The following is a 143,497-nucleotide window of genomic DNA, read 5'->3' as shown; positions in this document are numbered from 1 at the left end:
TTATATATATGAAATGACTATATATGTACTATGTACATACACATACGTACATAGACACACACAGTCACACACACAGTCACACACACAGACACACAGACAGACACACACAGACAGACACACACAGACATGCACAGATATACACAGACACACACAGACATACAGACATACACAGACACACACAGACACACATAGGCACACACACAGATACACACAGACATACCCAGACATACACAGATACACACAGACACACACAGACATATACAAACATACACACACACACAGACATACATAGACATACCCAGACATACACAGACACACACACACAGACAGACACACAGAGACACACAGGCACACAAAGACACAGACACAGACAGACATACACAGACACACACAGACACACACTGGGCAGGACATCAGGGGTACCAGGATGTCCTACCAGAGACCAAAGCAGGGACAGAATGGGTTGGTAGCTTCGAGGATGGACAAGAGGGCCTCTCCCTACCCCATACCTAGGTTCCTGGCTTTGGAGTCAAAGTTCTAGGAATAGGTTTTACTGAACAGATGTGAGTCACAGACTGCCTAGAGGCTGCTGGAGTTGGGGGTGGGGTGTGGGAAGATCCTTTCTTTAAAACACATTTTTAAAGACAGGTTCTTATATATCTTAGACTGGTCTCAAACTTGTTGCGATCTTGGATTAATAATCTTACCGTCTCCCCTTTCTAGTGCTGGGATTCAGCTGGATACCACCATGCCTGGTTTATGGGGTGCTGGGAATGAGACTCAGGGCTTCCTGAATGGTAGATAAGCATTCTACCAACGGGGCTCCGGTTCCAGCTGGTTCTTCAGCTTGTTTTGTGTGTGTGTGTGTGTGTGTGTGTGTGTGTGTGTGTGTGTGTGTGAGAGAGAGAGAGAGAGAGAGAGAGAGAGAGAGAGAGAGAGAGAAAGAGATCCAATTCAAATTTCCTCAAGCATGAGAGGCTTAAACTACTGGCATCTGTTTTCTCAGTTCTTGCTGCAGAAGTCTGAGCTTGAGGTGGTAGCTGGTTCCTTGTGAGGTTTCTGCGGTGGTTTCAATGTGATATGATCCCTTATTTGAGTACTTGGCCTCCATATAGCAATACTGTTTAGGAAGGTTGTGAAACCTTTAAGAGGTAGAGCCTCCGTCTTAGCTGGGGGTTTCCATTGTGAAGACACACCAAGACCACAGTAACTCTTATAAAGGAAAACATTTCATTGGGGCCGGCTTACAGGTTCAGAGGTTCAGTCCATTATCATCATGGGAGGAGGCTTGGCGGTGCACAGGAAGACGTGGTGCTGGATCAAGATCCACCCGCAACAGGACCAGAGAGACCCTGGGTCTGGCTTGAGTATTTGAGACCTCAAAGACCACCCCCAGTGACCCACTTCTTCCAACAAGCAGTCACCTACTCCAACAAAGCCACACCTCCTTATAGCCACTCCCTGGCGACCAAGCATTCAAATCTGTCTTCCCTCAGAGGTCATTTCTATTCAACCCATCACACCCTCCTAAGGACTTCCTGTTTACTCTCTGCTTCCAGAGCGCAGATGCAATGGACCGGCTATATCCTGCCGCGTGCCTTCCCAGCCAACTGTTCCCTGGAACAGTGAGCCCAAATAAACTCTTTCTTTAAGTCACTCTGTAGCCCGTACTGGATCCCAGTGACAAGACTCTCCCCTTGCCCCCTTCTCCGTGCCTGTGTGATCTTGCCCCTGTGTCTGTGTCAACGTTTCCTCTTCTTACAAGGGCACAGGCATATCTGACTGGGGCTTTATTTACCATAACAACCACTTTATTTTGTTATTATTAGAGACAGGGTCTCTTTGTATAGCCCTGGCTGGCCCAGAATTCGCTATTTAGACCAAGCTGGCCTCAAACAGAGATTCCCTCTCTGCCTCTGTCTCCCAGTTGGTGGGAGGTGTGTGCCTGAACTACAAACTCTCTCTCAATCTCCAAGTGCTGTCAGGTTCTAGGACGAGGCCATGAGTAATCTTAGAGAACACAGTTCAGTACATGGCGTACCCTCTTGGAACTCTGAGGCAGCCACTGGAGCCTTTGAACCCCCAGGATCGTCTCTGAGCTTGCTGGAATTGTTAACCTCCGGGCTGACATGTGTACCACCGCACTAGGAATATATATTGCCAACTAGGAAAAGGAGAATTAACAGGCAGGTATTAAGGATGCCAATGTGTTTGTTCCTTTTCTTAGCACCATAGCTAAAATTCCAGAGGGAAGAGTGTAAGGGGAGCAGTTATCTACTTCTGTTCGGTTCACAGTGTGCCCAGCACACTGATTATCAGATAACATCTCTCCACACCACAGGCCTTGGGAGATGATTCTGTTTCCCAAGTGCTTGCTTTGTAATCTTCAGACCTGACTTCCGTTCCCTGGGACTCCTGTAAAAACGAGAAGCCCAGAGCTCGTGCCTCTGACTCTGGTGTCAGGGAGGCAGAGACTCACTGATCCCGGGGCTTGCTGCTCAGCCGTCCTGGCAAATCAGTGGGTTCCAGGTTCAGTGAGAGAAAGTGTCTCAAAAAAAAGTAGAGCGTGACTAAGAAACGCCTGACGAACTTCTGGGTAGATTGTTAAAAGAACCAAAGTCAGGGGCACACAAGGTATTTGCGTAGCTGTGACAGAATGATTCACTATGCAGAGCAAAACAACTGTCTCTTGGTGGGTGAGTGGATAGGCCAAAATGTGACCTATACGCACGACAGAATATTATTTGCTCTTGCTCTCTTGCTCCTCTCTCGCTCCTACCCTCTTTCCCCTTCGTCCCTTCTCTTCTCATTCCCCTCCCCACTACTCTCCATGCGCTCATGGCTGGCCTCTCCTCTTCTGTTTCTCTCTCTCCCCTACTACCTTCTTATTTTTTAAAGATATATTTATTTCTTATATATAACTACTCTGTATCTGTCTTTAGACACAGTGGAAGAGGGCACAAGATCTCATTACAGATGGTTGTGAGTGACCATGTGGTTGCTGGGAATTGAACTCAGGACCTCTGGAAGAGTAGTCAGTGCTCTTAACCGCTGAGCCATCTCTCCAGCCCCCTACTACCTTTTTAACTCCCCTCCCCATCCCCTGAATAAACTCTATTCTATACTATATGTGTATATAATAATGTAATATATAATATTATCTCTCTCCATATATATGGAATATATTTATTGAATTAGATATACATACATATACATATGTATATGTATGTATATATATAATGTATATATAAAATTCAACATAAAATGGAAGGAAATTCTGACCCACACCACCACCTGGATGAAGCTACATGTGGTTTGAGTCCATTTATATGAGGTCCCCGTAGCAAATTCATTCTGCAGAGACAGCTGAGTTTGGTCTCCAGAGTCACAGCAACAGAAGTGGAAGCTGGGGGTCAGTGATTACAGAGCTTCTGTTTTAGTGTGAGGAAAGGGGTGTGGAGATTAAGTGGTGGGCGTGGTCACCTAGAAATGTGAGTGTAATCTGTACCACGAAGCTCAATATGGGCAAACGGCCAAGTTTATGTTCAATGTATTTTACCACATATCCGCGTTTTTAAATTTTTATTATAAAATTTTTAGTTACATTTATTTGGTTGTTCATTTGTGCGTGTGCATGCATGCGTGCATGTGTGTGTGCTTGTGCGTGTGCGTGCGCGTGCGCGTGGGTGCGTACATGCATGTTTGTGTGTGTCTGTGTGTATCGTCGTGGACACGTGGAGGTTAGAGTTCGACTTTCAGGAATTCTTTCTCTTCATCACGCGAATACCTCGACCCACTGAGCCACCTTGCAGGCCTTTACCACATTATTTTTAGAAACACGGGCTTGGCATGGTTGTTCATGCTGTATGCAGTCTAAGCTATTCAGCAGGGAGAGGCAGAAGAAAAGTGATTCGAGGCCAGTCTAAGCTACAAAACAAGACCGTGTCTCAACTTTATTTTAATTAATTAAAAGGGCCTGGGGCCTGGAGATTGGTGATAGAGCTGGTGCCTCGCATGTGGGAGGCACTAATTTGGTCCCTACTTACAGCGGGACTTTCCGCAGATCCACCAATGGTATAAATAATGACACAGGGGCTGCTCATGAAGTTTAGAGCTTAGGCCTTTTGTCGAACAGTCTCTAGCTAGTTCATATAACTTAACCAGACTATCTTGCCCACCTGCCACGTGACTAGCTATGTACCTTACTCTGCTCGGTGTTCTGCCTCGATGCTGGGGTGCCCCAAAACGCTCGCTTAGGGGAGGCAGAGCACAGTCTGTGATAGGGGTTCCAGCCCATATTTTCCCGGATGAGGAACAGCAAGGTCTGGGACCGATGTTGAGGTTCCGGTCTGCCTGTGTATCCATTTGCCGCTGGGGACCGCAGGAAGTTAGGAGCAGTGGTTCACGGGTTGGTGCTTCCCCTACTCGCTGGGCAGGAAGAGGATAGCTGAGCCCAGGATGGAGGGGGCAGAATCCAGTTTGGTTCCGAGAGTATGGAGGGGCTGGAAGAGAGAAGGCCCTCTCTGGGAGGTGTAGGCATGGCTCTTTATGATAAAGGCCCCACCCCCACCCTAGGCAATTCTTGATGAGGATACAGACCGTGCCCAAACTGCTTTATTTGATGGTGGCTGTGAATGCATAGGTCTTATTAAGGGTGACCCAGGAATTAAATACCTTTTTCGGGAAGGAAAGCCCAGGTAGGGAAGCTCATTGCTTAGACACTCCACTTGGGGCCTGCTAAACACTCCACTCGGCGGTACCTATCTAAATATGTCATTAGCATGGAGAACTTTGTTATTGTTGTTGTTTTAATGCTACATGACTGATTGTTATGGTGTTTCAGATCAGGTGGTTTGGCAGGGAGCTGGCCTCAACACCTACCACTCTCAATTCTGAGATTTCCCAGGGTTTAGGCTGGCTCAACCTTACCAGTTCTTCTGTCTGATAGCACAGTCGGCTTGCCTCACAGATCTAAGAACTCTCTTAAAGCAAAACAAAACAAACAAACAGTCCTAGATCAAGTACAAAAGACAAGAGAGCTCTTTGGAAGTCCCCACAGACAGGCCTGGAGGGAAACACCATCTCCATTTTACAGTACCTTGTGTGCGTCACTAGACATCTCTAGACACATTTATGGGGCTTCATGAGGTGGTTTTGAAGATTAAACGTAAGGGAAGAGAGTTGGGTATCCCTCCCACCCCATCTTTCTTTTCTGTCGAGCAACCCAATTCAGAGGTCTTTTGGTCAATATCTTAAAAATGGAGGTGGACATCTACAATGCCAGCATTTAAGAGACAGAAACCAGAGGATCACCAGGTTCAAGGCTAGACTGTGACACAAGGCTAGATTAGACCCTACTCCTAAAATTAAATTAAAATAAACCAAACAAAAAACCAAATCCAAAAACCCAAACCAGGGACTAGGCAGGCAGATCAGCAGGTAGAGTGTTTACCTAGCACGGATAAAGTCCTGGGTTTGATCCTCAGCATCGACTAAAACTGGATGAGGTCGCACGCACCACTGATCTGAGCCCTAGAGAGTAGGAGGCCGGAGCAGCAGAAACTCAAGGTCATCCTCAGCCCGCCTGAGGTACACGAGACTCTGACCAAAAACAAGCAAAAAAACCCAACCTTCTCAGAGTGATGCTATCCCATGTCAGCAACAACTCCATTTAAAACTCTGAACCATGGGAAGGAGAATCCCGTCCTGCTGTGATGGAACCTTCCAAGCTCTATGCCTTCAAGTACCCAAGGGTCTTCCAGTACCCAGGGATCTGTAGGCCCTCAGGTAATTTCGAGAACCAGTACAAAACCAACTTTTCAGTGGGTCAAGAGAGGGTTAGCAGGGATGAATACAACTGCACTAGGTAAGCATATGAGAACAACATATGGAAATGTACTACTGTGTGTAATCAATACATGCTGATAAATGGTAAAATGGCAAGACAGAAAAGCCTTCATTTATTTTTCAAGAACGCCTGGGCGGCATACGCAGAGGTGACCTGCTTGTTATTGGGACAGTTTGCCTTGGTAAATTCTCATTCCTTGAAAGGGATGTGGCGAGCTCAGCACCGCGAGAGAGGAGAAACATAATGAGAGGTTTAGAAATGAGGGTTTCATGAGGGCCAACGCCAGCTGGAGGAAACGGTCTCTGACCGTCCAAACGTTGAGGGACAAGGAACATTTTTGTACATTCCTGGCGTGCCTCTGACCAGTCTGAATCTTGGTGCCAACCATCTCAAAGACGTCCCCAGTCCCTCGAACAAGCTCCCTTTCATACCTCCCCTCACGGGAGGCTTGCCTAGCACAAGCCTCCACTCACTCACCTAGCTAACACTTGAACTGTTCACAGACTCCCTTTCATGGGTGTGTGCATACACCAGCATGCCAGCTTCCAGCCTGGTCCCCTCTGCTTTGCCTGGCCACAGTTCCCCTTCTCTGGGTTTCTACCCAACATCTCCTGATCAATCTCCGCTAGCAAATATTTACCAATCGCATGTGTCCAGCACCGTTCGAGACCCCTGGGAGAAACAGAACTGGATAAGATCTAACCTGTGCTCTGGGAGAAGGGGTTGGGGCAACCCCATGAAATCTTGTATACAGAGAGAGGCAGACTGTAGATTCGAGAAGCACAAAGGAAAGTGTGAGAAAGGGGGAAGATGAGGAGAGGGGGTTCTTGGGCTGGAGAGATGGCTCAAGGGTTAAGAGCACTGGCTGTTCTTCCAGAGGTCCTGAGTTCGATTCCCAGCAACCACATGGTGGCTTATAACCATTTATAAAGGGGGTCTGATACCCTCTCCTGGCACGCAGAGAAGGGGCGGGGGTCTAGGAAAGGAAGATGGTGTCTATCTGGAAGTGAGGGGAGAGGCCTAGAAAAGAAAGACCGAACTGTTAAAGATTTTTTTTTTTAAAAGAGAAAGTTGCTCACCAAAGTATGTGGAGATGGGAATTCAGGGCCAGGGTGTGATGTGTCTCAGAGGGGAGGACAGGACAGTCATGTGGTTGGAGAACACAGAGAAACAGCCAACAAAAAATGCTATCATGTCTTGCCAAGCCATTTAAAATGTATTTGGTCTTCAGTGATGTTTTTAGTGGTAAGTCACAGGAAAAAAAAATCTCTTGTGCAGGCTTGACCAGTAAAGAAAAGGTATTTTCTCAAAGAACTGGAAGGCCAGAATAAAGAATGTTCAGCTGGGTGTGGTGGCACGGGCCTTTAATCTCAGCATTAGTGCAAGGGAGTGGAGACAGCAGCAAGGGTAGAGACAGATCTCTGTGGTTGGAGGCCAACCAGGTCTGCACAGTGAATTTCAGGCCAGTCAGGGCTACACAGTGAGACCCTATGTGAATAAGGGATGGAAAAACCAGGTTGTTTTTGTCTTTTACTGGACCTCTGATCTGTCCTGGTAAAATTTATGTCATGTGCATTTTGCCATAATTAAAAATGGTGGGAGAAAGAGGTAGCAGGTCCCTTTATATTTCTGGATCTTTGAAGCAAAGATCTATTTACTTAGCATTTTTATGCACATATGTGCAGTGCCCTTTGGAGGCCAGAAGCGAGCATGGGATCCTCTGGAACTGGAGCTACAGGTGGTTATGAGCTGCCAGGTAGGTCATGGGAACCGAACCCAGGTCTTTTGTGAGTTGAGCCATCTCTCCAGCCCGGAATTGCTTAACCTTCGTGAGATTCATTTACCAAGCACATAAAACCCTCTAGGCATATCTGCTGCTGAGAAAGTCTGTCGAGAGGGAAGTGAGAATATCAGAGAGGAAAGGTCGGTGACAGACCCTCGAGGCCCTGTGGTCCCCGAGAAGAGTATAGAACAACATGGTTGTCATGAGAAATGTGTAAGCAGATTTATTTTACCTGAAAAAGGTGGCCGGTGATTTGGTGGCAGCAAGCTAGAGCGGGTTGATCTGACTGTATGATAAAGGGGATTCTTCAGTGTGACAAGATTTATTCAGTAAGATGGCCGGGGTACACGGCTCAGTGGTAGAGCATTTGCCCACTTTGGGCATGTCCTTGGGTTCCCTACTCCCCCACCCTGGAAAAAAAAGATGTAGCTCAGGGTTTGATGAAATGTATTTAAGGCGTGATTATGACAAAACTTTTGCTTATCTTTATTAATGTTTAGTAAGTAATTCCAAAAGTTTTTTCCCTCCCAATTCCTGTACTGGAACTTAAGCCTAGGACGCTACACCTTCTAGGCAAGCACTTAACCACTGAGCTACACCGCCAGTGCAGTTTTAGAAGGCTTGACGATGTCTTTCTTATTTAATATTCAAGATGGTCTCAAAGAAAATTATTTTAGCGACGGGTAACAAATTCTTTTCCAACTTTGCTGTTTTCAATTACTTTATTTATTCACAATTAAAAAACCCAACTAGCTCTTAGGTTGTCATTAAGGTTCCTTCCCCATGGGAGTAAGAAAAAAATCTACCGACCTCCCCAGGTTGTAAGGAGAAACTGAGGTACGATTCCACAGACGTTCACCCAGGTTTATCATGGTTACTTTCAAAGCCACAAGGGTGATTGCAGGCAGGAGCAGAGGCGAACTCAAGCAGCCACACTGGAAGGGCTGCCCTCGGCAGACAGTGGTTTCCTTAGGTTCCTATAGGTTTCCTTAGGCTGCACGAAGATGGAATCCTCCCCCTCGTCCTTCACCACCACTTAGCCAGTCTCTCAAGACCACATGCAATTGGGGCAGAGTTTTATAGAACGGGTTTGGGGAAGTGACTGGATACTCAGGTAAGGATCCCATGACCCTCCCTACCCCTTCTCTCCGAGGGCAGGGAATAGCACTCCCAGCTGTGACACCCTTTTGCCCAGCGGGACTGAAAATGGTGGCAGTTGAGAATGGAGAATATTTCTCTACTACACAGGTCCTTACAAATACTGTTTGTTGGCAGATCGATTACCGAACTTTTGGGGGTTTAACTCAGAAAACTTTCAAGTAACCGTGTGACATTATTTATAAGTCTTTGCTTCACTGTCTACGAACTTGTGAGAGAAAGCTTCCTCAGCTCTTCCATAAAAAAAAAAATGGGAAAACTATTTTTTACCAAATCTTTTTGAAATTTAGGCATAAGGCCTAGTCATCCAGCCCCACACAATCTAATTCATAAATGACTACACTTGTTTCATAAAGACATGTTTAATGATTATTTAACATAGTTATCTGTTCACCATTAAATATATAACAGTTAGACTTTTTGATTGGTGATTACATCAATAGGAATCATAATGGCAAGCTACTGTGGAAGAAAAGAATTAATACTAGGAATTCTGGTCTCAGAGGAAACAGGCTAGCACAGACATACAGCAGGGTAAAGATATATTAACATTAAGGAAATATTTTGTGCCTAGTGTAGTGGCACATGTCTTAACCCCAGGACTCAGGAGGCAGAAGCAGGCAGATCTGACTCTGAGGCCAACCTGGTCTACATAGTAAATTCTAGGCTAGCCAAGACTGATAGTGAGTCTCTGTCTCAGAAAAAGTGTGTGTGTGTGTGTGTGTGTGTGTGTGTGTGTGTGTATGTTTTTGTGTGTGTGTAAAGACTAACAGAAAGACCCTAGGACTATGGTATATGCAGTTTCACACAGTAGGTCTGCTGTAAGAATTCAAGGTCTGAGAAGGACCAATTCTAACTATCTAATTTCTAACTGTAAAAAATACCCTGTTCCTGTATATTGGAGAAAAAAAAAAAGCTAGTAGCAGCTTTAAATCCAGTAATGTATTTTGTAACCACCAGATTTACAATGTAACCATTTTACCTAAAATGTTAACATTCATAATAATGTGGCAAAAAACATTCATAATAATGTAAACTCAAAACAAAACCCTGGCTGTCAATCCACACTGTGGGAACTGGAGAACTGATTGCCAAAAGTTGTCTTCTGACCTTCCCATACCTGAGCCATGACACACACATGCCCACCCACCCATCTGTGTGTGTGCACATACACAAACAGTAAATAAATAAATATAATAATGATTTAAAACCTTCACTTCAGAATCTGTTTTGTGTTGACTGCATTTCTGTTTTCACTTAAGCAGAGCAAGGAAGGGCTTGTCCAAGGTTTCAAGATGTCTACACACTGGGAGACCTGGAATCTGAGGAGTCACTCCTAATTGCAAAAGAAAAGTTGAAAAGTCCTGAAGTGCTTGCCACTTGATCATTTGGGAGAGACCGGACAGGATAGGGTAGTGGATGATGTGCACGACAGAGAAGCAGGAAGCAGTTGCTGACAGGGCAGGAAGGAATGAGGCTTCCTTGAGCTTCTTGCTGAGGGAAGCTGGGGAGAGAATTTCTGAAGGGTAATGGAGGAGTGGGTCTGGGGGAAGAGGGGAAGTGGCAGCATGGTGGGGGTGGGAGGAGAGGAGGAAAGGGAACTTCAGTCAGGATGTATTGTACAAGAAAATCGAGAGAGAGAGAGAGAGAGAGAGAGAGAGAGAGAGAGAGAGAGAGAGAGAGAGGCAGAAATTGGGAAATTACAAAGCACAGTCTCTCCAAGTAAGATGCCTTTTGACTTCTAATAGGAGAAAAGAATCAGAGGTTATCAGGGATCAGGGTGGCCTTTTTCTGATCTCCTTGCTTCTCTAGGTCCTCTTAGGACTTTACCAAGCAGAATCTCTGCACAAGGCTGGCCTTCAAAGCCATACCCAGGCGGTGAAGAGTGGGTCCTATGTTTCTTCTTTCCCTTGGCATGGTTCAGTCAGACCCTGGCTTCCTCCAGTTACCTGCTTGCTGGACCAAGCTGTAGCACAATCTAGACACAGCTGAGAACTCCGAGCATAAGCCACACATTCACGGATTCCTGGAAGGTGAGGGGCCAGTCTGTTGGGCGGATGCCTTTTGCCCACAGACCTTATTTATGTGCGCCTCTGCAGCCTGTGCCAACAGTCGCTCCCTGTCTCGTCCCCATAAATCCTGTCATGAGATCAGAAAGCAGGCCTGTGTCTGAAGGAGAGAGAAGGAAAGAGCGGGAGAGACAGGGAAGGAGTGGGGGGCATTTCTAAAAAATGCATGTTCTGTTCTCAAGTGGGTCTACTATAGGGTGCCCCCTTGGCCTTCTGTCTTGGTTGTCTCCAGTTGTGCATTCACATAGATAAAGATGCTCCTGACTTACTTGCATGTGACTCTTTGTAAAGAGATGCTATGTTGATGGGGCTGAGGGCAGAACTTCAGGATGGGAAACCAGAAGAGATGGGAAATGTATAGGACAAGTTCAGGAGAACCATGAACACTATAAAGGACCCTGTAAGTTCAGAGAAACACTAAAAATACTTCCCAGGCATTGGGCAGACCTTTGCCATCTAGAACCAAGCCTCTTTGTAAGCACAAGCAGTCTTCTAAAAGTCTGGGCCAAGTGTCCCCCTTCAGGTAATGGACCGTAGGTGGTAAGGCCTGAGATCGGCAGGAGAGGGCACCGGGACAGGGCTCAGGCTAGTAGCTATTGAAAACTAATAGAGATTGAGAGAGGATACAACGTATATTTATCCTAGGGCCCTATGCATGCTAATAGATACATTCCTACAGGGCTATGTCCTCAGACCTTTTTTTTATTTAAAAAAAGAAGAAGCTTGTTTTGAGAGAGTCTGGCTAAGTAGCCCATCTGGCCCTGATTTTAGATCCTCCGACCACACCTGTGGTGAGTTGCTGCGATTACTATTATGTGCTACCCCGCCAGGCAAGGAAGTATCTTGATATTTTAATAACTCGTGTAGCTATAATAGTGCTTACGTCCTGTGATGATTAGTTTTGACTGCCAACTTGGCACGACCTACAGTCACATGGGAGACAGTCTCAGTGAGGGACTGTCTGGATCAGGTAGTCCTATGGGCACGTTTAAGGGTGACTATCTTGGTCATGTAGTCCTATGGGCATGTTTGTAGAAGACTGTCTTCTGGGGGAAGTCGAAGCAGGGTTTCTCTGTGTAGCCCTCGCTGTCCTGGAACTCACAGGCTGGCTTCAAACTTACAGAGTTCACCTGCCTCTGCCTCTCCAGTGCTTAAATTAAAGGCGTGCACCACCACCATCTGGTATGCAAATGATTATGTTGATCAGGTGGTTCCTGGGTATGTTCGAGAGTTGTTATCTTTTTTTTTTTTTTTTTTTTTTTTTTTGGTTCTTTTTTTCGGAGCTGGGGACCGAACCCAGGGCCTTGCGCTTCCTAGGTAAGGGCTCTACCACTGAGCTAAATCCCCAGCCCGAGAGTTATTATCTTGATTGCCTTAACTAGTGTAGAAAAACGTTACCTGATTATAAGCTGCACCATTACCGGGGTTGGGTCCCTGGTTAGACTAAGAGTAGAGAGAGCTTGCTGAACAAGAAGTGTGCAGATCTATTTCCCTCTGCTCTTGACTGTGGTGATAGCTGTTTCAGGCTCTGGCCACTGTGACTTCCCTAAGAAGACAGATTATAACCTGGAATTATAAGGAAAAAAAAAAACCAAACATTTTTCCCATAAATTGCTTCCTGTCAGGATATTTTATCACAGAAAGAAGTGAATGGAGGAGAGGCATCATACAGATGCTCCGTGAAGCTGTTGTCAGCCCTTAGGGAACTGGATGGCTTTCACTGGGCGATAAGGCACCAGGTGGGATTTAGAAACGTCCTGACTTGTGGAGCTCTCATTTTCCATGCCCACCTCTGTGAACACAGCTCCAAAAGGACTTCATGTGAATTAATTAATAGAAATCACATGGGCTGAAGAAATGGCTCACCAGTTAAGAGCACTGACTGCTCTTCCAGAGGTCCTGAGTTCAATTCCCAGCAACCACATGGTGGCTCACAACCATGTGTAATGGGATCTGATGCTGTCTTCTGGTGTGTCTGAGGACAGATACAGTGTATTCATATAAATAGAGCAAATAGGGCTGGGGATTTAGCTCAGTGGTAGAGCGCTTACCTAGGAAGCGCAAGGCCCTGGGTTCGGTTCCCAGCTGTGGGGGGGGCGGAAGGGGCTGGGGATTTAGCTCAGTGGTAGAGCGCTTACCTTGGAAGCGCAAGGCCCTGGGTTCGGTCCCCAGCTCCGAAAAAAAGAACCAAAAAAAAAAAAAAAAACAAAAAACTAAAGCAAATAGATAAATCTTTTAAAAAATTACAATCCGTCTTTATTACAACACGAGTCTAGTAAGGATGTCTAGTTCACATTTGCATTTAAGACGTTTTTGTTCCATGGAGAATGGAGAGAAGATGGTCATGTCTTCCCGGACAGGGATCAATGCTCAAAACCCGCTGATTCCAAGTAGCTCGCATTCCTCTTGTGATCCAACCCCTACTTCACGCCTTTAATCTCAGCACTCGGAAGGCAGAGCAGGTGGATCTCTGAGTTCAAGGCCAGCCTGGACTACAGATCGAGTTCCAGGACAACTAGGGGTACATTGTGAGACCCTGTCTAAAGAAAAAAGAATAAAGAGAAAAGAAAAATGAAAGCATACCAAGTAATGTTGACATTAGGGACCATGTATTGTTGACTGACATTAGGGACCATGTATTGTTGACTGACATTAGGGGCCATGTATTGTTGACTGACATTAGGGACCATGTAATGTTGACATTAGGGACCATGTATTGTTGACTGACATTAGGGGCCATGTATTGTTGACTGACATTAGGGGCCATGTATTGTTGACTGACATTAGGGACCATGTAATGTTGACATTAGGGACCATGTATTGTTGACTGACATTAGGGGCCATGTATTGTTGACTGACATTAGGGGCCATGTATTGTTGACTGACATTAGGGACCATGTATTGTTGACTGACATTAGGGGCCATGTATTGTTGACTGACATTAGGGGCCATGTATTGTTGACTGACATTAGGGGCCATGTATTGTTGACTGACATTAGGGGCCATGTATTGTTGACTGACATTAGGGGCCATGTATTGTTGACTGACATTAGGGGCCATGTATTGTTGACTGACATTAGGGGCCATGTATTGTTGACTGACATTAGGGACCATGTATTGTTGACTGACATTAGGGGCCATGTATTGTTGACTGACATTAGGGGCCATGTATTGTTGACTGACATTAGGGACCATGTATTGTTGACTGACATTAGGGACCATGTATTGTTGACTGACATTAGGGACCATGTATTGTTGACTGACATTAGGGACCATGTATTGTTGACATTAGCAACAGACAAGGCTTTGTATGTTTGTACTAGGTAACATTATAGGTGGGTCAGGGCATTTAGACATCTCATTTACACAGACATACTCCCCTAGGGTCATTTCCACATGACCTATGAGTTATACCCAATGTCCTTGGAGGATTAGATGGCATACTGAGTCAATGTTATTGTCAAGGCTAAAACGACTCCAACCAGTTTAGTCTTTTTTTAAGGCTGTTGTAACATTTGAGTGGACCGGAAGCAACTGTACCAAAACCAAAGGGCTGGATGGGTTTAAAGCACAAAGAAGAAACACAGGACATCTGTGTGTGATAATTTGGCTTTTATGACTCTAAAGTTAGGCGTTTACTCTTTCATCAAGACTGGGAGACAGGGGGGGTTGGGGATTTAGCTCAGTGGTAGAGCGCTTGCCTAGGAAGCGCAAGGCCCTGGGTTCGGTCCCCAGCTCCGTAAAAAAACAAAACAAAACAAAACAAACAAACAAAAAGACTGGGAGACAGGGGTGTTGGATCTTTCCAAGTTTCTGTTGCAGAAAGATGGATCTCAGGGACTTCTAAATGACATTCCTGGGTGAAACCAGAAGTCACACAGATCATTAACCTCTGAATCCAGAGTGTTGCATACGTAATTCCTCTAAAAATGTTCAAAACAGATTCTCTTGCAAAACTTTTGTTTTATGTGTATGAGTGTTTTGCTTGCGTGTGTGTCGATATACCATCACCACATTAGTGCTTGGTTCCTGGGGAAGCCAGAAGAGGTCATCCCACCCCCTGGAACTGGAGTTACAGACAGTTGTGAGCCACCATGTAGGTCAAACCCAGGTCCTCTGGAAGAGCAGTAAGTGCTCTTATCCACTGAGCTAGCTTTCCAGCCTCTCAAACATACATTTTAAAAATTGCAGGTGTGTCGAGTGTGATGACACACTCACTCAGTCCCAGTACTTGGGAGGTAGAGGCAGGCAGATCTACATGAGTTCAAGGCCAGCCTGGTCTACAGAATGAGTTCCAAGCCAGACAGAGGTACATACTGAGACTCTATCTCAGGAAAGTGTGTGCCTGTGTGTGTGTCTGCATATCTGTCTGTCTGGTGGGGGCAGGGAGCTGGAGAGATGGCTCCCAGTTTAGAGCACTGATTACTTCTTTCAGAGAACCTCGGTTCGATTCCTAGTATCAGCATGGCTACTCACAACTGTCTGTAACTGTAGTTCCAGGGAATCTGATGCCCTTCTCTGACTGCTTTGAGCACCATACATGTGTGATGCACAGACCTCCGTGCAGACAAGACACTCATAAGCATAAGGAAAAAATAAATTACAGGTGAACTTGTTGGGTCAAGAAGTGTTCGTGAACCCCAAAAGACCACCAAGGAGCAGATTTCAGTTTAATCACACTAAAGTCTCTCTATATTTAAGCTGGAACTTGGGCCACACCACCATCTCTAACACAGTAGAATGGGAGGGTGTAGCCCCGAGCCCAGTTTCAGGCAAGTATGTATAAAGGCAAGAAGTGGGTATCCAGCCTGGCATACATCTGATTGGGGAGCATCGTGGCCTTTAACGTAAATGGCTGGTGCTGGGAACCAAACCATAAACTTGACTTCTGTTTTCCTCCTGATTAGTGGCTGTTAGGAAGTGAAATGCCAGTGGCCGGCTTGTAACCTGGAGGTGCAGATTTGTTGGGGAATAACCTGGAAACTGGTGCTAGGTATCAGCCTGTTAGTTAACTTAGGTCAGGTTCTCTAAGAGGAGTCTGAACCCAAAAGATCTGGTCTCGAACTCAGCAAATTACTCCTTAGCTAGTATAACAATTTCTTACATAGCATGGACATTGTGTGGGATGTTGTAAGTAACCTAGAGATGTCCTGAAGTGTAAGGGAGCCAGGCACCATGACACAGGCCTATAATCCCAGCATTCAGGAAGCTTAGACTACAGAATTAAGAGTTCAAAGTCAGCCTGGACTACTGAGTGAGTCTGTGGTCAGTTTGATCTACCTAGCGAGACAATGTTTCAGACAACAAAGCAAAGTGAAGTGCATAGAAAATGTGCATGGGTTGCATGCGTGTAGGGCACCACTGTCGTATAAGGGCCCTGAGCCCTTTGGCTATCCACAGGGAAGCCTGGAACTCACTCCCCTAAGGCTGGGAGAAACTATCTTTTAAAGCGAATGCTCCATGGAAAGGTAACTCGGGAGGCAGGGAGAGAGTTGTCTTGCTGTTGGAGAAGGATCTTCTCCACGGGAACTCTCAGGCCCCTGTACAAGTTCCTTCTCATGAACGGCCCATTGAGACAAACACATGAATGTTCCCTTTCAATGTTCTCAAGGAAGTGGACTTTCATCGAGTGATTCAATAACAGGTTATGTGATGGCTCGGCTGTGCCAGGTGGAAATTCCCCTCAAAGAGACCTCAAAGCACCAAAAGAAGACGGATGAATAAATAAAATTTTTCATCCTAAAGTTGTCCTGGGATCCAAACCCCCACGCACAAAAGTCCGCTGTAGCATAATTCCGAGTGAGCAGATGGGAGAAACTTCACATTGAACCAATGGTGACAAGGGAAGTGTGGCACACGCTCTCATTCAGTATTAGTCACCAATAAGTAGGAAGGAACAAAGCCCCAATTCGTGCCACACTGTGAGTAGACCCGGAAAACGTTACGCCAAATGATAAATGCCAGGTGCAGAAGGCCACTTGTTGTATGAGTCTGTTGGGTGGAAATGTCTAGACTCTGCAAATCCATATTCACCGAGCATGCCTGAGAGACTGCCTCGGGGTTGAGGGAGAAGTGAAATGGGTGCTGAACAGAGACTGAAGGAAGGGCCATCTGAGGACCACCCCACCTGGGGATCCATCCCGTCTGCAGACACCAAACCTGACACTGTTGCCATTGCCAAGAGGCGCTTGCTGACAGGAACCTGGTGTGTCTGTTCCCTGGAGGTTCTGCCAGAGCCTGACAAACACAGATGTGGATGCTTGGAGCCAACCATCAGACTGAGCACAGGGACTCCAGTCAAGGAGCTGGGGGAAGGACTGGAGGAGCTGAGGGGGATTGTAACCCCATAGGAAGAGCAACATAGGTTGGCCAGACCACCCAGTGCTCCCAGGGACTAGATCACCAACCAAGGAGTGTAGCTGGAGGGATCCTGGCTCCAGCTGCGTGTGCAGCAGAGGATGGGGCCTTGTCCGACATCAGTGGGAGGGGAGGCCCTTGGTCCTGTGGAGGTTTAATGTCCCAGCTTAGGAGGATGCTACAGCAGTGGGGTGGGAGTGGGTGGGTGAGTGGCGGAGCACCCTCATAGAGGCAAAAGGGAGGGGAGAGAGGGGGGATGGGATGGGGGTTGTGGAGGGGTAACCTGGAAGTGGGATATCATTTGAGATGTAAACAAATGGAATGATTAATAAAAAAATTTAAAAAAGAAGAAACACTAGGGTGTGGTGACTAACAAGCTATGGGTAGGGAGGGTAGTGTACCTTCAGGTGGCTTCTGAGGGCTTTGTTTGTTTCTGTGTGTGTGTGTGTGTGTGTGTGTGTGTATGTGTGTTTCAAGATAGGGTTTCTCTGTATAGCCCCGAGTGTCCTTTGAAACTTGCTTTGTAAACCAGTCTTGCCTCTAATTAGAGATTCTCCTGCCTCCCTCCCGAGAGCTGTGGTTAAAGGTTCGCTCCATCACTACCTGGCCTACTTTTGAGTTTCTGGTTTGAATGACCGGGTGGGTGCATGGTAGGATCATTCATGGAAATAGAGAAAACAGAAAAAAGAGAACGTGTGAAACTCGTAGTATATGGTTCCTGTGGAATCCAACAAGGCCTGTTGTTATTATTATTATTATACATATAATTTCATTTTTTCTTATAGCTAAATAAAACTCCATTCTGTGTATCCAACAAGGCCTATAATAATATTATTATTAATGTATATTATTCATGCACAATAATTTTATATGAACTTTTCCCTTATGCGTGTGCTTTGACCAGATTTACCCCTGCTTTCCTTCTCTTGTCCTCTCCCACCTCCCAAAATGTCCTCCAATATAATCTATATGTTACATAAAACATACATTTATATAACATTGTTGGACAATTTATGCTCTACCTATGAGGAAAAATATGTGCTAAGTCTTCCTAAGCCTGGCTTTTTTTTTTTTTTTTTTTTTGGAGACAGGGTCTCACTATGTAACTCCATTGGTCCTAGAACTCACTAAGTAGACCAGGCTAGCCTCAGGCTCACAGAGTTCCACCTGCTTCTGCCTCCCCAGTGCTGGGACTAAAGGCGTGCACCACCACGCTTAACCTGAGTCTGATTTGTTTTATGAAATGGGATGTTCTGCAGTTCCAGCCACTTTTTTTTTTTTTTTTTTGGTTCTTTTTTTTTTCGGAGCTGGGGACCGAACCCAGGGCCTTGCGCTTCCTAGGCAAGCGCTCTACCAGTGAGCTAAATCCCCAACCCCTCCAGCCACTTTTTTTACAGATGACATAATTTTAATTTTTTCTTATAGCTAAATAAAACTTCACTGTGTGTATCCATCTCCCACCCTTCCCCCCCCCCCCCGCTATCCCTCCCTCACCTTCTGGGTGTTGCGAGCATACTTGTTAGTGTGTGTACACACACGTGTGGAGTGTGTGGTCTTTTTCTGAACGTTCTCCGCTTTTATCGTTTTGAGCCTGAGCCTCACTGAGCTCACGGACTCTGCTAGACTGGACAGACAGTGAGGGTCAGTGATCTGCCTGTCTCTGCAGCCTAGAGCACTCCCTGCCTCCCCTGCCCTTTCACACAGGCTCTAGGGATCCAAACCCAGGTCCTCATGCTTGCTTGGCAGACATTTTAGAATTGAGCCAGCTCCCTGAGCCATCCCCATCCCTGTCTATTCACCTGGTGACAGCAACTGGGCTGACTCGAGAACTTGGCTGTTGTGACTGGTGTCACAGTGAACAGACACGCGTGACTCTCCCGTTTGTACGGTGACTTTGATGACCAAGCCAGCTCAGTCGGTCCACAGGGTTTCAGGGGAGGGAGTGAGGATTAAAACGGAAAAAAAAACATTAGACAACATTATAACATGACTCCCACCATACTGAGGCTGAAGCAGCTTTATTTTTTCCCAGTCTGGTTTATATCACTCTAGATACACTGAAAAAAACACGGTCGGTTCTTAGATCAAAGACAAAGTAATCAAGCAATGCAGAAAACGAAGCCCCACGGTCACTCTTTCTGATATTCTTATCTGAGCCTAATTCCTGGTCCAAGCCCAGTGATGAACGCCAAATTTCTAGAAGCAGCACCAAAAGCTCTCAACATCTTGATACCTTCAGGAGTGCACCCAAGAGCCCACCTAGGTCTTCCGATTTCACACCCAGAACACTTCTCATTTCCAGTCACTAGAATTGTGACCCCTTCTTGAGGTGATATGGCTTTTTGTACTACAGGGTCATGAGGTGGCCAGTTCTGCTGTGCACACAGCCTGGTGAGCAGCCCTGGGGTAGAGCAAGTAAGGACTGAAGAGGATGACAGTGGGTGCCAATGGTTTGGGATAGAAAGTTCTGAGGGAACCGGGAGATCATGGGAAGCAGCTAAGGGACCATTTCTTGGACCAGGTCAGCATAGTTGGCACAAATGTCAGCTTAGAAATGTGTGACGCACACTTCATTCTCTTTTCCCTTCTTTTTTTTTTTTTTTTTTTTTTCCTTCGGAGCTGGGGACCGAACCTAGGGCCTTGCGCTTGCTAGGCAAACGCTCTACCACTGAGCTAAATCCCCAACCCTTTTTTTTTTTTTTAAGATTTATTATTATATTTATATGAGTACAGTGTTGCTGTCTTCAGACACCAGAAGAAGGCACTGGATCCCATTACAGATGGTTGTGAGCCACCATGTGGTTGCTGGGATTTGAACTCAGGACCTCTGGAAGAGCAGTCAGTGCTCTTAACCACTGAGCCATCTCTCCAGCACCAAAATATGATTCTAGTTTTTTTTTTTCTTTTTTTTTCAGAGCTGGGGACTGAACTCAGGGCCTTGCGCTCGCTAGGCAAGCGCTCTACCGCTGAGCTAAATCCCCAACCCCACTTCATTCTCATTACAGGGCCCTTTTACTCCGCTCGGTGACTTCTTTTCCCAGGTTGGCTCTGTGAGAACAGCATGGGATGGAATGATCTTTAAATGGGCCCAGGCAGACCGAGGATGTCAAGGTTGCCACAAGTGTTTCCCATATCCACTGTGTCACCCAGGATTCCTGTCAAAATGGCTCTGCTCTAAGGCTCTTTCTCAGACAATCTGTTTAATCTGAAATGACTCCTCATGTGTCTATGTAAGTGGCTACTCCCAGGTCAGTCCTAAGAAGCCAGCACCTCTAGTTAAAGACAGGCCAGTGAGAGTCTAAGAAGAGCACAGAGAGAGCCAGTGTTGGCCGTCCTTCCATCTCTGGAAAACGTCCGTCCATTTACTCTGCTCCTACATTGTTGCCAGAGGCAAGTTTATGGAAGTCATTAATATAAAATCTTACGAGAGGGGAGCTTCAGGTGGCTGTGCTTCCAAAGCATTGCTTATAGCTGGCACAGCGACTTCGTGGGTTCATCTTTCCTCCACCACCCTTCACCCCCTTTCCACCCATAACACTGTATAGGAGAGGAAAAGAGGAGAGAGGGGTGAGAGTAAAGGAAAGAGATCCCTGAATCTAGTTTCTCTTTTCTTCCTGTTTTCTTCTTTGAGCATGACTGCTAACAAATCAGGAACAACACCCCCCCCCCCGCCCCCATGACCAATAAAAACCTGCCTGCCTCTCAGGGGCCTGCCTCTCAGGGGCCTGCCTCTCAGGGGCCTGCCTCTCAGGGGCCTGCCTCTCAGGGGCCTGCCTCTCAGGGGCCTGCCTCTCAGGGGCCTGCCTCTCAGGGGCCTGCCTCTCAGGGGCCTGCCTCTCAGGGGCCTGCCTCTCAGGGCCTCACATTTACAAACCCTCTGAAAAGTTCCCAGAATTCCAAATGTCTCACGGCCACAGGAACTAGCTGCAGCTGGTAAGCCCACGTGTCTGCTAGAGCACGAGGCAAATCTTAATCTACCCCTGCAGTCCGTCGGAAGGGGTTCCTTGTCCCCCATCTGGGACTAAAAGGAAAACACAGTCATATAGTATTTCTTTGTTTCTTACAGAAACCAAAATCCCAAAATGGCTGCTACAGATGACGGTCACTCCTGGAGAAACTCCAGTCGTCCAAAGGGCGGTTCTTTAGCCTGAAGCAAAGAATCGTAGTTCATAGGGGCGACCATCCCAAAACACATGGCGAAGCTGTGTCCTGATGCTCCACGCAGCTCAGAGGGCTGGAAGGGCTTGATGCGAGTGGTTATTAGGAAGTCCTTTTTATTTATTTGTGTGTGTGTGTGTGTGTGTGTGTGTGTGTGTATGTGTGTGTGTGTGTGTATGTGTGTGTGTGTGTCTATGTGCTAGTATACTCATTCCCCTTGAGGTGAGAAGAGGGGTGTTTTTCCCCAGTCCTCTCCGAGAGCCTAGCGTTTATGTTATAAAGCTGCTTTAACTAATTCATTAATATTAATACAGCCCATTAACTAATGCATACTAATGCAGGCACAGGGCCTCACGCCGGCCAGGTATACTATCGCTGGGCTATATATCCATAGGACAAGGTCTCCATGCTCTACTGTATTGTAATCACCCTGGGAACAACGTATCAAGTGAGGAAATCCTGTGGGTGTCAGCAGAATGGCTCCGGTTGTCTCAGTGAGCATCGCCAGACATCTTGTATTCGGATCTCAGGAGCAGTCCTTGTCTGACATTTGGATGCCAATGCTCTCTGAGTAACTCTTCCTCTGATCCCCTCTGTTTCAGCCATGGTTACCAGCATCTCTCCTTGAGGCCAGGCAAAGAGCTCATTCAAATATGCCATTTGCCTCTCCCACTCTGACTCAGGTTGAGTATTCCTCATAGCACCTCCTTGGGCATGGATGTTGGCAAGGACATTTCAAAACTGCCCCTGCCGAGGCCCCCACCAACTACAAGCTCCACTTCTGTGGAGATTTTTCCAGGCACCAAAAACATCTCCAGTGCTCTGGCTTGGAACAGCCAATGGAAACCACAGCCAGGACCCCTCCCACTCTCCCCCAGTGGCATCCCTGCTTTCTGCCTCCTGTTTCTCTCTCTCTTGCCTGTCTGCCTGACTCAGAAGTGAGGACTTACTGGGCAGTCGCTTCAGCTGTACTGGGGGCTTCCAAGATACCTCACCTTATTATCTGCCCTGTGGTTTCTGGGAAGTGCACTGTAAAGATGTCCTGGAGACAAGTCATCCTCCTGTCATCTCTCTCGGCCCTGGTGCTCCTGTGTAGTGAGTATGGGAGGGCCAAAGGGTGGGCCGTGTTAGATGTACAAGTAAATTTGTTCAGGTGGCATGGGTAGGAGGGGTGTGTTTAGTAAGGTAACTATTCTTGGTGTGTGTGTGTGTGTGTGTGTGTGTGTGTTTGTGTGTGTGTGTGTGTGTGTGTGTGCGCGCGCGCACGCACAAAAGATAATGCAACACAGAGAAAAACAGCAAAGATAAAAAATACGAGACAACCCAGCTCACATGGTGGCTTCCCATCAAGATTGGCTACGTGGCTGGTATGCTGAGGGGTAGAGGGCCCCACATGTAGTCTGGCAACCACTGCACCCAGAACTATTGAATCTCCACCGAGACCTCTGATGTTGCAGCCTTTCCTTGTACCCTACCCTATAGTGCTACAAGAGGGGACCAGCGCTTCTGTGGGCAGCAGACAGGCGGCTGGAGAGGAGGTGCAGGAAGGTGAGTCTAGGGACTATCCCTGCATGTGGGAGAGGTGCATCCTGCTCCCCACCCCCATGCTGTGTGTGAAGAGCTCTTTTCTGGTTTCAGGTATGAAACAGAAGATTTTCATGCAAGAATCCGATGCCTCGAATTTCCTCAAGAGGCGTGGCAAGCGGTCTCCCAAGTCCCGAGATGAAGTCACTGGTAAGGAAGGATGCTGGACGGTCTCCCTCCCACAGTGAAAGACCAAAGCCCTGGCATATTAGAGTTCTACGAGCAATAGTGCCATATATGGGGCTAGTGAGATGGCTCAGAGGGTGAGGGTGAGTAGAATTCAGTCCCTGGACCATACATGGTAGAAGACGACTGCCCCCAACAAGTTGCTCTCTGACTTCCACATGCACACAGTGGGGACAAATCTGTCCCTAGCAAATGAAATAAATAAAAATATAAAAGTGGGGTTGGGGATTTAGCTCAGTAGTAGAGCGCTTGCCTAGGAAGCGCAAGGCCCTGGGTTCGGTCCCCAGCTCCGAAAAAAAGAACCAAAAAAAAATATATATATATGTATATATATATATATATATATATATATATATATATATGTATGTATGTGTGTGTGTGTGTGTGTGTGTGTGATAATCGTATTTCACTGGCTGTGGGCCACAGGTTGAACTGAATGTGGCATCAGAGTACAGAACCATACGAAATAAACCACACAAAGAACCACCGGGATGTATCTAGATTCAGAAAGTGAAAAAAAAAAAAAACTTAGAATGTCCGCCTGGTGTCAGGGGAATGGGATACTTCAGTGTGCTTTAAAGGGTAGTGTCTTGATGTACTCAAGACAACAATGTGTCTGTCACTCAGGGGATGAGCACAGGGCTGAGAAGAGGAGGTTTGGTGACAGTTCTGCTGCTGAGTGACCTTAGTCACTCCCTAGCTCTAATTCCAATTTCCTTATCTGTAAACCTGGGGGAAAAGCTGGTGACAGTGTATCAAGGGAGGGGGCTGGTATATGTGTGTGTTTGTTTGTTTTGTTTTTCTTCAGTTTATTTTCGGTGAATTTCAAACTCTCCAGTACTCTGAATACCCTGGTTGGTCATTGACCTTCCAGCCCAGGAGGGACTGGAGTTTCTGACCCCTGAAATTGCTTCCCTCAAGCCTCTGAACTCAGGTCACCCTGAGTATGTGGTTTCATTCTTTCCTTGTGCGTGTGGGTGAATGAACTCTTTGTGGTCCCTTACCGCACTCAGCAAGGTGACGTGTTGCTCGGGAAAAACAGCAGGATTATTTTCAAATGATGGGGACGAACAGATGGAAATGCTTGCGGATCATTCTTTCTTGAAACTTGGAGAAGTCTAACCAACAACCACAGTAGGGAGATCGCCAGACCGCACACAGGTTGCCATTTGAAGTGGGCTGATGTCAAGCAACATTGAAAGCTTGTACTCCAAGGATTGCAGTCCTTGATTGCAATCAGAGACGCAACTTCTGGCAGACTCTGGGGAAGGCAACCATCTTCTGTCCTGTAAAACTGATTTTAGTGAGGTATATGATTAAGCCTGAGGTCTTTTTATCTTAGACAGAAGCTCAGGCAGGCAGTCGAGGAGGCCCAGAGTATTCGAGTGAATAACCAGGACTTCACATATGCACATTGGCAGTCACCAGGCTGAGTTCTGTGGACAGTTAGGGAATCATGACCTTGGAATGAACTTGGACTTAGAGCTGCTTTAGAGTAAGAATTGGATATGTGTGTGTGGGTGTGTGCATGCGTGTGCACATGTGTGTTTGTGCATGTGTGTGCATGCAGCATGTGTGTTTGTGCATGTGTGTGCTTGTGCGTGTACATGTATGTTTGTGCGTGTGCGTGTGCGTGTGTGTGTGTGTGTGTGTGTGTGTGTGTGTGTGTGCCGATAGAGGCCAGTAGTCAACTTCAGGTCTTGTTTCTAAGTTGCCGTTCACTTTTCTTTTTGAGGCAGGGTCTCTCAGTGGCCTAGAACATAGCAGATAGTCTGACCAGTAAGCCCCTGGGACTTACTGTGTTTCCTCCATCCCAGCTCTGGGATTACAAGTGCATGGCACCATGCCCAGTTACTTTAAAAAAAATGTATAGAATGTGTCTGTTGGCACATAGCATAAAACACCATTTTGGAGGAGAATGAACATGTCGTTAGGTCAGATGTCCAGTTTTTTGGATGGTTTCTTTTACAAAGATGCTTCTTCAGGAACTGGTAGTTTCTCCTGAAGTCCTTCCTCAAAACTGAGCCTTCCCCGCTCAGCTTTGTGATGTCTGAAGCCACATCGGAGCCTCAAGTGAGTCAGAAGGGAGACACTGCCATGCATGGTGCTCTGGGCCAGGCAGCTGTGTGACCTCCATTAGGCCACCACAGCTCTCTGAGTTTGAATCACCTTCTGAGAAATCTGTAGGCTGTGGGGAGGGACTGGACTATGCATCATTTCTGTCAGGAAAAAGGTTTCTGCTGTTGTGAAGAAACATGGCCTTCCCTCAGAAATTTGGCCTAAGGCGAACTCACAGATAACCTCATTTTACCGAGTTAATTATTGCTCACATATGTACTTACTGATGCAAGCTTCTTGCTTCCAGGAGGGATTTAGATTTTCTTCTCTACTTCCTTATTTCTTTTTCCTTCTTCCCTCCCTCAACAGAACAAAACAAATTTAAAAAAACCCATTTGTTGATTTACTCTGTGGGGTGTGTGTGTGTGTGTGTTTGTGTGGTTTGTGTGTTTGTGTGGTGTGTGTGGTGTGTGTGGTGTGTGGCGTGTGTGTGTGTTTGTGTGTGGTGTGTGGTGTGGTATGTATGTGTTTGTGTGGTGTGTGGTGTAGCGTGTGTGTGTGTGTGTGTGGTGTGTGTATGTAGTGTGTGTGTTTGTGTTTGTGTGTGGTGTGTGTGGTGTGTGTGTGTTTGTGTGGTGTATGTGTGTGTGGTGTGTGTGTGTTTGTGTGTGTGGTGTGGGTATGTGTGTGGTGTGTGTGTATGTTTGTGTGGTGTGTGTATGTGGTGTGTGTGTGTGTGTGTGTGTGTGTGTGTGGTGTGTATGTGCATAGAGGTCAGAGGACAATTTGTGGAATCTGATTCTCTCCTCCCACATGTGGACTCTGCGGTTCAAAGACAGGTTGACATGCTTGGTGGTAAAAACCTTATTGCTGAGCCATCTTCTAGCCCTCCTCCTTGTCTTTCTCTTCTTTCTCCTTCCCCATTTTCCCTTAAAGTCTAGGTTTGGACTTTAAGGCCTTGCGCATGCTAGGCCAGCCCAGCAGGGTCCTGTGGGAGTGGTGATGGGTACTGTGCCTTAGCCTTCCTGTGTCTCATCCTTTTGACCAGTGCTGTAGGGGCAGCAGCACTGCGGTGTGGGGGGACCCTTGCCTTGACAGTGCAAGGCGATCTGAGGGAGCCACTCTTCCTGAAGGTCTGTGACCCTGTGTGTTCCAGTTGAAGGACGTGTTCTAAGAACCTTTAAGAAGCTTTAAACATCTTCTTCCAGAGCATCACTGTTTTCAACAGCCCTCAGTCTTTGTCTAGATGCTGTCATGGAAATAAAACCTGCTTGGCTATCATTACTGCTTTGCAGGGTTGCGAATCGAACCTAAGGTCTTGCACATTCTGGGCAAGTGCTCTACCATGGCGTCATACCCCTGAGCCTGCTGACACTTGATTTCTTAACTGCAAGACAGGACTGCCGCTCTTGGGAAGTCGATGACGTCTTTATCTGCCTTTCTTTTTTTTTTTTTTTTTTTACAACATTTATACATCTATTTTGTATGTGTACATGTGTTTTTTTTATGTAACAGGTGTATGCCTGCTATAGTACACAGGATATGAGAGGACAACTTGTGGGAAAAGGTTCTCTTCTACCACATGGGTGCTAGGGACTGAATCACGTCATCAGGCTTGTTGACATCTTGCCAGCCCCTCTTTCCTCTTTTAATCTCAGTGCTAGTCCCCCATCCTGTCTGAGACAGGGGCTCAGAATGGACTCCAAGGTATTTATCAATGGGAGACCCACTTTTTACAAACTTCATGTGCATGCGTATCTTGCTGGCACGCATGTCTGTGCAGGGTATGCAAGCCTGCTGCCCGTGAAGGCTAGAATAGGGTACTGGATTCCCTGAAGCTGGAGTTATGATTATGAGAAGCTCAATGATTATGAGGTGCAGTGTGGGTGCTGGGAATCAAACGCACGTCCCCTGGAAGAGCAGCCAGTGCTCTTAACTGTAGACCCATCTCTCCAGCCCCAAGGTTAACTTTCAAGACATTTAATCTTAAGAGTTCATTTCCCATCATGCAAGTTCAGGTTTCTAAGTAGTCTGATACTTGGATCACATTGCTAACTTTGTGACCAGAGCCAAAGCACTCACCCCCTTTGGGCCTCCATCTTCTCATCTGTAAAATGGGGTCACTGGATAGAAGGGTGTCCCAGACCCTTCGTGTTTTAAAGTCCATGCAAGGCACAAACCATTTCAGCAAGACCCTTGACCATCCCTCTTGACCAGGTCCAATTTCTCAGGTAGAGCGTGGTATCCCTCACACACGCGCCCTCCTTCCTCTTTCTCAAGAGCGACTCTGTCTTCACAGCGGAAAACAGACAGAAGCTTCGGGACGATGAGCTTCGGAGGGAGTATTATGAGGAGCAAAGGAATGAGTTCGAGAACTTCGTGGAGGAACAGAGAGATGGTAAGCGCACTCCAGCAGCAGCCTTGGGGAAGGAGAGCATAGTGAGGCAATCCCAGGCTCACCCTCATGTCTCCCGAAGTTGACTGGAGGAAGGAGGCGTGGATGGGGGAATTCATTTTCAACTCCTATCCATGGTAGACGTGAAGAGAAGCCGAAAAAATGGCTATGCAGACTTAAAAAGCTGTGGAAGAGGGTAAAGGACATAGGGGTTGGGGACACACTGGCCCGGGGAAGAGTGGAGACCAGGGAGTTATTGACTGACTGTGTGGAAGTAAAACTCCCCCATCTCTGTTTTGGAATCACTGTGGATCTAAGTGCCGCAAACTTGGCTTCCACAGAGTTGACAGGTGAACAGCAAAGCCATGATCCCAAGTTCCTTAGACATTAATGTACCAATTCCAGGTGCTACTTTATCCGGGAAAATGAGGACCACCTACCTACTCCTTATAACCCGTGTCCTCTTCGTGAGTGCTCCCTCCCAAGTGCACATATGGAGGTCTGTGGTTGGGATCAGGAATCCGCAATCGCTCCTCCATCTTTTTTCTTTAAAGATTTACTTATTTTATGTATGTGAGTACACTGTCGCTGTCTTCAGACACACCAGAAGAGGGCATCAGATCCCATTACAGGTGGTTGTGAGCCACCATGTGGTTGCTGGGATTTGAACTCAGGACCTCTGGAAGAGCAGCCAGGGCTCTTAACCAATGAGCCTTCTCTCCAGCCCTTTCTCCTCCATCTTATCCACAGGGGCGGGGCTTCTCAATCTAATCTAGAGCTGGCCGATGTGGCCAGCCTCACTGGCCAGCTTGCTTTGCCAATCCTGTCTCCACCTTCTGAGGCTGAGGGCACCAAGCCTGCCCAGCGTTGTATGTGGACTCTGGAGCTTACACTTGTGCTTGTCAAGCTCGTTATCCACCACACCATCTTGTCAGCCCATAAGAACGATTTTATCAAGAGAACTAATACTACAAAAGCACCTGTTCCTTTTACCTGCCTGGTACCTGACTTCTAATATCTCTATTCCGCTCGCCGTGGCCTCTCAGTCAACCAATAGCAATATGGATTCCTGAAAGGCTTTTTTCCCCATGGTTTTCCGTGTCTCTTCTCGTCTGTCCGGGGTGCCCTTTTAAACTAACCCCTCGATCCTGTCAATAGAGTAGAAAAGTTACAGAGCGCTTAGGGTCTCTGATGAAGCAAGAGGTACATTTCACTCCTCCTAGCTGCCCTCAGGACCCAAACCAGGCTTCAGTAGAGGTGTGGGTGGAGACAGTTCAGGGACAGGTCTCAAGTGTCACGCACAGCAAACATCCATAGGGAATCTCAATGGGAAGAGAGGGAGAGAAAAGGGAGGAGAGCTGGAAGAATGAGGGTATAAACATTTCTCTTTTGACCCTTTCTGATTTCAAACCTGACATATTCCCACACAGTCTTTTGGAAGCTCCTGGTGCACGACAGCTTGGGTTCAATGCTTTCATTCGGGCTCTGATACAGAAAGCGGCTCTTGGTTCTGGCTCGTGGGCTCTGATGGGTACAGAGGTCAATCCTCTGAGGGCACAGTGGCAAAGGCTACTGCTCTGGGGACCGAGGGCCGAATGCTGTGCAGGGGTCACCTAGCGATATCCTGCAAGCAGGAGCTGGGCTCCCATCCAGGGAAGTCAGAAGTCAGACTTTGTTGGGAACACAGTGTAAAGAGCTCGGACTGCCACGTCAGGGGCAAATGTTTCTTTGCCGGATATTTGTTGACCTTGTCAGAGATTTGTTGACCTTGGCAGGCTGCTGAGGAGAGCTGTCTTGTTTTTAAAGTCTGAGGATTTGGAATCCAGATTTCTGTCCGTGTGACTTTCACTCACACAGTTCCTAACAGCACTCGACGCGGTGCCATCTCAAATGTTTCAGGCCTTCGCCAGGCCTAGTGGTGCTGATGTGATCCCAGCCCTTTCTTGGTGGACTGAAGCAGAGAATGGCTCAGTTTTGAAGCCAGCCTGGACCACCTAGTGAAACTGTCAGACAACAACAACAGCGACAGCAAACCCAATAACAAGCAAAATGTAGCATTTTCAAATGTCTAGCACATAGGTGGAAAAAACTCACTGTTTTTTGTTTTATGATGAGTCGGGATGTGGGGTTGCCACCCAGAGGGCACTAAGACTTCCACCCACACAGAGAAGCGCATCAGGGCAGAAGCTGTTGTGGACTGTCATTATAACAGCTGTTGGTACTGAACATTTGTACGAAAACAGAACTTACCCTTCCCACTTTACAGACTGAAAGACTGAGGCTTAAAAAGGAAACACAGTCCTTACATTAATGTGATAGGAGATGGCCACAGACGGCTCAGTGTTTACCAGCAAGGCTGTGCTAGTCTCTGTCACAGACAATCACATTCATGGAGGCCCTTGGGGCCTTCCCACTGGTCCACAGGGATGGTGGGTAAAACAGTGACCCCCAAGGGTCTCTCCAGAGCTTAATAATGGAAGGGAAAAGAGAGTAAGCCTAGCTCACCACAGAATTAATTTCTGAAAAAAAGTTGAGCCCATGGGCTGGAGAGATGGCTCAGTGGTTAAGAGCACTGTCTGCTCTTCCAGAGGTCCTGAGTTCAATTCCCAGCAACCACATGGTGGCTCACAACCATCTGTAAAGAGATTTGATGCCCTTGTCTGGTGTATCTGAAGACAGTTACAGTGGACTTATATATAATAAATGAATAAATCTTAAAAAAAAAAAAAGTTGAGCCCATTACCCCACCTCCTGCCTCTCTGCCCTAGAATGACTGTCACAGGGGTCCAGCTGCCTGGACTGCTACCTCGAGCACACCTGCAACTTCTTCTGACCCCTGTGCCAATCTGCTTCTGGTTACACCATTTTACGTTAAGCCACTGAGAGTTTGAGCTCTCCCAGGGAGCTGCTTCATAACGGGGATGTCTATTCAACAACAAAAAGATGCCTAGTCCACTTCTAGGTCAAAAGCAGACCTGGAAGAGGAAGGAGTTGCTCCACTGAGCTTAAGAAGTATCTGAAAGGCTAAGACCCCCACCAGGGCTGGGCTCTGTGTGTACCTGGTTGTTTCCAGTACAAGGTATAGAAGGGCACCAGGGGGAGCCTCCACTGTAGGCTCACACAGGAACAAAACATCCGCAGTAGCCGTGGCATCTGGCACTGGCTCCATCTGTCCTTCTTCCAGCTAGTGTTGACAGCGCAAATCTATGTTTCAAACTTAGAAAATATAGACCATGCCAGGTATGGCGGCAAACATCCGTGGTGCCAGCACTCAGGAAGTTGAGCGTGAGGATCGCGAGTTCCAGGTCAGCATGAGCTGCATAGGAAGACTTTATCTCAAAGAAGCAAAACAAGAAGAGAATTTATTGAGAGAAAGTACCCATGATACACTGCTCCATGCTGACAATAATCTCCATGCTTTGCTTTAAATTATTTTATGGTGTGTGTGTGTGTGTGTGTGTGTGTGCGTGCATGTGTGTGCACACAAGTTGGTTCTCTCCTTTTGTGTGGGTTTTAGGGATAGAACTCAGGACACTAGGTTTAATGGCAAGTACAACCCCCATCTCACTGGTCCATGACTATTTCAAGGGGTGGCTTGTATTTCCGTGTGGCCCTTGTGTTGTTCCTCGTTACTTTGGTGTGCAGTCAATCTGCTTGAGCCACATTGAGTGCTTACGACCCTTTCCCCCATTGCTGGCAGTCGGGGTAAGGAGGCAGCTCAGTACCAGATGTTGGCCTTAGTTTCAGTTCTGCTGGCGACCACCTATGACTTTTGTCCTCTGGCCTGCTCCAGAACAGAAGCCTTGGGACAAATGCTCAAGGGCCCCTCCCAACTCCAATCTTGGAAGTCTCTAGGGCACACTTAGTTTAATGTCCCTGCAGCAGGGGCTGGGGGCTGATCAACAGCTCCTGCTGCGTTGGGTGTCTTCTAACCTGCATCATGGCCTTTTATCTTTCCGCCTCAGAGCAGGAAGAAAGGACCAGGGAGGCGGTGGAGCAATGGCGGCAGTGGCACTATGATGGCCTGTATCCTTCCTACCTCTACAACCGCCAAAACATATGACCTCACCCTCAAGCAACTGGGGAAGAGAAGCATAGACACGCCTCCCGCCTCTCTGCAGACAGACCCATAAGGTGAAGCTCCCTCGAGGCCCTCGCCACCAGTTGCAGGAAACACACCTTTGTTCTGACGCCTTTTGAGGCCTGGTTTTCCCTTCTTTCCGGATGTTTGCTTTGTCTTGTTTTTGAGTGAGCGACCGCCTGTGGTTCTTCCCAGCGTCAGATCTACACCTTGCCCGCTTGCTTAGCCACCAGAAACAGAGTTAGAATGCCTGTCTGATGGGACACTTGGAGGATCGAAGCATAAAGATTTTAAGCTTGCTTGTGGCCTATTAATAAAAGTGCTGACTCGACCTTGTGTATCACTGCCACAGAACTCCAAGGGGGCTGCTGTGTGTCCACGTGACATGCTAAGCACATGTTCTACCACTGAGCTACACCCCAAGCCTTGACTTTCAATATAGAAACACTGTGTACAGGCACACCGGAGGGACCACCCTCTCCCAAGTACCTGCCTTCAAAACGCTTGGAACACAAGGGCTATCACAGCAAAAGCCAAACCCATCTCCAGGTCCCAAGGCACGCTTTTGTAGCTCCAAGGGTACATGGCCATCTCTTCCCCCATTTCTGCTTTCCTATGGAATACTTGCGTGCGCCTCTTTACTGGAAGCAACCTCACAGTGGTCATGGTACAGGTTGGTCCAATTTCCCCACCAGGCAGTTTCTCTGTGGGGTTAACAGGTATTTAGAGAATTTTCTGTGCTTTCGAGTTTTTCTTCCTTAACTGTTTGATATTGAAACTGCTGGTGCTTTGGGGGGGTGCTGCCCTCACATGCAAGCCATGTGGGCCCTAACTGCTACACTTACAAGCCAGAGACCTCAGCCATTTGAAAGTATTTACAGGGAAATTCTTGAGGAAAGATGGCCTCAGTACACTATTACTGGTGCCACTTCACTGTCTCCCGTGACCTCACCAGGTCACCAGTGCATCCCAGCCTGTGCAACTTGTATATTCCTCCCCCATTGCTTCTGGGCGGGGCCCAACAGAAAGGCTGCTCTGGAGCCCATCTGCCATGAAGTGAATCTGGTCTATCAGCAAGAGCCCTCTGCTAGAGCTTGGCATTCCATTTTGATTTTGTGCTACTGGGAGGCGGGCCTGGAAGGAAGTGTTCTGGGACAAACACCTCAAGGGGGCGGTGCACCTTAACGTCTTTCTCTCTTGTCGATGACCATGCAATGAGTGTCCTATGTTCTTGCCACAGTGATAGACCTCATGCAAAGGCCACAGGGCCTGTCAACCACGGATTGAAACCTCCAAACCAAGAAGGAGCAGAACTCTGTTCTCTCTAGGAACTGCTTGTCCATAAGTATTTGTTACAGGAATGGAGAGCTAACAGCCGGCCCTCTGGTCATGCTCTGTGGCTGGATGTTGGCATATGCTAACACTGGTAGAACTGTACGCTAAAAGCTTGGCAGGTTCCTCACTGTTCTGTAGCTGTTTTTATTAGTTTATTACCTCAGGGTTTGGGGAGACATGACATCTCAATGTTTGGAAGATAAAAATCTCAGCTCAGTCCCTGAGCCAAAGTGGAGAAGGCATTCGGGTTTGAGCAGAGCAATTGCCAGAGATGTCCTTCTCTGGTTCACTAGGTAAGAGACTCACTCGCACAGGTCCCACCTGCTTCCTGTCCCACCCGGCAGGGACAGAGTAAGAGCATAGCAAACCTGCTTTTACTTTTAATTCCTAAAGTTGTTCTCTTGGGGGTGGATCCTTTACATTCCTGATCTATACCTAGAGATTCGAGAGTGACCCAACTTCATTCTTACCTTCCGGGCCATCAAACACAAGGGGCGGTGGAGCTTTGGACTGAACTTGTAGGCAGAGATGCAGGCTTAGCTTCTTGTGAGCTCAGGGGCTACATGTAATTGGGTTAGTGATCTAAGGGAGGTTGGACCGTGGTCACTTACACTGTCCTTCTGGTTGGCCAGGAACTTGAAGACAACACAGGCCTTGAGAACTTTACCCTTTGATGGGTAATTAGGAAGACAAGGTGCTTTCCTAACTGACTACAGTTGACTTTTGGTATCTGAGGAAGACTAGGTCCCAGCCTTACCAATATCTAAAGATGCTGGTCTCTTACATAAGCCATGTATGTGGCAGCCATTTCCATATAACCCTCCCATCCCCTTGTGTGCTCCAGATTACGTAAATGTAATACATGGTATAGATTATTTTCAAGTGACAGAGAACAATTATGAAAAGTCTGTAGTCAGTGCAGGTGCAATCTGTCTCAAATGTTTTTAGCCTGTGGTTGTTTAGCTGGGGAATGCAAACCCTACACATATCTGCATTGCACGCCCAGCTGGGTAACAGAAGAAAGGCACAACACTGCTCTCTCTACTCTCCAGGGAGGCGAGGTTCCTAATCTGGGTGCCTGTCAGTGTGGCCCACTTCCATTCACACCTTCTGGTTGGCATCTCCTCCCACAGGCTGGTACACAGGTAGATGTTCACAGCCGGCTGCATTCTGAGCCACACCCGCACACATCCCCTTCTCAGCCTACTGTGTGTCCCAGGGCAGGAATGCTCACACCGAGTAGATGTCCAAAAGAGAGGAAGGTTTGGGAGAGCAGCCAGTTTAAAAGGGGAGGAAACAAACTGAACAGATCGCCCTTGACTCTTCAACAGCTGCACTTAGCATTCTGGCTCTAGATAAAGAATTCTGGCTGGGTAGGAATCCTTTTACCTCACTCACCCCTGTCCTTAACAAGGGGGCATTATACTTAGGTTTTTCAAGTTCAGCCTAAGATTCCTTCACTAAAAGCCAAGCACTGTCGTTCCTGATGAGAACGACGCCAAAGGTAACAAAGCCAGGAATCTGAGTGACCAAATTTCATAGGCGAGCAGCAACAGAGCCATCTGTACTTGAGACTGGCCTTGTCAAGTGCAGCCTCAAGGCTCCTTTTTCCTTTTCCCTTCTTCTGTCACTATGCCCTCATTCTGAAGAGGCTGAGAACGGATATGTCAAAAATTCCTTAGTGATTTCTATTCATTCGTCTCACTTGTCTGATGTGCAAACACAGGGAAGTAGGGTTCAATTGGGAGATAGTCTGGTCACTTGCTCACCAAGTTCAAGGTCCTGGGCTCAATTCCCAGCACCACCCAAAGCAAACTAAGGCAGGGACTAAGGAAACTGTGCGCTCCGGGCTGTTTTTATTTACTCTGACTTTATGAGAAGAGGCTGGTGATTTTCCAAAGCCCCCACAACGAGTCGTCTTGTGTTTTCTGTATACTTCTCCTGTGCTTCTACCTGTCCGGTTGGGCTATTTAATTTCTAATTAATTTTCAAACAACAGTGTTCTAACACTTTAGTAAGGTCATCATAATTTGGCTTGGTGAGACGGTCAAAGAGTCAAACTGCCTGGTGCCAAGTCTGATGATGTAAGTGAGTTCGATCCCCAAGACTCTCATGGTAGAAACAGAGAACCAGCGACTTCCAAGTTGTCCTCTGACCTCAGGCACATTAGTCAATTCATTTTGTAACCCCTTTGTCTTAGTCGGGGTTTCTACTCCTGCACATAACATCATGGCCAAGAAGCAAGTTGGGGAGGAAAGGGTTTATTCAGCTCACACTTCCACATTGCTGTTCATCACCAAAGGAAGTCAGGAGTGGAACTCAAGCAGGTCAGGAAGCAGGAGCTGATGCAGAGGCCATGGAGAGATGTTTCTTACTGGCTTGCTCCCCTCTGCTTGCTCAGCTTGCTTTCTTATAGGACCCAAGACCACCAGCCCAGGGGCGCACCACCCACAGTGGGCTCTCCCCACTTGATCACTAATTGAGAAAATGCCTTACAGCTGGGTCTCATGGAGGCGTCTCCTCAAGGGAGGCTCCTTTCTCTGCGATAACTCCAGCTTCTGTCACATTGACACACGAAACCAGCCAGTACACAAGGTATAACTCACTCACTCATTCAAAATAAAATACATGGCTAGTGAGATCATCTCTAGGCCAGTGGTTCTCAACCTCCAGGTCAGGACCCCACTGCGGGGAGAGAGTTGAATGACTCTTTCACAGGGGCTTTGTAAGATACCCTGCATATCAGTATTTACATTACCATCTGTAACAGTGGCAAAACTGCAATTAGCAAGTAGCAACAAAAATAATTTTATGGTTGGGGAGGGTCACCGCGGCATGAGAAAGTCGCCACATTTAGGAAGGTTGAGAACCACAGCTATAAACTATACACAGCAGTCTTCAGAGTCCTTCATGGTTAAAGCAAGCATTTGTATTCAGAATATAGAAAGGATTTAAAAGAAAAAGATTTATTTATTTATTTTATTTATCTATATGAGTACACCATAGCTGTCTTCGACACACCAGGAGAGGGTATCAGATCCCATTACAGATGGTTATAAGCCACCATGTGGTTGCTGGGAATTGAACTCAGGACCTCTGGAAGAGCAGACAGTGCTCTTAATGGCTGAGCCATCTCTCCAGCCCTAGAAAGGATTTTTATAATTCATCCTAATGCTACAAACATTCGGCTGATCAACAGCTCATGACAAGATGCTCACAGTATTGGCAATAAGGATTGAAACCACAGTGAGAGGGGCTGGGGATTTAGCTCAGTGGTAGAGCGCTTGCTTAGCAAGTGCAAGGCCCTGGGTTCAATCCTCAGCTCCAGGGTGAAAACAAAAACCCAGTGAGGTGTCACCATATACTGCTGTGAATAGTTGACGTCCCAGCTGGGGAGATGGCTTAACAGTTAAGACATTTGCTGCTCCTCTAGGAGGTGAGTGTGGTTCCCAGCACCCATTGTAGGGCAGCTCACCATGGCCTGTAACTCCAGCTTGTGGGGATCTGATGCCCCCTTCTAGCCTCTGTGGCTACTTGCATACACATTGTGGACATAACACACACAGATGTAAATTAAAATTAAAAAAGACTGACAACATCAGGTGTTGGTGATGCTATGGAACAAATGGGAAAGGAATTCCCACACACTTAATAGTGTGGAAGAGGGCACAGCCTCTTTAGAGTAGGCTGGCTTCTTTTTTTTTTTTTTTTTTCCTTCTTTTTTTTGGAGCTGGGGACCGAACCCAGGACCTTTGTGCTTGCTAGGCAAGCGCTCTACCACTGAGCTAAATCTCCAACCCCGTAGGCTGGCTTCTTAAAAGGCTAAAACATACACCAATTTATGGTACAGCCGAGATATTCCATTTCTAGATTCTTTTTTTAACCTAAAAGACCTAAAGATATATACATGGAAATGATTCTTTATGGATCTTCATAGCAGCTTCAGTCAAAGCCCCAAAGGTGAAAAAGATTCAACCAAAATGTCCAATAGGTGACTGACTAAACCAATGACAAGCACATCCACTCAGTAGCATGCTTAGTAGTAATACGGGCGGGCACACGTGTCCACATGGATGAATCTCACAGAGTACCATGCAAGTTAAAGACGCCAGACACTTAAGTGTGTTCTATGTGATGCTATTTATCTTAAACTCTTGGAAAGGGCTGGAGAGATGGCTCAGTGGTTAAGAGTACTAGCTGCTCTTCCAAAGGTCCAGAGTTCAAATCCCAGCAACCACGTGGTGGCTCACAACCATTTGTAATGGGATCTGATGCCCTCTTCTGGTGTGTCTGAGACAGCTACAGAGAGTATAGAGAATACTTTCTACATTTGTCCTAGTGGGGACAGGTAGGTCTAGGTTGGGCTTTTACTGGAAACTGGCTTTAATGTCCTAATGATTGATTTTAATTTTTAAAAATATCTAGTGTTTTTCTACAAATTGCTTTTACTTTAGCCAACTGACCTTTCATTCCTTTTTCAAATATTAGCAAATGTAGAATTTCACTGTTTGAACTCTTCTCATTTTTGGAGCCCTGCCACAGGGTAGTGACGCTGACTTTCATGTTGATGACGCTGTACACATATTGATGGCTGACAGTGACACATTTAAGCAAACAGATTTGCGCTGCCTTTTAAAAAGATTTTATTTGATTTTGTGTGCAGGAATATTTTGCCTGCATGTAAGTGCCGTGCATAGTCCAGGAAGTGGGGTATTCCTTGGACCTGGAATTACAGTCGGTTTCAGTTACCATGTTGAAGCTCTCCTGGAAGAACAGACTGTTCCTAACTGCTGAGCCACTGCCCTGCCTCCCATGCGCCTGACTAATGAATCCATGCCCTTGGACATTAGTTAACCAGTCCGTTTACTTTGCTAAACCTCAGCCACCCTGAGGTGTTTTAACTTCTGTTGGGGACAATTTACCAGGCATCCAGAAGTTCCCTATTTTCTATTCCAAAAGACTGTTATCTAAAAGACTTCATCGTTCTTTTTTTGTTTAGAAACAGGATTTTGTTTTTAAAAAAGTTATTTATTTCTAAACAGGAAAAAATATACAAGAAAAAAGAAAACCCTTAAACAACAAGTATCTTAAAGATAGATTCAGATGAGCCCGTTTCTGCTGAGTGCCTAACCAGTTCCAAGTGTCCGAGGACGTGATATGGCTCTGATATTAAGTCAAGAAAAAAAAAAGATAAACGTAGTGAATTTCTATGAAAGTATTTAATAGTTGGTAAAAAGCACTAAAAGGCAGGATTAAAAGATTAATTCTATTAATGAATATTTTCAAGGCACATGGGTAGTTCTCTCTACCCCCTCCTCACCCCTGAATATTATAGGAAACCACACATATAATGCATAAAAATTCAACCTTCCAATATCTGTGAGAATAGGAAGGGGTTCCATAGTGTTTCTAATTATTTGGGAATTAAAATTTAAAAATTAAAGACATCCATACTCAGTCCCCAGAGCTTTGTAAGCATGTCACCATCTTACAGACAGCAAGCGAAGACCAGCCATGCCCTGCGCAGAGGAGAACACATTTACAGGGCACAGACCACTCTGCAGCCGACGTCAGACACCCCATCCTTTCAGATCACTCCCAAGAACCTTTGGTCCTTACTAATACTTTATTTCTTTTCCTTTGTTGAGTTAGAAGCCAAAGCACAAACGCCCCTAAAAATGGTGGTCAGACCTTAAGGGGAACAGGACTACCAAGGTCAGCCCCTTTGGCCCTCACAGAGCACAGACAAAACTGTAGGGCACCCAGCCATGAGCCTGAATCTTTGGCTCCTCAGAGCCTCAACCATCTATGTCCGGTAACTACTTTTCTCATGATTACCCTCTTGACACGTTGTCTAGCTGGAGTTCAGATTCCAGTAATGATCCCGCCAACTTACCTCACCCCTAGACAGAACCAGCACTCACGTAGGTCAGGCACTGTTAGCCTAATCTCGAGAACTAAATGTTTAGTGGGATTTGCTAGGTATGTTTTGATCTTTAAGATTCCTGACACACATAAGTACACCTGTAACCCTGCCCTAAGTGCTCAGGGATTCTGTCTGTACGGCTGGTTTCTCAGTCGTGTTCTACAGCTTCTCTAGTTGTATATCGGCTTTTATTAGTTGCATCAAACTTTATTTTAAATAAACCCACGCTACAGGTTGAAGAGAGCTTAGGCATTTCTCAGCCCCACAGCACTGTAGGTAGAGCAACTTCCTTCTCTATACGAAGAAACTGAGTCCCAAACTGGCCTAGTGACTCCACCTCAAAGAAAAAGCTGAAATCATATGCGACAGAAGGAAAGACCGTGGCCTCCAACATCAGCACTGAAACTCATCAACCAGAAGCCGAGTGTTGGGATGTCACAGACACGTGGGTCAAGCTTTGCTTTCCGCTTAAGGCCCGAGGATGAGATGGGGAGATAACTGTACCATGCTAGCCCTTTGTCTCTCGGTGTCCATATTAACACTCGAAGGAGACCCAGAAGCAGAGCTTGAAACACCTTTCCGTTCTGAGGCAAAAATCTGTGTGGCTGCTGTGAGGCAGCATCTGTACCTCGGGGAGAGGCCACAGAGTTCTGGTTTCCATGTGTACACTGATGTTAAATATGGTGTCAGCCAGCACACAGAGGAAAGAGTAGGCACTGACTACCAAGCACTTCTTTCTCGTGGTGTCAATCAGGGAAATGGGCGGCATGGAGCCAATCTCTTGCTTCTCAGAGCCACAGAGGTAAGGCCGGTTGGGAGGTGTCGGAAGCATCATTTAAGGCTGTTGAGAAACTTAGCGTGCTCTTCCCCTCGTGGCAGCAGGGTTTCTCCTCCGATCTTTGGACCAGTCTTCTCCTAGAAAAAGGAGAGCGCATGAGTTAAGATCTTTATTTCCCTGGGTCACCAACTTACGAATTAGCACGCAGCAGTACACAGCTGGGTAACGTCTAGAATGTGCCCAAGGCCATCTGCTACAGCTTTGGCACCTGATTGGTGCTCTTGGGAGGTAGTGTGACCTAGTGGGAGTTCTTCAATCACTCTGGATGGGACCCTGAAGGAACAGGACCCAGGGATCTTTTTTGTTCTATATGATATAAACAAGTCTTTGCCATCTTCTCCTACCAAAGGTCTGAAAACAGACCGAGCAGACAGAAACTGCAGAACTGTGAACCAAGGGAAATCTTCCCTCTTTAAAGTTGATTATCTCAGGTAATTTTTGTTACTGTAATGAAAAACAGATCACCACACATACCTTTAGCATTCCATCCCGTTCCCACTTGTAGAGGCCACAGTTACTGAAACAGAAAAAATGGCTTCACTAAGTAGTAAGATATTAACGGCTCCCCAACCCATACACATGAAGACAATGGGGGTGGGGGTGGGATCATAGGGAACAAGTTGCCCCTTCATTCAAGGAAGAGCTGCTCAAGGAGGCACCCATATAATCTACCTCATCAACGGATATGCTCGAAGCTACAGAGTCAAGCACTTCAGTGACCTGAGAAACAGCTGTCCACTCCTCAATAATCAGGAGGCTTCAGAGATGAAACTTCAGGTGACAGCAATACAGGGCAGTGCCTGTCCCAGTGAGGGGCGCCATCTAGGCACTAGCTCCTATCTATTTTTTTTTTTTTTTTTTGGTTCTTTTTTTCGGAGCTGGGGACCAAACCCAGGGCCTTGCGCTTCCTAGGCAAGCGCTCTACCACTGAGCTAAATCCCCAACCCCTAGCTCCTCTCTATTGAGGACAATGTTCTAGGTCAAGAATTGAGACCAGACAAGGCAGGGGGAGCCCCATCCTTGTAAGTGCCATCTGCCTGGTGAAAAGGACCCACTACCCTATCCACGGGCTGCCCACACTGCTTACCCTAACACATACCCTTCAGCCTACCACCATGCACACTGTCAGCTGGGGGAGGCTCTACCTCTAGGTCTCAGCTAACAGTTCCAACTTGAGGGCTATCAGGAGCTACGGGAAGGCTTGGGGTGATGACCTCATATTCCAGGGACCATACAGGAAGAACCACGGACACAGAGAAGCCCATGTGGCGCTCATACCGGCAGTGCTTGTTTGGGAGCTTGTCCAGGGAGATAGTCCTGTTTCCACAAGGACATTTGAAAAACCTTTTCACACCATCATGCCAGTGGAGGTTATGCTGTTCACTGACACAGGTCTCCAGAGGCTTGAAGTGGGTGTAGGCACACTGTACAGACAGACAGACACCACATGACAGGTGAGGGGCTTTGAAGGTGGGAGGAGGAGCTGCTCTCAGGGCCTTCTACACTTCTGTCACTGCTGGGACATGACCACCTAATCTTTAATGATGCTTTTTTTTTCTGAGACAGGGTTGTGTAGCCCAGATTGGTCTTAAACTTGTGATCATGTATAGCCTCCTCCCATCACTACCTCCCAAATGCTGGGATTGGAGGCACAAGTCACCACACCAGGCTCAAGTGTTCTTGATTGTGACCGTTTGTATAAACTTGGCCCAGGAGTGGCACTATTAGGAGGTGTGGCCTTGTTGGAGTAGATGTGTCACTGTGGGTATGGAGCTGCCTGGAAGTCTCAGCTCCTCCTGTACTATGCCTGCCTGGATGCTGCCCTGCTCCCACCTTGATAATGGACTGAACCTCTGAACCTGTAAGCCGGTCCCAGTTAAATGTTGTCCTTTATAAGAGTTGCCTTGGTCATGGTGTCTATTCACAGGGTGAACCCCTAACTAAGACTTTGACTCTCTCTTATACCAATTCCTATTTTCTAACGTCTGCCCCATTTAAGTAGAAGCATATAATAACACTCAGTGACACTGAGATGTTAGGAAGGGCACATTTGGCGATGCAGCCTCTACCCCAGTATCTGGGAGGCTGACATAGAAGGGCTGCAAGCTCAAGAACAGTCTTGACTGCATAGTTTGAGTTTCATGTAAGCCAAAGTTAATATTAAGATTCAAAATATTTTTTTTCCTTTTTATTCTCTTTTTTTAAAAAATTTTGGTCAAGGTTCCAGAGGTAGCAAACTTTGAATTATCAATACACCAGGATTTGTCAGAACTTGACAAACAGTAATAGGAACAACTTGGTCCTAGTGGCCACACAGCAGAATCTCCCTACAAACATGCCACTGCACAGTTCCAGGTCAGGCAGGGCACCTGAACCTTGTCTATCTTGCACTATTTATTTTCAACTCTAAATACATATTACAAGCTATGATTTCACATCCCACAACTCCTCAGATCCTGCGCAGCTCCCCCGCCCCCAGCAGAGCCCCGCCCCGGCGCACCTTCCTGCACGTCACCACGCGGCACTTCACTTCGCGGACGGCTCTCATCTTTTCTTCCATCTGTTCTTTTTTCACCAGTGGATCAAAATAGGATTTCTGTAGCTCAGCCTCGGCCTGAATGGCAGAACCCACGGGAGTAAGTGCACCAAATGCAATATACGCTCAGAATAATGACACCGTGATTTAGCTCAATCAGCAAAGCAGAGCTGAGGAAACAAGTGTAAGGACCCTACAAACTTAACGATTGTAAAGGTATAAAAAACCAAACCAACCAAACAAAAAACCCCACACATGAGAAAAACAAAACAGAAAACCAAAAACCCAAAACAAAACAAAATACCTTAAACTAGGGAATAAAAGACGAAAAGAAGACCTTAAGGCATTTAAAAGAAGTTCTCAGCCAACAGTGAGATGGGCAGTGGCATTAAGTTGAGAGTGCATGAGTGACAGCCAGTTCAGTGCTCCCACAGAGTCCACAGAAGGAAGGTACAGGAGGTCCCAAGGACGACAGCCCCATCAGCTAGGTGCTGGCCACTGCAAATGCTCAGGGCACAAGAACGTCCCAAGCAACCAGAGATGTAGGGCTGTGGGCAGGGCGCTGTCTCTGAAGAGCGATGACACAGCTCTGGAGTTGGGACAGTCACACAAGTGAGTTCACACACACTCTAATACACACACACACACACCCTAACACACACACCCTAACACAGACACACACACACACACACACACACACACACACACACACACACATACACACACCCCTACTTAATGGATCAGCTCTGGAGTTGGGGTAGTCACACAAGCGAGTTCACATGCACCCTAATACACACACACACACACACACACACACACACACACACACACACACACACCCCTACTTAATGGATCAGCTCTGGAGTTGGGGTAGTCACACAAGCGAGTTCACATGCACCCTAATACACACACACACACACACACACACACACACACACCCCTACTTAATGGATCAGCTCTGGAGTTGGGGTAGTCACACAAGCGAGTTCACATGCACCCTAACACACACACACACACACACACACACACACACACACACACACACACACACACACACACACACACCTTATCTAAAATGCTCTTGCTTCTTAAAGCAAATCATATACTATACAGATACATGGATGCCCAGTCCTCCAAGAGCTTTGTTTTGAAGGACACTGGCCCGATCCCTTGGGTGCTGACCTCTTTCAGGACGTCTGTGTGCTTGGACTTTGCTTTTAGGATTTTCTGAAATTCCTCCGACTCTAAGTACGCAAGCTGCTCTCTCCTTTTCTTCCTGGCGGGCTCCAGTTCATCTGCAGAACAAGAGCGGTTATTACTGAGGGAACCAGTGTCTCACCCCTTAGCTCTCTCTCTGTCACCAGGTTCTTCGACCTCTACATCAGGACCCCAGTTGTAACTGGCAAGGGTGACCTCAGTGTACAGAAAGCTGGGTTTGATGGCCTATAATACTATTGCTGGCAGAGGCAAGGCAGGAAAATTGCCGAGTTTGAAGACAGACAACCTTGGCTACAGAATGAGACTGTTTAAAACAAACAAAGAAACAGAAACCAAAAATTAAGCAGAGACTAAGGAGCCTAGACCAGGTACGGAACCCTTTCCCCACCTGCTCCGATTCCAAGTTCGTGTTACTCTATGGAGCGAGCAGATGAGGCAGGCAGGTGATTCGTGACTGTAAACCCAGCCCTCAGGACCCGAGCAAAAAGACAGAGCTGGAGCGAGGCAGCTTGGGCTATTTAGAGACCCAAGCCAACACTGGATGTTGGGGGACTTATGCTTAGAAGACGTCCTTCTAAACAGATCTGTCCCCACTACTGACGGCGAAGCCACCATACCTTCAGGAGAAACCGTGTTGCTGTTCTCTGCACGCTCCTTCACGCCCAGCACATCTCGGGGGTCCATTTGCCTCCTTACAATATTGTTTGGATCTACTTTTGTAAGAATCTGGCCTTTTGCCCTCAATTTTGAAATAGCAGCTAACTAGAAACAAACAAACAAACAAACAAACGAGATAAGACAGGCGCCTACAGTCCTACAATCCTTGGTTCTCTTAACGGAAACTGGGCTGCTGAGATGGCCCAGTGGGAAAAGCCTGGTGACCTGAGTTCTAACCTGAGAACCCACATGGTGGCTGAAGAGAACCTAGTCCTGTAAGTTGTCTGCCCACCCCCAGCCGCCCCAGGGTCACATGCAGCCACCATGCCTGGCGTTTTACTTGAGTGTTAGGGACCCAAACTCAGGTCTGTGAGCACAGTAAGCACTTGGCTGGCTGCCCGACACCCCCGTCACCTTTTTAGCTTCTGCTGCTGCGCTCAGCTTTGGTTTTGGTGGTGGTGATTCATCAAAGAAGAGAACGTCGTCCCCATCTGAGATGCCTCTGCCCAGCTTGGGCGTCCACGGGGCCTCCGTTCCTTCCAACCTGGGGAACTCAGCCCCAGTTCGAGGGGACTGGGCAGCAGGCTGTCGAGAGGAGGACGGCACTGCTGCGCTCTGGACCTCACTTGAGGACTGGAGGAACCTTAAAGGGAATGTGAAGTAACTAAACATGGGGTTGGGTACTAGGCTCAGTACCAGCATCATTCATTTGTCTTGCATACTCTAGGTCCATTCCACACCCAAAGCCCAAAGTAAATAAAACAACAATAAATATATACCCAAGGCTTAGAATTCAAAATAGACCAGGAGACCTGAGTTAAGCTGGAAGCCAACTAGTTGTTGGTAAACAATTTCCTGTCTTTGGCTAATAATTCAAATTAGCAACTAAGAACACGAGCTCTGCCATCTGCTCACGGACTGTGCTGTGGATGTTCGCTTCCTAACGCATGACTGCTTTACCAACTGGCTCGGCAGGACGTGCTGCCCAGTGCATATCTAAAATCATCTCTGTGTGTGGTTAGCTGTAAGACCCCCGGGGCCTCTCTGCACTCCTTCCTTCTCAGTTTATCCTACAGGAAGGGCATACACACGGAATGTTTAGAAACCCTTCACAAGGGAGGAGGGATGGGATGTTGAAATGACTATAGTTCCTTAAAAGCATGTATGGAACTGTCAAGAGAATTAGAGATGAAACAACAACAACAACCACCACCACCTAAGCTGGGTGGCTGTGGCACAAGCCTCTAAGCCCAACACCCAGGAGACAGAAGCAGGCAGTTCTCTGAGTTTGAGGCCAGCCTGGTCTACAGAACAAGTTTCAGGACAGCCAAGGATACACAGAGAAACTTTATCTTGAAAAACAAACAAAAAGCCAAAGCAAACCAACAAAAAACACAAAATCTAACAAAAACAAAACAATAAAACAACCCCACCCAAAACTAGTCAACCAATCAAAAGTCCTTAAGAAAACTGGCACTGCAATTTACTTTTATATAGATTTAACACATCAGAAGAACTCAAGCCATGTGTTATAAGTACACGCCTAAAATTCCAACACTTGGGAGGTGAGTTCAGAGCCAGCCTGGGCTACATGAGACTGGGTATCACTGTGCTGAGCACAGGGTGCTGAGGAGACAGACCCCTGACTCAGCCTCACTCATCAGCGTTAGGATTACAGGCACGCTCTACCCTGCCTACCTCAGAGCCAGCCTTCTTCATTTCAGTAATGACCTAGCTACTCTTTATTTAAGGTCACTTCAACATGAGGCCCTTCTACACATACAGGAAACACCCACAGAATCCTGATCAATTACAGCATGGATATAAAATTAGATGGGAAGTTTTGGAAGATGCAAGAACACACAAAATACTGTTAGTGAAGTAAAAGAATGTCATATTTTATAGTTGTTTACATCATCCACAAGACAATCCTTTACTTTCTCCAGAAGGATGCATAAAACTCTTCCTATAGGATCACCCTGCTGCTTAAACTTGTAACTCTCCTGCCTGTACCTTCAAGAACTGGGATTATAGGCATGTACCACCCTGCTTGCCCACCAGTGTACATATAGGAGGTCAGAGGACAGACAGCTTGTGGGAGTGGGTCCTGACCTTTACTGTGTTGGCTTGTGGATGGAACCTAGCTCCTATGGCTTGGTGGTAGCCATGTTTACCCACTGAGCCATTTTGCTGGCTCCAAGCTGACACCTTGAAATAACAAAGTCTGTGGCTTCACTTCAGAATGGTGGCACCCAAGTTTCTCATTTTGTAGATAAGCTGTGGAGCTCAAGACCGGTGCTCAGAAAGCGTCTCCATACTCTCTCCCTTTCTCCTTTCCAGGGCCATAGTAACTGGTCTCCCCAACACCAACAGGCTCTGGCTCTGGGAGCAGTAGCATTAATTAGAGGCAGAGAGACAAATCTGCTCCTCTTACCGTTTCTGTATTTCTTCTGATTTCCTCTTCCGCATTTCCAGCATCTGGTGTTTCTGCTGCTTCAAGAGGGCCGATGCTGAGATGGACTGGATGGCAGGTTTGGGGCTCCCTAAAACACAGGCCACAGATTGAGGGGTCATAGAAAAGGTCTGGGGAACATGGGCACACACCCCATAATCACATACGCTGGCTGTACCTGAGGACTTGGCTCTGGCTAAATGCTTTTGTAAGTTTCTGGCTCCAAATGTGGGCAGGGCCATCAATTCCCTGAACTCCTCTGAGCAAGACAAGCTCTTCTGGGGAATTCCTGAAACATGCAGACATTAATTTTAGAGGATTCAAAATGTAAATGGTTTGATATCATGTGAGCTCACTTTTTAAACTCTATAGTCATAACTTAGTAATCTGTTAGTGAGTAAGATGGAATACTAAAGAAAAATGCACAACTTTTCTTTTTCCTTCTTCTTTTTTCTTTTTTTCGGAGCTGGGGATCGAACTCAGGGCCTTGCACTTGCTAGACAAGCGCTCTACCACTGAGCTAAATCCCCACCCCCCCTTTTTTTAAAGATTTACTTATTTATTTTATGAGTACACTGTCGCTGTCTTCAGACACACCAGAAGAGGGCATCAGATCCCATTACAGATGGTTGTGAGCCACCATGTGGTTGCTGGGATTTGAACTCGGGTCCTCTGGAAGAGCAGTCGGTGCTCTTAACCGCTGAGCCATCTCTCCAGCCAATGCAGAACTTTTAACTTAAAGGTCAGACTAGTAGGACAGCCAAGGGCATCAGACACTCAGCCCCTAAGGATTGTGGGACCCACTGACATGCCATTTCTGGAGTATGCATGAGTAAGAGGCCATGCAGGTTTCTGATCACTCTCAGGACCAAAGCTATGGGTGGACTGGCACTGTCTAACCTATGCCTATTTTAACAAAAGGTAACTAAGCGATCAGCCGGGAACCAGGACTAATGCTGGACACCGAGAGGCTGACCTGCTCAGATCAAGCTGAAGATTTCCCTTACTGCTCAGTCACCAAATTTTCTTCTTCAGCCTACGCCACATGGCCCACGAAGCTCAGGTGATGAGTGGCCTCTCATCACTGAAGAGCATGAGCCATAACCATTCTCAGCCCAATACTGCACCCCTGGGAGACAGAGAGAAACAGAGGATGGATGCAGAGAGAATTACCCAGCTTCTGTTTTGTTTCCTGGATGACTGAGCGTGTGCCCCTCACAACCAGATTGGTCAGCGTGGTTTGAACCTTCTTCTTAGGAGCAATGGCTGCCGCCCTGTAGTGACAAGAACCAAAGCAGAAAGTTACTGAGCTATATATAATGCCTTCTGAAACAAAATATGAGGACTCCCGATGCATCTGTTACCAATGGTCCAAGGTCCTCAAGGCCTGTCCACCCACACTCGCAGGCTTCGCCAGCCACAGCTTGGTAGCCCAGGAGTTCTGGTTTACACACTGAATCACAGATGGAGAGCCTGCAGATTTGCTTGAGGAACCCCGGGTGATGTGTGTGGCCTTGCCCTCTCACCATAAGGGTGGCCTCTGAGTGTGACAGGTCAGAACATGTGGGAAGGAACTGTGGTGACTGAACGAAAAGCTTTGCCGAAGGGCCAGAAACATCAAAAATTACACCAATACTGTGGTACAGAAGCCCAAGAATTTGTTTTGAAATACTTTATGGCTGTTGAAGTTAAGTAAGTTACGATTATAAGTCTTTGTAGCTAGCCTGGGCTACATGAAATCTTGTCTCAAAAAATTAAAAAACTACAATGTTATTAGAAATACCATTAGTATTTATTTACCCATTGGAATATGGTAAGTAACCATTAAAGGATACAATATAGCTACTAAAAATAATGACTAAAGAGCGATTACTTAATATAAAGCACAAGTCTTTTTGCCTAATTCTATAAGACCAGAAAATAATTTGTTTTGTTTGCTTGCTTTAGTTCAATCGAGGTTCCTTTATACATGTTCACACCTGTTAATGCTCAGACACCATCCCTATGGTGAGATGACAAGGCCACACGTCACCTGGGGTTCCTTAGACAGTCTAGAACCACAGTGGAGGCCACGATCACCTGTTCTCCATCACTGTGCCCTGACGTGAGCCACATAACACGTGTTCATGACATTGGAGGTGCATTCTAAGAGGCCTGCATCCTCCCTCTAGAATAATAACCACGACAACAAAGAGTAATAATAGCGGCTCAAGAAAGTCATCACTTTCTGTTTTCATACAGGAGCTCAAACACCCCGCACTGGCCTGGAAGTCACCATGGCTGGCAGACTCCTGATTCTGCTGCCATCACCTCTTGGTCTTTTTCTCACTTGAAGAGTGTCTTGTGAATGAGAGTAGGTCTGTGCACACTGATCCAGCGGTCCTCTGGCTGGCAGTGTGTGCTCCTAGCCATGAGCCATCTCTCCTGACTGGTTTCTCACTTTGGGACAGGGTCTCCCTAGAGCTGGGATCGCAGGTGAGACATCACACCTGATGATGTCTGAGTTCAGATCCCATGACTCAGGGTCCAATCATTCAGTGTGCTCCTCTCCCTAGGAATAAAAGATGTCCCTGACCACTCTGGCTTCAGCCACAGAGTAGCTCCCGTAAGTACGCTAGGACAGTTACAGAACAGGACAGTCCACCTCTTAAGAGAGAAGCAAAATCCTTTCCCAAGAGCAGCCCTGAGAAATGCCTTACATGGAGGCTGCGAAGGATTCTGAAGAAACCCCGCCGTAGTAGAAACCATCTTGACACAGCCGCTCCTTCAGGCTGGTGCCTCTGCGGAACTTCTTGGGAATCCGTCCCCCGGAGAAAGTGGACTGCAGATCGGACCGCTTTGCACTAAGCTTCTTGTACTGGGCCTGGATATGATACTGGCAGTACTCACAGTCATGCTGCAGGGAAAAGCACCCGACAAGGGCCCGGTCAGCAGTGACGCCATCTCTCCTAACCTCACAACACTATGTGCTTGCTGAGCCCGTGCCCTCCAGTGCACCCTTTGCTCATCACCACCACAGCACCTGAAGTCTGTTCCTCATGATTGACTGTGCATAGGCAAACACTAAAGGGTTTGTGACCCACCAAGTTGACTGTCTGTGTGCACGGCTCTCCATTCTTCTTCTTGGCTTTACAGGTCCCCAGATCCATAGCTTCTCCCATAATTAAGACTTTTTGAGGATGATCGATAGATAAGCACACCTGTGAGAGAGAGCTTACATAAGTGCCAAGGTCTTAATCCAGATATGTCTGCATCTGGTCTGGGAAGGCATCTTTGAAGCCAGTGTTCTATACAACTGTAGACTAGGCAGTGCAGAAGACTCAATCTCGGCTCCCTTTTCCGGAACCAACTTTTCCTTCCTCGTGGCTGTCCAGGCTGGCCAAGTGCTCAATCTCAGACATATCTCGGCACTGTTTTCCCAGCATTCCTTATAGCTCACAATGGTCACATGACTGAGGCTTGGCAAATTAGACTGAAATAGCAATTGATAGGGAAGTTCTTGATTTCCTACTAAAAGGAGACAGGCTGGCTCACCTTCATCCAGCCACCAGTGGTGATAAGAGGGGGGACAGTCTTAATGACCATGGCTGACTCAGTTCTCCTGCTCCCTGCTGCCAACTCTCAGGCAAGCCTACCTACCAAGAACACAGGCTGAGATAAGGGCTGTCCTCAAGGGCCTGGGCCCTGTCCTTGTTTCCAGAACAGAGCATCCTGTCACTTGAAGTCACAGGGCCCAGTGGTTGCTAGGTAACAGAATCTGTGCAAACTTGGCCACAGGTAAGCCCCCATCTATACCAGACAGTTCTCCCGAGCCTCGAGGGGTGAGCCCACTGAGCAGCCTACTGGTAACAGAGCTGTTCTGCCTAACTGCGTTCACACCTATCAGTAACAGAGCTGTTCTATCTAACTGCGTTCACACCTATCAGTAACAGAGCTGTTCTATCTAACTGCGTTCACACCCTGGTAGCTTGAGTTTGTCCAAGACCTTCCACCAGATCTAGGAACTTTAGCAGAAAATATCAAGCTGTTCAGAGCTTCCCAACCCAGATGAATAAAATAGCCAATGACTAGATTCCCCTCCCAGGGTAAGAAGCTACAGTATTCTGGTTCATAGGTGATTTGGCGTCAGCTTGTAACCAAGAGGGAAAGGCAAGAAACTCACTGTGGTGCTTGACTAAAAATTGCCCCAGAGGTTCATGTATTTGAATATTTGGTACTCAGTTGGCTGGAAATATTTCGAGAAGAATTAGGAGGTGTGACCTTGTTGGAAGAGGTATATCACTAGGGGTGGGCTTTGGTGCTTCATAAGTCCACGACTGGGCCAGTCTCTCTGCCTGAAATTCATGGATCAGGATGCAGGCTCTTACACAGTGCCACGCCTGCCTGTCCACTGCTGTGCCCCCCACCACGATGATCATGGACTCATCTCTGACACTGTAAGGCTCTCTTTTATAAGTTGCCATGGTCATGGTGACTCTTCACAGGGATAAGAAAGTAGCTAAGACACAGAGCTATGGCATCACTAAGTTGCCTGTTTCTAGTGTTTTGTTTTTGTGAGGGAGGAGAGGCCAGGGTCTTGCTGTACACTAGAGGATAGCTCAAATTCACCACCTAGCCCAGAATGACCCAAGACTTGCCACTTTCCCCATACCTAGCACAATACTAGACTATACATAGAAGAAAATTGGGCTGGCAAGATGGCTCAGTGGGTAAAGGTACTTACTAACAACCCTGACGACCTAAGTTCAACTCTAGGAACCCACATGGTGGAAGGTGAGAGCCCATTCTACAAGCTGTCTCCTGATCTCCACAGATATGCCGACACACATGCACCCCACCTCGAGCCCACGGTAAACTAATAAAGGCAGTAAGTTAAAGAATTTGGGAGGCAGAGGTAAGAGGTCTACCGTTAGCTCAAGGCCAGCACAGGTCACAGAGAAACACACACACACACACACACAGAGTGGTTTTATGGGACAGAATCTTACCTTGGAGCTCAGACTGGCCTTGAAGCAATGGCAGTAATCCTCTGGCCTTTGCCTTAGGACTGCTGGGATTATAGGTGTGAATACCACACCCATCTACACCCCACTGTTTGTTTTTTTTTTTTTTTTTTTGATGTAAAAGCACGAGGTAGCTTTATTAACGAGATCCCGGGTCTTAGCGGGATCCCGGGTCGACACGTATCTCACACAGGAGACAGAGGAATCAACCCCCACTGTTTGTTTAAAAGAAACCCTATTGAAGTTTTTTTGTTGTGTTGTCAGGAATGATCAAATACACCCCCAGGCAACAAATGAAGACTTTTGCCATTCTCTACTGAAAATAAAGCTCTTGCTGGGCCAGAGGGGGAAAACTCTCCGTTGCAATTTACACTGGCTAGCAACTTACTAGGAAGCAATGGTAACAAAGCTCTAATGCAGACTGGGAGGATGGAGGCTTGCTCTGACTGAAGTGCCAGCTAGGACAGTAACATTAATGAAGCAAAGTTCATGCAGTTGCATCAGACTGATCTTGATACAACCATGGACACATATGAAGGGATCCAAGGACACCCGAGTGGGAGTGTTTGGTAAAGCTGAGCTGGCCAGATGGCCGAGGTACAAATGCTTGCTGCGCAAGGCTGCAGCCCCAAGTTCGCTCCCCAGACTCACATAAAGGAAGAATGACTCCATAAAGTTGTTCTTTCACCTCCACTCGAGCTGCGTCAAGTGTGTGTTCTCTATGATGATCAGTAATACAGCAGTGACAATAAGAGTTCACAGTAAACCCTGGAACTGTGATACTGACTCAAAACCATTTAGAACAAGGTTCATAGAATCTTGGCAGGCAGTGAGCCAGCCAGTGAAGAGCTAGAATGGCGACAGAATCAGGCAGAGCCCTGGAAGATTAACACAGATGTTTCTGATAAAGAAGTAACTGCAGAAACCACAGCCAAACAGTCCAAGCCCTCCAGTCTCACCTCCGTCAAGCCTTCTTTGGGCTTCATGGGATTTGCGTTGAGCAACCCTATGACAGTCCCTTGCTCTGTCTTCCAGAGATCTTTGTGAACATCTCCAAACAGAAACAAGGACACACATTGGGTCAGGTCACGAAGGTCGTTCAGTTTCCAGATGCTAAACGTTTTCCCCTGGAGTGAACAGAGTTCCTTTCAGTCACGTTTGAAACCCTGGCGTACAGAGTGACCATGGAATGGTTCGGGTGTCTTATTGTGGGAAAACATTTGACTCTAATTCACCTTAAATAGATGGTCGTCAGAGTGCTTTCAAATCATAAATTCTTTCTTTCTTTGGGCTTTAGCGTTTATTACCTGCCTCATTTGAGACGAAACAGAAGCAAGGCAGGCCACAAGTAACCTAAGGAGACAGTGTAACCTAGCACATCCAGCGGCACAGGTACCGGATTGTGTGCGACAACCTCCCACTACCATCCTGGTATGAGACAAGAAGCACCTACAGCATTATCGTTTATACCGACCACAGGGCTGGAGAGCAGGCGACTAATGTCACCGCTGCTGCTATTAAGAGCTGTCTCAGTACACAGCTCACTGATGGGCCAGGGATCCCAGCACCTTACGTTCACAGACACCTATCTCTGGGATTTGTGGACTCAGCCTCTCAGTACTTGGCCTTCTCCACAGGAGAGATGACAGCATCTCAGGGACCAACACAGGTGTCTCCTAAACAGTGAGAACTGAAATAGTCAGAATGACTGGACAATAGCAGCCCCACTGTCTCTCAGCCGAGCGTTCTTTGCAGATAGTACCCTTGAACACCAGCCAAAGGTGAGTGCCCATCAGGAGTTATTTAACAGGTGCCAAGTGAAGACCCGGGACCCCTTTAGCCGGGGCTGGCGCAGCTCAGGAATCAATAAAGCAGCTTACACTGTTAGCGCTCTGTGGCGTGACCTTCCTCAGGATAACCCCAAATGTCACCCAATCTGTCTCTTCCAGGTTCTCCGTCGCCATCTTCTCCTTGATCTGAGACAGTCTGATCAGTTTCCGACCTGTCATCTTCCTGTTCATCTCTGTGGAGGAGACTCGAGGCCGCCTGGGCCAAGAAGCCGGAAATTGCTAGGTCGTTATTCTGGTGACACTCTCTGGCACTTACGACGTGCTTAGGGACATTACAGACAGCAACCTCTCCTGTGGCTCGGGGCGCTTCTATTTAATTGGGACAGCATCTCACTATGACTGGCCTGGAAACCTTGTCTTGGTAAGCACCCTCCCCCCCTTAAAGAAGACTAAAAAATAATTTTAAAGCGAGGGTTACTTTTCCCTGGAAATAGATTTACCTGTAAAGTTTACTTTATATTCTTTTGTAATCTTACTATGATTATAAGAAGGCACTGCTATTCTGTGTCTTTTTTTGCTTTTGAGACTGTGGTTAACTTTGAAGCACAGGCTGGTCATACAGTTATGCAGGCTAGCCCTATTTCCCAATCCTTTTTCCTCAGCTTTCTGCCTGTGGGAATCAAACACTGTGTATACTCAAAAACTGTATAGACTTCAATTGTATACATTTAAGAATTGTCTAGGATCCTAACTCTGTACACAATAAATATAGACTAGACCACACCTATACAAAGATGGGAAGTTTTATAATGAAATCTGTGTTACTATGTAGGGCAGGCTGGCCTTGAACTCACAAAGCTCCTCCTGCTTCTGGGTCCAGTTCACTGGGATTAAAGGTGTTCGGCCACCATTATCATTGTGTAGACAAGCCTTTCTTAAACAGTCCACACCACAGTGTACTGAGTTAAGACAGTGCTGCCCTCCACACTGGGATCCCTCAGTCAAGAGCTGCTGCTGCGTGAACACACACACACAGACACACACACAGACACACACATGCCCTCTAGAAGACCCATCTTCTGACAGGAGTGAGAGCCACCTAAGTGGGACACATAAAAGGATGCAAAGGGATGTCACAACTACTGACCTGAGGCGTAGGCCTGAGAAAGCTTCCACAGAGACCTGGGGAACCTGCGGGGACGGCTCCCCAGGATTCCCGGGGGTTGCCTTGCTTTGATTTTTAGTCATCCCACTGCATTTGTTTCCAGGAACAGCTTGAGGTGAGGGTATGCTTGTTGACCTAGCCGGAGAGCTTTTAGGCTCTAAGAAACTGGAAATAACCCGCAGTGGTTGTGAGGGTGCACTTGTCCTTGAAGATGACTCTAGAAAATTAGCATAAGAAGTGGAGAGAGAATGACCGAGAGTCGTAAAACCTGCTTATGGTATTCTTCTTGTTATCAAGGCACTAGATACTTTTTGTTGCTATTTTGAGACTGGGTCTCACTCTGAAGCTCAGAGTGGCCTAGAATGCAGGTTCCTCCAAGTGCTAGAGGCGCCAAGTGTGTACAGGCCTCACATAATCAAATCTCGCTGGAGAATAAGACCACTTTGTGAGTATTGTCTAGCTCTCTTCAGTGAGGTCCAGTAGACCTCTGTGTGGCAATGGCTGGGCAGTTCACAAATGCTTGTGACTCCAGCCCCCGGGGATCTGTATACACACAAACTCATTTGCCTGCAACCCTCTCTTACAAACCACATGCACACACCAGTAGAATGATGGGTTTTCAACAGAGCCGAGCAGGGAGACCCAGCCGGGCCTGGAGTACCACACCTGCAGGAGTCTTTGGCACTCGAGCCACCCGCTTGGCTCTGGGTAAGGCAGGGACATCAAGCTCTGCAGAAAAGCACACCGACTCCTGAATTCTCCTAACTTTCTTCTCCTGAGGTGGGGGCCGCAGAGATGCACCTTCAGAATTGAAAGAAATCAGGAAGGCTGGTTTTGGCAGGTGCTGGGTGGAAATACTAATGCTACAGTTTCTTGGTAACAAAAATGCATATTACTGCCACAATTACGGTCACCTTACCAGGTGGTTCGTGCAAAGGGGCTGAACTTGGAGGCTGTTGAAGTGATGCAGCTTTGAGCTGCTCCTGTAAGGATTTCATCTGCTCTTGCAACTTCTTCAATTCATCTACAAGAGAAAAGTATATTAAGATTCAGATAGGAGAGCATGCTGTATCCAACACAAACAATGCTATCCCCACCCAAGACCCTGAGACCCACAAGACACTCCCATAGTTACTGCTGGAACTTCATAGAGGAATTTGAGAGGTTCCTTAAAGAACCCTTTTATCCTTAGTAAGCAAGCCTTTTGACACCTGAGCTAGCCAGGAGCTCATACTGCTAGTGAGACGTGGTGGGGTAAGCCTGCAATTCCAGCACTCAGGAGGCTGAGCACAGAGAGGGAGATGAGGTCAGCTTGAGCTGCATAGTAAGACCCTGTCTCGGAAGAGCAGAATCCCCAAAGAGGAATTCATACAAACATGTTACAGAGGTCAAGCAATCATAGACTGAAGTGCCACAGTGCAATCAGTGCTGGCTTCTGTGTTAGATGTGAGACAGGGCCAGGACCGACAAAGGGCATGCGTGTCTCAAAAGGGCAGTTCAGAAATGGTCTCTTGCTCAACCAAACTGCGTGGGAGCTTTGCAGCCTTGCCCTGGCTCCCCATGTACATACGTCCTAAAGTATTAATACACTCTATGAGAAATATAAAGTGTTAGAGCCGTTCTGTGGAGGATCAAGCCTCACTAGCTGACAGGGATGTAAGGAGGACCCTGAACACTGCAGTGCTGACTTTATTAGTCCCCCAACCCATTTGAGTTCAGCCACGTGTGCTTGTATACAAAGGGCTTTGGGGTCGGTGTTCCTTCATTGCTCCTGCCTAGTTTTTTGAGGTGGGGTCTCTCACTGAGCTCAGGGTCTGCTAGGTTGGCTCTGAGCCCTAGAGACCCATCTGTCCCCAACTCCTCACACTGGGGCTCTGCACTTGGGTTCTCACACATGTGTCTTACTAAGCCGTCTTTCCATCCTTTTTGAAAAGAAAAACCGATTGGTCACCAACCACCCTTGCATCTGCAGTTATTTTAACGAGAACCGTGAAACTTGGGTCGCCTACTGTCTCATGAGCAAACTGGAAAAAGCCAGCCACCACAATCATGGCTACCTTGCAACTCCTGATTGGTTTTCTCTCGGCTGCGAACAGGAGCAGGGGGGACACTGCTGTCTTCAACTTGCGATGTAGGAACTTCATCATCTGTTAGGTCCTCCACATCACCAAAGAGAGTGGCCAACCGTTCCTCCTGGTCCCTGGTCTTTCCCTCTTCCCCACTGTCGGCCTCTTCTGTGTAAGATTCACCATCGCCGTCAGCATCAAAAAGCTCATCGAATTCATCAGGGTCACCTTCCTCCAGAGACGAGGACTTCTCATTCTCCTCCGAGCCACAGGGCACGGCTGCTGCCTCGTTCTCCTCCAGCAGAGATGTCAGTACACACAAGTCGTCTTCCTCCACTAGAAGAAATGGGAACGAAAGTCCACCCCGGGCGGAGACACAAGCACACCCTACTCAACGTGCCGGTCAGCACTCACAGGGCAACTGAAAGGAGCCTCCAGATTTGCCACTCTGCCTGCTTCTCTCGGACCTACTGTCCTGCCAGAGCGCCTCTTAGAAGACACCGAGGAGAGTAAAGAAAGAGTGGGCCAGGACCAGGCCGGACCTTTTCCCCTGCACTGCTTTAACGAGCTAGCTTCTGACACTACCAAGTTTCCTGAGATCTGGCCAGTAAGGAATAAGTAAAAAACGCTTTAACATAGATAAAGACCTTGCCTACCGTTTTACTTTTTGTTATTTTTACTTTATTTATTTATTTTCGTCAGGGTTTTGCTGTAGCTGACTTGGAACTCACTCTCTAGACCAGGCTGGCCTCAAACTCAAGAGATCCTCCTGCCTCTGCCTCCCTAGTTCTGACATTTAAGGCGGGTGTCACACAGCCTGGCCCACTGTTACTTTTAAATGGAGAAAGATACGTAAACATTCGTCACCCAGAATTAGTTATCATTAACTTTTCTGTCATATTTGCCTTTATTTGACCTTTAATCATTAAACAACACTTTATTTCACTGGTAATTTCATGTTATAGATAAAATTAACCCAAATCAGAACATAGTTTCTTTTTCTTTTTTGAGACTCAATCTCATGTATCCCAGTACTATGAGGCTGAACTCAGAGATTTACCTGCCTTTGACTCCTGAGTGTTGAGATTAAAGAGCTAAGCCACCGCACTCCACACAGTGTTATTAATTTCAATGTTTGCCTTCACTTTTCTTGAAGAAGACAAAATCTAAAAAACCCGGGGGAAAGTAATAGTTTCTGGCGACGAGCTCATTTATGTCACCAAAGAGAACAACAACTCCCCCACCCGCCATGCAGTCCGCTGTTCAGGGCCCGTGGAACAAACACTCTGTTGCTCCAACTGAGCTGTACTCGACAGAGCAGTATTTTTCCACTGGGATTTTTCTTTGCACAAATTCCTGAAGAAAAAAAACAAACAAACAAGCAAAACTCCAAAGAAAGGACCACCAGAATTTAAATCGGATCTAGACTAAAACCATTTCAAAAGATTTCCACATGCAACGTAACTCTGGAGTCAGACAGCCCAGTTCAATTTCCCGGTCTGACAGTTAGACATCAGTTACTAAGCAGCCCTGGCTCCCGGCTGCTTTGTGCTAGAGTGAAGGACGGTGTGCTAGTTTTCCACACAGCAAAGAGGAAGCCATAAAACTAGACGGCCTTACCATTCATGTTTTCAAGATAATGGCTGAGCCGTGGAAGGGTAAGGAAGGATCAGGTAGCTGGTCCAGGAGATACGCAACAAAGGTTCTGGGCTGCAGAAAAATCAACATTCGAGAAGTCACTGACTCTTCTCACAGGGCACATCCAACAAACCATGTCCCAGCGATTCCGGGACACCACCCTTAGGATTCGCCCAGGACCCGGCACCCAGCATGTCTCCTGCCCTCTCCCATTACCAACAGCCCAGGAGCATCCCCTCCTCTCACATAAGCTCTTCTACCTGGCTTCAAACTGGGGTTAGAGACCAAACTGCCGTGCAGTACAGGGTGTGGGGCAGACTACAGACTCAGTGTGAACAGGAGCTATTCGGGCTGTGGTAAAATTGAGGGTTATTGTCCTGTTTTACTGTTCTAATGCATTTGAAGACTACTTTATCTGTTGAAGCTTAGTGTGAGATGCATAGCTCTACCATAAGTTAGGATTTGTACTTCCACACTACTTGGCAAAGCATAGAGGACCAGAAAAATTAAGATAGAAAGATAACATTGGAGCTGGGTAGGGTATCAAACGCCTTGAATCGTAGTACCGGGGAGGCAGAAGCAGGTTATCAGAACCCTGGCCATCGTGCCAAACAGTGAACTGTGAGAGAGGCTCCAGGGTGTGTGTGGGGGTAGGGGAGGCAGAAGGCCTTTTACCTCAAGTATAGTTTGCTCCCTGGATTGTTTTTTGGACCTGATTTCCAGCCTCCTTCGACCAACATTAGCATTTAATTTATAAGACACATTTGTTCTTGTTGGATGTCAGACCCAATCTGGCGGAAGGACAGGCTGAACGCTGTCTTTGGTGTACCCCGAGTCTGGATATGACCTTCTGCCTTGCTTTACTGTTTCCTCAGATATAAACTGTGTGTGTCAGGCAACTGTGTTTAAACTGTTCTGTTCTGAGAATGATCTGGAAAAGGGCTGTTCTGTTAGTATTTAATGCGTGCTTACTGCACACTTCTTTACATGTTCTTCTAAACTCACTGCTCTGCTACATCGGCGTACACAAGCACACTGAAACTGAGGTTGTTAAGGCGTATGCCGCCATCCCCCAGGGAGAGAGGAGTCAGTGAGGGCGAGCATTTTAAAAGGGTGCTCTTTATGCAGGCAACTCTAACTGCTTTCAGTGGGTTATTTAAACAAGATAAAAGAAACATGAAAGTAACAGGGTACGTATCACCGGTGAGGAAGGGGTTTAGAGAAAAGGGAAGCTAACAGGGTTGAATTGCCATATTTACATGTGCGTACATGAAACTGTGAGAGACAAACTTTTAAAAAACAGAAGTAAAAGGGCGCTCTTAAAAAAAGAAAATAAACCAAAACAGGCTCCTTATGCACACGAGCTCCCAATCTTCCAGCCCCGGCCGGCGCCTTGCCCGTTCCAGCCTCGGCCGAAGGTCGCCTGCTTCGCTCGATCAAGATTCCGGCGCCTCTTCCCCTCAGAGCTTCGCGCCTCTCCCTCAGACCCCAGTCCCTGCGCGGACGCCCAGAGTCCCCGACACACACAAAGGCCGCAAAGCTCACCTAAGACACGGTTGGTTCTCTTGCCGGTCCACACCGGATCCCGCCAAAAATTACAACTGGGCTCCTCCCACCTCTGACGTCGACGCGTTCGTGTGTGGAGGACGCTCTGATTGGCCCACCGGAACTCTCGGACCGCACAGATCCTTGGCCGGGAGGGAGGAAGCGCCGCTTCTCAGTAGAGCAACCTGATTGGTGTAGGCTATCGGACGCCATCTTTGCTAAGGGCAAAGAACTTCCGGTTGGTGAAGCCTCAGCTTCGCGCAACTAAAATAGAGGTTCTGGCGCCCTCTAGCGCGGAGGAGTTCAAGCGTTGTTACCCACTCCTCATCTCCAGCCCATCTCCTTAAGTGGAGGGTAAGAACTAAAGAATCCTCAACTTTTACCAATCGGCAGGCACTCACCGCGGTCCTCACAGGTTTCCCTGGTGTAAGTAAGTAAACCTATCGAAGTCCAAACCAGTTTTGCTGATCCCATGTCCAGTTTTGATTTTAGGATTTAAATTAAATAGAGATGAAAGTTTCTACTTTTCACTCTGGCTGACCTACAGGAACTAACATTTCTTCAGATTTTGTTTCTCCATCTGTAAACGAGGGAAAGGCTAGATGATAGTTTTGGATTCAGAAAATAATATTCCCGGAATAGTGCAGATTCGGGGAACTAGATTATGTCAGAGTTCAGAATAATTTATGAGAACATTCTTTAGTAAAAGTCAAACTTTATTTACAAGTGTTTATACATAGAACTAAAACCATTTTCCAAATGCAGAGAATATTTAGTCTCCATAATTCCAAAGACAGTTTATTGATGTTTGAGACAGGGTCTCTCCATGTAGATCTGCCCTTGAACTTTCTACATGGATCAGGTGAGCCTTGAACTCACAGATTTTTGCTTCCCACCTGCTGGGATTAGAGTGCCTGCCTGAATTATTTTAAAACAGTATGTAGCAGGATGTTGAGTGTCCTGGGATTCCTCCTCCCGCCCCTCCCTCTCTTCTTTTTCCTTTGTGCTGATGATTGGATCAAGGGGCTCGTGGATGCTGACCAAGCCCTGTGCCATGGAGCCCCTGGCCTAGAATGCTTGAAACCTTCTGCCTCAGCTTCCAGGGTGCTGGCATTACAGGCTTTAGGCACCACACCCAGCTCCAGATGACGCTGTTTAGAGGCTGAATACCACTAGTTGATTTGAGATAAGACAGCATTGGTCTCTCTCTCTGTCTCTGTCTCTGTCTCTGTCTCTGTCTCTCTCTTTCTCCACTGTACTTATTCATTTTAGAGTAAGACTAGCTTCAAGATCCTGATGAATTTTTTTCTTGGACCATGGGTATTAATACTCCATTTATGAACTCCAACTCATCGTTATTAAAGCCTATGTCACTGGCCCAGGATTAGGAGTAATTCTAGTGTGAACATGTCACAGTGATTGAGAGACTTCAATGAGATGGACCAGTTCTCGTTGGTATCCTCTGGCTTCTTTCTTCCCCGTGATTTTACAGGTAACCTTTGCTTCCCATGGGATTTGAGGAATATGAAATGGTATCACTCTAAACGGTCAAGCACATATGGATACGGAGAGCCAAGCAATTTGTATTAATTGGTTTAGTGGCAATTTTGAGGAAAGGGGAGGTAGTGATTTTGGGGAAAAATAAAGTAAATTCAGAATCAAATGCGAGTGGGATATCAAGGGGAAAGAGGGCAGAGGAAAGTCAGATTGAGGCTAGCTGATCCATTTCCAACTTGTGCAACTAGTTGTTTCTTGAGGTAACACATGTTAGTAGGGAACATGGGAGGTCCAAGTCTAAGGGCCACGATGGTCCATTTGATTTAAGAATGACATCTGTACATGTTAGTCAGACTTCTCGCTCCTGTGACAACTTCAGACAGGAAGGATTACAACAAGAAATCAGATATCCTGACTATGAACATCAAACTAGGAATACCTGGGAGGACATAAGGCTGGAAGGATTTTGGTTCTGTTGCTCCTAGACCGTGGTGAGGCAGAGGCTATGGTTGATAAGGCAGAGTGTGTGGAAGGGTATGGTGGATGAGGCACAACATGGTGGAAAGGTGTAGTGTGGTTGAGCAGAGCTGCTCATTTCCTGGCAGCCAGGAAGCAGGATGACAGGAAGGCCAAGAACAAAGTTTGTCACTCCTGTTCTCAGTGACCCACTTCCTCCAACCAGGTCCCACTTTACACAGTTCTACCACCTCCCAGTAGTCTTTTGATTTGATTTTTGAGACAGGCCAGGCTGTTCTGAACTTTCTCAGTAGACTAGGCTGGCCTTGAACTCAAAGATCTGCCTGCTTCTGCCTCCCAAATGCTAAGAGTAAAGAGGGGTGTGTGTGTGTGTGTGTGTGTGTGTGTGTGTGTGTGTGTGTGTGTCTGGTCTTCGGCTACTTTGTGGGTTCTTTAAAAAAGATCTACTTATTTACTATATATAAGTACACCATCGCTGTTTTCAGACACACCAGAAGAGGGCATCAGATGGTTGTGAGCCACGTGGTTGCTGGGATTTGAACTCAGGACCTCTGGAATCTGGAAGAGCAGTCAGTGCTTTTAACCACTGAGCCATCTCTCCAGCCCACTTTGTGGGTTCTTTCTTCCACCCTTTCAACCCCCCAACATGAGATAAAAGAAAAAAAAAAAAGGATAGAGAGGAAAGGAAAGAGATCCCTGAATAAAGTCAGGGGTCAGAAATGGGGTGACATGAGTTAGACTTTCTTGCTGACTATGGGCATCCGAGTTCCTTGGGGCAAGTCTGATCTTTGCCATCAGGATGTCTAATTTCTTCTCGTTTCTTCTTGGCACATGGCTAATTAACCAACTGTGACCAACACCAACCAACAACCCACCACGTTTCCAGCATCTATATACGCTCCAGAAAATCCCCAGAATTCCAAACATCACAAAATCAAAGAAACCATCAGCAGCTGGCAAAAATCACACCCCGACCACAGCAGGAGGCAAACTGTAGTCAGCTGCTGTCATGGCTGAAGCAGTCCCACATTCCACATGCCAAGAAATAGTCTTAAGATATTTTTGTTTTTTTTTAAAGGAACCAAAACCCCAAATCCAGCTCCTAGTAGTCTGTTCAAACTGGGGATTCACAGTGGATTAATCCACATGATCTGAATGCTCCTCTTCTGAACACTGTTTCTCCTGGGGGGCCAGGCTTTCCATACAGGAAGCTTTTGAGGAGGACACTTCATATCTAAAGCACTAAGAGAATGCTAAAGAAGGGCCCAGGAGCAGCTTCTTCCTCTTCAATCTGAGACTCTGAGGAAAGGCCACACTCTCTTTAGAAGAACTGAGACCCTAGGGTTGGGGATTTAGCTCAGTGGTAGAGAGCTCGCCTAGCAAGCGCAAGGCCCTGGGTTCGGTCCCCAGCTCCGAAAAAAAGAAAAAAAAAAAAAAAAGAAGAAGAACTGAGACCCATGCCTCAGCTTAAACTATAGCAGGGTTGTTTTTACTTTGTTTTTGCTTTGGTTTGCTGTGTTGCTCTGGCTGGCTTTGAACTCCTGGTAGCCCTTCTGCCTCAGCCTCGCAAGTGTTGGTAACAGGGAGACACCATCTAGTGGTTCTTAATTTTGGGGGAGCGGGAGGTGCTGTGTGGGGAAGATGTTCACAGACCTCTTTGGGAAAATAATAATAATCTAGTAGGTCTTATTCCCCTTCTAGAAAAACGCGTACTGTCAAGAGTTTGCACGCTGTTCAGTGGTTTGTACATTTTCTGGAACTAGCCCAGATGCCTCTCAAATTAAAAGCTTCTGATGCCGGGAGGTGGCGGCACACACTTTAATCCCGGCACTCGGGAGGCAGAGACAGGTAGATCTCTGTGGGTTCAATGCCAGCCTAGCCTACAGAGTGAGTTTCAGGAGCCTCTGGTGCAGAAGGCCAGAGACTGGAAGAGAGCCAATGGCCGAAACAGCCAGAGCGGGAAGGACCATGAGATGCCTTCATGCTGATGTCCCCGCCCTTCATGTGGCCCTGCTCTCACCCTCAGGTTTTAGGTTGCATCTGCGTGGGTATGCCATTCTGTACTGTCTGTCTCATTGCCAGTACTCTAGTCTTGCTTGTTCTTTTCCAGTGTATCGAGAGTATGCTATTTCAGGTCCTTTTTAACCGTACCTTCCCACTTAAAATTTAGATGTTACTTTGTTGATATCCACAAAATAGCTTGCCAGGATACTGACTGGAATTACATTGAAGTTAGAACCAACATCTTGAGAAGTGTAGACTGTTTTTTTTTTGAAAATTCCATGCAGGAATACAGTGTCTTTAATTAGTCTGTCCTATTCCCGCCTTTCCTGCTGAACTCCTTCCCAACTAGTGCTCCTCTTATGATCATGTCTGAATAAACCCAGAGTCTCACTGGGGTTGCCTGCACGAGCAGAGGGGAGTTTCGTAGTAACGTGTGGGCAACTTACCAGTGTTACACCAAGGAGACTGACTCCCCGTTCCTCTGGCAACCCCTTAACTGTCAATGGGTCAAGGATGGGCAGGTCACTGAGAACACTTCCCTCATCCATGAGGAGTGTTCATGGGAGTCCCGTCTTGTGTATGATTGTGCAGGTATCCACACTTGCTCTGAGTTCATGGGTGCAGAGGCCAGAATATTGTCACACCCCCTCCCTATCTACTGATTTCCTCTTGTGATATTCCCTGCACCTTGGATTGGGGAATATTTAATCTGGGTGCCCAACACTCACTCACTATTAGTCGTTTATTAAAAGTATAAGGAGAAAAATGAAAATAGGAAAGTTTAACTCAACTCTATCAGATCTGCCTGGCCAAAGGAATAATCAACAGTTATTAGGACCAACTACAGAATGATAGGAAGTATTTGCAAAGCAAACTTTGTGTGTGTGCGTAGGTGTGTATGTACACGAAGTGGTTAATGTATAAAATATTAGCCACCATAAATGGAATAAAACCCAATAAACCAAGAAATGCAATTTTAAAATGGTCAAAGAGCTGGCCATATCTCCAGAGACTTGTATAGATGGTTATATAGAGACGGTTGTATAGAGAGTTATATAGACGGCTCAAGATAACTGATCACTGGGAAAACACAAAGCCAAATGCCATAATAGATGATCTCACCTGTTGAGATGGCCCTTATTACCAGAAAAAGGAAGGAAGGACAGACAGATGGCTGAATGGACAGACAGCAAATATTAATGATGAGGAGGGGCTGGTGGGATGACCAAGTTGGTAATGTGCTTGCCCTGTAAGCCTGGAAACCTGAGGGATTTGCTAGAGAGTAATAAGACAGTCACTAACTTTGACCGTCAGTGTGGCTGTGCCTGCAAAGCGCCCTGGAGATTAGCACCTCTCTCCTTAGTTTCTGGGGAGGGAGGGTTGACATTATACATGGGCAGTACTACTTGGCAGGTGGGAAGCCCAGTGGGATCATGTCTCTGTTCCTGGCCTCCCACGGGTGCCCAGTTCCACAACAGCCTTCCCACCAGGAAAGGCCAAAACCTTTGACACACGGGGCCATACTTTTCTTCCTTTTCCATTTTCAGTCAGATATTTTGTCACAACAGCAAAAGTCTGATTAACACATGCAGATAACCATGCTATTGAGACGTGGGTGATGGTGGCTCAGGAAAGTAACATGCATAAGTCATGTGTGGTGGCACATACCTTTAGTTCCAGCACTCAGGAGGGAGGGAGGTGGATCTCTGTGAGTTTGAAGCCAGCCTGGTCCACAAAATGAATTTCAGGAAAACCAGGGCTACACAGTGCAACCCTGTCTTGAAAAACCAGCATAAGCAAGAAAAGAAAGAAAATAACATGCATAGAACTCCTATGACTTGTAGCTAATTGGTAGCATGCAACAAGGCCTTAGAACAGACATAGATTAAATAAATCAGATAACACACGGAGGGTTTACAAGTTGTTTACTAAACTGGGGATATAGCCTTAATATACAAATTATTACAGTCACTCTTCTGTACAGTAGATCACTACAGTTTATCCCTCCTGAGACTTCGTACCTTTGAGCAACATCTCACCCTTCCCACACCTTCCCTCCTGTCCTGCAAACCACTATTCAGCTCTCAATATCTATGAACTATGTTTCTTCAGGGTCCACATGTAAGTGACATCATGTGATATTCGTGCCTGGCTTACTTCACTTGACATGATGTCCTCTCCAGGTCCATCTATGTTATCAAGTGATAGAATCCCCTTCTTTCCCAAGGCTGGATACTGTTTCACTTTATCTGTGTACTGTGTTTTCCCTATCCAAACTCCAGCAATGGATGCCTAGGCTGCCCTGTATCCTAGCTGCTGTGGAAGATGCTGTACACTGATCTCTCTCCAACAATCTTAGTCTGAACATGCCTTCATCTGTAATCTTCTTCATGATCAAACAAATGCTTTGGTCATAGCATTACTAAGACCATTTGGGTTTTCAATTCACAGTTTAGATTTATCAGATAATTATACTTGAACAAAGTAAAAAGGATTTCCCCAGTAACTTCATTGTGAAACTGGTTTCCTCCTGTGTCTGGGGTACTATAGAAACCTACTTTATCCAGTATAAAATATAAAGAAATTTATACTAGAAAGAATAAGAAAAGGAAAAATGTAATTTTAGAAATGTCACTATCGAATATTGTCCCTAGGGTCTGAGGGGGATCTAATCTAATGGCTCCTAGGGTCTGAGGGGATCTAATCTAATGGCTCCTAGGGTCTGAGGGGATCTAATCTAATGGCTCCTAGGGTCTGAGGGGATCTAATCTAATGGCTCCTAGGGTCTGAGGGGGGTCTAATCTAATGGCTCCTAGGGTCTGAGGAGGAATCTAATCTAATGGCTTCTAGGGTCTGAGGGGATCTAATGACTGATGCACAGTGCAGTGTTCTACTGTCTTGGAGGGGTAACTGTTCAGGTGAAGATAACTTATCTGAACACTATGTTCCTTTGAGATGAATGAACTATTCTGATTTTGTTTACATACACGTCTGTGTGTATTTAACCAGAGGTCCTGTGCTAAACACAAGACTTCTCAAATGTTTTAGGACTCAATGCTGTTTACTTTTGGATTTGTTTAGTTCTTGCTAACATTTTTAACACAAAATATGGCAAATCCCCATTTATTATGTGTAGACGTGTCTGGTCATGAGCTGGGGGATCTGCTGCCTCGGTCTCCCATGCGGGTGTGCCCTGCACCAGCATGCTTGGCTCTCTGTACTTTTTTATCGGGAATCTATTCAGACATGCACTGGCCCTCCTTTAAAAGGATCTGCTCCTACTTCTCATGACCAAATCAAGTCTAGTGAGCTCAATGCAGAATAGACACATTACAGTGTTGCTGGTCACATATGAGCAGTGGGACAGATATGTCACAAAAGTTTACTTTGTAATAACTGAGATCTGTAAGCTGCTACCTCACCTGCAAAGAAAATAGCTGTTCTTTTAAAAATAAACCCTGTACACCTCCAGTACACAGAGAGGCTGACGGTAACGCCACACTGAACAGCTTAGGGAAGTACCCTGGGCCTGAGCTGCATTCCCCATTCTCACCTGTCCCGGGATCAACAGATACCACCGTGTTCAGTCAGAAAGAACCACACGTAATTTCCACATAATTACACACAGAACAACAAGATCCTGCTAGGTGAAGATTTACCTAGAAAAACACTGCAGTCATGATTCCCGACCATTTCAATTTCCTGTCTCTCACAGGTTCTCAACCACATGTCAGTGAATTTCTCCCATGTCATTCGTGAGCTTGGTCACTTGGTGTCCCATTCTGGCTGACTGCTCTCAGAGACTCTCATGAGCAGAACATAAAAACACTGGCTATCTTACTGGAAGGGCACTAATTAGATTCTTCGTTGTGACTTCCTGTCAGTCCAGAAGATGCTCTCCTTAGGAGGGGTACACTTCCTTTCTCCAGAGATTAGGATAATGTGGCAAAAATATTTGCGTGACAACAAAGAAGACAGAAGTACAAGTGTTGGAGCAGAAATCTGGCGTTTACCAACAGCTTTGGGGAGTGGAGGGCCCTCAGATGATACAGTCCATCACATGTATCTGAAGCGTGTCAATGTCCGGCAGGACCTCCCCACACTTGGGGCACGAGTGAATGGGAATACTCCGGGGCTGCTGCCCATGCTGCCAGCTCATGTCCTCGGCTCCTGGGAGGTGACAAGAAGGGACATGTGCTGTCAGTCGGCTCCGTTTCACGAGCACTTTGGCCTGGAGTTAGTTGGTTAGTTATATGGTTAATGTGAGTGTCTGTCCGACTTAGACATCAGACCCGAGAGGGATACAAATGCACACTTTGGGTCACTAGTGAAAATCTTCACTATGAACAGAGAAGTCTAGAGCTAGTGTTTGTTCTTTAAACTGCATCTCAAGCTCAAGGTCTGTGAAAGCATGATTCTACTTCTAGGGACGAGACATGATCTACTAAGTCCAGAAGAGAGTAAGACATAGATGACGATATAAAACCAAAGGGGGAGCTATGAGAGAAGCTGGGGAGGGTTCTTGGAAGGGCATGAGGTCCGTCTCTCAGAGCAGACAGCAATCTCCTTCATTCAGTTGATGGAGAACCCTCCAGGACTCTGAAGTACCGCTCTGTGCTGGGATGTCCATGAGGTGGGGAAGCCAGTAGAAATGCATTGGGTGTAGCCTCAGGCCCCCGGGGTCCTGCAGGATTGGGGAGGGGGGCTCTGCAGCCAGGCCCTGTTCTGTGAGGTAGGAAGCATCTTTTTAGGGGCTCATGTACTGATCCTCAGGTGACAGCACTATTACGGGGCAGGAAGGCTGTGGTATCTTTGGAAGGTGGAATTAGGTCGTGGCAAGTGTGTTGGGGCTCAGGGCCCTGACACTGGCTTTGTCTCTGTTTCCTGCCCGTCATGATGTGAACAGTCTCCTCCTTCCACATGTTCATACTTTCATGATGCTCTTTACAAAACATATTTGAAGTGCATTCCAACTCTACATAGGTCTTTGATCAATAAATCTTTCCATTAATGCTGGAAAGTGTTTCTGCTTCCGGGGCACCTCTCTGACCAGACCTTTATAGAACAAACTTTTGGCTTTTTAGTCTTAGCCTAGTAGTAAGCTTGGCTCCCAAAATATCTTTTTATTTTTTTTAGAGTATGACAAAGAAAATGACATTTTGGGGGTTGGGGATTTAGCTCAGTGGTAGAGCGCTTGCCTAGCAGGCGCTAGGCCCTGGGTTCAGTCCCCAGCTCCCAAAAAAAAAAAAAAAATGACATTTTAACATTTGTTTGCTTCAAAGCACATTACTTAAATTTATGATATACAAGGCTAATAGATGGCTATGGCGAACAGATTAAAGACATTTTTATTGATTCCTTTGCAATACTGAGGGTTAAACTAGGGCCTTAGGTATGTTAAGCAAGCATGTTACCACTGAACCAAGAAGTTTGTGTGGGGTGGGGGAGTGGTATAGATGTTTGTATGCACGTGTGTGTGTGTGGGGGGCATTCTCACCTGCATATACACGTGTGGAGGCCACAGGTTGACTTGTAGTATCTTTTTGTGTCATTTTTTGAGTAGCCTTTACCTGAAAATGCCCTAGGTCAATATTCTGTCAGGCCATGGGCTCTGTCTTCTGAGAGCTCTGCAAATGCAGGTGTTTACTGTTTGGACTTCCTTTGTGATTTTGGATTTTTGTTTTGCTTTTAATCAGTATATATTCATATATGTAAAAGATTTATTATTTTTTCTACTCATGTGTGCTATGTGTGTTCAGGTGCTTGCAGAAGCCAGAAGGAGGGTCAGGTCCCCGAGAACTCAGTCTGACTGTAACTACAGTCAGTAGAGAGCTGTAGTTACAGGCAGTTGTGAGCTGCCGGACCCAAGTGTTGGGGCTCAGGGCCCTGACACTGGCCTTGAACTTGGTCCTCTGGGAGATGAGAGTATCCGTCTCTGTAGACCTCTTCTCAGTGCACATTAATTATTCAGAATAGTGGGTTTCATTGTGATGCGTTCATGTGTGTATACTGATCATTTATTTATTTATTTATTTATTTTAATTTCTTTATTTATTGGGCTAGACCAGCCCAGGCTGGCCTGGGTTTCTCAATCTCCCGTCTTAGCCTCTGACACACGAGGATTACAGGCATGAGTCACAACACTCGGCCAGTAAACTTTATTTTTTTCACTTGCTTTCCTATAAAAAGACGTTTCTGGGGGGTGGGGTGGGGTGGTGAGGGAGGACAGACAGGAAATACAAAATGACGTGCAGAGACCTACTTTTCACCGTGGATCTGGTGTGACTGTTTTAAGCTCCTGCTGCCCCAACTCTCCTGTGGTGATGGATGACACCCTACCCACCTGGGAATGGGAGTTAAAATAAGCCCGCCCTTGTCTGGTTATCAGAGCAACAGAAACGAAAGCAGGGCAGAATGCGAGGGCACTCGGGCTGCTCTAGGATTTAAGCCCTTTTTATGCCTGTGAAATTTAAGATCATATCTTGTTGATAGAGCACTGCCATCAACATTTCTCCTAGCTATATTAGACCTTTGAATTTTTTTTTTTGTATGAAAAATCAAGGATAATACTTCCCTTTTGATAACTTACTATAAATTACAGAACACTGTTACTCGTGTACTGATAACAAATCTATCACCGTGCATTTCTTCAGACCTGGACTTGCTTCGCATTTCATGAGGATCTGGGTTTAATTTCTATAAAGCAAAGCAAACCCTCTCAGCGAAGGCAAGCAGGGGCTAGGATGGGTTGTAAGGTGATTCGGGTCAGCTAACAGAACACTGGAGTGACGCTTGGTATCTGCTAGCTGGCGGGTGAGTGGTCTGGGCTGAGTGAAATGAGAGGCTATCAGGGCTGGATGGAGGTCTGGGAAACAATCGACTGCTTTGATTTGGGAGCCATTCTTCACAATGTGACCTGAAATCCTAGCTCATGGTGACTCACCTCTTTGAAACAGGTAAGCCTGCTGGTCAGAGTCGCTGGTTCTCGCCCCATGCCGGCACTGCATTTCCATCAAGGACTGCCTACTGGGGTGAAAAGCAAGACCACCAGTGATGTTCTATAGCCCTGCAACACGACACCAGTAAGCAGCCAACAGAAGTGTGAGTGTGGGAAACAAGTCAAAAACACCAGGCCGGACTTCATGAGAAAACTGACCCTGACTGGGGATACAGCTCAGGGCCTGAGTGCTTGCCTAATAGGCACACGGCACTAAACCCTCAGTGCCATAAGACACAGTAAAGCACCCAGAACAAAAGACTAACTGGGATAGAATGGGTTAAAGGCACTAAGTTGGGCTGTATAAAATCAGGAACTTTGCTTTTTCCTTTTCTTTTTCTTTTTTCGTTCTTAAAAAAAAAAAAGATTTATTTATTATGTATACAGTGTTTTGCCTGCATATACATCTGCTGGTCAGAAGAGGGCACCAGATCTTGCTGGAAAACTGAACTCAGAACCTCTCAAAGAGCAGCCAGCGCTCTTAACCTCTGAGCCATCTCTCCAGCCCTCCCCCACCCCTGCACGACCCCCTCCCCTCGTCACCTCCCCATTTTTAAATGACAGGCCTTTCTGTGTAGCCCTGGCTGTCTGGAACTTGCTTTGTAGATCAGGTGGATTCAGATGTCTGCCTATCTCTGCCTTCTAAGTGCTGGGATTAAGGACATGTGTCACCACTGCCAGGCTACCAAACTCTTCATTGATAGCAAAGTGGGTCAGAGAAAGTGGCATATTTCTGGACCAAGACATCACAGAGCAATTAAATAGAATAAATTATTTCATTAGCTAAGAGGAAAAAATCCCTTCATTTTCTAAAAAATAACGAATTAAATCTGCATCAGAGTTCAAAATCACATGATATAAATTAAATTGCAGAACAATATCTAGAATGATCATTTTGTAACTTAGACACAGAAAAAAATATCAGTATTATCTTCCTTAAAAAAACACCACGTTGGGAGCTGGAGCGATGGCTCAGTGGTTAAGACTACTTATACTCTAGTGGAGGACCTGAGGTTGGTTCCTAGCACCCACACAGTGGTTCACAAGAGTCTGCAACTCCAGATCAAGGGGTTGGCCATCCTCTTCTGGCTTCTGCTGGCACTGGGCATACATGTACTACACACACAGATATGCAGGCAAAACACTCACACACAAATAAATCTAAAAGAGTTGCTTGAAAATATAATACAGAGATTTGTGTGCATATCTGTATGTAAAATTATATATAATGCGGATGGATGGTGACCAAATTCGTGTTCCCACCAAGTACGGGGAGAGGGGTGCACTGAAGGGTGGAAAACGAAGGAGGCCAGCTTTGGCTACGACTTGGATAAGGACTTGGGGCCAGCCCGATGGCTGAGCTGGGAACGACATTCACTGACAAGCCTGAGGTCACATGGCTTAGGACCCACATAGCAGAAGAGGGGAACTGACCCTGTCCTGTGATCTCCATACACAGAGTGTGGCAGGGAACTGACTCCTGTCCTGTGATCTCCATACACAGAGTGTGGCAGGGAACTGACTCCTGTCCTGTGATCTCCATACACAGACTGTGGCAGGGAACTGACTCCTGTCCTGTGATCTCCGTACACAGACTGTGGCAGGGAACTGACTCCTGTCCTGTGATCTCCGTACACAGATTGTGGCAAGCGTCCACACCCACACATAAACAAATGAATGAAAGTAGTTTACAGAAAATGTAAAAGAAATTTGAAGCAAATGAAATAAACAGTTGATTTAGAATGGCATACATATTACTTATGTTTTATTTTCTATTTAAAATATTTTAAGACCTCTCCCATTAATTTTTGAGCCTTACACAAAGTGTATGCTTGCACTTCCAAGCAGCACCCCAGACACTGAGGAAGGAGGACAAGGTTAGACCAGCACGCAGTGGCAATTTCTAGAGCAGTTTGGGCTAAAGGGAATGACGGGTTCAAACAAACAAAAACACCAACAACGTAAAAATAAATTTCAAAGTTAGAGTTTGCTTTAAGACAGATGGTTTAAAGCCAGCTAAGATCCCGGGACACAGAATGTCATTTTCCCAGCATATAAGGAAGTTGGCCGGGTTCCTGTGCTTCTGTCTACGTGGTGTCATCTGAACTAAGTGTGGCACATGAACAGATGAGGTGTGGGAGGGCAGGTCTCAGACGTGCTAAGGACACAGCCTGCCTGCCCTCGTCCCTCTGCAGCGCTGGCCCGTGCTAAGGACACAGCCTGCCTGCCCTCGTCCCTCTGCAGCGCTGGCCCGTGCTAAGGACACAGCCTGCCTGCCCTCGTCCCTCTGCAGCGCTGGCCCGTGCTAAGGACACAGCCTGCCTGCCCTCGTCCCTCTGCTTGCTTTCCCTTACCTGCCTCCATCTTCAAAGTCATTGTTCTCTTTCAGCAAAATGGCGAGCTGCAAGGCCAGCTGCTCCTTTTCCTCATGGATCTTCTCCCTTGCTGCCCTCTCAGCATGGAAATCTGAACAGTACACCTCCATCTGTTAGAGGAAAGTTGAGTTACCATGGAGATGAGCGTGGTCTCCACGGTGACCTGACCTGACCTGATGTCTGGCCCGTGCTGTACCTGTAGATGGGCTTCGGGAAGACAGATCTCTGTTGTCAACAGGTATGATAAGTTATGGCTTCCCAATGCCGTTAAACAGATACAAGTCATGTGCATGTGGGTGCTTTAAACTGAACTGATATAAACGGATTAAGGAATGCACGAATCATTCATTAAATAAAATATTTCTTAAAAAAATAGTATTCAGGAATAACATAAATGGCTTACCAGAATGTTGGTCTTAAGCTAAATTTAAAATAAACAAACGCACATTATCTGTTGAGTTCCAGCCATGGGTGTGGTCTTACGTTGGCTGTCTCTTTTACCTCATCAAAAGTCCTCAGACCAGCACGAGGGTGATGGAGGCACAGGACTCACATGTCTGTCCAGGTCTGTGTTGCAAGTCCTGGACTATGCAGCAAGACCCTGCCTTTTAAAAATCCCAGGGATATAAACTTGTCATTTTTCTAATGAGCTTGATGGTCCTTAGTCTTAGGAAAGTCTGGCTGAGCATGGCAGCACTGGCCTGTGATCTTAGGGCCCCACAGGCTGAAGCAAGAGGATGCCAAGTTCTATTCTAGGCTACATGGCAAGACTGTATCAAAGCAGAAACGTTTAGGACCTCAGTGTCTGAGCATAGAGAGAGGTCTTGTTTTCCTGGACTCTTCTATGTATCAAGCCACTTCCTCTTCATGTGGGGTCTCCAGCTTCCACTGTGGCTCCCGTGATCTTCGTGCCCTGGTACAGAAATTCTTGTGTGGTCTATTCCCACAACAGGGCCAGCCTGTGTAAGCTCTAAGATGCTACAGGAGCCGTGGCTGGGGGACTCTGAAACTACATCATCAGGTGCTGTGGCCCTTGCCTTGCTCGCTTCCGGATCGCTTGCTTTGGAGACCAGCTGAGCAAACCACTGAAGAGGCTTACATACGGAGGGAGGCCTCCTGACAGCCTGAGTCATCTTGGAAATGGCCTGCCAAGTCTGTTTTTAGTGCAGCCTCATGAGAGACTGAGCCAGACCTCCTTTTCTGAGCTGCTCCCGGATTCCTCATTCACAGACTCGTACATGAGAGGACTACCATTTGTTTCTGTTTGAGCTGCCATGCTTCGGGCATAATCTGCCACACAGGAAAGCAGATAACTAATGTCTTATCAGAATAATCTCATGGTTCTCAAGCTGTAACATAAAAATCAATTGCACAGCGATCCGAACATTGTTTTATAAGCAGTTCTTAATCTTCTTTTGCTTTATTTTTTTAAGATTTATTTATTTTTTATGTGCATTGGCGTTTTGCCTGCAGGTATGTTTGTGTGAGGATGTCAGATCTCTTGAAGCTCCAGTACAGACAGTTGTGAGCTGTTCTGTGGGTGCTGGGAATTGAACCCAGGTCCTCTGGAAGAGCAGCCACTAAGCTATCAACCACTCAGCCATCTCTCTAGCCCCATTCTGTTTTTTGAGGCAATGTCTCACTATGTAGCCCTAAGTGGCTTGGAGCTTAATATGCAGACCAGACTTGTAGAGGGCCGCAATAACATTCGCCACCACAAGATGGCGCTGGCTTCCACTGCACCCCACGTGGAAGGCCAAGATAGTTTCGCCATTACAAGATGGTGCTGGCCTCCGCCGCGCCAGCCGACTTCCTTTCAGGAAGTTAACTGTGTGCGCATGTGCAAGAGTGCCTTCGTGCCAGGTCTTTGCCCACTCCGGGGCATGCCTAATGAGATCATGGGTAAGCAACCAATCAGGTGTGGATGCGCCGCGCTAGGGTGTATATAAGCCGCGCCATGCTGGCGCCCCGCGGCCCTCTATTATTAATAAATAATAAGCATTTTGGCTACAGAAGGATTTGTGTGTTCCTGCGTATTCTTGCTGGCGAGGTCGCGCGGGACATTTGGTGCCGAGAACCCGGGACACCACGCCATCGCCAGGCGCCAAGAGGGGGTCTTCCGTCTGCGGAAGGAATCCAGAACTGTAGTGTTTAAAAGGTAGGCCCTGAGAGACATGCTTAGCCTTGACCTGTTCCACTTCACTCCCCTGCTAGATGCGGCGGAAGTTTTTGTTATTGTTTTAGCAGCCCTCATGCTTTCTCTATTGGCCTTTGAGTTTTTAGCCGCTGACAGACAGCGTCAGAGGTCGCATGGGAGCCGCCCAGCTGTAATAGCAAAGCAGAGAGCACTGGGGGAGGTGCAGGACGGCATGTCAGAAACAGGGTGGGGTAAAAAATTAAAGAGCTCAAGGAAAAAAGATAAAAATAAGCAGACAGTCCCCTCCAAAGACTTCAGACCTGCGGAGGTGGGAGATTGTGGAAAAAACGCCCCGGGAGAGAAAAAGGGAGGAGATAAAAGGAACACAGTATTTTGGGAGAAAAATTTTGTCTTTGTGCTTGTAAAAGGTGTGATTAGGCTCTGGAAGCTTCACAGAGTCATACTGATCAGACTTGATAGAGGTAAACCACCTGGAAATTTATTCAGAAGAATCAAACAAAAGGACATCTCAATGCCCATGCACAGCTTGATGGAGTTAATGTAATTGGGTTGTGAGTAAAAATATTCAGGACTGGGGTTGGGGATTTAGCTCAGTGGTAGAGCGCTTGCCTAGGAAGCGCAAGGCCCTGGGTTCGGTCCCCAGCTCCGAAAAAGAGAACCAAAAAAAAAAATATTCAGGACTGTGTTTCACTTCCATACCATTTGTGAATGTCAGTCGTGCTGCTCAGATATCCCATAATATATCTCAGTATCTTACAGGAATTTGGTTTCAACACGTTGATGGACTAGTCCAGGAATTGAGACAATCCATCGTCCATATCAACTCCACTCGAGTGGATAGTCACCGTGAAAGTGGTGGGAAAGGGGAAATCCTACCTCTCTGCTGACACCATCTGGTTTTTTCCCTCTTTGTCTATTGTCTGTCCTTGGTGCACCAAGCTGTCCCTGTATGTCAGTTTATGTCTGTGGTTTTTGTTTCTTGTTGCTTAAATGTTTTATGTTTCATGTTCAAAAGAAAAAATGGTAAAAACTTTATCTGTGAATCGTTCACATCTTGATTTGGTTTTAACTCGTTTCAAAAAAGGAACAAATGAATAAAAAGCAGTTTCAATCAGGCCGTTAGAGCCCTGTACCTGTAGCCAGGAGTCTAGGTCAGCTGGAGAAACTGCCCAGGGGCTAAGCGTCTGCATGCGCCAGCAGCTCCTCAGCTTCTTTGGTACAAGAGCTGATAGCTGTTTCTCTTAGAAAAATCCCTGACTTATTATTTGACTCAAAAGGTGACAAGGTGCTTCTCTTAAAATCATAGCTTAAAAAGGTAAAAATGGTGCTTGGTCTAAATATTAAAGATATGCGTAGCCACTTCAATTTTGTTTCTCATTGGTTTTAAATGTATAAATATGCTCTACTTGCCTTGGTCATGGATTGTTGGCTTTCAAGTTATTGGATATGGTTAAAAGGTATAATATTGGTAACAGAAAGTTGACATAAAGCTGGTAATTTATATAGAGTCATTCTAGACAACATGTGGCATCAGCCAACCCAGGGAAACAGGTCTAAATTGAGATAATATTTTTATGGAACTCTTATTCTAGAAACCAGGCTTCTAAAAGAATTTAGGACAATGTCTCTTTGTTGAGGTATTGGAGACTACACCATCGTGTGTTCATATGTAGGAATTGGCAGTCAAACTTTGTAGCATGAAGGATAGACTAGAGACTGGATTTTGGAGACTAGATCGTTTGTTGGAGGTTGAGTTTTGCTTTCCAAAGTTGTGGTTTGCCCTGAAGCTATCTGTATTTTGATGCTAATTCCACTGCCCCAAGAACAGCTCCCTAGTCAGTACTCAGAACTCAGGTGACTTTCCAAAATTGTGGCTGTGCTCTGGTGTTACAAGGAGAACTTAAAGATTGTGATTAAGGATTGTCAGTGTTACATTGACTAACTCAAACTTATTTGTAATTAAGAAAAAATCAAACAGGTAGAGATTGTTACAGGATTTACAAAGGATTGATGAGGTTTTAGAACTTGTGAGAGCACTACAGCCAGTTTGTTTACTCCAACTGGCATTTTAAGATAGATTTAGAGGATTGATTTTGAGTTTTCATTTTGTGAGCTTGCTTATAATTTTAGAGAGCCCATAAAGTGATATCATTAGGAATGGCTAACAGCCTTATATTATGTAATTTTGTTGCTTCTTCAATGTAAAAAGTTAGAACTTTGAATCTTTCAGTGTGTATGGAAATTTTTACTACAAACCTTTGCTCTCAAAATGAGCTTTAATATTTGGGGAGTAGCTGTTACACTACTCGGGATAAGAATATTTGAAACTAATTTTAAGCTTCTAAGGATATGTTAATTGGCTAAGTACCTCACCCTACCAGAGGACTTAGGTCTTTGTTATGCACATTGGAGATAAAGCTTCAGCTGTGTTAATACAGAATTGTAGGCTAGAGTCATGGAAGTATTTTAAAAAGAAACCTGGTAAAACATATCTTATTCCAAACTACAGTTAATTGGTTATTACAAAATACTGATATTTGGCCTATTACATATGCAAATTTTTCAGGCAAAATTGATAATTTTACTCTTTACATGCTTTTGTACTTCCTATATATTTGTGCATGCAACCCATAGGAAATGCGCTTAGTGTATTTATAGGTGGTTCATCTAATGAAAAGGCTACATATATGATTGGATCACTTGTTTATTCTCTTGAGTTTCTATTGCTTCAACACACATTATTAAATTACGTGCTTTAGCCACTGTTTTAAATCAAGCTTTCAATTCACATACTGATAGCCAATGTGTGGCTTGTGGTTTACAATTGATTTCAATTACTTAATGCTTTATTAGAGGCAAGTTTTCTACATGAAATCAGTGAGTGATTTCAGTGTGAATTGTCTGACAACGCACTGTCCTTTTAGTGCTCTGGCTCAGACAACTAAACAAAACCATAGACCCAGCTCTTTAAAAATGGTAATGGAGTTGATAACACACCCTCATGAAAAGAGGAAGACTCCATTTGCTTACTTTAAATTCTCAGCCTCGCCCTACCAGCTCAGGGATTTCTAGTATGACTAAATCTGGATGCTTATGTTTAGGTAAATAAAGCTGGTGAGGGGCTGGAGTGATGGCTTAGTGGTTAAGAGCACTAAGTACTGTTCCTTTATAGGCCATTTAAGAACTCAAACTGGATTGCCTAGACCCCTTAACAAGGGAGGACAATGATACCAGACAGATTATAGGCCTTACATCGGAACCATTAGTCAAAAAATCTCATTCTTTATATATCCAAAACAATAATGCTAGAAACAATAATTTGGTATACAAGTCAATTTATAAATACAAGTGCTCAGTGTCCTAATTTAATCCTCGAGGACTTACCTTAATAAATAATATCTTTACTCTATCTTAATAAATAAAAAGGGGGAGTTATCCCTGTATGCTAAATAATGCTCCTTTTATTCCAATTTTAAAATTTGGATGCCAAGGAACCCTTGAGTGTTTATGCCACCCTACAACTAGGCATACTTCTGCCTAGGTGAAATAGAAAGATTCACATATTGGCATGATCCTGTTCAGATATTTTATATGGGGAAGAGGGAATCTTTTGTGTTTTTTTCTACAGGATGCTACAAGAGTGTGCCAGCTGTCTGAGTGTCTGGTGAGACTTGCTGATCCTGGTTGCATAAAGATTCAGCTCTCCTGGTTCGGGTCCCTGGAGTCATTCCTCTGCCCTGAGAGGAAGATGGAAGATTCCCCCTCATCTTTTGTCATCACAGAGATTTTGGCGTTGCTGCAGTCAGTGTTACCGCTGCGTGTGTCCCGTCCCACTATGGCCCGCTCTCTGACCCTCTGTGCACTGCTGCTTGCTGGAGAAGACTGGACTCCAGCCGTTGCTGCCCCCCTCATTCCCCTGGTGACTCTTGCTGCCTTAACTGGTGTTGTCATCTTGCAGTCTATAGCTTCACAGGAATGCCACCTGCGTAAAGCTGCTGTGGACTGGGGAACTCTGTCCTGGTTATGCAGATCTCAGACATGGTTCCATTGCCTGCTGGTTGTTCCAGAGAAGAATGACTGATCCTGAACTGTCCTGGGAAAGACCTTGTTACTTTCGCTGCTATTGTAGTAGCCATTTACTGCTATAGCCATTGTGTCTACAGTGTCTGGAGTTACCCTCCCCCATTCTATTGTTAGACAAACACAGTGGGTGAACTTTCTGGAGTAGTTGCTAACAATTGGGAATTCTAAATTTTATTATAGGAGCGACTTGACTATGGCCCTTGGTGGTCACAGCTGAAGAGAACCAAATGAGGTGCCCACTACTTATCGGGAGTGGCTCTGTTTGGTGCAGCCCTATGCTGTGGATTAGTGTTCATGCTATGGTTGGTTTGCAAACTCAGATCTCAACAGAAACGTGACAAGGCCGTTATCCCTCAAGCACTTGTGGCCACTGAACAAGGGGCCTCCCCTAAAATTTGGTTATCTATCTCCAAAAATTAGTCGGTATCTGAGTTCTCTGCTCTTGTACCCCATGGATCTGTGGATCCATTGCACTGGGATGAGAGAGACTCAATGATTCTTTGATCAGCCCTTCCACATCGCTGAGGTTTCCTCATTGCATGCGATAGGGTGATCATGATTTCCCCACTAACTCATTTTCTGGTTGGCCTCTTTTTAGAGTTCGCCCTAGGTCATTTAACAGTTACTGTCACACAGCACTGCGGTATCCAGAAACGGGCAACTTTCCTCATGCACAGTACACAGGGCCCGGTGGCGATAGGGTTACCCTTCGATAAGGCTGTGACATAGAGGAACGACCTAAGACAGGAGCCACAGCAGATGGATGTAACTGCAGGGACCTAGACCAGTCTAGACAATAGTTTATTGTTATTAATAAAATAATAAGGGGGAGATGTAGAGGGCCGCAATAACATTCGCCACCACAAGATGGCGCTGGCTTCCACTGCACCCCACGTGGAAGGCCGAGATAGTTTCGCCATTACAAGATGGTGCTGGCCTCCGCCGCGCCAGCCGACTTCCTTTCAGGAAGTTAACTGTGTGCGCATGTGCAAGAGTGCCTTCGTGCCAGGTCTTTGCCCACTCCGGGGCATGCCTAATGAGATCATAGGTAAGCAACCAATCAGGTGTGGATGCGCCACGCTAGGGTGTATATAAGCCGTGCCATGCTGGCGCCCCGCGGCCCTCTATTATTAATAAATAATAAGCATTTTGGCTACAGAAGGATTCGTGTGTTCCTGCGTATTCTTGCTGGCGAGGTCACGCAGGACACAGACTGACTGCAAACTTGTAGTTGTGTGTTTGTCACATGACCTGCCTTCTGAATACTAAAGATTGTGTATCTGCATCATTGTACCAGGTGCCAAGGCTGTGTGTGTTCATGTACATGCATGTGCTCACGTGTGCAGTACCTGCCGAGGGCAGAAGAGGGTGTTGTGTTCCCTGCAAGTGGAGTTAGGGGGTTGAGAGCTGCCTGACTCGGGCACTGGTAACTGAAGGTAGGTTTTCTACAAGAGCCGTACATGCTAAGCCACCTCTCAACCGGCCTTTGGATTTCATGGATTTGGGCTATATTATCTATTATTCTTTAAAGGAAATAAAAATCTAAGCCTCTCATGGTGGCACACACCTGTTTTCTAGCATTTGGTAGCTAACACTTGGGTCATGAGTTTGGAGCCAGCCTGAGTTACATAGTGACATCTTGTCTTAATAAAACAAACAAAACTATTATGTCAAAACTATAATTACCAAAAGGTATAGGTATGTATGTATGTATTATATATATGTATGTATGTATGTATATATACACACACATATATGTATATGTGTGTAATATTATGTTACAATATAATATTAAATAAAATCATTTTAAGAGGGTTCCATCACTTCCAGGAGACGCAGCATCTCCTGGTACATGGTGAATGGTGGAGATTCACCTCTATGGTACAGAATCTGTGCTAACCCTTTCTGTATCAGCGTTGGGAGCAGTTATCTACCTTCTGATGTGCAGAAGCCAGAGTTGCTGAATGAATGAGAGCGTCTACCAAAACCAACACCCATGTGTAGTCATGACACAGACACCAGACCACAGGGGAAGCAGGAAACTCTGCCGTGTGGGCTACCCAAGGGAAGACAAGGCTCTGGGAGGCAGGCTCCCATGATGCTCCTGGTGGGGTTTGTCCTGGTGGGCAGCTGGTGATAGCCAGCCGTCAGGTAGCATAGAGACTGCTGGAATCATTCTTAAGTAAAATACACAAAGATGTAAAGACAATGGGGCCTTCCTGAGAGAATTCCAGTCCTGTATTTTTGTAAGACCAACTGGTAGTACTTATTTAATTTTAATCATGTAATCATTCCACATCTCTCTCTGCGTGTGCATGTGTGCGTACGTGCGTGCATCTGTGTGTGTGCATACGTGAACATGTGCAGGCCAGAGGACAACCTTGGATGTCATTCCTCAGGTGTGGTCTACTTTGGTTGTTGAGACAGCATGCGTCACTGGTGTGGAATGCCCTGAGTGTGCTAGAATGGCTGGCCAGGGAACTCCGGGATTTCAGCACTGGGATTGCAAGTAAATTCTACTGTGCCCATTTTCTTTTTTAAAATACCTGTGTCTAGTATTTCTATTTAGTAGCAAATTTTAAGAAAAAGACCCATATGAAGCTAGGTATGTAGCATGCCTATAATCCGAGTATTTGCAAAGTACAGGCAGAAAGATCAGGGGTTCAAGGTCATTCTTGACTAGATAGCAAATTTATGGCTACCTTGTCTTTTGAGGCCCAGTCTCAAACAAAACAAAACAAAACACTCTCCCCAAAACATCATTTATAATAAACAGTATAAACTCCAAAAATATTTAGAAATAAGTCTAATACTAGTACCTAGGAATCTAAAGCTGGCCTTGAACTATTAATTTCTCTGCCTTTATTTCTCAAGTGCTGAAATTTTCACATATGCACAATCATGCCTGGCTTTCATTTAAAAGTTAAAAAAAAATCCACTGGGTAGGCATGGTGGTGCAGGCCTTTAATACCAGCACTTAGAAAGTAGAAGCAGGCAGATCTCTGTGAGTTCAAGGCTAACCTGTTCTACATAGTAAATTCCAAGTCAGCCGGAGCTAAACAGAGACCATGTATTGGCAAAACAGACAAAAAGGAGGAGGAGAAAGAGGAAAAAGAGAAGAGGAAGAGGAGGAAGAAGAGGAAAAGGAGGAGGAGGAAGAGGAAGAAGAGGAGGGAGAAGGCAAGGAAGGGGAGAGGAGGAAGAGGAGGAAGAAGAGGAAAAGGAGGAGGAAGAAGAGGAGGGAGAAAAGAAGGAAGGGGGAAGAGGAAGAAGAGGAGGAGGAGGAGGAGGGGGAGGGAAAAACGGTCAGAAAGAATATGAAAATCACTATTGTATTAAGCACTGCCCTCCTCATTTGGAATCTGCACGGCGTGTGTCATTCAGCTCAGGTTCTAGACCGCACCTCACCTGAGCCCTGAGGACGGCCATGGTCTCCAGGTCCTCCTCCTGCTTGGCGATGGTCTGCTTCATCTCATCCATCTGGAGCTGCTTGGACGCCAGAGCCTGCTCCGCCAGCTCCAGCTTCTCGCTGAGCTCCTGCAGCTGCACCTTGTCCACTTTTTCTGCCTGAAAAATACAGAAAAAATTCTAGAAACGGCTTGGAAGTGACACAATCCTATTTTAGGAAAATGTAAAGGTTTATGTTTAAGAACTGTCATCTCCAGTCTGTTACTTAGCTATGGCAATTCATTCAGGAAGTTGGAGTCACTTGTGACTGCCAACAACCACTTCCTCCAACTAAAATACTTTTTTTTTAAAAGATTTATTTATTTATGTATTCAAGTACACTGTAGCTCTCTTCAGTCACACCAGAAGAGGGTTATCAGATCCCATTACAGATGGTTGGGTCACAATGTGGTTGCTGGGAATTGAACTCAGGACCTCTGGAAGAGCAGTGCTCTTAACCGCTGAGCCATCTCTCCAGCCCCACTAAAACACTTTCTTAAAAGGTGACACGGGGCATAGGCTGTTCCCAGCAGATGAGTTCAGCTCTTCAGCTCACATCAATGGCAGATAGCATGAAATGTGCAGTGATGAGAAGCCTCCTTTGAGGAGTTTGTGAGGCACCGATATTCTTATTTATCTTGTTACTTTAGCATTGGAAACGTGTTTACATTTAAAGGGACCAGGTCCTTGCTGAGGATTGCTCATACCTTTAATCCCAGCAATCCTGAGGCAGCAGGGGCAGGTAGAACTCTGAGTTCAAGGCCAGCTTTCTCTATGTAGTGAGTTCTAGGCTAGCCAAGGCCACATAAAGACTCTCTAAATAAAGAAATAAATGTGTGTGTGTTTTTTTAAAGCTATAGGTTTAAGAGAGCTCTAAAATTCTTTTTTAATGAAGTAAACAAAGGCCTGGGAGATTATCTAGTCACTGAAGTGCTGCTGGGTGGGAGGAGCTGAGTCCAGACCCTCAGCGCCATCTAAGCCAGGTACGATGACTCTTGCTGCAACCCTAGTTGGGATCCAGAGACAGCAAGGGCTCTGGTTTGCTGGCCGGCTACCCAAGCTTCAATAGGAGACACACTCAGAAACTGAGGTAGCCTGTCTTAAAACATACCAAACATCAGCCTCCACATGTACACGCCAGTACGTATCTGGATACCACCACCCACACCTACCCGCCCCTCTGGAAAAGGAAAAGAAAACATGGGCTTATGCCAGAGGCCTATACTCCTAACTACGCAGGAGACTGAGGCAGTGGGATTGAAAGTTCAAGGCTTGCCCAAGTACCTCTGAGAGCCTGTAAGAGGCAAAGGGAGACATTGGCCTGCAGGAGGCCCGAAGTTCATTCCAGATACAGGAATGAAGGAATAAGGAATATCCCCTGAAGGTGGGAAGGAGTAAAGGGGGGAAGTGAATATTTATAGCCTTTTAAATGGAGACTTAATTCAAAGACTCGTATGAAGAATTTATACCACATTAGACATCCTTACTAATTTAAATGAAACGCTGTAAGTCCAGGGTTCCAAGTTCACTGCCAGCAGGCAAGATACCTTTGCACAATCTCATTCAGCAGAAGGCCATGGCCAGTTGTCTCCCTGTACACTGTTGACAGGGAGCCCAGGCTCTCAGCTCCCTCCAGACACACCCTCGGGAAGTAGAAAAAACCCATGCCTGGCCTGGGAGACCTCAGCACCGCATGACACATGAGTCACATTTTATATATAGGCTGAGCGTGGAAAGCTGTAATAATTTTGTTACAATTGATACACTGCAAAGTGATCTTTGAAAGCAGACTTAGTTGAGGGGCCATGCGATGTTTTTTGTACATATAATATCCGATGTTTCTATCCACCCAGGCTGTGGCAGTACCTTTTTCTCTATCTATGAATACCTGTTGTTTGGTTAGTTCTTCAATTGTTCTCAGAGCTTTATTGTGTTCCTGAAGAAGCTTGTCGTGTGTTGCCTGAAGAGTGGCTAACCTGGATCTATTAAAATAAGATATTAAAAATGGGATAATGAGGGAAATGTCACAGAAACTCATCCTCTTGCCTCCCTAACAGATTTAGAAAACTCAAGTAGAAAAATGTTTTTTTCATCCCACCAACTTTTAACTGTCAGCTTGACAGGATCTGTAGTCACCTGAGAAAGAAGTCTGGGTGAGAGATTGCTTTCACCACTGGCCCATGGGCCTGCCTGTGAGGGTTGTCCGGATTGCCTTTCCCCATGCAGGATGACCTCTACATGAAGGTGGGTGACACCTGCCAGTCCCTAGCTTAGGGCTCTAGATTATCCCTAGATATCGGGTCTAGATTATCGGGTGTAAGAGTCGGGTGGATCTCTGTGAGTTCGAGGCCAGCCTGGTTTACAGAGTGAGTTCCGGGATAGCCAGAGCTACACAGAGAAATCCTGTCTGACAAGACAAGACAAAAAACCCAGCAGAAGTGGGCAAAGCAAGCTGGGAACTAAGCACCCATTCCTCTCTGCTCTTTTACTGTGGACGTGATATGAATAGCTGCTACAGTCCAGGGCACCTGGGTGTTTTATCACGTAACAGAAATGAAACTACAGCCACCGCATATCAGCATTTTTCTTCCTCTCAAAGAAAATGGTATCTTCCAAAAGAGTGTCTTTCCCCCAAAAGATAGAATACAACTAAAAAATCTAATTCTCCCCAAGAGTTTCCTAGACATCTAGTTTCCAGACGGCAAAACACATTTCATGCCGTGGCTCTGGGGTCCTCCTTCTTATCTGTATTTGGCCGGCTGTCCTAACGCTTCTGGGCAAGCCGCCGCCGCCCGCCCGTGCGCCCACTCGCCGGCTCGCCCGCCCGCGCGCCCGCCCGCCCGCGCGCCCGCTCGCCGGCTCGCCCGCCCGCCCGCCCGCGCGCCCGCCCGCCCGCGCGCCCGCGCGCCCGCCCGCCGGCTCGCCCGCCCGCCCGCCCGCGCGCCCGCCCGCCCGCGCGCCCGCCCGCCCGCGCGCCCGCCCGTGCGCCCGCTCACTTCTCCTCCTCTGTCTTGGCCTGCTCCATCTTGATTTCCGAGCGCATGCTCTCCACCTGCAGCTCTAACTTCCTGTTACTGTAAACGAGCTCTTGCTTTTCATTCAGCTCCGATGGGGTTGCAGAGTTCTTCCTTTCCAGAGCCTGACACCTGAAAAAGACGCATGCTCCATGAGGAGAGAGGACGCTTCGTCACTCCCCCTGGCTTTGGCACAAACCCTCGAAGCGACATCAAATACACAGTGTGGTAGGCTATAGGAATTTTGAAGGCAAAATAAAAAGTTTGTTCTCTTGACTTCCTGTTTGCTTTTTTGTTTTGTTTTGTGGCAGGTAGGATATTTTAGATATGGTGATATTTTAACCCAACCTGGTAGTGACCTAAAGAGGATCTTACAGCAAACTCCCTGGGTACCCTTCAGAATTTAAAGTCTGTCTGTCACAAAGACTCTGATTTTTGACAGGCATTCGGTAAGGGAAAAGGAAAGCCCCTGAGCGTCTCTTAAGAGAGCAGAAAGACAACTTGAGTGGAATAAAAACCAAATTATAGCTAGGCACAGGGTACTAATGCCAAGCACAGTAGGTGTCTCACATCACAATACTATACGTATAGGGTACAAAGTGTGACAAGACTGGGCTCGGGCTAACTTGCTTGCCTACCATGACTAAGCTGACCAGTCAACTTAGTTTAACTTGGTATCTCAGTGTTGCTAACTTCAAACATTTTTACCACTCGTGTTTGTGTGTAGGTGTATACGGAGAAGCCAGAGGACAATTTGGGGGAATCAGTTCTGTCCTCCCATTATGTGGATCCTGGGGATGACACTAAGGAACTCAGGCTGTCAGGTTCAGTGGCAGGGGTCAGCATTAGGATGGTTCCCTCAATCAAGAAAAATGGTCAAGAGCCAAATGGTTCAGCTCTAGGTCAGTCTGAATGACCGAGACAATCAATTTGGATTGGTCTTTCTAAATAACTCCCACCCACTCTTGCTGCCCACTACAGCCATCTTCGCTGTGTTTATCCATTTCGAAGCTCTGTACACGGTGCTCTGCACAGCACAATCCTCTTGTGCCCTCCTGACCACGTGACAAGGGCTTCGAGAGTATACACCAACACCAAACTCTTTCCTGCTTTTGTTTTAGCAATACAGTGACAAAGCTGTTTTGGTACAGCACCACTTTATAAATCATGCGGTAAGATGAACTGAGTCATTACTTTTCTTGAAGTCTCTTCTTCATCAGCTCGGCCTCACTGAGCTTTGTGTGCGCCTCTTGAAGCTCCTTAAACAGAGAGGCCACTTGAACATTCAGAGTTTCCACTTCGATTCCCACCTGTCAGAGACAATGCCAGACATTCACATGAAACCAACTGTTAGAGAGGAGATGAACTTTGTGTGACAGTGTGGACCTCTGGCTCCAGCTAACATGGATACCCTCAGTAGACTTGATTTGTGCAAGACTTCCCCAAGGGCCTCATGTGAAAAGCCATCTTCTGAGCAAGCTTCTGTCTCCATGTAGCGCAACCACTGTCAGTCAGAGCATGGAAGGTAATGAATTTACTGCTAAGCCTGGACCTACTCATGCTTCCAGGATCATAGGTCACCAGGTCAAAGGGCAATGTTACTCAGAGCCTATGTTGCCTTGCCAAAGTCTGCTTCTAGCTTGTGCAATTATTTCTGTTATCCAGCTTTTCCTGGAAGCCCGCCAGTTGTCAATCTGCATATGAGTTTTATAAGAGCTTAGAAATGTCAATACTGTCCCATTAACTGTTGGTGCATTTCAGTTAATGGTGCGCTGCTCTGGCAGGAGTGCTCTCTTCAGCTCAGTTCATCCTGTTCTCTCTGCACCTCCCCACCCATTGTGCTTTTGTAGTCCGGCTGATCTGAAACTGGCTATGTCACTTAAGCTGTCCTTAAATTTGAAATCCTACCTGCCTCAGCCTACCAGGCACGGGTATTAGGGGGCTTCACAGTGTTCTCCATTGTCTTAAAGTAGGGACTCAGAGCCAGAGAAGCTGGGGCATACGATTCTAGCATACCAAAGGCAACAACATCAAGAGTCTGAGCTCAGCCTAGGCTGTATGATAAGACACGGTCTCAAAATTAAAAAAATTAAAGAGAGAGAAAAGAAAAAGAAAGGAGTGTGTGCGCACACGCACGCTGATGAACACAGGAACAAAAGAGTCATTTTTTATGTCTCTCTATCTCATGGACTACAGACAAGTTTCCATTTCTAAGGTAAATAGCATCATAAGGCTTGAACCCAGCAGCCACATCGCCAGCGGGGATATGACAGGAGGTGCTGTACCCACACTCTCTGGGTCTTTGTCCTCCTCTTCTTTTTGTGTGCTCCCCTCTGTCTGGGTCTCAATCGCAGAATGGCCGTTTGCTTTCTTTTCAAAATCTGAAATTCTGGAAGAAAAAAAAAAAGCAACAGCCAACAACATAAGAATGTAGAGGTTTTACTTTCCGTTTAGACACACGAGGACCAGCAGCTTTAGAAGCACTCGGATGCACGCATCAGAGCCTGGAGAAAGATGGGGTCTCCAAGTCTCTTTATATTGCCCTATTAGCTGCCTGGAACGCCTGTGACTTAAGAGGAACTCATACAGAACACCAATATCTCCATACAGATGAAGCAGAGAGAGACTGTGGTTAAAGGTAGGAGGCTGGCTGGGCAGGATGGTACAGGTCTGAAATCTCAGCTACTCGGGAATCTGAGGCGAGAGAGTCACAAGTTCAAAGGCTGCCTGGGTGATCTGGCAGCTGTTGCTGCTCAAGGTCAACCTTGGCAACTTTGTGGGACCCTGTATGAGAAGGAAGAGCAAGAGCTGGAGGTGAGGATGAGCGGCAGACTCCTTGCCTAGTGTGCTCACATCCCTGGGTCCAAGCTCTAGGACATAAATACAGGCACACAGGTCTCATATATGTTGTATTTTTCCTCCCACTGCAAAGTCTACAAATAGGACTTTCAAACAGCCACATGCCCTCATGACTTCAGCAGCAACAACGATCGGAAAGTACAAGAAGGAATAGGCAGGGGTCGTACTCTAAGAAAGCTAGACCCTGAACCATAAGTCATACTGTTGATACTCTTTTCGGCCTGGGCACTGGGGATACCATGTGTATCCTCAGGATGGGGGATGAGGACTAGAAAATCGTAAAACAAGGGTCTTGGGATACAGGGATGTTCAGCACAGTTGAGGGACTTAAAGGAATTTATATTAGATGATGAAGCCCTTGGCTTTCCCATTTCCCATTAAGAACCTTGCTATCTAAAAGCAAGAGACAGGAGGCGTCTTTCTGGAGGAGGGAAAACACTTTTTCAGACATAGCCTTGCCAAAGAAATGCCCTGACTGAGTCTCCCTGCAGCTGCTCCCCAAGCTTCAAGCAGCTCCTGACTCGCCTGATTCCGAAACCTGACCAACCAAGATCATGTGACATTTGAGGAACACCTTGAAATAAAATGTATTTGGTACTGAAAACAGATCAGTGTAGAGGAGAGGTTATCACTTACATTCCTGGAGACCCAGGGCATTATTTGCAATCATTGAAATATAAATATTAAGCCACCATAAAAAGGTGGGTGTTGGTCAGCTCTGAGAGACAGTAAGAGAACACGGGGCACAGGGGAACACAGGTTAAGGAAAACACTGGGCATGCTGGTGCACAACTTTAATTCCAGAACTCGGGTGGCCGTGGCAGGCAGATCTGAGTTTGAGGCCAGTCTCATCTACAGACTGAGTTCTAGGACAGCCAGGGGACACAATGAGACCCTGTCTTGAAAAAACAACAAAACCAAAACAAACAAGCAAGTAAACAAAAACGAAAGGAAGAAAAGGAGTAGTTCTATCTAAAAACAATGATAGGTTCCAGAAAAATGAAAAAGGACAAAGTTAAGAGACAGTCTATCCCTACATTAACCTGAAATTGTTTTATAAGGTCAGAAGACCAGGAGTTTGAAGAACGAGAGGGTTCAGTCGTGTCTAGAACAAATGAAGGAAAAAAGCTTCAACACACATATGAAATTTCAGGCTATGTGGGACAAACAAGGGACTTGCAGGGGTGAGGAAAAACAGCACAATGAAGTTCCATCCAAAACCAATCAGAATCAGAGGGGCAATGGGTTTCTCAACAGTAAAACCAGGAGTCAGAACACAAGGAAGAAAAGCTTTCAAAGGTCATCAGGAAAACAGCCAGCCAGAACAGGAGCCACGAGGTCTCCATTGAGCCAAACTGTTTACTGAGTATGAAGGTCGGGAACTTCTGGAGAAGCAGACCTCACAAAACATTCTCCTCTCCTATTCTTCCTCTCAGGAAGTCGGCAGACATACAGTGTACTTTACTAAGGGGGAAAGAGGAAGAAAGGCATTGCATTAAGGAAATGGGAGCCAACATAGGAGAGCTGAGGAATTCCATAGGATGCTAGCTAGAGTCTTAGGAATGACTACAACGAAGCAGAACGAGAGACCTTGGAAACAATCTGAGTCATGCCGTATTGAATGTAATTGAGAGATTGGCTCCCTGGGAAAACCTGGAGCTACAATTAAACATCCCTTTTAAAAGTCACAGTGAAGTTTCTGGGGGGTAAGGGAACTTTATTTTTATCTCTCTCTCTCTCTCTCTCTCTCTCTCTCTCTCTCTCTCTCTCTGTGTGTGTGTGTGTGTGTGTGTGTGTGTGTGTGTGTGTGTGTGTGTGTGTGTGAACGCAGGGGTCAAGAGAGAGCATCAGGTCCCCTGGCACTGGAGTTACAGGCAGTTGTGAGTCAGTGTGGGTGCCAGGAACTGAACTAAGGTCTTCAGTAAGAGCAGTCTATGCTACTGATGGCTTCTCTCCAGCCTTCCCTGGTGACACTTCGTTGCCATGGCACTGTCACAGCACTGCCTTCGAAGGAGTGGGTCCCTAGTAAAAGGCCAGGATAAAAACTTGACTGTTTCCTGTCGAAAGCCCCCAGAACTATAGGCTGAAAACACTTTCATAGTTTACAACCTATGTAGTCTGCACTCTGTTAAAAAAGCAGAAAACAGACCAACACACAAGGCAAATGGTTAAATGACTAATTTTGTACTGAGATCTAAAAAGTATAAAAGGAAAAGGACCATTGCCTAGTGCAGGGCTCAACTGTGAGTGAGCACACATACGTTGTACGCATGTGTCTAAACACACAGGGACAGGAACAGAGTAGTAATCTGAGTAAAGCTCAAAACTATCAATTCCCACTGGGAACAGGAGGTAGAGAAAGTTCCAGGAATGCAAGTGCTGGGCAGCTGATGGTTGTGCAAGACAATTAATTCAGTCTTCATCTTTCACACCTAGAGGTCAGTAGATCATGATTAAAATCTTCAAAAAATTAAGTAACAATTTAAACCATATCGATGGGGGCAGCAAATGAAAGAAGCAAGCGGACGGATTGGAAGTGACTGAGAGGCAGGGAAAGCGGGTGTGGAAGGGGCTGCTTGAAGCACTGTTTCCTCACAGGCTTCTGTGCTTCTCCATGGGAGGGCTTAGAGCCATTTTGGTTTATTATTTTTCTGTTACAAACTGTCAACCCTAATTGGTATGCGGGTACTGCCCCTTTGGCTAGGCCGAACACCGGGCGAGGCACCAGATGGGACTGGCAGAATGGTGGGCTCCTCAACACTGTAGGACGGCTCATGTTTGGCACGGGTTTTGACCTACATGTGAATTACAAGTTGTCTTAATTTTCTAGGGCAAATGTTCATTTTGGGTCATCTTTCCCTTGTTACCTCTTGATTTTTTTTTTTTAAACAAGGGCTGCATTTCTTATACAAACTCTTTTTCCTTACTAACTTATTTAGAAACTATAAATCCACCCAGTTATGGTTGTGCGCACACTTTTAATCTCAGCCCTCAGGGGTCAGAGGCAGGGGTGTCTCTGTGAGATCAGCATGGCTGACCACAGCATGTTCCAGGCCAGGCAGGGCCTCGCAGTGAGAGCCTGTCTCAGAAAATCCAGACAACAACAGAACCACAGAATAACAAATAAAACCCAAACCCCCAAAAACGACAAACGAAAAACAAACCCAGAAAACCCTATAAATGAGGCGAAACATGAATGTTCCACACACCGAGAGACAGAAGGCAAAACTGCACTCCCCCATAGATCACCCCCCTTTTTTTTTCAGAAAGATTAAATTTAGAACATCTGTATTCCTATCTCCAGTGATTAGGGACAAAGCCTGGCTCACTTATTTCAGGAAAATACAGCATCTTGCAATGTGTGTGTGCCAATCAGGCCCCAGACCATGTGTCTTAGTTTTAGCCCTGCCTTGTCTGGGACACAACCACCACCCAGGTATCCGTGCAGAGAACAGGAGTCTCTATAACCACTCACTGGCTTGCCCTGTTACATACGGAGTCAGCTGGCTTGCAAGATAGAAGTTCAGTGTCACTGAAAAGAGGACCTTTCCCAGTGTACTCAAGGTGGGGTGTGCACCCTCCTCCTTCAGAGGCAGGCCTGGCGCACTAACTAATAACTATGCCTTCGGTATCCAGGGAGACAGCTGCGTTGTTTGGAAACAGGAAGAAAGATTAGAAATATCCAAGTGGCAAGCTGCCAAGTATACACATCTCTCCTCTGTCATACACCTGCCTTAAGGACAGAGCGCTGGCAAGCAGGACACCGTGGACAAGAGAGTGAAAACAGTCAGTCCCAGAAGACCACACTGTTTGAGTCCATACACGGATGTTTGGGATGCAGAGATCTCCGAAGACGTCGGGAGAGCCTGGTAGTGAATGCTGAGCGGTACTGACTCTTGGGTGGGGGACATGTCCCAAGACTGTATTGTGGCAGTGCATGCACAGTCGTGTGCACGGCCTTGCACGGTGCCTTTCGTTTTGCACGTTAATAGCTCGTACCTTTCTTTGGCTTCTCTGAGCGCGATCTCGAGTCTCTCCACCTTTTGGTTTCCTTCCCTGAGGCAAAGCAGGAGTTGGCTCACAGTCAGTTCCTCAAACTCCACACAAGTCCTGGCGTCCTCTGTACATTTGCCCCTAAAAAGACATCACCGCCACATTTGGTATGGAAACTAATAAGGTTTTGATCTCAATGAACATGTCAAGACCCAGAAGAGAGAAGCGTGACACAACTGAGATCTAGGTCCTCCACTCAGTTCTCAACTGCCCCCAAGCATGGCTGACTCAATCCTCGTACGCATGGTGTGGAGGCAAGCATGGTGTCGCAGGGAAGGAAGCTAACCTCACAATGCAAGCGTGCACTCCAGAGACAGACTATGTCCACAAAGCCACAGAATCTGCAGGGACAGTTCAGCAGCTGTGGCAGGACATGCTGCCATCGCCAGAGATCAGGTTCAGAGAGGACTCTGGGCTGACTATGCAGGTCCATTCAGACCACTGCCCACTCCAACTTGTTAGACCTTTGTGAGGCAAGGGGAGAAAAACTTTTCTGGCTTTGGTTTTCACAGGAAGCAAATGTTAGCAGGAGGCACATTCACGACAAACACTCGATTGTGAGCATCACCCAGTAACAGAATGTTCAGAGTGATGGCAAGGACGCCAGGGATGGCAGCTCGTCTTTCCGGCATCTGCTGGGCTCGCATATCTCGATGCCAGGATTAGACTTGGACTCCAGAGCTGGAGCCCCAAGCCTAAAAACCAACCTCAGACTTTACCAGCCTCATAAAGGTTAGGAGCTATTGGCTCGAAAGGGGAAGTGGTCTCTGCATAGGGAAATAAATGAACAGGAAGTGGCTTAAAATTTCCAAATAGTTTTTTCCTTCCTCTGCTTCCAGGAAAGTCTTGATAGTAAAAGCAGCAATTTGGGGAAAAGTTGACTTCTTAACCAAAAGGAAAAAAAAAACCCACTAGAAACAGGAATGACATTCACTTATACTAATTACTGTTTGGTGAAAGACTAGCATTGTATTATTTGCATTCTCCCTGACGGGAGAACTTAGGGACAGACCGAAAAATGTTGTATTACTTTTTCTGTGTGCATACTTATCAAATAATAGAAAAAACGGTTTTAAAGATCTGGGACATAAGAGAAATTCCGAGCAAACTGACAGGCAAATGGACTAATGCTGCCTGCACACACACACGCACACACACACGCACACACACACACGCACACACACACGCACACACACACGCACAGAGAGGATGGGCAAACCACCAGCTCTGGGTAATGGTACCTTTGAGAACCAATAAGTTCGGGGCCTAGTTCTACTGCCTCTGCTTGAGGCCCTTCCACTCCTTATTATGTGTTTTCTAGAATCTGCTTGGGACAGGCAGATCCTGAAGGTAAGGTCCTGGGCGCTTTGAGGTTGAAGAGATGGCTCAGTGGGTAAAGATGCTTGTCCTCACTCCTGATGGCCTGAGTTTGATTCTCAGAACCCACATAGTACAGAGAAGAGATCTCCATAAACTAGTGCTTCTCAACCTAATGCTGACACCCTTTACAGCTCCTCACGTTGTCGTAACCCCAACCACAGAATTATCTTCACTGCGACTTCATGATTGTACTTTACTCTTGCTATGAATCCTAATGTAAATATTCTTGGAGATAGAGGTTTGCCAAAGGGGTTGCAACCCATGGGTTGAGAGCTGCTGCTGCTGCCCTGTGGCCTCCGTATGTGTGCTGTGGCGCATTCCCTCTCCATCATATACATATACACATGATACATACATATTGGCAGCCCTCTTGGCCATTGCCTCAGAAGAGCACAGCATCGGTTACTGTGGCTGATAATCAGAGAGAATAGGGAACAGCAGAAGGTGGATCCCACTTAAGGCAGCCAGGCCGCCTGTTTAGTCCAAGCTGCTCCAGCACTTGAGCGAGCACAGGGGTGCAGCCCAGGAACACGCCTCCTGTCACTGAGGATGAGCGTGCTTACACTTCTGACAGAGAGCAAACGCCCCTGTAACAGAGAAGTCAGCCTTTGTCAGCCTTTAAAAGGCACGCCACTTTGTTTTGGTTTGCTGCCAGTTTGAGTTGCGACATCAAATACCATTGAAAATGAAGGTTAGCGCTTGGGAAGCTAAGGCAGGGGTGGTTGTAGGTTCAAATCAAACCTGGATCCCAGAGCAAGACCCTTCCTCAAAAGCAAAGTAACTTTCTTCATCATGTCCAACCCCAGTGACAGGCTCAGAGAAATGACACTGGAGTCCCATCACCTACATGCTGATGGAGTCTGTCCTTGTGGGTCCAGCGCTGTTCCTCATCTCCTTCATTGCCCCTTCCGCCTCTCCTTCCTGTAACGACAGAGATGAAAGGGATCTGCGGGCCAGGTCCCCCTTCAAAGGACAAAGACAAAAGTTTCCATCCAAGGAAAATACCCATCCAGCCTTCGTATGAGATAGGATCTAAATTGGGTCACTCAAATGAAACAGAAAACACTGTCCCCAGGGCCTGCACTCCCTGTCAGGATTATAAATATCTAAGCTAAGGCATGAAGGTCAGTGTCCTGCACTGGAATACACTCAACCCATGAATGTGGATTTGGCTTACAAGGTCCTGCCTTTGCCAAGCTGGCGGCCACTGCACGTTTGCCTGCACCAGTGGCCTGTCAGGGAACCAAAGCTAAACCCTAAGCCGACCGGATTTGTGAGCTGGTTCTACTTCGGTAAGCCAATGGAGCAAACCTTCACAACTGCACCAAGACAGCTCTCCAGGATGCTACCCTCTTCCTAAGCCACGGAAGGGCTCTCCAGCCCACAGAAACAAAGCTCTTTGACACTCACAATAGCTGTCACTCATCTGGGAGCCAGCAGATGATGCTAACCCGGGAGAAGTGGTGCTAGGAAACTTGATAAAACATTTGGGCTTCAGCCATTCACAGGGCTAAAAGTCCGTTTCAGTCGTCTCCCGGCACTTGTAAAGAAGTTTGCTTTCCAAATCCTCCTCTGGGCAGCTGACTGTACATAAATGTCTCAGAGGGCAGGGAAGGAGTAAGGGTCATTTGACAATGACTGTTCTTGGCAGTTAGTGAGTAAGGAGTCCCACGCTCAATACTCCAGGTCTACAAGTCTGAGAAGCTGCTCTCCGCTCCCTGGCTTTATCTACAAAGCACACCTCTCTCTTTAATATCTTCCTCCCTCAGATATGAACTTGGACAAGGTGGAAATGACACTTCTATTATGAAGGACTTTGTCCGGGTGTGGTTTCACTCTCACTTCAGATGTCTCTTAGCAGCTCAGAAGGCGAGGTCTCTCTGGTGCCTACTCTGCTGCTTTCCTTTGTTATGGGACCCCTCAAAAGGGCCTCTCACAGAAGCTCAGGGGTGGGTGCATACTGCCTCAGCTGGCCAATTCACAGAACTTAAGGTTGATACCTCTGGCCTCAAATTCTGTTCTCAGAAGCTAAGTCGTGGTTTCTGGCAGGGAGGTAAAGACTAGCTCTCCTCAGCCTACCTCCAGAGTTGTTCCCACTGCTTAAATATTTATTTTAGGACTGATTACGTGCTTGTACACACTGGTGTGTAAATAAGGGTAGGTATCAGAGGCCAGAAGAAGGTGTTGTTCTGGAGCTGGAATTAAAGGCAGTTGTGAGCCCCCATGTGGGAACAGAACTCGGGTCCTCTAGAAGGATGGTATTCTTTTTTTTTTTTTTTTTGGTTCTTTTTTTTTTCCGGAGCTGGGGACCGAACCCAGGGCCTTGCGCTTCCTAGGCAAGCGCTCTACCACTGAGCTAAATCCCCAACCCCGGATGGTATTCTTTTAACTGCTGAGTTGTAACTCCAGCTATCCCATCCCTCTTTTTTGAGACAAGGTTTCATGTATCCCAGGCTAGCCTTGAACTGGCTATGTAGCTGAGAAAGAATGATCTTGAACTTCTTACTCTTACGCTCCTGCCCCCACCTATCAAGTCCTGGGCTCACAGACTTATGCTGTCCCACCCAGTTTATATGGTGCCGGAGAAGGGAGCCAGGGTCTCCCTCACGAAGTTACCAGCCTTGGATGGCTAATGTCAGGTTCAAAGGGGATGCCAGTTCCCAAAACTACAAAGGCAGTGCCTGTGCCCAGAAATGACATTCTTGGCCCAGCTGAAGCTGGATTATACAAGGATTTTTGGTGGTCAGATAAAGGCCAGCATTCCTCAGTGATTTATGAACTGGAGGTTCTTGGCTGCCAAAAGGAATCCTTTTCCTTGCTTCTGGAAAAGTGTTTCCCAATAATATATACCTGTAGCTGCATATCAAAGCGCATGCTGGCCTCTAGGCCCCTCCAGTCTCTATACGCAAGCACTGTTCCGTCTCCTGGGCTTTCCTTCTTCCCTTCCCTTGACTCCCACCCAGGCCCGCCCCAGCTTGGCTTCCCTTCCCCCAGCTACTCTTCTCCTCTTCCTTATAATCCACATGATTTCCATATGCTGCCCCCACCCACCCTCCTTCTCCGGCAGATAGACGTGGCCAGCCCAGTCTTTGCCTCTTTGACCTGGACTCTTCCAGATGCCTCTGGATATTCTTTCTCCCTTATTCACAATAAAACCCTCCCTCCTAATAATGCAGTGGCCGATTCAATGTTTCTTTACTGCAGCCCTCACATACAACCAGGACAACCCTAACAGTCACTATCCACTTAAGGATAAATGAGTTTCCAAACCAGTCTCCTCCCGGGGTTAGCATCATCTGCGGCCTCCCAGCTGAGTGACAATTATTGTGAGTGTACATGTGCTTCACTTTGCTTCTGTGGGCTGGAAAACTCTGTCCATGGCTTAGGAACAGTGTAGCCAAAGCCTCCAGAACCATCTTTGTGCAACTGTGAAGGTTTGCTCCATTCGCTTATTGAAATAGAACCAGCTCTCGAATCCTGTCAGCCCTAGTCTTGGCCTCTTACTCCCTCACAAGTGAATACGGCGGGCCAGTTTATAATGGCAGCTGGCTTGGCAAAATTTAATAGGCACTTTATCTCTGTTACATTCTTGCTCCTCGTTATCTGGTTTAGCACATGAAACAATTACCACAAATTTAACAAATTGTGGTAATTGTTTCATGTGGCCCCTGGAGGCTTGGAAGCTTGCATTCTATGTCCAATGTGCAAGCAAGCACTCTCACCAATTAAGGTACACAGCCAGTCCTTTTTATCACTGAGATGTAATTTATTTATTTTATTTTATTTTTTTCAGGGCTGGGGATCGAACCCAGGACCTTGCGCTTCCTAGGCAAGCGCTCTACCACTGAGCCAAATCCCCAACCCCGAGATGTAATTTATTATTACTATGTGTGTGTGGGTGCTTGTGCCACGGAGCAGGTGCAAGGTCAGTGAGCTCCTGTCCCCTTTCTGTGGGTTCTAGAAACCAGCCTTAGGTGGCAAACTGCTGAGCCATCCTTTCAGGCCCTCTTGGTTTTAAATTAATTATTTTTTTTTATTTACGTTCTAGATGTTGCCCCTCTTCCTCCCCTCCCCCTCTTATCATTTATTACGGTGCTTCCTCACTAGACTTCAGAAAGAGTCTATCGAATACAGTTAAATGCACATCATAGGAGACAACCAATCCCTGTGAGGTGCTCTCTGGCCTCCGTGCAGTGTCATGCCACGTGTGTAAAAAGAATTTAAGATGTTCAAAAGCCAGCCAAACGTCTGCTCACAATTCTGCTCACCATTCTACACAACTATGTCTTGAAGAAAAAAAAAAACAGTTTATGGGGTTGGGGATTTAGCTCAGTGGTAGAGCGCTTGCCTAGCAAGTGCAAGGCCCTGGGTTCGGTCCCCAGCTCTGAAAAATAGAAAAGAAAAAACAAAACAAAACAAACAAACAAAAAAACAAAAAAAACCCCAACAGTTTATGCTTATGGTTTTTGTTTGGAACATTTTGTTTGTTTTCAGATCGGTCAAAGAAATGTCCAACTTGGGAGGGCACGTTTAAGGTGGGGGACTTTATCTTTCATCGAAAAGCTGAGTGATATATTTTGCAGTTAAGACAACCCTTGTTAAGCGTGCTACACTTAAAAAAATGGGAGCCAATTTATCTTCGTTTTACTGGAATCTTGCTATTTGGATCGTCTGTGTTAGATAAGACAGACATTCAGGCATTGTGTTTCACATGTCTAGAGGGGGTTGGGCATTTGCTTCATATTAAAACACCCCACAGTTCTTACAGTCATCCTGATCTCCACGAAGGAGTCTTCTGAGGAGCCGCTGGAGTTGAGCTTGAGCTGCAGTTCTGAGACGATGCCCAGCAGGTCCGCTTTCTCAGCCTGAAGGCGCCTCACCTGGTTCTTCAGATGCTCCACTTCCTGCTCCACCTGCCTCTTCAGTTGCTCCACTTCCTGCTCCAAGTCGGTTCTGGGAAACCCGCATCTACCTGTGATGTCCTGGGAAGACCAGGAATGGGGCATGAGGTGAATACACAAATCAAACCAAAGGTTTGGCTGGTAAACTTTGATGGTTAAAGGCCGAGCATCACAGACAGCGTTGTGTGTTCTCTCGCTCTGTCTCTCTGTCTCTGTCTGTCTCCCTCCGGCCCCTCTCTCTGTTTCTTTCTCTCTCTCTCTCTCTCTCTCTCTCTCTCTCTCTTTCTTTCTCTCTCTCTTTCTATCTCTTTCTCTCTGTTTCTCTCTCTGTCTCTCTTTTTCTCTATCTCTCTGTCTCTCTCTGTCTCTGTCTCTCTCTCTCTCTCTCTCTGTCTCTCTCTCTCTTTCTCTCAGGATAGTATGTAGCCACCCAGGTTGACCTTGAACTCAGAGCCGAGGAAAGCACTGACCTCTGGAACCTCCTACCTCGACCTCCCAAGCGCTGGTATTATCGACATGCACCAATAGGTCCCACTTTATTTTTGTATGTTAGGGGTACACACGTGTGTGTGTGTGTGTGTGTGTGTGTGTGTGTGTGTGTGTGTGTGCGCGCGCGCGCGCGCTCCTGGTAATCATATGCAAAGGTAGAGGAAAACCTTCGGTGTCCCTCAGGTGCCATCCACCCAGTCCACCTTTTCTGTTTTTGTTTTCGTTTGGAGACAGGGTCTCCTATTGGCTGAGAACTTGCCAAATAGGGCTAAGCTGTCTGGCCCAGCAGCCAGGGAACCTGCTTGTCTCTGCTTCCCCAGCGCTGGGATCAAACACATACATGGCCATGCCTTTTCATGTATGTTCTGGGGATTAAACTCAGGTCCTCGGCAGCCCCTTGGCTGTGCTACATCTCCAGCCCCAGGCCTGGTTTTAGAAGCCAATTTTCTAACATCTTTGTCCCTGTGCTTTAAGTAGAAGGTTCTCCTTGTTACTTAGCAACTTATTTTGATTCATTACATAAAAATGGGAATTTGGGGGCTAGCAATACAGTCCAGTGTTAGCTTGTCTCAAATGTATTCAACCCGAGTTGTACATAGTCAAGAGCCATATATAACCAGAAAGAGATTCAGAATAACTTAATGACAAGAAAGAAAGGTTTCCACTGCATGCTGGGAAAATGGGTTAAAATCACCTTTTCTCCACCCCATACCCACCCACATCTCTCCATGTCCCCACAGTCATCCCGTGCAGTCAGAAGCCGGAGCACCAGCAAGGCCATGTGGCTCAGTGGTGGCAAGATAAGAAAAGGCCTGCAGCCACCCAGGACACCAGCTGCTGGCGGCTCTGCCCTTGCTGCTGCTGTGAGATTGATAAGAGTACATCTGGGGCGGGGGTAGGGTGGGAGAAGACAAAAACTCAGGTTAAATTAAATTCCAACCTACACATGATCAGTAATGCACATTAAGCAGTGTTGCACACCTGTGAAGTATAAACCCGTGTGTGTGGAGTTCACCCCTTTGTAGTGACCACATATGACAGTAACGGGGGGGGGGGGCAGCCTGTTCAGGTAGGTTGCCTTTTTTCTGGGGCATAGGGAGAACAGACCTGTCTGTATTCACTGATCACTAGGGGTGGTCCTACAGATGCTCTAGAGTAATGGCCTCAGTCTGGAAAACGAGGCAGCACATAGTCCGTGGTCTCTCCGAAGACCATCCAGGCCTCCCTGCTTCCTCCCCAGGCAACTGCTATACCTCATGTACAATACTTCAATGTGCTTTACTTCCCCCTTCAAACTTCAAGTGCAAATACTGAGGAGAAACAAGAAACTGCACACATTCTCTCTTTCTCTCTCTCTCTCTCTCTCTCTCTCTCTCTCTCTCTCTCTCTCTTTCACACACACACACACACACACACACTTTGTTTTTTGAGTTAGTCTCTTTCTGTGTAGCCCAGGCTGGCCAAGAACTCGGGCAGCAGCCTTGACTATACTTGACTTCATGCTCTGCCTGCCTTAGCCTGAGTCCTGGGTCCTGGAATTACAAGTACACCTGGTTCACACTCACTTAAATTTCAGACAAGGTTTTAGAGAAAAGTCTTAATTCTCAGGAATTAATACCTCGATTGAACACCAACTACAGATTCTCTAAGTAAGTCATTTAAATATGGGAATCCAAACTCGTACTCACCATTGACGAACTGAGTTTTAGTCTTTCCATTTCTCTGCGCCTTCTCTGACCATGGACCATGTGGTCCACAAAGTATTCAAAATGAGCCTTGCTATGTACCCCAGGTTGGCCTGGAACTCATTACGTAGCCCAGGCTGGACACCAACTTGTGGCACTCCTCCTGCCTCGGCATCTTGAGTGCTGGGATCATAGATATGAACCAGTTCCCTGGCGTGCAGGGATGGCGGTGTACACTTAGGAGGCAGAGGCAGGAGATCTCTGAGTTCAAGGTCACCCTGGTCTACCCAGAACTTGCTCTGGGATACCTGGGCCATGCAGAGAACCCTTGTCTTGGAAAAACAAACCAACAAATAAAACTAAAACCAAGACCCCAAATTGGACAGCTCTAGGCGGGGTTCCATCTGCAGCAGCTGGAATGAACACTAATAAACGTGGGTTCATCACCTCAGTATTCTTTCGGCCCAGTCAAGACAGCTAAAGCGTCTTTCCCTCCACAGCGATTATACATGGTCCTTACGATTGCAATAAGTCCGGTTTTCAGCCAAAAACCACTTCTCGGATCACGCGGAACACCAGCCAGTCTGAGCAATGGAAGGTTGATCTAATGGTAAGATTCTACAGCCTTTGAGAAAGCGCAGGCAGACGTGAGGCCGGCCTGGTTTACACAGTAAGGCCGTGGGAAAGAGAGGGGGTGGGGAGGGAAGGAAAGGGGAGCAGAGGGAGTGATTTGCATTTAAGATTAAGCCAATCACTGGCAAGGAAAAATACCAACAAAATGTCCTTATAAGTTCTGCTTAATTTCTTTTAAAAAAAAAGACTTATTTATTTATTTCATGTATGTGAGTATGAGTACACTGTCGCTATCTTTAGACACACCAGAAGAGGACATCAGATCCCATTACAGATGGTTGTGAGCCACCATGTGGTTGCTGGGATTTGAACTCAGAACCTCTGGGAGACAGTCAGTCTTAACCACTGAGCCATCTTTCCAGCCCTAGGCTTAATTTCTTAATTTCTTTGTCTACTGTCTCCTAATTCTAAGCCCTAACCAGTACACCTAAACACATCAACTATTATAGTTCAAACACACACACACACACACACACACACACACACACACACACACACGCACACCAGAAAACTAGGGTTGTGCACATTATTCGCAGCTAAGAATGGCAAATGCTGATTTAAGTGAATTAATTCACACAATCCTCATACTCACTTGACAAATGAGGAACAAAGAGTAACCAGTTAGAATAGAACCAAACCAGGAAACCTCAGAGCCGTGATTTAACCCAGGCCTACTCCATCTGGTTTCTTAATCTCCATGGTATAGACAGGCAACTGAATGGGAACTATAAAGGCCCAAGCACAGTAAAGAGCAGAATCCCAGGGTAGAGCTAAGAACAACTGACATAAAAAAGTCAATGGCGTCATTCCTAATGCTATCTCATAGACACACTCACAGGCTGCTGCTTAACCCTACTGCCATCAGAGAGACTTTTCAGAGACTCACAGACAAACATTAGGCAGAGCTCAGGGCACCCCACAGAAGAGGGGGAGGAGGAAGGATTATAGGAGCCAGAGGGGTCAAGGACACCAGGAGAACACAGCCCACAGAATCAACTTGGCAGGGCGGCGAGGGGCTCAGGGAACCTGCATGGGTCTGTGCTATGTCCCCTGTCTGCGTGCTGCGGTTGTTTAGCTTGCTTTTTGTTTGTTTGGTTTTGGGGTGATTCTTGACAGTGGGAGTGGGGGTGTCCCTGACCTTTTTGGCTGCTCTTGTGTGGCCTTGATATAGGGGTTTGTCCTTAGTCTCACTGCATCTTGTTATGATGTGTTTGCTTGATGTCCCAGGGAGGTCTGCTCTTTTCTGAAGGGACTTGCAGGAGCAGGGGCTGTGGAGGTGGAGGCTGGGGTCAGGATACATTGCATGAGAGAAGAGTGAATAAATTAAAAAATATTATACAACCACACTTGGTAAAAGGGCAGGAAATAGAGCTTCCAACAAGTATCTGAAGGCCTAAAATAGAAGGCCATGACATTAGAATCACACAGTATTAGGTTAATTTTGTTTTCCTAAATCATAATGATCTCCTAGTAACCTGTGGGGAATTATTAATCTACTTACTTGGTCATAAACACCTTATAAGAGAACTCTTTGCTTTACTATTGGCATTCTCCATTCTTTGCACTAAACCCACCATGGCTTATCTCTCTGATCACTATGTGGACCCCACTGTTACCATCTAGCCCCTTTGAGCTATCTGACTCTACTGTTAGAGCATTTGCCCCCTTTGAGCTCTAGCCATTGGCCTCATGGGATACCGTTCCTTTGTCATTCCATTGGCCTTAGGATGGGTCAACTGAGGTGGCTAAATCTTTTTTTTGGTTCTTTTTTTCTGGAGCTGGGGACCGAACCCAGGGCCTTGCGCTTCCTAGGCAAGCGCTCTACCACTGAGCTAAATCCCCAACCCTGAGGTGGCTAATCTTGACTGTCAATCTGATTAATAAAGATATGCCTGGGAGATTTGCAAATCTGGCCAGTACAGCTAGACCCTATCTCGAACAGAAGATTCCTGTGGGTGGGGCTGGAAGAACGAAAGGTTCCATTGATAAAGCACACACTATGTATGTGCCTGAATCTGATTTCCAGTATCTGTATAAAGATTCCGATGCAGAGATGCTGAGAAGTAAACGCAAGGGGACCCTGGGGCTTGGTTGGTGAGCTTCAGGCCAGTAAAAGAGCCTGTCTCAGCGCTGGAGAGCTGGCTCAGTGCTCAAGAGCACTGATTGCTATTCCAGAAGTCCTGAGTTCAATTCCCAGCAACTACATGGTGGCTCACAACCATCTGTAATGGGATCTGATGCCCTCTTCTGGTGCTCTCTGAAGAGAGCAACAGTGTACTCATATAACTAAAATAAATCTTAAAAAAAAAAAAAAGAGCCTGTCTCAAAGGAGAAGGCTAGCCTTCTTGATGATGACACTTGAGGTTGTCCTGTGGCTTCTACATGTACAAGTCACACACACACACCCATGCACACAGGCACCCACATACACATGTGACCGGCACATACAATTGATACAGTGTTCTTCTAAGTAGCTTTCATGCTTCAAGTTACTCTACATCACTTTCTTTCCAATACTTTCTTCTTTCTTCTGTTCCTTTTACTTTGTTTCCATTTTTATCCATCCACAGAAAAGAAGGATTAACAAAACTCAAAACCATCTGTAATGAGATCTGATTCCCTCTTCTGGTGTGTTGGAAGACAGCTACAGTGTACTTATATATAATAAATAAATCCTTATTAAAAAAGGATAATATAGCCAAAAAGTGAACATTCCAAGGCACACTTGTAAAACCTAATTTTATATCAAGGATATAAATCTAAAAACTAGCAATTGGGTGTTTGTGGACAGAGGTCTACCTACCATTTTTAAATGAATATGAAACACTGGTCTATTACTTGAATGTGTTTTTAGTTTTGTTTTGAGACAGTGAGACTCATACTACCCAGCCTGGCCTAGGACTCAGTATGTAGTACATACTGGCTTTGGACTCGCCACCTTTCTCAGTCTTCACATGCTGGGATTACATTATAATTATACGTCTGTAGGTATGTGCACATGTGTGTGAAGGTGTGCACACATGTAGGTGTGTATTCTGGAGGCCAGAGATCAACACTGGGTGTCTTCCTAGATCACTGTCATATTTTTTTGAAACAAGTTCTCTCTCACTGAACCTGGAGCTCATTGGTTTGTCTAGCTGGCCAACAAATTTCAGGGATCTGCTTATCTTGGCCCCTCATACTGAATTTACAGATGTGCATCTCTGATTCCAGATTTTACACAGATGTTAGAGAGGAGGCCCTCATGACTGCACCATGGCAAGCAGTCTCCTCAGCTGAGAACATCTCAGCTCTGCCCTTCCAAATATCCTTCCCCAACAGAGATTACGTGTGACCCAGCCAGTGTTTCCAGCAAAACTACACTGCTTCCAAGACCATTTAAAATACCAGTCCAACCTCAACCATGGAAAGTTTCGATCTGACAGTCAAGACTAAGAAGATTCTCCTTCTGTTGTGTAACAGTTTCTTCCCAGATAGAAACATTCCTTCCTGCAGGAAAGCAAAGGACTCAAAACAGCTTCAGGAAGTCCCTGAAACTGACCAGAATAACTAGATGTCCCTCCCAGCCCAAGTAACTAATAAAAAACAAAACAAAACTGAGAGTCCCCTTAGAGGGAAGAAAACTGAGCTACAAGGACAATGAGGAAAAAAAACACAAACGAGATTATGTGAGGGGAAGCCAATTGCCCGAAAGAAGCAGAAACTAGGCAAGCCTCTTAGAAATTTAGACCAGAGTTTAGACCAGGAAAGGACACATCAACCTGTTGAGCTGCCTGTAGGCTGTGCAGTGAGCTCCAGGGTTCCCAGTTTTTGTGAGCTGTCTGTCACCCATGCTGGGGTGGGGCTTAGTGATGCAGCTGTCTTTGAGTTATTTCTGCTCCTGTAAGTAACCCTTCAGTGATACTTTTAGAAGCTACAATTCATTGGTTTACCAACTTGAACTTTGGTAGGACCCATACTTTGGTCTGTTATAAGATTCTTCTGGGTGGGTGTGTGTGTGTGTGTGTGTGTGTGTGTGTGTGTGTGTGTGTGTAACCCCAGGAAAAGGTTTGTTAGATAGCAGCTGTACGTATTCAGGAAACAAAACCATGGCAGATCGTGTACTCACTTCAAATGGCCTTTCTGATTTCTCTTTTAGTTTTCCAAGCTCTTCCTTCAGCCTCTCATTTTCATGACTCAGGGCCTTGAGGCGCTCCTTAGCCTCTTTGCTTTGTATCTCAAACAACTGGCGTTCTTCCTTCTGCTTCTCTGTCCAGGCAGAAAGCTCCTCAAATCGCCCTTTCATAGCTTGATTATTTAGCTTCATGGCTTCTGTTCAGGGTTCAGAGAGAGGGAGTCACCCACCAGGGAATGGATGGAATCTCATGAATCAGCCCTCCCCTCTGGCCATTTCAATACTCTGGGTCTCTGGATCTAAACATGCCTGAGTGGCCTGGGATAGGATGTCAGCAGAAAAAAAGGACCACAGTGATGTGAGCGGTTTGCTAACAGACAAACTGGAACATCGCTGCTAGTCCTTAGAGGTCACGAGAAAGGCCAGGCATGGTGGCTCATGACTGAACTCCCAACACTTGGGAGGCAAGAGGTAGGAAAATGAGGCATTCATGGTCAGTCTCAGCTACATAATGAGCTGGAGGCCATCAAGTTCTACATGAGACACTGTCTCAAAACAACAAAATCCCCCCAAATAAAAACCGATTTGGGATATAAAGTCCTGTTAATGACTAGAAGTCTAGGAGACTGAGGGAGAGCCTATCATTCATTGATTACAGAGTTTAAGGATTAGCCACTGCTTGAAATATCAGAATACAACCCCTCCCTTGAAACAAAGTTTCACTCTGTATGTAGCCTAGGAGGGCCTTGAACTTGCTATGTAGCACATGGTACCACTGAACCTGGAATCCCCCTGCCTCTGTTCTGGAGCTAGGATACAGCCCTGCACCATCATGCCTAGGTCAGATGCTTTTACCTAACACTCTGTAACTACAGTGGACCCTCTATACTTCCTTTTAAATGGGGTAAATGTCATTATCCTATTTCCTGAGACGGAATAATTTATTTTTGTTATGGCGATAAGGATCCAGTCTAGATCCTTGCAGATGTTAGGCGTGCTCTCTCTTCCTGGTTTATACTCTTACCCCCTAAACAGAATGCTCTTTAGTCTGACCTGTAAACAGATGTAAATAAGCCCCTTAGCCCTGCCCAAAGTCTTTCTGTGCTGTTTTTCCTTCTAGGGAAAGAGGCTGGGAATGGACCTCACTGACAAGCCGTCTTCAGAAGGGTTTGTGTTTCCTGAGTGGAGAGTCCAGACGGACAGTCCGGCTCACCTTTCAGCTGGTGGTTCTCGACCAGGAGTTCTTTCATTTGCTGCAGCAGCTCCTCAGGAGTGAATGTGTCCAGGTTGGGGTGAACCATATTGGAGGGTCCATTTCCTGGGGTCTCACAGGAGCTGTCCCCCTTCTCAGTCAGGCAGCTCAGAGGTTGATGGGACATGGTAACAGGTCCTACGGAAAAGCCACAAGCTAAAAATATAGCTGTCTAGTCTCCCACAGGCCTCTGAAAGGCCCACGATTCCACTAGGAATGAGAGGTAGTAAATCCCAGGGTTGCTGGCTTTCCCTCCAGTTGCACTGGGAAGATGTTCCCTTTAAACATCTAGTAAACATTGCCCGGCTTTGCCAGACCATGCAAGAAAGGGGCAGAACTGGAAAGGAGGTGGGAAGTGTAGGCTGAGACAATGAGAGGGATAATATCATAGTCTTGGTGAAGGATCACTAGTAAATCCTCTGCAAGTCCAAATATCCTTTTTTTTTAAAAAGATTTATTCATTTATTATATATAAGTACACTGTAGCTGTCTTCAGACAGACCAGAAGAGGGCATCAGATCTTTTTACAGATGGTTGTGAGCCACCATGTGGTTGCTGGGAATTGAACTCAGGACCTCTGGAAGAGTAGTCCGGTGCTCTTAACCGCTGAGGCATCTCTCCAGCCCCCAAGTCCAAATATCCTTATGCTGAGTGAATTGCATTGTTTGGAAATTAGATCCCAATAAAGCTATTAAAATAACCATAGTTTAGACTTACTGAAAGCTATTAAATCCTGCATATTTTATATTTATTAAAAGCTATTAAGATCTCCATATTTTATCTCTGATTGAAAAGGAATGGATGGTAATGTTTATTTTTGGCTATTCTTAGGCACAGAATGTGCTGACACACTCTTGCAGACTTGCCCCTGCTAACTCTGGACCATTCAGTGAGGAAGCAGGTGTAGCAGCTTGCCCAAGGTCAGGAGCAGCACACAGCAAGGCTGATGTGCAGACATCATCTTAAAATACACGAAAAGTGCAAGTGAAGTTTTACTTTTATGGAGGCTTTGATATGGTATTCATCAGTGCACACACACAAGACACTGAAGCAGCTTGAGACCCACTGCACATCCCGCAAACACGTCCACGGATGTGGCTCTATTTCATATACATGTCAATGAGAACACATAAATAAGAATGAAGGCCAATTCCACTTCTCCATTACCTACCACTGAGGCAAACATAGGCATCCTTCCAGTGACTGGCTACACACATATTCTAGGCAAAAATAATTACTCTCCACACTTTATGAAAATGACAGATGTTCCCATCAGGAATGGTCCTATCCTACAAAGGCAAATCACTGAAGTCCAGAGAGATGACTTAAAAAATGTTTTTTCTTGGGCCTGGCAAGATGGCTCAGTATTTAAAAGCACTCGCTCCTCTTCAGCTCCCAGAACCCATGTGAGGCGGCTCAAAATTGCCTGTTACTCCAGCTCTAGGGGATTTGGTGTTTTCTTCTGGTCTCCATAGACACACGTATACACATGGCATATACTCGTGCAAACACACAAATCTTATTTTTTAAACTTAAAAGTTTATCTCTAATTATTAATTGTAAGGTAATTTTAAATCTATCTATGCAACAAGTGGTATCATGTGATGGTGCTTGCCCCTCAGCTGTGATGAAGCGGAGAGCCCACTGGTGCCATGGGCACGTGTTGGTGGGCACGTGTTGGTGAGCACATGTTGGTGAGCTTGTCTGCCCTCAATAGGAATTGAATCTAGAGCCTCAGGCATGTTATGCTCCAACCACTGAGCTACACAACCTTTTTTAACTTTTTAAAATTTATTTATTACATATAATGTACACTGTAGCTGTCTTCAGACACACCAGAAGAGGGCATCAGATCCCATTACAGATGTTTGTGAGCCACCATGTGGTTGCTGGGATTTGAACTCAGGACCTCTGGAAGAGCAGTCGGTGCTCTTAACCGCTGAGCCATCTCTCCAGCCCTCCCACCACACAATCTTATTTCTGATTGGGGGAGAAGGCGATGCTCTCAGACTACCAACTGCTCATGATTAAGGTGCTTCATGACTCCACTGAGTTGTAGTCTATTAGGAAACCAGTCTCTCTTCTGACAGGAGGACCACCCTTCCTGCCACGCAACCACATCACAGCCCACTGCGCACGCGTACTTCATGCCTACATAAGAGAACAGACGCATAGAATGAGAGCTGCTTTCTTTGCCTACAGGAGGCACGGTCCTGGGCTCTCTGCGGGTTCTCAGAAACCAAGGGTCTGGTGCGCTGCTTCTAGACTGAAGAACTTGCAGGTGAATCATAGTGTTACTTAAAGCGCCGGCTAGAAGGAAAGCATCCCGCGGAGTACATGAGGAAAATGGTGACTTCACCGAGGGAAACACCCACTAGGCCAATGCTCACTTGTGAGCCTCTTGTATGGATATAGGTTTTACCAAACTGAACTGATTTAAGATGCAATCCCTATACCCTTTCTGGGTAAAGCCCTTGTTTTTGACTTTCGTTTCTTTGCAGCTGAGTATGATGTACACCCTTATTCATTGCCTTAGGAGGGTGAGGCAGGAGGATGGCAGGTTTCAGACCATTGTGGGCTGCATGGTGAAAAACCGGCCCCTGCAAAATCAATGAAGGAGCTGAGGAGCTGGTCCAGGGGATCGAGCGCCCACTGTGCGAGCATGAGGACTGGAGTTTGGATTCCCAGAACCCATATAAAGCCACAAAGGCATGGTGACCTCTTGTAACCTCAGCATTTGGGAGGCAGAGATGGGACCCTGAGGGCAAATGACAGCTACACTAGTTGGAATTTGTGAGTTCCAGGTTCAGTGAAGAGATCCTGTCCCAATAAATAAGGTAGACAGCAATCAAGGAAGATGCCTGATATGCACCTAGACATGTATGCCTACATATATGTGGACATGCATATGCATACATATCAAAAAATCATTAAAATTTTATTTTTGTACCTAATGACAACATTTCATAAAAAATTTTTTGTCTTTTTTTTTTAAGCAATAGTAACATTTCCTGAAGTATTTAATCTGAAAAAGCCATAGAAACATTTGACAGGTTTGTGTGTGTTAGGAAGTGGATGCCAAGGACAGAACGCAGGGACTTATGAATACCAGCAGGCACGGTAGAGAGCCATATATACACCCAACATACTCTTTTAAGATTTATTTATTATGTATACAGTGTTCTGCCTGAATGCCAGAAGAGGGCACCAAGATCCCATTACAGATGGTTGAGAGCCACCACGTGGTTGCTGGGAATTGAACTCAGGACCTCTGGAAGAGCATTCAGTGCTCTTAACCACTGAGCTATCTCTCCAGACCTTGATTTTTTTTTTTTATTTGCTTTTTGAGACAAGGTCTCATTCTTTAGCTAGGTTGGCCTAGGATTCATTATATAGAGCCAATTGTCCTTGGACTCATGGTGATCCTCCTGCCTCCACATGCTGACTGCTGGCTGAGACTACATGATAAGCCACTATGCCCATCTCAACAGATTTAACACGTAAAAATGTAATAAGCAGACATTTAGAGGATGTTTTTAGTTCCAACTTATATGTATGAATTAATATCTCTCAATCTTTATGTTTTTTGAGACAGAGGCTAGTTATGTAGCTCAGGCTAGTTTCAAACTGGTAAACCTCCTGCCTTAGCTTCTCAGTGCTGGGATAACAGGCATGCACCACACTTAGGTTCAACAACGGATTGTCTCTGTATGGTTTTACTGAAAGCAAAGGAAAGAAGGGAGGGGGAGGAACAGAGCCGAGAAGGAGGAAGGGGCAAAAGAATGGGGAGGGAGAAGACCTTTCTGAAGCCTGCTTGGCGGTCACTGCCCCTTGACCTTGGTCTGCACCTTCCCTAAGCCTAGGGAGGCAAACACGGTAATGCTGGCCGTGGTCCTAGTAGTTCCAGTAATACTGCTATACCCGGTGCATGCTGCTCAGATTTTACAAGGACACTCAAAACAAAACAAAACCAGTGCTAGTTGAGACAGCGGAAGAATCAGTCGCACCAACAGCCAAGCGTGTGGCCTTGGGAGGCTCCTGACCTCCAAAGGCAATTTACTGACTCACCGGTAGATAATGTTCCTTATGGTTCTCAGTTCAATGACTCTGAAACATATGCTTAACTTTTTAGAAAGATCGAAGTCCCTCCCTTCAACACCGGCTTGCTCCGGATTCCCCACCCCCACCCCCAAGCCAGCTGGCCTTTACACTGATCATTCTCACCAATACAGACTCACCTAGTTGCACTGTTGTCAAACGGTGTTAGGAAAATTAACTCCATAATTCAGATGTCATGGTGAATTAGAAGTCAGCACATACAGCAAACGTGAGTATTCAAATACGACCACCATTTGACTACAAGCAGCTTCTCGTAACAGCAGAAGTCTTAAAGGATGGTTCAGGATTTTTGAGTACTTCAAAGGTAGCAAAGGTATCACTATATTATGGTGCACATATGAAATATCTAGACTGATCTATCCATCCATCCATCCATCCATCCATCCATCGATTGATAGGTACATGCACTACCATATGTATATGTGTGTGTGTGTGTGTGTGTGTGTGTGTGTGTGAGAGTGAGAGAGAGAGAGAGAGACAGAGAGAGAGAGAGACAGAGAGAGAGACAGAGAGAGACAGAGACAGAGAGAGTCAGACAGGCAGACAGACATGGTGAAGCCTATATATAATCCCAGCTCTAGGTAGGTAGGAAAGCTAGGGTTGTGAGAAGTTCAAGGCTGGCCTGGGTAGCATAGCTCACCCAGGTTTAGGGTAAACAAACAGAAGACACCTAACACAGGATTTGTCAAGATTTCACTAACAAGAAAGAAGACAGACAGGGAACTTGCAAGGTAGAAAACCAGAAGTGGAATCTCCACCTTTTCTTCCCTAGATCTGTGCCCCAAGTCCCTAGCCAAGTACACCGGTATTCTTTCTTTTCTTTTTTCTTTTTTCTATTCTTTCTTTTCTTTTTTCTTTTTTTCGGGGCTGGGGACCGAACCCAGGACCTTGCGCTTCCTAGGCAAGCGCTCTACCACTGAGCCAAATCCCCAACCCCATACACCAGTATTCTTTACTTGGAGGTCAAGTAATTAGAGTAATGACCTGACCTTTAGACATGGGCATAAGCTCATTCCTGAGTTGGCCTTAATCTACTCTAACTTCTTATTCAGTATAAGAGCGTCTGTGTAGTTTCCCTGACACATGGTTGCACACAGTGGGCTTAGATGCTCGAGTGATGGGACACACGAGCTAAGTCCCGCCCTCCCCCTCCCCAAGCAGGTGCTGTCTCTTCCACTATAGCATGGCTCTGACAGCCAGAAGGCCGTGTGCCTAGCATCATCTGCCTTATGCCAACTTCCGGCCACTGGACACTGGATGCAAAATGAGCTAGGTCCTTTTTCCATGGTGTAAATGAATTTTCAGATTTATGGATGAAGTATTATCAGGTTCAATCCCTCCATAGATAAATTAATTGTTTTTCCTTTTTAATATTTATTTTTAGTATTTATGTGAAGGCATGTGTGTTCCCACTGGGTGTGTGACTGTAAATGCAGGTACCCTCAGGTACCAGAGGAATTGGATTCCTTGGATCTGGGGCTGCCTGAAGTAGGTACTAGGAACAGAACTCAGGTCCTCTGGAAGAACAGAAAGTGTTCTTTTACATTGAGCTGTCCCTTCTGCCCCCATACATAAGTTTTAAGCAACGAAAACCTGTTTCCTAAAGAGAACCAAATAGCTGGCTATGGTAAACTGTAGTTTCCATTCACAAAAGGGACTGAAGGGGGTTAGGAAGATGACTGCAGGTAAAGGCACGGGATGTCAAACCTGATCACCTCAGTCTGATCCCCAAGAGCCACACGTCAGAAGGACAGAGTTGACTCTTACAAGCTGTCCCGAGCCCTTCTTCTCACAGGAGTCATGATATGGCTACATTCACACCCATACTGACAGAAGAAACATATAACTGTAATTAAAGGGAGGTTGGGTAGATTCTGTGACCAGATTGACTAAATGCATTATCCGTCCGTTTAGAAAAGAAAGGTGGGAGACATACTCGTCTTACTGCAGGAGTCAAAGAAGTCTCAGTGTTGCTTACTAGGAAGGCTATTAGTAAGGCTATTCCGTGCCTTACGAATACTTGGGAAATACAGACTTAACCCAGTCTTGAAGGCAGGAACATGGGAGTAAGGCTTCCTTCTTTCCATTCCTCCTTCTCCCAAATCTAAAGCAATCATCAAGTCCAGTCACTTTTACCTTCAAAAACGCTCCCACCCCCCCCTCTATCCTTAGAGACCAAAGCTTGGGCTTTTATTTGGCTTATGATTGGCAATGTTCAACTCCCCGCTATTTTGTCTACCGCTCTGTCCCCAGTACTGGGATACATACAAGAAAAAAATCGCCAGGTCCTTGAGTGCCTTTTAACATCCTTCCTCTCTTTCCATTTCGACCCCACTGCTGTTGAAGGTTCTGGGCTTACTTATCCACACACATCAATGTCACCTCCTGTCACGAAGCCACAAACACCACATCAATGGGCTCATGGTCCCATGCCTTCTTCACCCCTGCGTCCTTGCCTCTCTGGTGCCCTCTGTCTGGGCACTGGCTGGCTCTCATTCGCTCTGGCACACGTCCACGGGGCAATTTCAACCTCCAGCTCAAAGAGATGACGTTTTGTAGAGAAGCAGCGCTTTCAAGCACCTAAGAACCATTTGTATTTCCGGCGCCTCAGCCCTCCTAGCAATTACTGCCAGTCTTACACCATCTATTTTCTCTACTAGCACATAGCAGTCTCTGGGTTAAGTGACGGAATGACACAGAACACAGCTAATGACATCTAACACCTGTAAAATGCTCTCTGCTGGGCAAGTACAAACCACACGGGTTACAATAGTTACGGGTTTTCTGCAGTTCTATGACATTCACGTCCAGATTCTTTTTTTTTTTTTTTTTGGTTCTTTTTTTCGGAGCTGGGGACCGAACCCAGGGCCTTGCGCTCACGTCCAGATTCTTGAAGGCAACTTTTCAAACTTATTTTTAAAATCAGAACTGTTTTTCCTCTACCACTGCAAAGGATCTGGATTTATCTATATTCAGTTGTCTTTTTTATCATACCCATGCCAAAGTGGAAGCAAGAAAAGATTTAATAATTTAATTAAGGACAAGAAAAGATTTTGGAAGGCATGCTGGTACACACCCTTGACCTCAGCTCTTGAGGGGCCGAAACAAATTAGATCTCTGTGAGTTCGAGGCCGGCTCAGTCTATGAAATGAGTTTCAGACCAGCCAGGTAGACATAGTGAGACCCATTCTCAAGATCAAATCAAAACAAAAAGATTTTACAGGTCAGAGAGATGGCTCAGTGGGGCCACCTCTCTGTGGGCCATCTCTCGGTGCCATGAATTGGATCCATGGATCTCTCACAGACTGTCCCCCGAAGTCCACAGGAACCATGACACGGAACACCATGACATGTACATGCATGCAGGAACACTCTCTCACACAAACACACAGAAATAAGAAATATAATAAAATGAATGTAAAGGGCTTAATTTCTTTTCTTTTGGATTTTGATGTTCCGGAAAAATCCAAAGACTTCATCAACATCCTAAGTCTCTATAACAAAACTTCAGGAAAGCAGATTTGGGGATTAGTAGGTATATTTCGTGCCCAGACAACTATGTGCTACTTAAATGAGGGAGTTCAATAATAACCAACTAGGGGAAGGCAATAACCAATTCTTTTCAAGCTTATTTCAGGCTCACAAAATATAGTCTCCCTCCCTCCCTCCCTCCCTCCTCCCCCAACCCACTACGCACACTACATAATTTATAGGCCAGTTGTAAAGCTGTAGCTCCTTTCATGATGTTGCACACTACATAAAGTACTGCTCAAACCGGCTCAGCGTATACAGATTAACTACGCACACAATCCACAATGAACCTTCCCTGGCCCAATCAAATCCAAGCCGCCTCTGGCAGTGGCCTCTGCTCAGTCCAGTTCTCCCCCATTATCAGCCCTAGGGCACCTGGCTCCTAACTTCTCTCCCTAGGTCAAAGAGCAAAGTGGCTGCTTTGGGTAAAAGGGCAGCTTTGGATTTACCCAAGTGACCCAATACCGCCTTATGTCATCTTCTTGAGGTTCTCCACAAGATTTTCCATTTCAACCTTAAATACTTCAGGTATACATTCCCACACAAGAGTCCTGACAGTGCAGGCCAGATCAGGGGCTGGGTTTCAGTTTTCCTCCGAGGCCTGTTTACTGCCACCAATTTACACATTGCCTGTGGTTAAAAACTATTCCTTTAAACTTCTCAGCTTTATTAAATTCATTCTCATTATCTCACATCTGCTCCCCCCTCCGTTTCTGTCTCTGTCTCTCTCTGTCTCTCTCTGTCTGTCTGTCTCTCTGACCCACGCCCCCTCTCATGAGTGTATACACATGCATGGATATAGCACAGTTTCCCAGACAGACACGACAGTTTATGTACTCTTCTGTAAGCCTGTCACTTTGGCAAGGGGTCTAATTGTTCACTGTTCCTGGGCGACCTCATTCAGAGTACCTTCATTCCTTGCGACAGCACCTTAACCACTTCCTCCTTAAAATGAACCGACTGCTTGCTTAATCACTCTCAACCTGGGACATCACCTTCAAACCACCTCAGTGACTTCAAATGGAAGTCACCTGCGGCCAGTCAAGCCTGTGTTATACTATCCTGGTGAAAGAGGGGTGTCCTATGGGGGTGGCAGACACTCCCCACCCCCACCCCCGCCGCCCTGTTACACCAGGTCAGGGTCTACTTGGCTCTCGGAAGCCTTCCCCGGACAGCCGTCCTACAGGAGGGCCGCCCAGCTTCGTCACCCTTCCCGCGGCAGGCTCCCAGAGCCGGCGACAGCGAGAACGTCGCTGGGGAGAGTCCGCTGGGGAGAGCTGCGCTCAGCCATCCCCGCCACCCCCGGCCCGGCTCCTCACCGGCCACAGAGATCCGCTCCTCTCAGGTCACTGCTTCGTTGGCATCTTGTCCCAAAGCTCTGGATGCCGACGCCCGCCAGGGACCGGCCAGGGGGCGGCGACCGGGCAGCTGGACGGTGACGCGCGGCCTCGCGACCCGCCAGGCGCCGCTCAGCTGACCGCAGCGCCCGCTCCCGCCCTAGCCGGGGAATTTCCCAGACCACGCCCACCCGGACACGCCCCTGAAAACCACGCCCAACGCCCCGCCCCTCGGCAGCTTTTCCTGAGCCCCGCGGTTCTTCTCCGCGTTTCGTTAGGGATGGAGATCTGGCGCAAGGGAGTTGGGATGAAGCCCAAGTGTCAGAGAGGAGGAGTTAACTACAATAAACTATTTATCAGACTAAATGGGCCGAGTCGGGCTTCTCTGAAAGAGAAAGATCAGAATTACATGGGTTCTCTGAGCCCTTCAGAAGGGTCTCAGGCATCTTCAGAGCAAGGCCATCATGATCTTTCTGCCTCTCTGCTTCTGTTCCCACTCCCACCTGAGTGTGTGTTAAATCTTAGAGCTAGGCATGCCCTCCCACTGATCCTCTGTCCTCTTTTGGAAGCTTTAATTAAAAACCAAAGAGGAAAAGAAAAGAAAAACAAGCCTGCAAAATGTGCTTGAGCTCTTGTTCCCCCAGATCCATTAACATATGGCTGCATCAGATCACCCGGGCAGGTGAGACTGATGGCTGGATTCGGATCTCTCAGGAAGCAGTCTTAACTGTCATGGTGCTATACTAGACCGGAAGATGCCTCTGCCGAGACCCTAGAAGGCAAAGCTAGAAAATAATAAAGAACCGTTCTGGTTTGCATTCCCAACCCCTGGGCATCAGCAAGGTGGCATCGCAGGACGCAGATGGCATTTGATCGGAAGGATGAGCTCCCGGCAAAGCGTTGCCTTGACAACCGGACCCTGGTGAAAGGTAAGAAGGAAGAAACTGGGGCCAGCTCCTAGGCGGCTCAGAAGACAGCATGAGATCAGGTTTTGTGCTCAAGGTCAAAGCGATGGCATAACCAGGGAAGAATTTTGATGACTGAGGAAAGAGCTATAGGAGAAATAAAGAACACGTGGTTTCGATTGCCTGTGCACCTGCACACAGGTTGGAGGGAAAGGTCGGAATCCTCACCAACACAGCAGGAGACAGCCCAGCCCAGCCCATCTAATTACATAGACCGGATCACCTGCTGTCCATTCCATGACCTGGCCTCAAGTGTTAACCCTAAAACTGGGCAGAGAAGGTCTGAAAGTTGTGTCATGGGGGTGGGATGAGACAGGGACCTGTCATTTTTACGATATTCTCCACAACCAACACAGAAGACTCCTGTGAACCCTTGTCATGTCTCTTCGCCACCAACCAGTTGTATTTGCAGGGGATATGGGCCAAATGTTCTTTCATTCTACTGAGTTCTTACCTGTGGTGGCAGGTCCCACAGGTAAGAAGGCCACCCTGCAGATCTGTTTGAGCCTTCCTGGACCAACAGGAAGCCCCAGGTTGTTTTTCCCAGAGTGTCTGACCCACTCCCCTGCTGTACGATGGGTTTTACTCATTTGCCACACAGCTCACAGAACTCAAGGAAATGCTTTTGTTCACCAGCTTATTATAAAAGCATATTTTAACAAATACGTATAAACAGCTAGATGGGGAGTTATGTAAGGCAAGGTCTGGAAGTGCTCCCAAGACAGAAGATTCTGTCGCTGTGGAGTTGGGGTGTGTCCTCCTCCCTCCTTCCTAGAGGCCTCCTTTCCCCAAGTGTTTAGATATCTAGAAACTCTTGGGTGGATGACATAGTTGGTACAATGCTTGCCCAGTGTTTATGAAACTCTGGATTTGATTCCCAGCATCTTAAGAACCACATAATAGCACTTACTAGAATCCTGTATTGATAGAATGTTAGCCTCAGGAGGATCAGAAATTCAACTTGTCTTTGACTACTACTACTATTACTACTACTACTACTACTACTACTACTACTACTACTACTACTACCACCACCACTAGAGTGAGTTCAAGGCCAGTCTGATTACAAGTCCTTCTCCTCTTCCCTTTCTTCCCTTTCCCTCCCCTCTCCTCTCCTCTCTTCCCCTCTTCTCTTCCCCCCTCCTGCCCTCACAGTTAAACTGAGTTGTTATAACTTTCTCGCTTAACTATTTTAAGCCATGGTAAAGTGAAGTACTATGACAATCGGGGAAGCTGTGAGAATGCAGGGAAGAGGCCACACACTGGCTTACAGAGCCTTGAGAGGGAGGGCAGGAGAGGCAGTCTCAGGTAGAAAATGTTCTGACAATTTGCTCTTCCTGGAACATACTCTACAATCACACACACACACACACACACACACACACACACACACACACACACACACACACACACAGTCCTTAGCTACGTGATCTCCACAATGTTTATCTTTCTGTGCATCATTCTTGGGCAGTTATCCAAGATGACCACAGTGCCACACCCTGGATCAGAAGTCATCTTCTCCTGAATCTGCAAGTGATTATAAGGACTTATCTTGCAGAACCCAAACTGAAAGTGATGAACCATATCTATATTTACGTATATAATTATATACATATAAATGTAACTATAATTACATACAACTACAATTACATATACTTCTTTTCCCCAATGTCCCACTTCATAGTTTAGGATGGCTTGGAACTCACCATGAAGTTTGCTGACCTGGAACTTGCAGCAATCCTCCTGTCTCAGCCTTCCAGGTGCTTACATAGCATATTCCCAGCCCAACCTGTTGGGGCTTCTGGAGCTGTGGTGGTGGTGGCTGCTGCTTCTGCTTTGGCCCTTTTTTATCCTCACCTCCTTTCTTCTCCCCACCCCCTCCTATAGTTTCTCCTTCCACAAGGTCTCATTGTACAACCTTGGTCGGCTTGAAACTTGCTATGTAGATCAGGCTAGCCTGAAACTCACAGAGCTCTGCCTGCCTCCATCACACTCCTCTCCTCAGTTCTGGGATTAAAAACATTTGACACCATGTCCTGTTTTACATCCATTAATTCATACGAGAGCTGCTTCAGAACCTTTGGAGGTGCAATGTTCTGTAAACTACACACAGAGGACTCTTAAAATCCCTGAAACTCATGGTTCTGTATTACCAGAGGGTGGCTAAGAGTTCCTGGAATGAGCTAGGTGTACATGTTAAAAACTACATGTCACCATTGTTCTGGACTGAACTCCCAAGCTAGAACCCAACACGTCAGCCTGAAAATAAGGTGGAGTTGCTCAGTGTATTTCCTAGCGCTGTGAAAACGTGAAACGACTCCATTTTGTGTTTGCTTAGCCAGTTTTCAGCCCCCCAGCCTTGCTCCTCTGAAAAGTCACATCTACCTTGGCAGCACACTGGAGACTTCCATGCCCTTGACCATGGTCCAGATGTATTAACCAAAATAATTAAAGCAAACGAAAATAACCAAAGAAGATCTAAGTCATGTTCTAGCCAAGATAATTACTATGCTCTACCAGCAGCGAACATTTCAAGGTTACTCCGGTCCTCGTGCAACTTTGATGTAAATTATGGTCTTTGTGGATTTTTTTTTTTTTTTGCCTTTAAAAAGCTGCTGTGCCCCTCAGTTTAGGACCCAAGAGACTTTACAGAGGCTGGAGCCTGCTCTTGGATGGGCCATTAGTAAAAATATTAAACAGTTAAGTTAGCTTAATCGGCAAGGTTTTCAATAACTGTCTTCTATAGATCATTTCAAAATGCCACATGACTAAGGCAATTTACAGAAGAAAGGGTTGAGAGCCTATCATTGTGGGAAGGCAGTCAGTTGAGGACATGCCTAAGATCCTGCTGTAAGGCATTTTCTTAATTAGTGATTGGTGGGGGAGGGACCAGCCCATGGTGAGTGGGCCATCCCTGGGCTGGTGGTTCTGGGTTCTATAAGAAAGCAGGCTGATCAAGTCATGAGGGGCAAGCCAGTAAGCAGCACCCCTCCATGGCCTCTGCATCAGCTCCTGCCCTCCTTGAGTTCCTGTTCTGACTTCCTTCAGTGACGGCTACAATGTAGCAGTATAAACCCAATAAACCTTTTCCTCCCCAACTTGCTTTTTGGTCACAGTGTTTCACTACAGCAATACAATTGCAACATAAGTAAGACACCAAGGGACCAGCCTTCCCCTTAAACCATACTAAAGAGATGGGGGTAATAATTATCCTACTAATGAGATAATATGCTTTTCTGTCCCAGAATCCCTGCTGTCTGTGCAGTTACTTGTGGAGCTGTATAGGGTGTAATGTCACCCACCTGTTGCTCAGGCCACAGTGCCTTCTCTTGCAGATACAAACTGCTACCCTACTGAGACACTGTTACTCTTAGTCAACCAACTCCTAGGTGTCAGGGTCTCTCACCTAGGGAAGTAAGTTTACTGCAACGGTGATGTTGGTGTTATACATCCTGCTCTCGCCCCATCTCCCCACCCCACCCCTGTACCTTGTTTCCTGTTTCTTACCTGGAATCAGACAGCCTAATGTTAATGAAAACACCTCCATCTTCAGAAAGGTATTGAAAAAGAACTCCGCTTCAGCCACATGGGCCCGCCATGTTGACCGTCTTTGGCATGGGGGCCTGACTCTCCTCATGGAGTCCCTGTCATGCTTGTTGTATTGTATCTGCCTCTCTGTCCATGTAGTAATAACTTTTCTAAATGAAGTCCTTACCCTACAACTGGCTATCTTTGTCTGTAACCTGAATCTGACATCTTTTAAGATACACCTGTGTAGCTGTGTTAAACATGCCCACTTTTCTGAGGATTTTTTCCTCTTTCTTAAACATGTTTTTCCTGACACTTTTTGTTCTGAAGGCAAACAGGAGAAGACTAGCTTCCAGGCAGCTAGGAGCAGGACCTCCAACCTCCAACAAGGCCATACCTCCTAAGAGTGCCACTTCCTGGGCTGAACAAATTTAAACCACCACAGGGAGTGAAAACACGTGGCTTGTTATTTCCCAATAACCACAACACCCAACATTCTAGGAAATTATCTGTCCCTGGACAAGTGGGCTTAAGGTTAACTTTGGTTCTTACATTGGCTCTCCAGTCCGGTGATCTTCCTTGAAAGAATTTAGACAGTAAGCACAGAGCAGGGCATATAAGTTAGACATTTTATTACAGAGCACAGAGAATACACTCTCAAGAAGTGAGAGTGGACGGCGGCCAAAGAAACCATTGTGCCCGCCTACATTTTCAGGAGGTTTTATACTATTTCAGTCTCTAGAACAGACTTGGAGTATTTTTCTCCCAGATGATTCACTGGTTGATTTGAATTAACTCACCCCTCCATTTAATGTACATAATGAGTTTTCGACTGCACATATGTAGGCACACCATGTATGTGCCTAGTACCCGAGAAGGCAGGCAGAGGGTGATGGATTCCCTGAACTGAAGTTACAGAAGGTTGTCGCCACCATGAGGGTGCTGGGAACCGAATATAGGAGCTCTGGAAGAACAGCCAGTGTTCTTACGTTGCTAAGCCATCTCTCCAACCCCCAGTTTAAATTAACTCTTGAGAGAGGGAACAATGAATTTGTTTTCTAACAGAAAGGTGCCAGCTAGATAGTAATCTTTTGAATTTCCAGGTAGCATAAAATGTCACGTCGCCAACCAGGATCTGATGATATACGACTTAGATCTCATTCTTTGGGCCACCAATCAGAGTTTAATAGTTTAAATTCTTGGTTATATTTGCGACTGATAATGAAGGAGTTCATTCCCAGTGAACTCCAAGCCTACTAATATCTAACTGTCAGTCCCAAGAGAAACCCAGGGGCTGGAGAGATAGCTCAGTAGTTAAGAGCACTGACTACTCTTCCAGAGATCCTGAGTTCAATTCCCAGCAACCACATGGTGGCTCACGACCATCTGTAATGGGATCTGATGCCCTCTTCTGGTGTGTCTGAGGACAGCTACTATACTCATATATAATAAATAAATGTTTAAAAACAGAACAACAACAACAAAACAAAAACAAAAGAAACCCAGAACAAATGGCTAACCATGCTACCTATTAGAATACTGAAGTACATGCTGGCTTGTAGGCTCTCAGCATCACAAGTACGGGCTGGAGTCTGCTGGCATGATGGCTCCTTTCAGACATCTCACCTGCCTCCTATCATAAACTTGTCCAGCTCATGGGTGTCCCTTCTCCTAGCTTCTCGTTCTATATAATCCTGCTATTAGGCCATGTGGTCCTCTTGTCCTCCTCTCTCCTCCCTTCTCTTGGTCCTTCTTACCATACACTCGTGAACTAAGAGAATTGCTGAGCCAAGGAGATCAGAGATGGACTTGGCAACATATTGAGATGCAAAGTCACAAACAAAAGCACATTAGAGACTGACGTAGTGAGAAGTAAGTCCAATAAAAGAGATGTCCCGCCCAAGTATGGAAGTGTATGCCTGCAATTATAGTTCTTAAGAACTGGTATTATAAACCAAAGACAGTCCAGACTACCTAGAGACCCTCAAAGAAACAGACAGCAAGGGAAGGGGTCAGGGAAGGGTTTCCCATGATGTTGTGACCTGTATTAGTTATTTACTTTGCATGTGAGCAAGGTCTATCCTTTGCCCTGTCTTACCACTGGGCCCAATCTTCAGCAGATAGGCTCTCCTGAAAAACATAAACAGGGTTATGGCCCAGCAACTCTGCTTCCAGATACTTCTAAAGAGATTGAAAAGAGGGACTTAAACAAGTGTCTCTGTGTATATGCCTCTGGTTGGTAGCTCCCTTTCTCCCAGCTCCTGCATGGTGGTAATTGTCTCTGAGAAGTATAGCTTCAACAACATTAGTGAAAGGCTGCGAGTCAGGGTCCAACCTGCAGCTTGGACAAATATACCAAGTCCCAAGAACAACGTTGTGCTTCCTGAAAAGCCAGATCCCAACAGGAGTTGATTTTCAGATGGCAGATCAGCACCCTGTAAATGTTAGCAACAAGCTGTTATGGTGTTGTTATTAATTAATTAATTAATTAATTAATTATATAATTCAGACACACCAGAAGAGGGCATCAGATCTCATCACAGATGGCTGTGAGCCACCATGTGTTTGCTGGGATTTGAACTCAGGATCTGTGGAAGAGCAGTCAGTGCTCTTAACCACTGAGCCATCTCTGCAACCCTCTGCTTTCTGAGCTACCAAGCTATGAGGATCTTCTCCCTGCATCTCTGCTACCATGGAGCTGTTCCACCATGAAAAACTGAAGCACAGGTCAATTAAATAAAACCTTCTGTGAAACAGTGGCAGGCAAGGATAATAATTAACCCCCGTCCACCCCTCTCCATTGTGTGTACAAGCTGTGTAGATCTTGTTATTTCCCCGTCAGATCAAAGAAGAGAACAGCTAAAGTGTTAAGTCCCCACTTTGTTAGGTTGTCGCTTTTGAACTGTGAGTTCCTAGGCCAAACGTTTTCTTTTTAAAGCATTGTCTTAGTTACTTTCTAACTGTGGAGATAAAATATCTTGGCAAAAGCAACTTAAGAGAGGAAGGGTTTATTTGGGTGTATAGTTCTTGGGGGATACAGTCCATCATGGAGAGGAAGGAGGTGGGAGGCTTCAGGAAGAAGAGAGTAAACACAATGTCAGATGGTCTATACAGCCTGAGGGTCTGTTTCTAGTGCTTCACATCCACAGCGTGGGTCCACACAGCCTTTCCAAAGGGTGACACCAGTGGGAGACCAAGTGCTCAAACACATGAGCCAGTTTGAACGTTTCTCCTATTTGGTAGCTTAAATGAGAAACCAACCCTATAGGCTCAGGTATTTGACTGTTTTGGTTCCTGAAGCACTGCTTAGGAAGGGTTAGAAGGTGTGGCTTTGTTCAGGGAGCTGTGTCACTGGGGGTGGGCTTTGAGCCCCAGTCGAACTCTTCCCCTGTCCACCACCTCTCCCTCCTTCCTCTTGTGGACCAGGAGTAAGCTTTCAGTACAGCGCCAGGCCACGCCCACCTGCCTGCCGCTGGGTTTCCCACCATGACAGAAGTGCGCACAACCTTTGAAACCATAAGCAAGCCCCCATTTACACTTTCTTTAGTAAGTTGTCTTGGTCCTGGTGTCTATTCACAGCAGTTGAATGGGAACTAAGACAGCTTTCAACCCCAAATAAGAATTAATTACTCGGGGCTGGAGAGATGGCTCAGCGGTTAAGAGCACTGACTGCTCTTCCAGAGGTTCTGAGTTCGATTCCCAGCAACCACATGGTGGCTCACAACCATCTGTCATGGAATCCAATGCCGTCTTCTGGTGTGTCTGAAGACAGCTACGGTGTACTCACATACATAAAATAAATAAATAAATCTTAAAAACAAAAAGAAAAGAAAACAAGCTTTCGTTTAAAAAAAAAAAGAATTAATTACTCAGAGCCAGTGATTTGGAAAAATAATCACCGTAATGGCCTACGGTTCTTTGTTATCTTCCGAAAATCATTGGTGTTATTTTCTGGGCCTGACTGAGAAATGACCCGGGTGTCTAACTTAATACACTACTTTAGCTTCTTGTTCCAAATTCAAGAAGCGGCAGCACGTGGGATTCTAATCTCGTTTATTTTGTCCAAAAGAATAGTTGACTCTTCCACAGATGCGAATGGCAGGACTCCCTGGAAGATTTCAAAGTTTGGTGTTTGTCCTTTTGAGAAAGAGATTTATTAGAAGAATCACTGACATTAAAGGCAGACAAACGGATGGTTAGTATTCTGAGGAGAGTTCAGGCCCAGGATGCAAAGTAGGGGTTCCTAATGATAGGTCTCAGAAGAGAGGAAAATTTCCATAGGTTCAGGCAAGGGGAGAGGAGAGAATTCTACATAGTAGTGGAATACCCTGGGCCTGAAGATTGTGATGCAATTTGAGACCAGGCACATCTTCAGGTGCTCCCACATGGGTGGCAGTTAAGTTGCTTTTGGTGGCCCTTCGAAATCCAGGTACTGTGGGCTGGAGAGATGGCTCAGTGGTAAGAGCACTGACTGCTCTTCCAGACGTCCTGAGTTCAAATCCTAGCAACCACATGGTGGCTCACAACCATCTGTAATGAGATCTGTTGCCCTCTGCTGGTGTGTTTGAAGACAGCTACAGTGTACTTATATATAATAAATAAATATTTTAAAAAAATTCAGGTACTAGACAACCTGAGATCTGTACATTTTCCTGGGGGAAGTGAGAATGGCCCCCATATTCTCCTGGAATCTAGGTACCCAGGGAGTCTGTTTACCTAGGGGGTTTGAGATTTTTCTGCTGGGCTCATAACAGTAGGGTTTACTGTTTCCTTTATAGAAAAAAAGAGGCTGCTGTGATGGGTGTGAACTGAGAGGGAGCTCTGTGTGTGTGTGTGTGTGTGTGTGTGTGTGTGTGGTGTGCCGTCTGAAGCTGTGAGAGAGGGCACTGTGCTGCTGTAGGCTGCACTCAGGCTTTACTGAAGTCTTTAGATCACTGCTTTCCTGGAGTATTTTGTTCTGTCTGAGCAGCTGATTACCCTGTTTGGTTTGATTCTTACTTGAGGGGAAAGTGGTCTTTGTATTTTTTTGAGGACGCCTCCTTTATACAGCGATGATTAACTGTGAAAGGCAGAGAGGACATTTAGTGAACACAATGGCAAGAGAAACAGCCACAAGAGAAACAGCGAACAGCAGCAGCAACACAGTATCCAGTGATCTCAACATCACCTTTGCACTTCCGACATGAATGTGAGGTTTAAACGGAGGATGGATTGGGGCAGCAGACGAGGTGTGTGGAACTAAGCAGCCCTGATCCGGTGTGCTCTGGTGATCACTGTCTCCGTTCTGGGTCTGCAAGGTGGCCTGAAGACTTCTTTGTTGTTTGATTTTGTTTTCAAGAGAGGGTTTCTCTGTGTAGCCCTTGCTGTCTTGGAACCAGCTTTGTAGAGCAGACTGGCCTAGAACTCACAGAGATCTGCCTGCCTCTGCCCCCCCGAGGGCTGGGGCTAAAAGTGTGCGCCACCACCATATCTAAGGTGTTCTAATTGCTTGAAGGAACAAGGGTGAGTGCTCATGCTCTAAGGCGTGGAAGAATGGGGGATTGCCCTCATCTTGGGGTGCTCCATCCTGTGAGTCGTCGCTGTTCCTGAAATCCAAGGTGGCTGCAGGTTTAGGTAGCAATTTATCTTTGTGCCTTTGCCTGGAAAGGAAGACGAGATAGGCCGAGCAGATACTTCTCTAAATATGTTTGTTAGATTTATTCAATTATTTTGTGCATGAGTGTTTTGCCTGCACGGACCTTTGGTGCCTGAGGAGGTCAGAAGAGGGTATGGGATTTCCTGGAACTGTAGCTGCAGATGGTTGTAAACCACCATGTGGGTGCTGGGAGTTGAGGCTGGGACCTTTGCAAGAGCAACGCGTGCTCTGAACCACTGAGCATTTCTCCAGCTCCCCGGCAGAGCCTTCTTTTTTTTTTTTCCCCATCTTTATTAACTTGAGTATTTCTTATTTACATTTCGATTGTTATTCCCTTTCCCGGTTTCCAGGCCAACATCCCCCTAGCCCTTCCACCTCCCCTTCTATATGGGTGTTCCCCTCCCCATCCTCCCCCATTGCCACCCTCCCCCCAACAATCACGTTCACTGGGGGTTCAGTCTTGGCAAGACCCAGGGCTTCCCCTTCCACTGGTGCTCTTACTAGGATATTCATTGCTACCTATGAGGTCAGAGTCCAGGGTCAGTCCATGTATAGTCTTTAGGTAGTGGCTTAGTCCCTGGAAGCTCTGGTTGCTTGGCATTGTTGTACATATGGGGTCTCGAGCCCCTTCAAGCTCTTCCAGTTCTTTCTCTGATTCCTTCAATGGGGGTCCTATTCTCAGTTCAGTGGTTTGCTGCTGGCATTCGTCTCTGTATTTGCTGTATTCTGGCTGTGTCTCTTAGGAGCGATCTACATCCGGCTCCTGTCGGTCTGCACTTCTTTGCTTCATCCATCTTGTCTAATTGGGTGGCTGTATATGTATGGGCCACATGTGGGGCAGGCTCTGAATGGGTGTTCCTTCTGTGTCTGTTTTAATCTTTGCCTCTCTATTCCCTGCCAAGGGTATTCTTGTTTCCCTTTTAAAGAAGGAGTGAAGCGTTCACATTTTGGTCATCCCTCTTGAGTTTCATGTGTTCTGTGCATCTAGGGTAATTCGAGCATTTGGGCTAATATTCACTTATCAATGAGTGCATACCATGTGTGTTTTTCTGTGATTGGGTTACCTCACTCAGGATGATATTTTCCAGTTCCAACCATTTGCCTACGAATTTCATAAAGTCATTGTTTTTGATAGCTGAGTAATATTCCATTGTGTAGATATACCACATTTTCTGTATCCATTCCTCTGTTGAAGGGCATCTGGGTTCTTTCCAGCTTCTGGCTACTATAAATAAGGCTGCTATGAACATAGTGGAGCACGTGTCTTTGTTATATGTTGGGGCATCTTTTGGGTATATGCCCAAGAGAGGTATAGCTGGGTCCTCAGGTAGTTCAATGTCCAATTTTCTGAGGAACCTCCAGACTGATTTCCAGAATGGTTGTATCAGTCCAGGCAGAGCCTTCTTGAGTGGTGGCCATGCCTGTGCAGACCCAAGAGTCAGAAACAAAGCAGAGGATGAAAGCCTTAAATTCACAGTAGCAGATTAATGCACAGGAAGTCTGGGCGGCTTATTTGCCATACATTAAAAGAAATAGGGCATTTTAGAAATCGTGTTTAAAAAAGAAAGGAAGAAAGAAAGAAAGAAAGAAAGAAAGAAAGAAAGAAAGAAAGAAGCATTTGCAAGCTACTTCAGGGACAGAATGGCTCCAGTGGAAGTGAGCCGACCAGTGTTGTGATGGTTTGTATAAGCTTGGCCTAGGGTGAGGCACCATTAGGGGGTGTGGCCTTGTTGGAGTAGGTGTGTCACTGTGGGTGGGGTCTTTAGTACCCTCATCCTCACAGCCTTCAGATGAAGATGTAGAACTCTCAGCTCCTTCTGTACCATGCCTGGCTGGACTCTGTCGTGCTCCCACCTACACGATACTGGACTGAACCTCTGAACTCTGAACCAACCCCAATTAAATGTTGCCCTTATAAGAGTTGCCTTGGTCATGTGTCTGCTCACAGCAGTAAAACCCTAACTAAGACAAGTGTTATAAATAAGAAAGAGATTTTAGAAGACAGCACTATTAAAAGTCCAGAGGCTGTATCAACTGCAATTAGCATGTTTCCATGTTGGGTGAATTTTATGACAGTCGGCCTTTTATCTTGAAAGGAAGCATAACATGAGGGCGGAGGGGCCAGACTCTCTCCCCGTGTTTAGTTATCTTATTGGCTTGAGGCAGGAGCAAAAGCGACTTCTCTCTGTCCATGAGACCACCCCAACCCTTGCTCTCCATTCTTCCCTACCCGCTCCCACCTTTCCCACACACACTTACTCCCTCCTCCTCTCTCGTCTTCCTTACTAGAAGCCTGTAGGGTGCAGCATTGATTTTTTTGGGCGTGGGCTCAGCCTAGGAGGCCACCTTTCTAAAATTTATGCCATTTAGGATGGATTTTTGTCAAAACCGAATGTTCTGAGAGGGCAGCAAAGGAGAGGAGTGAATTAGGACAGAGTCTATGACGGTCCTTTGAGTATAAAGATACCAGGATGAACCTGTCACTCTGTATGCTGACCAAACAATTAATAATTAAAACCAAAGCACACTTGTCTGTTAAAAGACTTCCAAGGGGCAAAGTTTAGAACAGAGGCAGAAGGAACACCCATTCAGAGCCTGCCCCACATGTGGCCCGTACATATACAGCCACCAAACTAGATAAGATGGATGAAGTAAAGAAGTGCAGGCCGACAGGAACCAGATGTAGATCTGAGAGACACAGCCAGAATACAGCAAATACATAGGCGAATGCCAGCAACAAACCACTTAACTGAGAACGGGACCCCCGTTGAAGGAATCAGAGAAAGGACTGAAAGAGCTTGAAGGGGCTCGAGACCCCATTTGAACAACAATGCCACCAACCAGAGCTTCCAGGGACTAAGCCACTACCCAAAGACTATACATGGACTGACCCCGGGCTCCAACCTCATAGGTAGCAATGAATATCCTAGTAAGAGCACCAGTGGAAGGGGAAGCCCTGGGTCTTGCCAAGACTGAACCCCCAGTGAACGTGATTGTTGGGGGGAGGGCTGTAATGGGGGGAGGATGGGGAGGGGAACACCCATAAAGAAGGGATGGGGGAGGGGTTAGGGGGATGTTGGCCTGGAAACCGGGAAAGGGAATAACAATCGAAATGTAAATAAGAAACACCCAAGTTAATAAAGATGAAAGAAAAAAAGATTTCCAAGGGATATGCCAGAGGGGGTGAAATGCATGTGTGCATGTATGCATATATGTGTGTGTGCATGTGTGCATGCATATGTGTATGTGCATGTGCATATGTATGCATGTGTGTGTTGGATATGAAGTCCAGGGCCTCATGCATGCTAATTACATGCTTGGCTATTGAGCTCCACCCCTGCATTTGAGCCTCTTGTGGGTTAGTTTTCATTTCTAGTTCTTATATTTCCTTTTTAATGAAAAGGCCTACTTGACCTATAATTCACTCAACACAAAGATATATGTTATTTGCTGTTGATACAGCCTCTACAGGACTCCAGACGGTTTCGTCTTATAGCGCCCTTTCTCATGTTTCTAACGCTAATTGGCTCAGCTCACATTTTGTCTATGATTTTTTTTTTTTTTCCGGAGCTGGGGACCGAGCCCAGGACCTTGTGCTTGCTAGGCAAGCGCTCTACCACTGAGCTAAATCCCCAACCCCTTGTCTAAGATTTTTAAGAGTTGTGCATCACCTCTAAGGAATCGGAACCATTCTGTCCCTGAAGCAGCATGCAAACACTCTTGTCCATTTCAACACTATTTCTAAAATGTCGAGTCATCCTTTTCTAAATGAACGATCAATATGCTCCCCAAACTTTCTGGGCATTGTTTTGCTATCATGGATTTAAGCGGGATAGCCTTTTGCTGGGATTTGGTTGAGGTTGTCACATCGGGTTGGGCAGCCCAGCACTGCACAAGAGAGCACGGTCAGGCAAGTGGACGCAGGTTGATAGATAGCTAGCATTGCCCTAGCTAAGCCATGCCCTTCGGTGTGAGCTGAATCTTCCCAGGAAAGCAATTCCTCTCTTTAATTTTTACTTTTAAATCACACAGAAGCTTTGTAGCAAGCAGCAAGGTCCTAGGAGAGAGTTGGTTGACGAAGTGCTGAGATTTACAGGAATAGGCTGCCCCATTAGCATGGATTTGAGTATTGTATAGAAACCTCCTGCCTACATTCCTATCAGGCAAGAAGAGGGCAGCCATGTAGACCTTAACCAGACTCCTGATGTGAGCCTCCCCAGATGGTCTAGCAGAACCTAAGTCTTCAGGCTTGTCAACGATGGTGCTGAGGGTACCTGGAAGAGAATGGGGGACAAGAGACGCGAAGAAGGACGCCAAGAGTCTGATCAAGGCGACAATTTTATTTTTTCCAAGGCTGAATTTATATCATAACATGGGTAACAGAGGGAGGGGGGCAATGTGAAACATTTACGCAGGCCAAGGACACAGTATTCGTGTGGTCAGCTGATGTCAACAGGATGTTGGTTTCTCAGAAAGGTTACAGGTCATCACCTTGGGCATCTTGATGTCAGATGTATTTCTCACCAAGGTCACAGCTTTATCATATCATTATTCATCCTGACCACCAGATTTGTATTAGTCTTCTGCAGCTGGCTGGGGATTTTTCCATGAACCCAGTCATACTTAATGCTAACCATAATAATAACATCAATAATGGAGGGCTTCAAGGGCATCGCTCCCAACACAGGCTCTAGCTGTACAGGACAGACTGTAGGTTGATGTCACTATGCAGGTGAAGGCAGACAAGGTAAAATGAGGCCTGTCATTGGACGAGAAGGAAGGGAGGCGGGAACAGAGGTTTGAGAAGGGAGGGAGAAACAGGAGGGAAGGAGCCGGAGGGAGGAGAAGGAGGGGAGAACATGGCGGCAGATGTTAAGATTCTTTTCTGCACATAGATACAGGTTGTTGTGACTGGTTTTAAGGGATGGGTGTGTACAGGATTTTGTGTTGTCTGGATGGGCAAATTATATCTTATCAATTGGATCAGAGGTTATTGTGTGGTGTGTTCTTTCATGTGTCAACTTAATTGAGTCCACAGTAAGAGATAAGCGGTCTCTGAATGAAACCGGCATGGCAGAGACCCACCTTGGCAACTAGATGGGTAGAGAGATTGCTGCCGGGCTCAGAGAGTAGCCATTGGCCGTGTGAGATGGGATGGAGCTTAGTGGATGAGACGCTTTCCTGACTGAGATGAAGACATCCTGCAGACGCCATGTGGCCCTACAGTGCTGGCACTCGTGTGGGGTAAAAGAGACCTTTTTATTTTTTATTTTTTATTTTTTATTTTTTATTTTTTACCACAACAACAGACTTCCCTAAGGGCTTTCTCATTGTGGCTTTTCTGCTCTGTGCAACTCACTCCTGCTGGTTCTCCACAGGCCACAGAACACACTTCCTCTTCCACCATATCATTGCCTTTTGATAAGGAGGGAAGTCTCGCTTGCCTTGGGCCTCCTGTTTTACCCACCTCCCAACCCCAGCTCCCAACATGGCTGGCATTGTACTTTGTGGCCTGATTTTATCCTTTCTGATGTCCAAGGCCCAATTCTTACTGTGTTGGTTGCCCAGAAGAGCATCTGAAATGTTTCCCAAGAACTCAAGAGTAACTGTGTCTCAGAGTGGGCACTTGGGTGGTCACTGAATCCCAAAGGCTCTGACCTTTAATGTTGGAGCCAAAGCTTGAAGGCTTTGCAGCAGGAGGAGTTTGGGCATAATTCTGAGTTCACTTTCTGCTACTTGGCTGCCACCACAGGATAGGCGGGCTTTTCTGTACTGTATATTTCTAACATTGGAATACTTTACTCTGCCTCACTACTGGCTTAATGTGTTAGGAGAGAAACCAAAGCCTCTGAGATCGTGGGCCTGTAGTGTTCCCAGGACAGCTGTGGACATCGCTTTTCTCCTTCTGTCACATGGGTTCTGGAAACAGAGCTCAGCTTGGTGACAAGTGCCCTTCATCTATTGATTCATTTTACAGCCCACACAACCTGTCCTAGTTAGGGTTTACTGCTGTGCACAGACACTGTGACCAAGACAACTCTTCTAAGGACAACATTTAATTGGGTCTGGCTTACAGGTTCAAAGGTTCAGTCCATCATCATCAAGGCAGGAACATGGCAGCATCCAGGCAGGCATGGTGCAGGAGGAGCTGAGGTCTACATCTTCATCTGAAGGCTGCTAGCAGAATACTGGCTTCCAGGCAGCTAGGATAAGGGTCTTAAACACCTACTCCAACAGGGCCACACCTTCTAATAGTGCCACTCCCTGGGCCGAGCATATACAAACCATCACACAACCATATTTCTTATATATTTGGTTGTGAGCCTAGCCTTTAACGGCTGAGCCATCTCTCCAGCCCACAACCATATTTCTTAATGTGTTTTTCTATCTGTTAAAAGTGTTCTTTCTGGGCTGGGGATTTAGCTCAGTGGTAGAGCGCTTACCTAGGAAGCGCAAGGCCCTGGGTTCGGTCCCCAGCTCTGAAAAAAAGAACCAAAAAAAAAAAAAAAGTGTTGGGGTTGGGGATTTAGCTTAGTGGTAGAGCGCTTACCTAGGAAGCACAAGGCCCTGGGTTCGGTCCCCAGCTCCTGAAAAAAAAAATGGAAAAAAAAAAGTGTTCTTTCTTCATTTAAAAAGCTTGTTTGTGCATGTGCGAAGGTGTGTGTGTGTGTGTGTGTGTGTGTGTGTGTGTGTGTTGTATTTGTTTGTATACAGGTCCATATGTGTGGAGGACAATAGTCAACCTTAGGTGTCATTCCTCAGGAGCTGTAGTTTGAAACAGGGACTCTCTCACTGGGAATTGGGGTTCACTAGATTGGATGCCTAGTGATCTCCATCTATCCATCACTGAGATTATATATTTGGTTGTGAGCCTAGCCTTTAACGGCTGAGCCATCTCTCCAGCCCATCACTGAGATTATAAACACGTAGCATGGAGCCCAACTTTCTTTTTTCTTTTTGAGACAGGGTTTCTCTGTGTAACACTGACTGTCCTGAAACTTGCTCTGTAGACAGACTGGCCTCTAACTCAGAGATCTCCCTGCCTTGCCTCCTGAGTGCTGGGGCTTACGGTGTATGCCACCACTGCCCAGCTGCACCTAACATTTTACATGGGTGCTAGGGGGTCAAACTTAGGCCTGAGTGACCTCTCCAGCCTCTAACTTATTTTCTTCTCACCCAGGCTTCTTAAATAAACAATTGACCCTCTGAACGTCAAGTGTTTTATGGGCTAGCGCCGTAGATTTTCCACATGAAGTCTCAAAAAAGAAATCTCATTTGACAAAATTAGGACTTCTTTCCTTTAGAAGCCTCTGATAAGCTAGTGCATGGCATGAGGTTCCAAAAGGGAGGCTCAGAACCCAGTGTTTACCAGATGCTTTGGGCTGAGAACCAGGCACTCTCTCCAAGGTCACTGGACCTCCTGTGGTCACTGCTAAACTCCGTGGCAGTGTAACAGAACACAGCGGAGGCTGTTAGTAGAAGTCTCCAGGTGTCTCCGCTTCATATGCAGAGCGTGAGGGATGGAGTCGTCTTGAAGCAGACTTTTCTTACTGAGGAAGGACCCCTTGAACAATCCTGTTGGGTCCTAGCAGTGACCCGTCTGTGGTGAGAACGCCATAGGGCATCCCCTCATTTCCCTTTGCTCAGGGCCGAGGCTTGCTAAGCAGCCCATTGTAGATGGATGCAGGGATCTGCAGGGCACCTGGTAGGAATTCCAGGTTCTTGTGTCCTGGAAAAACGAAGGAGTTGCACCAGGAACTCCTGGATAGAGGTCGATACCATGTTGGTTTATTAAAAGGAAAAGGTACTTTTGAGGGTGGGAGGGGGCTAGAGCTGGCTTAATGGAGAGTGCTTGACAAATGGCTGGATGATTATAACCTACTAGCAGGGCTTTTGGGTCACTCTTAGAACAGGAAATGGGCTATATTGTGTGTGCTCTGTTACAAGTTAGCCTTGGCAGAGAGGGTCATTGGTTTCTTTCCTCTGCTCATCTCTGTTCTCTCTCTCTCTCTCTCTCTCTCTCTCACACACACACACACACACACACACACACAGAGAGAGAGAGAGAGAGAGAGAGAGAGAGAGAGAGAGAGAGAGAGAAATATTGATCAGAGGACATCTTCAGGAGTAGGTTCTCTTCTTCCTGGATACCAGGCATAGACCTCAGGCACTTTTACCTGCTGAGCCGTCTCACTGACTCTTACACGGTAATTTTGATGCCTCTGTTCACTCCTCCACTGCCTCCCCATGTACCTCGGGGTTGCTGAGGTAGCTCTTTGCCTGGAGGCCACCAATCTTTCTGGGAAGAAGGATGGTGACTTAGGGTTTTTAACGCCGTGGAGAGACACCATGACAACGGCAACTCTCGAGGAAAATAGTCAGTTGGGGCTGGCTTACAGGTTCAGAGGCTTAGTTCATTATCATAGTGGGAAGCATGCCAACGTGCAGGTAGACGTGGTGCTGGAGAAGGACCTGGGAGTTCTGCATGGACTGCAGACAGCAGGAAGAGAGAGTGCCACTGAGCCTGGCTTGAGTTTCTGAAACCTCAAAGCCCAGTGATACACATCCTCTAATGGCCACACCTCCTAAGGCCATTTTCTTTCTTTCTTTCTTTCTTTCTTTCTTTCTTTCTTTCTTCCTTCCTTCCTTTCTTCCTTTCTTTCTTTCTTCCTTCCTTCCTTTCTTCCTTTCTTCCTTTCTTCCTTCCTTCCTTCCTTCCTTCCTTCCTTCCTTCCTTTCTTTCTCTTAAAGATTTATTTATTTGTTATATATGAGTACACTGTAGCTGTCAGACACACAAGAAGAGGGCATCTCATCTCATTACAGGTAGTTGTGAGCCACCATGTGGTTGCTGGGATTTGAACTCAGGACCTCTGGAAGAGCAGTCAGTGCATTCAAACATTGTGAGTTTGTGGGGGCCATTCTTATACAAACCATCACGTTTCACTCCCTGATGTACCACCCACCTCATAGGCTTGGAGCCATTTCATAACAGAGATGCATTCAGTCCAACTCTATGAGTTTCGACTCTGGGTAAAAGTCCAAGGTCCAAAAATTTCTTCTAAGATTCACGGCACTATCTTAACTGTACTCTGCCTATAAAATTAAAAAAAAAAAGCAGACTACATGCTTCTAACATATATTGATGCAGGATATACATGACATTCCAAAACGGAGGAAAAGGAGCACAGTGAGGAGATACTGGACCAAAACAAGACCTAAACCAGCCTGGCAAACTCTGAACTCTGCACCTCCATGTCTAATGTCAATGTGCCCCTCAGATCCCTAACTCCCTTCAGCCATGCTGCCTGTAACCCACATCTCTCTCTTGGGCTGGTCCTGTCCCCTCTTAGCAGCTCCCCTTGGCAGGTACCCTATGGCTATGCCATCTCTAACATCTCAGGTTCTCTAGGGCAATCCAGACTTCACTTTCACAGCTTCACGAAAAGGTCTCTCTGGGCCTCCATGCACAGATATTCTTGCCATTTGTGTCTAGCCTCAGTGGTTTTCTTAGTCTCAGAGGGAGATTCCACAACCCCTTTTTTGTAGCCTTAACTCTAAAGCCAGAACCATGACGCTAAAGCTCCCAAGTGTTGTTCCTTGCTGGGGCTGGAACATGGCCCCCTCATTCAAATTCATTTTCACCAGCTTTCTGTTTTCAATGGTTTCCTTCCCTGACTAAGCCTGGCTGTCCTGGAACTTGATATGTAAACCAGGCTGGTCTCAAACTCAGAGATCCACCTGCCTCAGCCTTCTGAATACTGGGATTAAAAGTGTGCACCACACACCTGGCCTTAAGCTTTTCTTAAACTCCTTTTACTTTTTAAAACTTCCTCTGAACAAGTTGGAAGCTTAGCCAGGTGGGGACTTGCTCTGAGGTCACTACTCCCTGTATCTTTCTTGGACTCAGGCTTTTCTTTAATCTGTTTATACTTCCTGGTGCCCTTTTTCTCCTCAAACTGTATGTTTTGTATTCACTTGCTTAGCTTGTTTCTTTTCACTAAAGATCTGCATAAGACTGGCCACGAATCACCATATAAGCTAAGCTAGCTTGAAATCTCTGCTGCTGACACAATCCAAAACTCTTCAACCAGTCTCAGAGTTTTTGGACCAGAGCCAAAAGCAGTCACATTCTTAACCAAAATTTCACAAGAATGGTTGGTCTTCAGGCCACACAATAATATTCTTCTCCCCTGAAACCTCTTAAGCTGGGCTCCAACAGTTCAAATCCCTTTCAGCACCACTGTCTTTCATGTTCTTTCTGTTATGGCCCATTAAGCCCCTCTCAAAACCTTCAACTACTTTCCTTATCCAAAGTCCCAAACTCTACATTCTGTCAAGAAGAAGCCACATGGTCAGGCTTATTAGAGCAATACCCCACTCCTGGAACCAACTTCTGTCTTAGTTAGGGTTTTATTGCTGTGAAGAGATACCGTGACCACAGCAACTCTTATAAAGGAAAACATTTAATTGGGGCTGGCTTATAGGTTCAGCGGTTCGGTCCATTATCATCAGGGTGGGAAGCAAAGGCAGATATGATGCTGGAGAAAGGCCTGAGAGTTCTGGCTGGCAGTAGGAAGAATAAGTGAGCCACCCGGCCTGGCTTGTGCTTCTGAAACCTCAAAGCCCACCTCCCCAGTAACACTTCTTCCAAACAGGCCACACACCTATTCCAACAAGGCCACACGTCCCAATGCCACTCCCTATTCAAATACATGATTCTATGGGGGCCACTGTTATTCAGATCACCTTGGATAGAGATGCTCATCAGATCCTCTTGGTTGCTTAATCAGAGTTCTTGAGGAAGTGGAAAGAAAGGTTCTTTCCTCTCTCCTTGGCTTCTGAACAAATGAGAAATAAGGAAAAAGACAAAACAAGTAAGAATCTAATGGAAAATGAAACTTTTTTTCCCCATATAGCTGATGAGGAGACCGTTGAAGATAGTTGGAGGCATTGGTCTGCGTGAGACAGACTCTAGCTTTTCCTAGGTCCAGAGGCATCTTTGACTCCAAATGCATTGGCTAGCAAGGCTGCCCCTTTTGTACTTTGTCTTTTCTGGAATCTTTAGCCCTGATGCTTCCAACAGTGATATGTTCTTGGAATTGCCAAATCACCACAAATTGCTGGGGATGCAATGGTGGCAAAATGTGGCTTCTGGTCTCCATTGTGAGCTGATTTGGCTGCGGCACTAAAGCAAAGATGCTTCGTGGTTCAGGGAAGATAGGAAGAGGTAACTCGGGGATATGCACAGGAAGCTGCAGATTTGCAATAAAGCCACACGCTGCTCGGTTTCGGCAGGATTATTAGTTCTAGGCACTCAACGTCAATGCGGATTCGGGGCTCTCAGCTCTTACTTGCTCTGACTGTCTATGTCCAGCAGATGGCGCCAAAACACAGTCCAGGAACAAGCCTGTGTTGGGGAGAAACAGGTCACAAGACTCTTGTTTTCTTGGAGTTTTCTCACAAGCATTTCAGAATTCTTCTCACCAGACTCCGTACTCAGACTGTGTTCTGGCATACAATACTTAGACGAACTTCTGAAGAGACTTAAGATATTGGAGATGTGTGTGTGTGTGTGTGTGTGTGTGTGTGTGTGTGAGAGAGAGAGAGAGAGAGAGAGAGAGAGAGAGAGACAGAGAGAGACAGAGAGAGAGAGACAGAGAGAGAGAGACAGAGAGAGACAGAGAGAGTGTTCAGTGAATATGAGAGCCAGGCTTTGATATAAAGGCATTCATTTGAAGTCCAAAAGAAATTACTCAAACCTAGTTTTTCCAGTCATCTTGGATGAATATTGTCTAAATGGAAGATTGGGGGTGGGGTGGGGGGTGGAAGGGTCCCATTCAGGGACCATCCGGTGTAGTTATTCATTTAAGAGACTCAATCCAGTGCTCCTAGAGTCTAGGCTGGCCCCCCCTGACAGGGCTCCTGCTGAAGAAGGTGGGCTGGGACAGGGAACTCCCTGGTGAGTTCTAAGAGCCAACATGAGCTCACATTCTCTGTGAAGCTTTTATAAGCTCTCAATAAAACGGAGTCTGAGTCAGGAGCTGTAGTTCACTCAGAAGAGAGACAGGAGGATAAGAGTCAGGAGTAGCCTGGGTTGCCTCGTTAAGAAGCCACTTCTGGGGGCTGGGGGTGGGGGCTGGGGTGTAGGTCAGCAGTAGAGTGAGTGCTTACCCTACAAGAAGCTCTGGGACACACACACACACACACACACACACACACACACACACACACACAGTGACATATATATGACCATATATATAAACTATATATTGTCACATATTATGTGAATAATTATAATGTTAGATGACAGGTAATATATATAATAATAATTATTATTATTTTTACTTTCATTATTTTTTTCTTTCAGATAGGTCTCATGCCACGTAGGTAGGCCTGGAGGCTTGCTCTGTAATGGAGAGGGTGGCTTTGAACTCTCCATCTTCCTGCCTTCACTTCCCAAGCCATTGATTTCAGAATTCACCACCACGCCCAGATACTGTGGGCCGTCTGAAGGATGCCATGCGAACACAGACTGGGCTGAGGGAGGGGCAGCTGGTCTGAGGCTGCCGTGGGATGATGTCTGGGCTGACGTTTGAGTGAGCGGTAAATTAGTGTAGACCGTGAAGAAGAACTAGCTTTACATTTTACTTCTGAAGCACAAGCACGGTTAATATTCTTTAGCTTACACTAAAGATAGCCAGGCAGTGAAGCCAGGCTCAGGATTACAGCTCTAATCTCATTAAGCACTTCCAGAGGAGAAATGAAGGAGGGAACCCTGATTCAGCACAACCAACCTGCTTTACAAAGTATTTCTTGTTATGAGTATTTTGCCTGCACGTATGCACCGTATGTGTGCCTGCTGCCCACGGAGGTCAAGAGGGAGCATGGGATCCCCTGGACCCCGAACATTTGGGTTCTGGAAACCAAACCTGAGTCCTCTGAGAGAGCAGGAAGTGCTCCTAACTGCTGAACAATCCCGTAAGCCCCCAACACTTTCTTTTAATTTAAAAGAGTCCATTTGGTGTCAGTACCAAAAAGCAAATTTGGGGGACTCAATGAATGGTTCTGCTGCTGATTTCCAACACCCACATGGTAGCCTGAAACCACCTGTATTCTAGTTCCAGAGGATCTGACACTTCTGGCCTCATGAGTACGAGGTACTAATGTATGTGTACAGTGTATGTGCACTGACGTACACGCAGGCAAAACAGCCACATACACAAAACAAAACACAAGGTTTGTAATTGCGAGGGAACGTTGGTGCGGTGAGCTTGCTGTCTTTATCATAGAATTATGTCTGCTTCATCCAGTGACTGCCAAAGAGTTAATATCTTAACAGTGAGACACACAAAGAATTTAAATAGATATAACTAACCAGGCCTGCCTGAATAACTAGGCCTGCCTGAGATCCAGGGAGGTACATTAGTATGACTAAAGTCTCCTTCCCATTTTAACAGATGTTTATGTTTATAAACATATTTATATTTGTCTGCTTAAACATGCTGTCTTTCTTGCGTATATTTTGCAAGACTGTATTAGATGTGTATTAGTGAGCTTTCTAGTTCCAACGACCACACAGCTGCGAGATGCAACTTAAAAAGGCGAGGATTGGGCTGGAGAGACGGCTCAGTGGTTAAGAGCACTGACTGCTCTTCCAGAGGCCCTGAGTTCAATTCCCAGCGACCACATGGTGGCTCACAACCATCTGTGATGGGATCTGATGCCCTCTTCTGGTGTGTCTGAAGACAGCTACAGTGTACATATATATAATAAATAAGTCTTAAAAACAATAGATCTGGCTGTAAGGCATTTTCTTAATTGGTGGCTGGTAGGGGAGGACCCATCCCTGAGCTGGTGGTCCTGGGTTCTATAAGAAATCAGGCTGAGTGAGGCATGGATAGCAAGCCAGCATGCAGCATTCCTCCATGGCCTCTGCATCAGCTCCTGCCTCCAGGTTCCTGTCCTGTGTGAGTTCCTGTCCTGACTTCCTCCAATGATGGATTATGCTGTGGAAGTGGAGGTCAAACAGGCCCTTTCCTCCCTAAGTTGCTTTCAATTTTGGTGTTTCTTTTTCTTTCTTTCTTTTTTTTTAAATATCTATTTATTTATTATATACACAGTGTTCTGCACATACATGTCTGCATGTCAGAAGAGGGCACCAGATCTCATTACAGATGGTTGTAAGCCACCATGTGGGTGCTGGGAATTGAACTCAGGTCCTCTGGAAGAGCAGTCAGTGCTCTGAACCTCTGAGCCATCGCTCCAGCCCGATTTTGGTGTTTCATCCCAGCAATGGTAACCATAACTGAGACACAAAGCACACTGTGTTTTCCTTTGTTGGTGCAATGGGCAGGCCACACATTTGACTATGCTTCTTAGCAACAATTGCAAAAAATGGAAACCCGACTGGTTACTCATCAGATTAAAAGAGGCCAATTGCTCAGGAGAGGTATTATTCCTTATGCTAAGACCATACACGGATGTATTTCTTACATTAAGACATTGACGCATATTATTACTTCTGAACACTATCTTCGAGATGAGACTGCATGATTACTAAACAATATCTTCAGCCTCTTTTAGGAAATGAACTTATGGATTTCACAGGAGTATGGGCTGTGATGTTTCTCCCTCAACCAAAGCTGCATGGTAAAGGCAGTTCTACGGAGAGATGGGACTGAGTGTCTCTGGACTTTGTCTCTCTGCTTCATGGAGAGGAACGTTTTTCAATGCTTGGAAAGCACCAGAATGTCCCTTCATTTCTAATGGTTTGACTTTCTGACACATTTCATTTCACACTTCATCCTCACAACCACACACGAGGCAGTCACTCTATTGAAAAGCCAGGATTTCATCCTGTAACCCAAGCTGTCCTAGAACCTGAGGTCCTCCTACCTCAGCCTCCTGCCTCAACCTCCTGCCTCAGCCTCCTGCCTCAACTGGGATTCTAAGCACACACCACACCGGTTTTAAGCAGAGTTTTAAGCAGAGGTAGAGAGTTCTCGACTCTGTTTTATTGATGTGACGGAGGCTCTTTTAGATTCGAGGGACTTAGCCAATAGGCATTTACTTCTCATCTGTGTAATAGCACAGGGGAGGCAGGAGATAGGGTATAAGTTTGGTATAGATCTATTTCAAAAGGAAAAAGTCGGGCTAGTGAGATGGCTCAACGGATAGAGGAGTTTGCCACCAAGCCAGACAACCTGAGTTTGATCCCAGGACCCACATGGCGGAAGCAAAGAATTGACTCCTGCAAGTTGGCTCATGTATATGTGAACACCATACACACACGCACACACACACATGCACACACACATGTATTTTACATTTTAAGTCAAAGACTTAAAAACACTGAAGAAGGCCCTGCCACCTTCAATATTTGGCTTCCAAAGCTTTCTTGCTGTCAATGCCCAGACAGAGGGAGAAATGAGCAGGAGAGAGAATAGAGAGGGCTCACCCAAGGTCAGCACCACATACTGGGAAATGCTGTGTTCCAGCAGCTTGTCTGAATGTTTGCACCAGAGCATAGCACCCTACTCTGATGGTCAGTTACTTGCCTGGCACAGTTTCCCTTCTTCCACACTCCCAATTCCTTCCAAGTCTCCGTTCTCTGTCCTGTAACAGCCCAACAATTGTACTCTCCAGAGAGGGTGTGAAACTGATGTCTTTGTCTGTTTGGGAAGCTATAACAAAGTACCATGGGCTGGGTTGTTTATAAATAACAGTGGTTGATTTCTCAGAGTTCTGGAGGCCAAGGAGCCCAGGATCAAGTCATTAGCAGGCTCGGTGAGCTAATGGTGCCTTCTCACTGGGTGTCCACATGGCGAAGGGCAAAGAGCTTCTATGAGTATCTTTTATTGAGATACTAGTCCCACTCAGGAAGGCTCTAGCATACAAATTGTAGAACATACAAATTCATACGATACGTGTACAGCAAGTAGCATGTTCTTGACTCACAGTTGATACTCAGTAGTTGATTACTTATGGATCATGATTGATTATAGAACTTCATCAGTCATACCAAGCTAGTGAATCTCTCCCTTCGCCACTGACTTGCAATTAGTTAGCAAGTCCTGTCTCTCTAATTTATGAGTGCATGCATATTCAGAATCTTTTAAATGGCAGATGTTTTAGATATGGAAATCATTACATAGGGATTTGGATTGGGAGCCAGTGTGTTTGTTTGGCTTCAACCGCTATCTTGAAATGTGTTATATGTGGTTCGTTTACAACTCTCAGCTGGAGAGATTTAAAGGTCAGCCTGTTCCCTCACCCCAGCCCTCACTAGGGCAAGATCTAGATCTTCCCATCCCAATTAAGCGTTCTATCACCCAACGGAATGACATAGCTGCCTTCCTACATCTGAGTCTTCGAGGGGTCTTCTTGATTTGCATTCTGTGTCTGCCTCCTAGTTTAAATTCAAAGGAAGATAAACAAAACCAAAACAACTCCTGTGCTCCGTCCTCACAGTATTTTGCTGGTGTTTTATTTAGGGTTTCTATTGCTGTGATAAAACACTACCACCCAAAGCAATTTGGAGATGAAAGCATTTGTTTTACCTTATTACTTCCAGATAACAGTCCGTTATGGTGGAAGCCAGGGCAGGAACTCCAGCAGGGCAGGGCCTTCAGGCAGGAACTGAGGCAGAGACCAAGGAGGAGGTGGTGTTGTTTACTGGCCTCCCCTCCCCCCCTTTTTCCCCCAGAGCTAAGGGCCGAACCCAGGGCCTTGTGCTTCCTAGGCAAGCGCTCTACCACTGAGCTAAATCCCCAACCCCTCAATCACTTAGTAAAGCAACAACCAAAAACCAACCAACCATCACCAACGACAAACTCGATCCTACGGATTAACCTACGGGTAATTTGATGGGGCATTTTCTTAATCGCGGTTCCTCTTTCCAAATAACTCTACCTTGTGTCAAGTTAACAAAGACTAACCAGCTAGGCTGGTATCTGTTAGAATAAATATTTTTTAAAAGGCAGCTATGTGGACACCAGTGGTTACGAAACCAGTTAAGATTTGAGTGTAGTAGCACCGTTTTCTGATTCCAGTGCAACCCACTGTCAGTTTCTTCTTCTGAGCAGCAGATGGCGCTGCGCACAAGCCTAAACCGTC

At 46.2% G+C, this 143,497-nt stretch overlaps 3 protein-coding genes and 1 long non-coding RNA gene across 13 annotated transcripts; 2 read left to right on the top strand and 2 right to left on the bottom strand.

Moving 5' to 3' along the window:
- The first annotated feature begins 22,279 nt into the window (after positions 1–22,279).
- Ucma (upper zone of growth plate and cartilage matrix associated) lies at positions 22,280–32,008 on the top strand. The gene is made up of 5 exons (NM_001399350.1): positions 22,280–22,468; positions 22,856–22,921; positions 23,012–23,107; positions 27,501–27,599; positions 31,562–32,008. The coding sequence occupies exons 1-5, from the start codon at positions 22,411–22,413 to the stop codon at positions 31,657–31,659; spliced, it is 417 nt and encodes a 138-aa protein (NP_001386279.1). The 5' UTR covers positions 22,280–22,410; the 3' UTR covers positions 31,660–32,008.
- A 5,623-nt stretch (positions 32,009–37,631) lies between these two features.
- Positions 37,632–63,227, bottom strand: Mcm10 (minichromosome maintenance 10 replication initiation factor). Of its 4 annotated transcripts, NM_001107366.1 has the most exon segments (20): positions 38,621–39,853; positions 40,251–40,293; positions 41,055–41,200; positions 42,277–42,390; positions 43,495–43,607; positions 44,148–44,292; positions 44,602–44,830; positions 46,622–46,730; positions 46,818–46,928; positions 47,813–47,913; positions 49,339–49,535; positions 49,723–49,839; positions 52,602–52,769; positions 53,523–53,688; positions 54,580–54,814; positions 55,264–55,398; positions 55,517–55,621; positions 56,655–56,999; positions 58,284–58,373; positions 59,847–59,889. In NM_001107366.1, coding segments are annotated over 19 exon segments (2,670 nt in total). In that variant the 5' UTR covers positions 58,291–58,373; positions 59,847–59,889; the 3' UTR covers positions 38,621–39,769.
- Positions 63,228–65,732: 2,505 nt separating this feature from the next.
- Optn (optineurin) lies at positions 65,733–116,429 on the bottom strand. Of its 7 annotated transcripts, none has more exons than XM_063276060.1 (15): positions 116,234–116,429; positions 107,226–107,402; positions 106,007–106,209; positions 98,957–99,172; positions 95,038–95,111; positions 92,757–92,891; positions 88,188–88,287; positions 87,093–87,208; positions 85,881–86,030; positions 84,773–84,866; positions 82,846–83,004; positions 73,176–73,306; positions 72,256–72,486; positions 70,768–70,850; positions 65,733–67,994 (listed from the first exon to the last, which is right to left on the bottom strand). In XM_063276060.1, the coding sequence occupies exons 2-15, from the start codon at positions 107,389–107,391 to the stop codon at positions 67,864–67,866; spliced, it is 1,989 nt and encodes a 662-aa protein (XP_063132130.1). In that variant the 5' UTR covers positions 107,392–107,402; positions 116,234–116,429; the 3' UTR covers positions 65,733–67,863. The 7 variants fall into 7 exon arrangements, with proteins under 7 accessions (XP_063132130.1, XP_063132131.1, XP_038951271.1 ...); XM_063276061.1 differs by having other exon boundaries at positions 70,768–70,847; XM_039095343.2 differs by having other exon boundaries at positions 72,256–72,441.
- On the top strand, positions 73,297–75,211 carry LOC134482742 (uncharacterized). The gene is made up of 2 exons (XR_010059257.1): positions 73,297–73,434; positions 74,149–75,211. It is a non-coding gene; the product is annotated as an uncharacterized LOC134482742 (long non-coding RNA).
- Positions 116,430–143,497: the final 27,068 nt, after the last annotated feature.

The sequence above is a fragment of the Rattus norvegicus genome, chromosome 17, assembly GCF_036323735.1.
Source record: "Rattus norvegicus strain BN/NHsdMcwi chromosome 17, GRCr8, whole genome shotgun sequence".
Lineage (NCBI taxonomy): Eukaryota > Metazoa > Chordata > Mammalia > Rodentia > Muridae > Rattus > Rattus norvegicus.
Note: the sequence above shows the minus strand (reverse complement) of the source record. Positions and strands in the feature narration are given on the sequence as shown.

Excerpts from the sequence above, each read along its gene's own strand:
- Optn (XM_063276060.1), bottom strand. The coding sequence starts at position 107,391 with ATGTCCCATCAACCTCTGAGCTGCCTGACTGAGAAGGGGGACAGCTCC. Across the intron at positions 92,892-95,037 it reads AGGACAGACTCCATCAGCAT|GGGCAAATGTACAGAGGACG; the intron begins GTAGGTGATGGG and ends ATGTCTTTTTAG. Across the intron at positions 87,209-88,187 it reads AGGACAAAGACCCAGAGAGT|GTGGGAATCGAAGTGGAAAC; the intron begins GTGGGTACAGCA and ends TGTCTCTGACAG.
- Mcm10 (XM_039095781.2), bottom strand. Across the intron at positions 54,815-55,263 it reads AGTGCCAAAGACTCCTGCAG|AGTCATCTTCAAGGACAAGT; the intron begins GTGTGGTACTCC and ends CTAATTTTCTAG. Across the intron at positions 49,840-53,522 it reads CGCCACAGAGCGCTAACAGT|GTGTGCTTATCTATCGATCA; the intron begins GTAAGCTGCTTT and ends TCTCTCTCACAG.
- Ucma (NM_001399350.1), top strand. The coding sequence starts at position 22,411 with ATGTCCTGGAGACAAGTCATCCTCCTGTCATCTCTCTCGGCCCTGGTG. Across the intron at positions 22,469-22,855 it reads GGCCCTGGTGCTCCTGTGTA|TGCTACAAGAGGGGACCAGC; the intron begins GTGAGTATGGGA and ends CCTACCCTATAG. Across the intron at positions 23,108-27,500 it reads GTCCCGAGATGAAGTCACTG|CGGAAAACAGACAGAAGCTT; the intron begins GTAAGGAAGGAT and ends CTGTCTTCACAG.